We start from the raw sequence: 125,994 nt of genomic DNA, 5'->3' as shown, positions 1-125,994 counted from the left end.
TTAAATAATAAGTCTCCTATATTTTTTTGAATTAAAGTTCTTTAAAAATACCTCTTTGAAATTAATTATAAATAGACCTTTTTATTAAGCTTTTTAAAAAAAATCCTAGTAATACTAGGATACACACATGTACATAGCTATTTATTTATTTATTTTGTATGCATGTATACATAAATGTTAATAGCACAAGTACACAAACAAAACCTTAAATCACCCAGACAACAAAGTTTGAATAAATCTTTGTTGGGTTCTGTAAATTTCACCAATTAAGGTATTTGTCAACATCCATTAACAGGCATTTATAGACACAATCACAAGGACATGCACATGCATAAGAGACAATCACGAAGGCACACCTTCCGAAAATTACGGCGGGATCAAGATCGAATAAAAAACTGATTTCCACATGTACATTAATCTCAATCTGATGAACAATTTTGGTCCCTTCAATTATTGTAGTAGAAAAATGGTTTTTCTTATGATAGGATGAACGCTCATCGGCACCAATGTGGATTCATCTTCATCTGGTCGGACTGTCTCCTAAGTAAAACCATGCGTCTATATGTTCTATAATTACATCTTAAAATACTTTAGACACGGCTTAAAAGAAAACGTGTTTAATCATTGCTTTGTTAGAAAATGGACACTGATTAGAACATTGTAAAATCCCATTAATTCTAACTGTGCCACCATATTTTTTCAATACCAAAATGGTCTGTCTAACATGTCAATGGTGCAAAAATGAGATTTATTACAATGACTAAGAATAGCATTTTATTTCACAAACTCGCTTGCGTGATTGAAGTTACAAAGAGAGATTCATATCAAGTTGTATGAATTCAAGGGAAAAAGGCAAGAAGTGGATTGGGAAATTACTATTTCTTTCTCCCCAAAGTGTCAATACTAAGCTGGAAAAAGATAAAAAGAGTAAACTCCTTAGTCGGTCTTTCTCTTTGTTGATTACTCCTTTTGAGCTCTTGGATTAAAAGAAAAGTGCAACCGATAACAACTCCTAAGCACAATGACGTGGCACCTCCACTTTCCCCACTGGCTCCACGAAAAAGTGGGACCCACTGTAGATGGATTATAACCGAATCCTGACTGACTGTGAACATCTAATGAATGGAAAGTAGTAGTAAATGGTTCACATTCAACAAGCAAATGGCCACTAATTAGAGTTCTGGATTATCTAACCAATCTAATTTTGGGATGTGGCCAATCTATTGTGGGTCCCACTGTTTTGGCAGTTCTGAGTCAAAGGAAACGCCACGTGTACCTTAAGGGAACTTCCCAAAGGATCATCATATTTAAGGTACACCCCTATCATTTCTTAAGGTTTTGTAGGCACATATATGATGGAGGAGATAGTGTAATCTTCTTTCTTTTTTCCATATCTTGTAATCTTCTTTCTTTTTCCATATCTTTCTCTAAAAAAATTATATAGATTAAATGGACTTAACCCTTGAGTTAACAATTTTTTTAAATAATAATATACTCCAAAATTAAAATCCTCCACAACATGGAGTCTAAAACATTGTTATGTTGTTATACATACATACATACATGTGTTTGTCATAGCTAGTTATAAAACTTGGCGACTCAACTAGAAACTCAGCCGAGTCAACTCAACTTGGTAAGACTTCAAGCCGAATCACAAAGAAACCATTCTTGCGGCCGACTTGGTCTTGACTCAATAAGATGTGTCAAGTGGCTCACTGACTCGGTTGACTCGACACGATTCAAATTGACTCAAGCTGAGTCGCTAGGTTGGTGAAATGTTAGAGGTAAAAACTCAACAATGTATCTAACCAGCAAAGAAGAATCAAAGTTCTTATTTACTGGCTATTTTTATACTTTTAACCCTTTTGAGTCAGTCAAGTAAAGACTCAGTCAAAGGTCGGAATTGATCCAACCTGACCTGACGACACATCGGGTCGAGTCAAGCATTCAAGTTTTTGAACCATGATATACATACATATGTAAGACTGAACTACAATTGATTTTGAAGCAAACCAGTGCGAGTCCTCATCAGGAGCATGTGAAGTTTTCGAAGCTTTGGCTCGAGTCTGATCCATTTGTAGGTTAATCTTGCGAACCACATTCGCAAACATATCTGCTCACGGGTTGCCTTCGCCAAAGGTGTAAGAATCATTTTTTTAGCGATGTGAAAACTCAATTAGAAAGGGGGTCAAAGAAAAGTTAAAAGCACAATTCAAAATAATCTTATTTCACTAAATAAAGTTAGAATGATAATTAGAAGTAAAGTCGATGTTTAAACTTTAAAATGCTTCCATATGTTGTCACATGTATATACTAGGCCACGTAAGAAGGAATATACCATTATTTGGCAATTATTTTCACAACACTACTAAAGTAGGATTTGGGTATAGGCATTGAGTTTCAATTTCTTGAGCACTTGAGTACTAAAAAAAAATCAGCAGTAGCAACAACAAAGAAGAAAGCGTCGGAAATGATTACATGTTTTCAATTCCCAAGGTTGATAGGATGGGCCACACACAAATCACTAGTGAGATAAACGTACATATTGCTTTTGTGAAGTGGAAAAATAGAAGCCCGCCTTACGACGGTCAAATCTTGCTGCACCCCGCGAATACTAGGAATGTTAAGTAGTCCATTAAGCCCTAAGAACATAAGGAGCACCGATAATAGTTCATGGTTTGTGTTGGTTTTCGCATTGATATTGAACTGGCGGGGGTGGGCCCATCGGTTATGCCGGTTCAAAATTATGATTTTATCAATTACAACAATGCGACCATATTCAACTAATGTAAGGGCTGTCATTTTTTTTTAATCACTCTCTAATAAAAATAATGTACATTTTCTTAGGATAGACATGATTTATGCACTGCTTTTGATATTGGCATTGGCCGCTTATTAAGGGAGAAATGAGGGAAGAAAGAAGGGTAGAAGACTAGAAAGTGAAGAGAGAGAGATTAGTAAATGAAGTGTCCAAACAAGTAAACCTATACAAAAAAGCAAAGGTTGTCTCCTCCTTTCAATGGCTTGGATGTGTGTACTTTAATAATCCGTTAGATGGGCCTTTATGACTCAAAAGCTAGTGGCCACCCCCGACAATAACCTGTCCATTTAAGAAGAGAGCGTAGGAAAAGGAACACTACTACTAATTCTCTTTTACGTTACCCATTAATAATTCATTTTATTAGGTTAAAGAGAGAATGGCTATGTATTATTTTATTTATAATAATGTTACTGATCTCAAGCTAGCTCATGGCTACACTTGCCAACCTGTCATGAACCATGCATCTGGTCCACTTCCTCCCCGCGTAGACCGGTCCACCTCATCATGTTCTTACATGTCTTCGCTGGATGTGCACCGTTGGAAGTTGTTCTAAACTTAGGGTTGTTTTCCTTACATGTGTGGGCCCACCTGGAGTTGGTCGGTCTGGATTTTTGAACCGGTTCATCTGCACAAAGACCCCATTTGAGGTATACCCACATGGGCGTGGTTTGGCTGGTGATTGCAACACCAGCTAGCTAGCTGGTTTCATAGATCGGTGGGCCCCACTACTATGTATGTGTTCTATCCACGCCGTCCATCCATTTTCTGGCTCATTTTAGGGTATGATGCGAAAATTGAAGCATATAAAAAGATCAAGTGGACCACACCACAGAAAAAAAGTGGGAATAATGACGTCTACCGTTGAAACTTTCCTGGGGTCCACTTTATTTATCATCCAACCTGTTCATAAGGTCACACAGACCTGGATGAATGCAAAACATGAACATCAGATTGATCCAAAGCTTCTGTGGCCCACAAGAAGTTTTCAACGGTAAGCATTCAATCTCCACGGTTTCAGTGGCGTGGTCCGCTTGATCTTTGGATCTGCCTCAATTTTGGACTCAATGCACTAAATTGAGCTGGCAAAATGGATGGACGGCCGTGGGATAAAACACATACGTCATGGTGGGGCCCACAGAGCTTTGACACCGGCCAGCTGGCTGGTGTTCCGGTTCCCAGCCAAACCGCGTCCAACCTAGATAGGTAGAAATAAAGAAGAAGTGGGCCCCACAAATACTTAAATACGCGTATATCTTACCTGTAATCTCACATGGTATGCAAGTTTGTACGCATCTCTGGATAGATATAACAGATAAATATCTACAGTATTTATATATTCGTGGGGCCCACTTCTTCTTTATCTCTACAACATATGACAAGTTGGCATATGTGGGCCCGTATTCTCTTGAGGTGGGCCTGGGAGCACAGCAGAGCTCAAGATAATCTACAATAAGAAAAAAGTAGGGCCATGCCTAAATATGAGTAGTACTTCGTCTCATTTTAGTTGATAATAATTATGAATTAGAGATCATGATTGTTGATTATAAAGAATGCTTGTAATCCTTATCATGATTTAAAATGAAATTAAATCATTTTTAGCCGTCTACCAATCAAGCTCGCGGTCCACCCGATTTTAGTTCAATTATCAATATCATAGGAAATGGTTCTTGGAAGAGAACCATTAGACATTTAGAGCATAATATGTATGTAGTCCAAGATCACCATCCTAATTGGCCAGGATGGTACATAGCTTCCAGGGGTAGTTATGGACGTGAAGAGATCAAGCACTGCCTTCCTCAAGGGATAATTACTCTGAATCCATGGAGCTTCCTGGACTCCTCACATAGATACCTGGACTTTTCACAGATTTCTCGAATACACGGGTGATAAAAAAAATATAAATAAATTCTATAAAATATGAAATAAATTAGTTGATAATAAAAAAGAAACGAGTTTACAATCTCTTAAATAGTGATATGAACCCTAAGAAAAGTCACAAGATCAAACCCTCCGAAACGTGACTTACTATAAATAATAAACTTACCACTAAACTCCAAGGTTTTCGGCCAAAAGTAATAAGTGTCCTATTGGGCTTAACAATGTTATTTTCCTAATTTTTCTAAACACTCTTCATGTTTAACACAACTAAAACTACAACTTACTATAAATGGTAAAAAAGGAAATAAAATGGATTTTCGACCATTGATTTGATGGAACCTTGCAAATTCGCGAGGGTAACCTGGCATTGCCAAGTTGGGTGGCTAAAATAGATTCTCCTACCCAAAATCATATATGGTATTTCGAATAACTCATTCTGGTTTGTGAAATATGTCTGTTTTAAGGTTTTGACGGTCCGGATCACTTCTGCCTCTGATTGGGCCTTCTCTGGTCCATCTTGGCCATGAAATTGTCCGTGACCCGCTCTACATCACTTCCATCTCAGGACAGGTTTGTGGAGTTGCTGATAGGCTATACACTGAATAATTGGTGTATATAATCGGATCATTCTTTCTCTTGAAGTGTTTTGCCCTTTGTTTCCAAAATGAGAAGTTACCACATGCAAGTCTGGAGTGGAAGACTCGATGGCCTCACTCAGTTATGAATCGGCCTGACTCACTCAAATAAGGGTGGGGGCTGACTTAGGGTATCGAACTGGATCGGGTTCAACTGATCCAATTAAGGCCGGCTATTCCATGTAAAATCATGGCTCAAACCTGGAAAAGGACTTTTGGTGCGACCCCACTTTTGCTTTGGAAGAGCTTGATTTTTGGGGCGCCCATTCATCTTGGTGGGGCGCATCTGCCAAATGAATTGGTTGGAATAAAAAGAACATGATGGACTCCGACACAATCTAGAAGGTTTTTTAAGGTAGGCATGTCCATATCAACTGTACCATGTGTGGCATTCTTAATTTGGACTGATTTTTTAGCACATTGGAGAACCTGAGGGACCACACATGAATGGGCCTATTAGATGTCATGTATGAAATGGCTATGAGCTCCAGAAAATGTTCCAAGTTAAGCTAATGGGATGCAGATTGCGGCAGCTCGACTGCGGCACATTCCTGCACCCTTAAGTTTTATTGGGCCTACTATGATGTATGTGTTATATGTGTTATATCTACATCGTTCATCCATTCAGCTAGCTTATTTTAGGGCATAAGCCCAAACATGAGGTAAATCCAAATATTGAATGGATCATACCACAAGAAAAGCAGTATGGTCCATTTGAGTTTTGGATCTAACTCATGTTTGGGCTCTATAGACACTTTATGCAGGATGAGAGAAACTATCGCAACAATCTAGTTGAACTTTACAAGCTGCCTCTTATTGACTGAATCATCGCAAACCCGAATGGGTCATGTGGAGAGCCTTTTCAAGATTTCCCATTACTAGCCAAGGGTCTCAATTTACCAAAAGGGACTGGTGGAAATCTGATTCCCAACGGTCACCCTGCCCCCACATGAACTTGTCGGATGGCACCTGAGCTGATAAGTAGACTAAAACACCTCAAAATTCATGCAAAAAAGACCAGCGAAGATTCAACTCATTCTATACTACATGGAAAGCTCTTATCACCTAACAAGAACTCCAAGAGTGCAAAATTATGATACCAGGTGAGTTGTGGGCGATCTGATTTTCATCAATTTTGCCTATATAAACAGACCACCCCCTCCCTCGAACAAAAAGGTTGGAAGGGTCGGGGGAGGTTTGAAAAGAGAGGTGGAGAGGTGTTTTGGGTGCTTAAGAAAGGTTTGGGAGAGTTTCCTTTGGGATTCTCCAAGTATACTCTCTCTACTAGGTTAAAAGGCTATCAAATTCGGAAGAGAGAAAATTAAAATTTTTGAGAGAAAGAAGTTCGCAGAAATCCTAGAGTAAGGTTGGAGTTGACTATACTGGATTATCTCCTTAATAAAAGAGTAATTGATTTTCCATCCCTTTCTTATATTTTAATTAAGCTTGCATTTCAGTACATACATTTCTTTCATTGTATTGTATTAATGCTTTCTTTCTTTTTTCATTCACTCTAATCGGTTAGCCTAACGTGGAATAAAGTGTCTCCGTAGGTTGACTCAAGACGTTTTTTTTTTTTTTTCTTAAATGAGTTAAATCTCTACAAAAATAAAAATTCCTATAGAATATATAACAGAAGCATGTGTAACAGGAAAATGGTGCCCAACCTCTCTCTTTTTGCATCATTGAGGTCCTTGGAATTTTTGGCCATAGACTAATAATAGGAGTCACTTGAGTTGAAAAGTTTTATGATTTTTGAACTCTTAATCGATTTTATGATTTCTAGCAGGCTGTAAATTCTAAGCTTTTATTAGTTAGTAACAACTCCATATTTTATGAATTATTATATTTGAGCCAATACTGCACCTCATCTAAATATCAATAAAAAAAAAAGCCGAAAAAGTGAAGGCCGCTTGCCGGGAGGGTTCATGGGATAATGCCCTAAAATGAGTTAGTGAAATGGATGAATAGAGTGGATATAACATACGCATCACAGTGGGCCTCAGTGAGCTCAAGGTTACAGGCAGTCAACATCAAAACTAGGGCTCTTACTTAGGATTTTTTACCTAAATTAACAACAAGAATCATTTGAGTTAGAGAGTTTAATGATTTTCCAACGTAATTTTACAGTTTCTAGTTAGTCCTAGATACTAAAATTTTATTGGTTATATTTGAATTAATATTACACCTCATCCACACAACAACAAAAAGAAAGCCAAAAAACGTGAATGCTGTTGAAATTCGGTGCCTTTAATCTGTGCTGGAACATGGGAGTTCGATTGATCAGACTTCGGTCTTGATTAATCAAGTGAATCCTGAATTTTCCAGTTAAGTATTTGAGTAGTTTTGGGCATGTTTGAGCGATCGAACATTAAGGCTTGATCGTTGAGCATATTCGAAAAACACATGCTTGCTTTCTAGACGTTTTTTTGGCACGCTTGATTGATTGAACGTGTCGTCAATTGATCCAAGATTCGTAGATCGGTTTCAATTGATGAACAATTTTGCAAAAGTACATATTTTGTTTTCTAATTCAGTTGTAATTATATAAGGGCTTATAATTGAAGGAATTAGAGTAAGTCACATACAAGGGTTGTTTTGGACGTGAGAAGGAGAGAAAAGTTAGGGTTTTGAAGAGAGATTTTAGATTTTTGCATCTATAAATTGATTCTATATTTTGTAATTTATTTTCGTATTGGATTGTTTATCACTTTATGTCTTGATTTTTTCCCACAATAATTTTTCCACAAAATCATGTGTTCACTGTGATTATATTTATTTGCATTTATTTATTGTTACGTGATTTGACCCTAAAGTTGCTTCCGCCCCCAACAAATGTTGCTCCCTTAGAGAGTTTACAATTCCATGCTTTAAAGTGAGTTAGTGAAATAGAAGAATGGAGTGGATTTAACATAAACATCAAGGTGAGCCCCACTGCGCTTAGGTTGCAGGCAATTGACGATGCTGCCTAAATTGTACTTTGTCATTTTTTATTTGTACAGATGGTGTGTGTTGGCCACTATCTCCAAACAAGAAGATGTAATGTTTTCTTTTTGCCTGAGCCTGGATCATTGAGGTGACATGATTAATCAGTTCCTAGATTATAGACCGTAATTCAATGTATAGGCTTTTAGCCATTGTCCATTCCACTTCGTGATCTGAGATATCCAGATCGAATAAACGGTAGCTGATACAATAGTACTCACTGTATAATGCTTATGGAGGAATTAGAGGACCCGTGAGTATACTTGGGTTTACATTTCATACAAGTGGAGCCCGTTGTTGGTCTGCTGGGTCCTACTTTGGATAGATCATGCACATAAAAATTCACCTCGATAGGACTATCCTAGCCCTTTGATTTGTGGCCTATCAGCAAAGATCCACATCCAGTAGGAGAAACTCTCAAGATCAGGTGTTAGGATCTGGGATATTTTTGGAGGCACTTGGCACATGCATGTGGGAAGGCAACAGATCAATGGTCTGGATTGTTGAATCAAGGGGCCACTTATCAGAAGTCAGAGCTAAAAGTTCGAGTGCACTCTTCAAAACATCCGGTGGAGAATCCCATATTTCATCTGCACACAACCAGTCAGTCAATGGACGAGGTTCATACAAATGATCCAAACCATTGAAATGATGGGTCTCAATATTGATGGCTTTAAACCAAGAAATCTAACATATTGTAGAAAAAAAAAAAAAAAACTCTTTTATTGGTGGCCAGCAAATAGAAGGACAGTTAAGAGAGAAACCCCAGCAGCAGCCCAAATTAAGCTGAAAAAATGCCAAAGATTCGAGATTAAGTGGCTAGTATCTTCCAATTTGGGACATTGTAAGGGTTTGTTTGGCAACCTCTAATTGAAAAATGACTCAATTATTCAGTTTCAGGAATTGGATTCTCATAATTTCATCCAATCAGTTGTGTAACAATTTAAAATAAGATTTCGATTCCAAAAATCCATAAATCAGCTTATCAGACAGACAAAAAATAATAATAATAAAAAAATCATAATTACATTAAAATCATGAATTAAATTCATATAAAAATTGAATTCCGTTTATGAAATACGAAAATTCGCTCTGGAATTCGACTCCAATCTCAGAAGAGCAAATTCTAATATGTCAAATGGGCCCTAAGAAATGCCATGGACAGACATGAAACTGCTACCCCTGTTGTAGGGAACCAATGCAGCAGAAGGCTCTCTTGGGCCCATTGAAATGTCCGGCTGACATTCTTTTTGTCTGTTAGTTTTTCCAATTTATCGTAGGGAATGATCCAAAAAGTCAGGCAAATCCAAAATACAAGTGGGCCACATACGAGAAAAAACTAGGAATTGTGCATCCACCATTGAAACATTCTTGAGGCCCATTGAAGTAACGGTTCTTTTATTTTATTTTATTTTCTCCTTAGCTCACTTTAAGAGTGGGATGGGCGACATATAAACAGCATGGTGAGCCCCAGGAATTAATGTTTCTATGATGGGCATCCACTTGGGTTTTGGATGGTGTGATTTTTGGGCCCACCTACTAAGTCTTCACATGAGCTGGCACAGCCATTGAACTGAACAGATGTGACACAGGCATTACAGTGGGCCCCAAAGAGCTTTTAATTTCACAGCCTCCTTTAGCCCTATTTAAATTTTTTAATAGGAAATCCGGGTACACGGTGAGCTGCTTCCATAGTGTTCCCAGACGGAGAAATCATGTAATCCCCTGGCTAGAGGTGGGCATCGAGTGGAGTCCAACTGAGTTGGGGCTGATCTGACTTGATCCGGGTTTTAAATAGGCCTGACCGGAACTCGACTTGGTACCGAGTCTAGCATGCCTGACCCAATCCAAGTCCAGGTCTAGCTTGGACTAATCCAGACCGAGTTTAACCTGGTCACAAATACTTAGTCAGGTCTAAAGGGCACCAAGTCCGATTAAGTGTAACAGGTATCCACAAGCTGAAATCACAACTCAAAACCTAAGTGCACTTGTGACTGGATCTAAAACTTAAAATTTAAGTTTTATATATATATATATATATATATATATATATATATATAAGAGTTGAGTTTTGGATCGAGTCGAGTCAATATCGAGTTGGATGAGTTGAGTTTGTTGAGTGGAGTCGTCCAATGCCTCTACCCGTAGCTCCATTTCGAGGGCATACTCGAATTTGAAGTTCTGACAAGTGGGGTATGGCTCAATGATCTTGGCCATTGGTCTCCTTGGCCCCACCATGAATTGCCATGAAGATATCATTGGTAGCACAATCCTACTCTTTCAATTTCTAGTCTAGAAATAGATATATGGTAAAAGAAATACAGCAACAGTTGACATACAACCGAAAAAAAGGCTCAGGATTGGAGGCTAGGATTTTCAAATACGGAACTTTGATGAATGGTCCATCCTACAAGTGAGTGGTGAGGATCATGCATAGGACCCAAATTTTAGAACTTAAAACCCAAATATCCTTTGCTAAAGAGAGATGGATGGGCAGAAGAAGTGGTTGTCTGATTAACGATTGTGAGTGTTTGCACGGCATAAGGGATTGTATTGAAATATTGTAGTTGGTGAAGAGAAGATTATTAGACTATTATAGTACCCGATAGCTAAATAGTTGTATATTGTTGTGTGTTGTACTATACAACCCAAATAGAAGTATAAACAATCTCTACAGTCCAACCGTTGCACATGCTCATCAATCAGGGATGTCTAATCAATGGTGTGCGTTTTTCACATGTTGCTAAATTGTGGGGATCCTTTTACTGTGCACATGCCGTATGTGTGGTTAATCTTGATTGTCCATATCTTGGGCCCCATTGTGGTTGTATCATAAATGCAAACTACACAGAATTGGTCCTTATCAACTATCCAATTCAACAGGTGAAACTGTACGGTTCAGATAATCCCATTATCTGATTTTCAGAGTGATGCTTTATGGGCCCATGATTTGGACGGTCTTGATTGACCCACACATCTAAGACACGTACTATACTAAATTGTGGGGGACGCATGCTTTATGCCTTGTTTGGTTGACACTTAACAATGACTTAATCTCATTTTAATTTATTCATCCTTAACAAAATCTCTAATACATAATTATTATTATTAAATAATAGATAGAGAGAGAGAGAGAGAGAGAGAGAGAGAGAGAGAGAGAGGATCTGAATTTTAAGTGGCAACCAAACAAGACCTCAGCCTGTAGTTTTTCATTAGGGTCCCTTTCAATACTTGGCCCACTGTCAGGATTAACCCTTATTCTGATTTTGTGACAACCAACGGTTCACGAAAAATTGGTTGGTATAATGGTTGGAATCATGGTTTGATGACTATTTGACTCGGCGAGTCAACTCGGTTTCTGTTATGAGCAGGTTGGGCTGGTACCATGAGTCACTTCCCAGGGTTGCAAGTCACGACTCGAGTCGATGACAAACGAGTCATGAGGACTCGCCTCGCCGGTCAAAAAGACACGGTTGGGATGATTTGATTGAGTTGCTGCCCCTTCTATGCGACCAATGATCATTAATTGAGGTTGATGGGCCATGCGTATACAAATGTTTTGCACGCCGGGTTACAGTTAAACAGCTCTCAATGCATAAGTTAGGAAAACAAAAATATTTCCCAATTTATGTCATTTAAAAAAGGGTGCATCTCAAGTGAGTCTCCTTTGGCCATGATTTGTATAAATCACTAACCGCTACTGATTTTAATAATCAAGAACATGTCCCCACCTGTGTAACGAACGTATGGTTCCGAAAATCAACATAGAGATTATCCTCTCTTTTTTTCTTAATTTTCTTTTTTGTGTGGTCGATGATTAACCCCAATCAAACATGTGATTAGTGTCCTAATTACAAGGTTGCTATGAAACCATTATCTAACCATGCATAGCATTTTTTGAAAACCATGGTCCATGTGATTTTTTATATAAAACCAATGTGATTTTCATTACAAACATGAGGTCATTCAATCAATCAAAACAAGAACATTTTTCCATATATGATGAGGTAAGAAAAGGGCCAGTCCTTGTCATGGTATTGCCTTTCTTAGCTTTTGTCTCGGACGGTTAGAAACAAGCTATCAGGTGGGGAGGGGCGGTAGAACATTTTTGGATGTGTATTGCTTGTGAGGAAGGAAGTCTTGAGAGGAGAGGAAAGAACATGTCACTATCTTTCTTTTTGGCTAGCATGGAAGAGAAATAAAAAAATTATATAAATAATAAATAAATAAATAAAAAGGGAAGAAGGTGAAGAGAAGAAACAAAACAAAACTAAAATGGGTGGAAGGGAAAAATATAAATAAATAAATAAACAAATAAGTAAAAGAGGCCTTATATGGTCATAATGGATCTCAAATTGAATGTAACCCTCATGCACCATTCTCTACAAATGGGGTTTGTAGTTGGTGATCCAAATCTTTGATTTGATGGGTCTCTCAAAAATATTCTAAATTAGAGATTTTGAGCCCTTTGCTCAGTGGCCTACAAGTAGATGGTTAAGAGAAAACATAGCGACAGTTCAAATAGAAGGAGATTTATTAGATGGTCAGGATCATTCTAATCTTTTTTTTTGGTGGGTTTTCCCCATTGATGATTGGTCCATAAGTCCAACGGTCCGGATCGATGAGCTGCGGGGCCCACTTGTGGGGAGGGCACATCAGGACACTACAGGCTCTATGCATCAGGACTGTTTAATTCCTCTAAAGTAAAATAAAATAAGACTAGAAAGGGAAGGAGAGGGAGGCCAAAAGAGAGGGTTGGGGTGGCCCACTTTCCCACTTCATGGAATGGATGGAGGGGGTATTGTTAGCCATCACATGGGGTTTGGGATAAACTAAGCCACCCATCTGACACATCCAAATCATGGTTTTCCTAAACAATTCATACCAGACCTAAGCATGTCCCCCCTTCCCTTCCTTCCCCTGGCTAAAACCCAAATCCTCTTTAGGTGTATAGATAAAGAAACACCCCTTATTTAGGCAATCTTTACCAAAATACCCCTAGGGCTGCCAAATCTTCAACACCCCACCATGTCCCCTTCTCCTCTCCATCCATCCATTCAATGCGGACAATGAAATAATGATATGTGGTGCATCATATCTTTTAGATAGAAAATGCAGACCTCTCCAATGCCTTATTTTGGCAAGGCAAGCTATGGTCTAGGGACACCGAAAAATATCACCTTGAGCCACAAAAATAGCTGTAACCTTAGACAATGTTGTACATTTTATAACAGTGGTGTGGCCCATTTCACATGTGATTTGATTGACACATTCATAAAGCCTTGTCTACTTGCTTTGAGTTCTACATGGGTCCAAGCCAATGCCCCCCATGTGATCAAAAGTTTCTTAAACTAACTGAGATTATGTTTTTTTTTTTCTTCTTTTAAATCATTTTGGACCACTATTAACTTACATATGGTGACCCAAATCTTCAATTATGCGAAATGTGGACCGTCGGATCCTAGAAAGGCTATTAAGGTCCTGTGTCTTACTTGAAATTAGACCTAAAGCATGTTTGATTATAGGTAAGTCAGAGGTTTACTTTAGTTATAAGCATATGACCGGATTCGCAACCATGAACATGAAGGCGACTACATTCTACTGTCTAGTCGCGCCATCATGGGCCACACAGAGGGTCCAACAGTCAAGATTAAATGAGGCAACATGTAGAAAAATCACCACTAAACACATGAGATTAGTGGATAATCATTGTTTGGTGGATCCCACAAGCCCTTTCACTTTCAATATTGACAAGGGCACACCATTTTCCTTTGTCTGGGAGATGATATGGTAGAGCTGGAGAAACTCGAACAAGGTAGAGTTATCTCCCTACAACATACAAGACAGCACGATCAATCAATCAGATCCATTCATCTACTTCCCCATACTGTGGATGGCAAAAGTAAACATGGATCGGATGATCTTATCCGTCTAATTGGTGGATCCCAAAGTGACCAGGGGAAAGGCGAATTATTAACTGGATGAAGTCGAAAGAGAATGATAGAAAGAATTACCTAATAGATGTTAGTTTTGAAACATAAGTCATCCATGGTAGATCTTAGCAAAAGGATGGACCGGATTGATAAATCATCTGGCCACCTGCGCTGACTCTTAACGGATTTACATTTCTTGATTTCTTGGGGCTCTACCATACCATTTCTTCCTTTTCAAACCTTAATCTAGTTTTCCTTTTCAAACCTTAATCTAGTTTTCATCAACGATAATAATGGGCATAAAGAACAAAAGGGTATTTTAGTAATTTCATGTTAGAAGCTTGTATGCATTTTCTCCAATCAAATACAATGCATTTTGCTCCCAAACTGAAAAAAAAAAAGGTCGTATTAACTGCCAACTGTGGCGGTTTTATTTTAAGTGAAGACGCTGTTTCCTTTTTAGTTATTTATTGAGAAATGTCTGTATATAATGTCTTATGAAACTGTCACGTACAATGCTTTCTTTTACTCTAATTTGTGGTTTTTAAAAAGATCCTATCCGTTCAATAGATGGACCACACTACAAAGGTAACGTGGACGAAAACTAGACCAATAAAATTATCCTTTTTGCCACGATTGTACAACGAGTTAGATAATAGGCTGTCTATTGACTCTGAAGGTGTACCTTAGTTGATAATTAGAACATCCTGATTTTTTTCCCAAATGATTATTATGGTTAGGCCCACCTTATTGAAGGATAAGATATTATAAAAAAGCAATAGGTTGACAGGAAGAAAAGCGTTGGATGTGAACGTTTACATGTAACGAAATATGTGGACATTTATTTCTTTACTGATATTTGATTTTCTTTTCCGAAACTTGTAAGTGCTAGCGACAGAGAAAATCTACCCTGGTTTTGGGTTACCAAACGATCGAATTGATTAAATTAGTAGCGGTTTGCTACGCTCATACGTGTCAAGTGCGAGATCATGCACATGCGAATATGGCACACGTGTTTGAGATGAGAGCTTTCCATCAGGTCCGCTTCTTGTCGAATAAACATCAGACGGATTCACTCAGGTGGGCCACACTGTAGAAAATAAATGGATGGATAGAAAAAATACTTTCAACCAGCCATCAGTCAGTAATGTTCATTGGGGCCCACCAGCGAGTGAATCATCATGGTTTTTAGGTCAAAAAAGATCTAAAATTTTCCCACCTGATCGACGAATCGGATCTTGCACAAGTATGAGGTTTTGGCACGTGTGGTTGTGCGCGGATGGACAGGGTTCTAGTACACAGGACAGAACGGATGTGATGATTTTTGGGAAGCTTTTCATCTCGCGAGAAAATAAATTAGTTAATGTTGTCGTGAAATAACGCGATAAGATAAGATGGCTCTGGCGGTAAATGCGTGATTATGTATCGAAAACGGCTCCGTACCTCGCGTAGGTACCCTCTGCCGGTAACTTTCTCTATATTGGAGAAATGATTTAATTTATATAAAATCCACTCCGTCCATCAGGTGCACTACCCTTTTTTGGCATTGCTATAAAAAAAATAAAAAATAAAAAAATACAGGGCTGATTCAACAATCAGGTGGGCCACCCATTGTAAAATCGTTAAAAGCTCACTTGTGTTTTGAAATATTATTATTTTTGGACAATCTTTTTATGCGAAGGAGGGAGATCAAATGAATGTAAGGGATACAAATAAACATCACCATGGGCTTTAGAAGAAAATGAATGGTGGACGTCCCTTCCCAGTTGTTTCCTAGCAGGTGGCCTACTTGACTTATATATCATAATGATTTTTAGTTTGACAGTGATAATGAGGTGTCGTACTTAATGGACAGAATAGACTTAATTAAAGTCTCACCCAACTAGCATTGGGTTAGTGGTGTCATATGTTGTTTAAATACTTATAATTACTGTTCATGTGTCTTTTCTTGGTCCCACCTTAGATGGGGTCATTCTTGAATTCAAGACCACTGGTAGTTATTTGTACCAAAATTTTGTAAAATCAAAACGGTGGCATATATTTTGATAAGTGTCCTATTTAATATCTCTGGGATATGCGCTAGATATTAAGAGAGTATATCTAATCTTTGAGAAGCATTAACATTTAAGTAATTTTCAAATAAGGATAAGTAAAGATTAAAGCCACGTACCTTAGTTATGGAGTGTGTTTGATGAAGACATCACAATAAAAAAGAAAAGAAAAATGTATAATTATTTTTTTCTAATTAATTACATTTGAAGGTGCCACGTAGACAATTGAGTATTCTCTTTCTTATTGAAAAGCTTATGTAGAAAACGTAAGCAGATACAAAGAAAAGAACTCCATATCAAATTTTGAAATATAACAAAGAAGTAAAATCAACTAATGCAATGTTGTTTATTTTAATTTAGGATTAGTCTCTTAATTACTCATTAGCTATAGACTTTTAAGTTAGATTGACTCTCAGTTATAAACAATAGTTATAATTTCCTTCCATTTATACTCGAGCGCCAAATTTGAAAGATCTTAATTTTGTAACCTCTCCGCTTACGCTTATATGCTGGATGGGTTGTAATTATAATTCTTACGATCATCTTTACCTTCAAGAAGCACCTTGCTATCCTTAGTTAGGTTGGTGAACACGTTTTGGTAAGTTATATATAAATCGGCATTCACCTGTCAATATCTTTTTATTTTGCTATACAATTGCTACACTTTTGTAAAATTCTTGAGTATCAAGATAAAAAGAGCACTTAGAGGAAGAGTTCTAACTTTTGTAAGGGCGTGTTTTGTAAGACCCGTGTCCTAGTTCATCCCGTTTCGTTGGATTCCGCGGTTCTTCCGGTCGAATTTCAGCAATCCTCGACCCGTATCCGACGTTTACGCGCGATCCTAAGCCAGGTCCCGCATACCGAAGTCGGTTCGAACCAAAACTTGTATCATAGCGAACGCGCCGTCGCCGCGGTTCTAATGCCACGACTCGCGCACCGATCCGATACCTAGGCTAGAAGATGTGAACCTCCGTTCATTCTGAAGAAAAGCCGCGCATTGCAAATTTCGAGGGAATCTCTACGACATGTCTCATCAATCAATCAATCACTCATGTCAAGTACAAGCCATACCCCTAAGTACATCAACCCATCCCTCATTTCCCATAAGTCAACTCTCTTTCTCCTCTCACCATTCCCCTTTACAAAATTTCAACCACAACCATACCTCTTTTACAAAAAAATCAAACTAAACCATACCCTCTCATCTCCTTCCTTATATCATCTCATCCATATCATTCCCATCACCTCACTCTCTCTCTCATTTCTCAAATCTCCCAAGCAACCCAAAATTTTTAACGTCCAACACTCTCTACAAAGCCAAGTGTGACCCACCCTCTCATCTCTCATCCCCACCATTAAGGCTTCATCATCCACCGTTAAACGTCAAGCATAGGTGTATACAAGCCAAATGGAGCAAGGAGAATGCCTAAAGGTGGGTGATCCATTGTTAATTCTCTCTTTAAGGGACCCACTTCTCTGGCCCCTTTTTTTTTGTGATAAAGGTGGGATCCCACCAATGTGTTATATCTACTCCGTCCATCAACGATCTAGATCGTGTGGCCCACCCTTCGGTGATGATCCACATCCATTCTCGATCTAAGATTCCCACGATACACCATTCTTTCTATATATTATATTTTATAATATATATATATATATAATATAATATATATTGTATATATATAATATAAGATTATAATATATCATATATATGCGGCCACGTGCATGTGGAGCCCCACCATGAATGCAGTGATATTCCAACACTCCAAGCCGCCGAGCGCCAAGCTGACATGCAACTGAATGTAACGCGATGGGTGTGCATAGGCTTGGGGTGGGCTACATGGCCCCACTGATGTATGTATATAATCCAAGCCGTCCAAACGATCCAGTGAATATCGGTGATCCAAAATGAATATCGATCATAAAAAATATACCAACAGATCATGGAATATAGTGGTGGTTAATCGAAAACCACTTGGATATTACATCGCCAAAAGCAGCCGCATATTGGACTTATTTGTGCTAAATCTAATATTAAAATCCAATCAAATGGTTTGAATAAGAGTTATAAAGGCCAAATATGAACAAGAAAACAAAAAGGTAACATTCGATAAGTAAAATACAGTTGTCGAACGCACCTATCGCGAGTATGCACTCGGCAATGGAATGATCGAGTGTGATGGGAGGAGGCAGTATCCCAGTATGGGGCCCTCACCATGGATTATCAGATCATCACCCGTGCATTTGATAGGTCTTGGACATGTGGTAAACCCCAATCATCTATCGCGAAACCGAAAGTCGGCCCACATAAGGACACGTAAGAATACGTTTGCACATCCAAACCTTATAGTGAATGATGAATGAATGAATGAGTAGAATTTTTCCTACCTCACCAGAGTGTAATTCCTCTAGAGGAACACTAGCTTGCCGCCCTTATCTAGACGCATAATTATGAGAGTGGAAGAGACCTCACTATACAACGGCGGTCCGCCAGCCGTGACCTTAGCGGACCCATTCCTGGGGCGGATAAACTCAGCAGTGCCCCTCCACGGTGACCTTATGCACCTGTCCGAACACCACGACACGGTGGGACCGGTCCATGGTATACGGACCTCATGCGCTCATGATCCACTCAAGAGACGTTGGACAACCTGTCGAACAGAGCTTTAGGACTTTCACAAGATATCTTATGGTGGGCCCCATGTAGAACAAATTATTCATGTCATTGGGGCCATCCATAAAATTTCGATGAGGCTACGACCAGATGTGCATCTTATCCACAGTTAGTGGAAAAACATGCTGGTCATACACATGGGATCCACTAATTATGTATTGTACCCACACCTGCTCTCATGTGAGATAACCCACCATGAGATTGTGAGTCTCATACATGCTCATGACATATGGAAGGATACCCATGCATCACGAAATTTGGAGATGCGTATGGATATCATGACATCTCTGCATTCATGCTCATACTGCATAACACTATTCCAGCTATCACATCACATGGATCTCGAATACATCAAATGGGCCATGAATGCATCACAATGGGCCTTTCACATGGGCTTAACATACATCATAATGAGCTTCACCTTGTCCTCAAATGCATCCCAATGAGCCTCATCACATGGGCCTCATATACATCATACTAGGCCTTAAACATGGCCTGAATACACATCACAACGGTCCTCAAATACAGGCCGTATATACATCGCATTGGGCCTCAACAATCGACTCATACTCGGAATCCAAACGAATAAATAATAAAAGTACTTTCTTAAAATTTAAAACATGAATCAAAATATTAAATATTACATATGACATGAATGCAATGTTGGAATCATAAAGACGTACTGAATGCCACACTATCATGAATTCAATAATAAAATTAAATAATCATCACATCTTACAACACCGTACCTAGGTGTATGGCCATGTTGCATTAATGCCCACACATCGGTACCTTATGGTGATGGACCCATTCATACATTAGTTGGTCATACCACTGCTCCAGTCATACCTCTGATGTATGTCCGCGCACACAATTTTACTTATACGTCGTACACAAAGGAGACTCGAAAGGATCCAATGGATTCTGTGGTCTTTCACCCAAGGGACACAATTGCCCTACTTGCTGGCTTTAGGGTCTCTTACCAAAGGAACACGATTACGCTACTTACTGACTTTAGGGTCTCTCACTCAAGGGACAAGATTGTCCTACTTGCTAATAGCACAATCATTTCCTCATTTTTCTTTCTTTTTTTATAATTTTGTAATCAGTAAAGATGAATGTATGTCATAAATTATTCCAAAATCAGTAGCGAAATAATTTAATTATTTAAATCCCGATACAACAATGCAAGTTCTATACAAATGTGCAAAAATTCGTTGCCGTAAAAAAATTCAATTCCTAAAATTTACTGAAACATCAAGTTATTTTCTTTGTCCTTTTTTTTTTTAAAAAAGGAAACCAAAATTTAGAATCAAATTATTAATATTATTTTAAACCAATTAATTTAAATCAATTACTTTAACACAGATTTAAGGTCTAAATCTTAACACCAAATTTCAGAAATAAAAGTTAGATTAAAATCTAACTCTACAAGTTAATCAGATTCAGTACATGTTAAAATTTAGAAAAGTAGATACTAGGTATAAAGGAATTTGACAATATTAATTTGAAGTCATTATGTCAAATAAATAAATAAATATTCTAAAATACATAAAATCAAAAAGTTCATAAATGGAGGAGAATCACCCACCTGACCTCTGGACTAAATGCATGCCTCTCACGTAGCATTCCACGCTGGACTGTCTCTACAATGTCACAACTTCCTTCCTTTCATGCCTAAAAGTTTATAGAGAATCCCATCACCACTTCTATGCATGCTCAATACATGTGAAACAGGTACAACGCATACATTCCCAGACAGAGAAGGAACCCTTTAATGCATGGCACGTTGATGGCATTCTTCCTTGTTGATTCCTGGCCTTCCTAACATGAGTGAAAGATTGGGTTCCCAAATAATATTCATGAGATGAGGATTTTTATTTTTTATTTCCGTTCTAAGAGATCAGTGAAGTTTTCAGGATTAATGGTCAGGGTTTTTAGATTTTCAAGAAGTGTTTCCGGATGGTGGTTTCATTGTTGATCTTCCACTATCCGAAGATGACGGGTCGTGCGTGCTCCACGGATTCAGTTTGGTAGCTAAGTATTTTGTATTGGATAGAACACTTTCAAAGGATGGAAATCGGATGGTTAAGATTGGTCCTAGACGGATTACAGATTTAGGAGGGAAAGAAAAAGAAAGAGATGAGAATGGAGAGGTGAGACAACGTGTGGGCGTGGATTACCTTTAGAAGCCTAGGATCATGGAACTATATGGAGTCCACCGTGACAGATGGTTTGGATTAAAGGTGGTCCCAATGAGCTGGTTGGTGGTGGGTTCCGATATCCACGCAACCCTTCAACGTGTTGGAGGAAAGGAGAAGAAAGAGGAGATATGGTTTCCATTATTCCAGCCACGTAAGGTGCTGCCTTCAGTAACGTGCATTGGTGAAATTCTTCTTCTTCTTTGTTAGTTCACCGTCCATCTCTCTCACGCATGCACTAGGTGGCCCACACACACTTAAAGGTTGGACTATCCTGATGGATGGATTGGATTGATGGAATGGGCGGATGGATAATTGAATCTTATGGAATTTATACATAAGTTTTTTTTTGATAGATGGTGCTCGTCAATGCATGTGGGAGGGATGGCCCCAGAAAAACAGTCAAGATTCATGGTGTGGTTTGATATGGTGGATTACGTGATCGGGTCCCTTGTCATAATTGGATTTGACTACGTCATTACCGAGCACATCTTCTAGTTAGAGGATATGTAGGAGCAAATTCACAATATGCTACATCAAACAAGCATCTGGTTAGTTTTATTAATTTATTTATTATTATTATTATTTTTTTCAATGTGGTCGTGTACACGTGTAATATCATCAAATAGTTGAGGTAGGGAGTGGGCCACACAATGCTTCTCTCATGGAGGTTGGGACGTTGGAATTGCTCCCATAGAGCTTGGGAGAGAAATGAGAGAGAGATGAGAGAGAGAGAGAGGTGATGGGGTGATGGGGTGATGGGGAGAGAGATGGGTGAAGTGATGAAAAGTTGACTTTTGGGGGTAGTTTGTTGTACTTAGGGATGGGTGTGAGTGAAGGGAGTGATGTGATATGGTACTTGTTTGATTGATGGGATTGATTTGACATGTTGTAGAGATTCCCTCGGTATTTGCAACGTGTGGCTTTTTCTTGAACTGAATGCGGGCCCACATTTCCTAGCCTGGGTATCGCCTCAGCGTGCGAGACGCGGCGTCGGAACCGCGGCTACGGCGCGGTCGCAAAGGTACAGGTCTCGGGTCGAGCTGACTCTGAAAAAAATGGGATACTTACGGAACAGTATGGGCCAAGATATGGGTCTTACAGTCCCTCCACTCCATCGATCTCTCTCTATTTCTCTCTCTCTCTCTTTTCATTGTGATGGTGTGGATCCCACCAATATGTGTTATACTACTTCGTCCATCAACATATAGGTGATGATCCACACCATCCACTGTTTAGATTGACACAATACACCCTTCTTTCTATATATTATATTTTATATAATATATATATATGATATATATAATATAATATATATTGTATATATATAATATAAGATATATATTATATATGTATATATATAGTGGGTGGTGTGGCATGTGAGCCCCACCATGATCTATGATATTCACGTCGTCGATGACGTCTAGCTATGAAGTGTAAACCAACGTGGATGTACATTAGGCTTGGGGTGGGCTACATGCACCCCTGATGTATGTATATAATCCACGTCTTCCCTCCTCATTTTAGGCGTTGAGCCTAAAATTGAAGTGCGCCATACCATAGGAAATAGTGGTGGTATGAAAACCACTTGATCTTTTTACTGCATTAGCACGCATATTGGACTCATTGGTGGTCAGCGATCCATGGTTGAGTAGATTCATCGCAGAACGCAGGTGCTGCCTGCGCGCTGACGGGCGGACAGCCTGGCAAGGACCCACGGTCCCAGCCGTGGGCCCCACCATGATGAGTGTCGATCATCAACACCGTGCATTTGATAGGTCCCCTTTGGGACAGTGGGCCCCCCAAAAATCAGCCCCATGAGAAGCTCAAGTGGCCCACATTACAGGGAACAGTGAAGATTAAACGTTTGCCATTGAAACCCTTTTTAGGGCCAGGAGTGTTAGATCAATATGAAATTTGTTTTTCCTCCTCGCCCCTGGTCCACGTGACCTTATGACTAGTTTGGATGACAGATAAACAGCATGGTGGGCCCCTGGTCTACGTGACCTTATGAATAGTTTGGATGGCAGATAAACAGCACGGTGGGCCCCTGATCCACGTGACCTTATGAATAGTTTGGATGGCAGATAAACATTACAGTGGGCCCCTGGTCCATGTGACCTTATGAATAGTTTGGATGGCAGATAAACATTACGATGGGCCCCTGGTCCACGTGACCTTATGAACAGTTTGGATGGCAGATAAACAGCACGATGGACCCCAGGTCCACATGACCTTATCAACTGGTTGAGTGGAAAACAAACATTATGGTAGGCCCCAGGTACGTGTAGCCTTATCAATAGATTGAGTGGAAAATAAACATTTCGATGGGCCCCCATGTCTGTGTGATCTTATCCATAGTTTGGGTGGAAAATAGACATTGTGGTGGGCCCCACATGGGATCCACTAATGTATGTATTGTACCCACACCTCTCATCAATGGGGCCCCCACCATGAGATATGTGATTTATCTATGCTGTCCATCCCTATGGGACTTACCATGATGCATGTGTTGTATCCCAACCATCCAACCATTTTGAAAGCCCGTCTCACGGCTTGAGACTAAAAATGAGAAAGTTATAGGATCAAGTGGACCACCCAGTACAAAGGCAGTGGGGATTGAGCTTCTACCATTAAAATACTTTTGTAGTCACAAAAGTTTGGATTGTTAGGAAATTATTTTTTTTTCCTTAATCCAAGTTGGTGTGACCCCATGACCAGATTGGATAGAAAATAAATGCTATGGTGGGCCTTAAGAATTTTAATGGTGGAAATCAATATCGCCATTGTTATTTGGAGCGTGGTCCAATTAATCTTTTGATATGATTCATGATATATATGAGGCCCATGTGACTCGGCCTATCTCGATGTAATTGTGGCCCGTTGTCAAGGCCCACTTTGATATATATGAGGCCCATGGGTCGAGGCCCAATAGGATGTACATAAGGCCCATTGTAGTATGATTCCCCATGGTTTATGGGTTAACCTTTTAGCGGGCTATGCCTTGAGAGCAATGATGGTTTAATGTCCACATTGTAAGGATGATGTTGGTTAAATGTCCGCATTGTCACTCTCCCTAGGGCCCATTGATAAGCCCATACCTGTAGTGTGTAGGCCATCTAGGCCCATCTTTGTTTTGAGCAGAGCCCATCACCACATAACATGCTCAGTATAGATCCATAATTCATGATCATACGCATCATATGTATGCCCAGTATGAGAAGTGATTGATCATAGCATATGCCTTCGGTCAGATCTTTTATGGGCTCCCTGATAGGCGGAGTTGCCCTACATGAGCGCACGGTACGCGCAGGATTGTTGCATGTCTGGTAGTATGATTCATGCACTTGCATTGTGTGATTGTGATTATTATATGCCCTAGCGACATCAGGGTAATAGCCTCCACAGACACATCGTGAATGACTGGATTGGATACCGGAAATACTGTTTATAAGCATCGGGGCGCCATAGATGTCCTTGGGTGAAAATTCCTAAACCCGATGGTAGCAGAGAATGACTCCAATGTCGACACCGAGTGGATATATGAGCGCATGAGGGCCGAATACCAGGAAGCCGCGTCTCCCACTGTGTCGTGCTCGGTTGGAAAGGAGTGTGGCCTTACTCGCCCGAGAGTAAGGGGCAATACTAGGCTGAGTTTGACCAGCTCGTGAATGGGTCTGCTATCGACATGTTGGATAGGTATTGGCAGACTATTGGCTAGACGGATAGTGAAGTTTCTTACGCTCACTTGAACTGTGCGGCTAGGAGAACGACAGTGCCATTTGGAGTGTACTGAACCCCGGTGATTATCCCGAATGAGAACTGTACTGATATATGATGAGGATTGACATGCTTGAACTGTATCTCGCATCACATGGCCTTATTATGGCCGATAGCATTCATATCCTGCACTGTATAGCCTTAGTACGGCTGATTGCATTCATATATCCATCAGCATGATTCAACATTACTCTAACCTTGCATTCTGAGCACGCTCATATTGTGCACACACTTACACTGCCCTCTAAGCTTTTTATAAGCTTATGCACAATTGATGCGTGCAGGTGACGCCAGGACGCAGTCATAGTCTCACTGTAGTTACAGCGTGCAGCCGATCTTTTGGAGTTCTTGTTATTATCATAATCTTGTATTTTCCTTTTTTACGCATTGTACTCAAAAGTTTTTGATTATAGTGGATTTTATGATGGTGTTCGTGGGTTATGCTTATGGTTATACGCATACTGAATCAAAAATCATGCTTGAAATCCTCCTTGTAAGATCCCAGGATCGGAACCTGGTGTATAGATGCCGGGAGCCGAGAATGGGGTACTACGGAGGTTGTTGGCGCCGGATTCGGTGATCGAAAATTTTGTGAGCCCGGTTTCCGAGTTTGGAGCGTGACATGTTTGGCCGGACAGATCCCATGGGGTTTGGAGGGATGAGATGGTAAAATTTCGAGATATGCCAAATGAGCCAAACAGACCCAATGAATTTGTCCCTAGATATAGCAAACCCATGGATCTTAAACCAATCCATTAACATCACCATCATTACCTTAAAATTGATTCCATCCCTCTTAATCTCGTTCAATCATGCCTGGGGCGTGTTTGGACGAAGAAATTGAAAGGGATTGAAAGGTAAAATCCCGAAATATGCCATATGTGCCAAACAGACCCATTGAACTTATCCAGGAATATAGCAATCTCATGGATCTTAAACCATTCCACTCACACCAGCATCATTACCTTAAAATCCATCCCATTCCTCCTAATCCCACTCAATCCGCTGGTCAAACAGGCCGTAAGTCACTTAGTTGGTGGGCAAAGAAATGGTCAAGGTTGCCCAAGCACATTTCTATTTCAACATCAAGGGTTAATGATGATCACGGCTCGAATTGGTCAATCAATTCCAGCATACTCATATTTCACGTGACCGAAAACTGCACCCAACAGGACTTCTGGCCAATAACCAGAAGACTCTTGCTGATTATTAGAAACGGGCAGTGAGTAAAATAGCCCATCTAACGGTTAATATTTAACGTGAAGATAATATCCAATCGATGATTAGGATCATGTAAATTGTGTGATTTTCGACACATGGGCGATCCATACCGGGGGAATTGGCCAGTCCATGTTAAGCTAGAACAGCTGACTTGCCCAGATCTTATACACGTGGCACGTGTGTAGCACTACCCTTTGAAACGACAGGAGCCTCAAGACTCTCAACAGTAGTAACGGTGATGAATATCTACCCCCGTACACGCGACAGGAGGTGTGTGGATTTCCATTGATCGGACGGTACCACCGTCCAATCAGTGACCTGCAGACAGATGGTTCGAAATTCGATGGGAAAAGTGATGGCTAGGATCATCCAATCCACGTGACTTTGAGCTGCTCACCATCCACGATTACTCCCATTAAATGGACGGTCCTAATTTGTTGTCCTATAAACCTGACATTAGAAGGTCACCTCACATCAATGCTCCTATCTGGGCCCCGCTGTAAAGTGTACAATCCATTGTATTCAAATAAACTCCCACGGACGGGTCTGACCAGAGCACGGCCCTACAAACGCAAGATAGAAGTGGATAGACATTCGGGAGCGGATTAGGTGCGGCACCGGCCTCACCCAAGACGGTACGTCCCTTACTGTGGGGCCCATATTTATATATTTATCCTATATCTATACTGTCCATCCACTGATCCATATCATTTTAGGCCATGAGCCCAAAAATAAAGTGGATCCAATTCTTAGGTGGATCATACCAAAGGAAAAAATGCTTATTTACCATTAATGGGCACAAAAGTTTTTGGATCAAGGTGATGCTTGTTTTTTCCTTCTTTCAGGTTCATATGACCTTAACAACAGGTGGGATGGAAAATAAAAATTACGGAAATATAAAGGTGGGCCCTGGGGAATTTTTAATGGTAGGACGTTCAATCACTAATTTCGCTTTAGAATGATCCACCCAAATTATGGATCTTCTAATTTTTAGGTTAATGCTATAAATTGATCTGGAAAAACGGATAGACGGCGTGGATATATGATAAATATGTCAATATGGGACCCACTATAAGGGCCGTACCGTCTTGGGGATGGCCGGGGCCGCACCTAATCTGCTCCCTAGACATATTCACAGATGGAAGGGCATTTTCGTCATCTTGTCGTATGAGGTTGGATGGGCTAACTGTCCTTGAAGTAAAGACTTCCACGATAGTTAGGCACCATTTTGCAAAATGGTGGTGACTCATACTTCTCACGTGTGACAGTCATGTCGGCTTATCGAACTACCCAAATTGTGGGATATATTCTGGATGGAGCATTTATCTAAAATAACACTGGTAAAATTCATTCAAATGGACAGATAACGTTAAAATAGTGAGTGGTCCAAATTTTAAGGGAAAAATCATATGGTTACTGTGATATTTTCGTTGCTGTTTTTAGGTATGCTCTATCCACAATTGGACGAGTGATTTGGACGGGCTAGATTGTGTTACAACTATGCCATGTATACGCTTCAAGTGTCACTATCCTTGTCAGAATGGTGGTGAACTATTATATGAGTTAGTACCCGAAAAGTACATCTACGTGGGCGAGTTGATGGGTCAGCTGTAAGTAGTAACTGCAAAGGGGCCATTCTTAGCACACGTGGCCATTTTGATTTATGTGTAAGGTCGAGTCCATTCATCATGTGGGCCCCATTGCGAACAGGCACTCGCCCTGGGAAAAAATAATAATAAATGAGAGAGATAAACGGTTAAAAGAGACAATATCCAATGTCTGTGTTTGCTTTCTACGGCCGAGCCATTTTTAGTCCAGCGGGTCCCGCGGGTCCATTTTTCGGGGGAGATGATATGGTAGAGTCGCAAGAACGGAATAGGGTAGAACTATCACCGCAGAGGACACTTTGTAGGGTAATGCATCAATCTGGTCCATTCATATGCTGGCACCGGGACTGGTGGCTTACATTCATAGAATAAAACCACGAGAGAATCCTATCCATTACTTTTTTCTAAAGCTTATCTTACTGCATCCTTCAGCGTTAACATTTTTAGCTTTCCCACCGTCAATTGCGTGACCGCAGAATAGATGGATGAGATTTTCTGATCGGTATAATTTTTAAGAAATAATCCATCTATGCTAGGGCCGTGGATATGGGCAGATCCGATTTTCAAATGACACCCTTTCATGTGTACTGCAGAAAGATGGCTCTATCAAGTTCTTCCAGCTCCACCGTATCATCTCCTGATTTATTGGCAAGCGAAAGATCTTTGCAGGGCTTTGCACGTTATAATTAGGTTCTCATTTCTGTAAAATGGGCTTATGGTTCTGTGATCCAGACCATTGGCACATTCTTTCCCAACATTAATGGACGGTGCCGAAAAAATCTCACATATCGGGAGGTCCTAATCTCCAATATTGTGACTTCTCTCAGTTGAATGTGAACCGCTGCTGTATTTTTCATCTCAGCCGTCTATTTGAACTCTTTGTTTGTCAACCATGTAGTTTGGATTGCCGAACAATGGGACCCACGTGTCAGACTTTAAAACCCGAGTGCAATGTGTAAGTCCTCGGGTGGAGGATCATCTCCTTGCTCATGTACATAACATCCAGCAGGTTCATTCAGTCATTATGATAAATTGAGAATTCAGGTGGGATACTATACATTGTATGCTGTATTTTCAGTACGCGAATTTCATACAACACCTATTGCACAGGGAGCCCGTGCGCCAAAATCTCTGTGGGCCCACCCTCCGTTACATCAACTCCGTCCATCAGTTTCTTCAGATCATGTTAGGTGGAGGGATCAAAAGGGAACCAGATTCAAAACTTATATGGGCCACACCACATGAAAACGAGGGGATGGGGTGCCCACCCACGTTTTGGTTCATGCTGATATTTGTGCTTCCCTTTGTCCTGATGAAAGGATTGGATGCATATAGACATCATGTTGAGCCCCACGAAGGTTTAACGGTGGGCATCCCAGCGGCCACTGTTTCATGTGGTGTGGCCCATTTTAGTTTTGGGTCTGCTCAATTTTAGGTTCACGGCCTAACATTGAGCTGAAGAAATGGATGGGCGGAGTGGATTTAACAAAGACAAGGTGGTGGACCCGGGAGTTTTTCTTCCTACGTTTGTCCACCTGTTTTTAGGTGCACGGGATCCCGTAGGAGGTGCTGTAGGAAACTTGCGTCCGTAATTTCACACATAAACAAGGTGATACGCTCGCATGTTGATCATCATACTCATGCAGATAGCCACTAAATCCAGACCATCCAAATCTTGAACCCGAATGTGGCTGGACCAGAAATAAGGAGAAATAAAAAAATCTCTGAAAGTAATTACTTACTTCTTCCTTTTACTGGCCATCAAATGGACGGTTTAAATAAAAAAATAAAAAATAAAAAATCCAACGGTCAAACGTTATTTAACAAGCTTTAATCCAGACCACTCAAGTTTTGATTAACAAATCAATGGATCTGATTTGGATGTGAGGTGGCATCTAAAGTGCAAACCATGGCTTGGACTGTTTGGAATTATAGTACACATGTGAAAGAATGTACGGTCGCCAATCGCGTGCAACACGGCGATGAAAAAGCGCCGTGTGCATACAATCGAGAAGGGACGTAAATTGCCAGTCTCCACCCACAGGAGTTCCTGTACGCGTAATCTATGTGGAGCCCACCGTTATATCTACGAGAAATCTACTCTGTTTATCAGCTTTCACAGGCTCTCAATAGGATAGGAGCAAAAAAAAATGAGACAAACCAAAATTTAGGTGGGCCACATGATGGGAAATGGTGCTAATGAAAGCACTCACCATTAAACCCTTAGAGAGAAATCTACTCTGTTCATCAGCTTTCACAAGCTCTAGATAGAGCCAGAAAAAATGAGACAACCAAAATTCAGGTGGGCCACAACCAAATTTAGGTGGGCCACATGACAGGAAATGATGTGAATGAAAGCGTTGAGCATCAAAACCTTGTAGGGTTCAATCCTTACTAATTTTTGTTACTTGGTCCATTGAAATTTTGGACATGATTCAATTTTAGACTTTGGTCATATTGCAAGGTTACAAAATTGATATAGATAGTGGATTCCCTATGTCCGTCTTAATGGGCCCCCATAACCATCCTAGGGCGTGTTTTGTAATATACAATGATTCTTGTATTTTTTTAATGATATCTCTACCACAATAGAAGGCTATTGAAAGTGATGGTTTACTTAGTATATGTTGAAAGTAAAAATGCTGTGAACTTTGTGAGGCTTGTCATGATGTATGTGTTTCATTCATGTTGTCCATTTATTATGTTAGATCATTTTAAGGCTTGTGTCAAAATATGAGATAGATCTCTTAGAAGTTTTCAATGTTAGACATTCAATCTTCGTTGTCTTTTAGTTTGGTCCACTTAAGATTTAAAATTGTCTCATTTTTGAACTCATGCATTAAAATAATATAAGAAGATAAATGAACAATGTGAATATAACATATACATGCATCACGGTGACTTGATTTTCCTCGACAAATTCTAAGTATATAATTACTTGTTTACTACTTGTAAACGCTCTATCTAAGCTAACATCTTGAAAAGGCTAAGACAGTTCGAGAATCATGATTCTATCCGAACCCAAAACCCTAATCAAAACCCTGATCCTAAACGAAAATCTTAATCCAAACCCTAATCCCCAAAACCCTAATTTGCATCCTGAAACCACAATCTAAACCCCTAAATCCCAACTTAACCTCAGTCCTAAACTTAGCCTAACCCATATTCCAATCAGAACCTAAACCCTGCCAAAATCAAAATATACACATAATCCGGCATGAAAACTCACAAAAGAAGATTATCGGACAAACCAGTGCACTAAACGAGGCCCACACGCTCGAGCCCTGCCTGGGCAGTAGTTTGATTACTGTCGGCGGTACTCCGATTACCTTCGCTCACGGGGCACGTGTGTCCTCCGAGCAACAGCTGGCCCAGCGCCCAAAAATCAACTTTATTTAGAAATTGACCCCTCATACGACCTTATTTACTATTTTACCAAACCCAAGAGCCAATAAGAGTGCACCACGTAGCGTTTCTCTCCCCTCAACTACTCATAACTTGCCACATCAGCTTTTATTCATCCTAAACCCCACATTTACCATAAGACCATTGGAGAAGGCTATAGATAGCCTTTCCTTTTCACATTTTAAAACAATAACTTTTCACTTTTCAAGTGTGTGTGTGAGAGAGAGAGAGGGAGGGAAGAAGAGAGTGAGAGTGAGGGTGAGAGAGAGCTCCCAAGCCTCCGAGATCAAGTTTTTTTAGCCATCTTTTAGTTTCCTCCTAACCTTCTCAGTTCCAAGTCTAGCCCGGATTTGATCATTCAACTCATGTCCTAACCAACTTAAGTCCAAGCCAAAAATACATTCATCTCATACCCAATCATTCATCATGACATTTATTCCCTTCTTAACTCCCCTGCTCCTCTAGATTACTAGTGAATGTATGCTCTATGACTTACCGTACATCGGATCCTATCACATCAGAAACTCCTAGTAATCTAGTTCATTTTTTCTTACTTATTTGCATAAGCATCATCACATCTACCTTCTAGACATACCGTCAAATGTATGCTTTGTGGCTTGTTAAAATCTCGGATCTTACCGCATCAGAAATCTGCGTGTATACCTAGTCCCATCCTGACCACAACATCCATCGTTCATTGAGATTATTTTTCCACACCAAGTAGAGATTGTACCTTTGTACGAGTAAAGAGGGTGCCTAACACCTTCCCTCTTTGTAACAGAGGTTCCTTACCCGGAATCCCGGATCGTAGACTAGGAGTCAATCTAAGGTAGGAGAGTCTTCAGATTTCTCCAACCTTACGTATTGCGCGAGTTCTAGCCGACTGCGGGATTCTGAGATTAATTGGCTAGTGGTGACTCCGACATTCATAAATCAGCCTACTAATTCCCACCTATCAAACCAAAAACATTCTAAATCAGCGTGGGTGCCAATTTTCAATGTTCACATTACCATATTTGCATTTACCGCTAATCAAACCACCTCATATTGAAATTTTGGAAGTATTGTAAATGCATTTGTGTCTTTTTTACTGTATTTGTATTTAACCACTGAATCACATATCAAATTACGTACGTAAACAAGTAATAAAAAATGATAACAAAAGCACTTTTGTATTACAATAAAGTTAGGGGTGGTTTGGTACTATAGATTTCAAATCCCCTAAGCAACTGGGGGCTTGAAATCCTCTCAAAGACGGGCCTGTTTGATTTTCTAATCATAGAGGTAATTCAAGATAAATGGGTAATAATTATGTACATTTGTATTTATCGTTGGATTTCTAAGGTGATGTTGACAGTAACCTTTTGTTTATAGCACTCCTCACGTCACCTGAGGAGAAAAAAGTTAAATCGTGGAGCCCACCATGATGTTTGTATCTGAACTACACCGTCTATCCCTTTAGCCAACTCATTTTTGAGCATGAGATGAAAAATGAGGCAGATCGAAAGATCAAGTGGACCACACCATAGGAAACAATGAGAATTGAACTCTTACCATTGAAAACTTCCTGAAGACCCCAAAAGTTTTGGATCAAACTGTTATTTTTATTTCTACTTTATCCATGACTGTGTGACCCTATGAACAAGTTGGATGACAAATAAACATAAATGTCGGCCCTAGGGAGAAAACAACTTTTAACCATTGACGTCTTAATGATCATTATTTCCTAAGATGTGGTCTACTTGGGCTTTTGATTTTCCTTTGGGCTCATGCCTTCAAATATATTTTTTTAAAAGGATGGATGGTGTTGATAACTCATATATATCATGGTGGGACTCACATATTTAAATCAGTAATGACAAGGTTTGTATGGACCGATTTTCGAAATGTAATCCTCGGTGAATTTCAAACAAGTGGAGCAAGTAATAATTACTTATTTTCCAAGGAAATTAAAAATCAAATAGCCCCAAAGAGTTGTATGTGTGATGCGTGTGTCACTAGACTATTAAATTATTGAGCATATGACCTATTAATAATATCCCAAAACAAGTAAATTATCAATTGCATCATTATAAATTACTTTAATACGATAATCAACGCCGTCCAAACATTATACATGTAAATCAATAGTTAAAAATCGTTTGTTAGTTACCCAGGCCTAATCTTGTGCTTGTAGCCCATCTGATACTTAGAATTTCATCATTTTCGAATAAACTATATATTTTAATGGGCTTATTACAACCATTATCTCAAACATTACATAAGTTCACTAATTAGATATATTAAAATTGATTTAGTAATTAAATTCAAACCTTGATAAATATATCATGTATAGTTACTTTTGGATTAAAATTGATTTCCAATCCAGAGTGCCAAACATAAGATGAGGATTTCAAATCCAGGAATTCCAAATCCACACTAACAAACTCACCATCACTTGAATCCCACTAACCTAGCATTTAGAAGCGCACGTTAGATTATTTTCATTGGTTTTGCATTGAGCGAGTGAGTCCGGCGTGCCGCGACTGGACGCGTTCCACTTGCTATGCACGTCCCCGTCGATGTCTTTGTCATTGCAAGTTAATAGCTCCTGAAAGTTCTTAAATGACAAAAATGCCTCTAATTTTACAAAATGACAAAACCACCCCTGCATGCTCTAATTGCTAGCATTTTCGGTTTGGAAAAGAACAGCCAATCGAAACACTCATCTTTCGATCGATTGGTGGAGAAGACTCGAACTCCCGACTCCGCAACCGTTCCACAAAACCACAGCCACAAAATCAATTTCTCGGCAACTTATCGCTCATTGTCAATCTCGTCCTTTCAAAATGAGATATTGGATGTCTACTCGCGCGAGTAATCAAATCCCACTCTCCCCACACGTGGCGACGTAGCACGTATGAAACATTTCGTCCGTTCTCATCCAGTGGGTAAAGCTATAATGCTGTGCCCAGAAATCGGACGGTTCAGGTTATCAGGTGGGACAAACTTTTATATGAAGATTTATATGAATTTTGAAAACTGACCAACGGTCCAAACACATTCATCGTGAAATATTGCACAAATCATGACTCGATCAGTATTGCTTTTTTCCATACACACCTGATGAAAGGTTCAGATCTCAAAAACACAATCCACATTGCCACGTGCGAGGGGATAGACATCCTTACAGATACTCGCGCGAGTTGCCAGAATTTCTCACTAACACCCACTACAGTAATTACCTTTCCCCTTTTACCCTGCACTCCGCCTCTCGAGATCTCAGGCTATTTCAATTTCAAAAGGCCCCACACCTTAAAAGACAAAACTACCCTGATAATCTGCAGATTAATGAGGATATTTTCGTCAATACCGTTGATATTTTGGGCAACCCGCCCTTTCCCTTTACGACGTTATTACCACATAAGCTCGTTTTGCCTCTGTCGCGACTCAGCATCTAGCATGTGTCGCCGCCAACTAGGGCCCACATGATGAGTGGTTCGATGATCGTAACTGTCCGTATTGTGAAATCGATGAATTCTATGGGCTATGAAGAGAAAAGTAGGCTGAAGGATGTTTTTATCCATCATTGCGTGGATGAATTTAGAACAGTGAAAAGAAGTTTTTGATGGCTAGAATTCACTTGTAAAAATCAAAGGTTAGAATTGCCAATGATATGTGACTATGTGAAAGTATCTTATCTATGGTAGTTTAGAGAACATTGACGGTTCAAATCACCGGACCATCTCATCATGTGGGCCCCAGCAGTCGGCGACACACGTTGGATCCTGAGTCGCTACAGAGCAAAACGATCATAGCCCGGTTTTCGGGCTCTGAGTCCGGTAAAAAAAAGCAGGAGAAAGGTTTTGGTACTCTGGTATGGCATAATGAATGATACGCATGCACCTAGAAATTACTTAGAAATTGTCTAAATATCATACAAAGAAGTCAAATTAAACCATCCAAATTATGGAGCCCAGTTTAGATGTGTCAGTAACCAAATATTATAATTATTTAATTATATTAACATCCGGTTAGTTTATATTTATTGGACGGTTAAATATGAAATATTTCCAATGGTCCTGTTTCTACAAACAAGAGTTCATGAAACAGACGGTAGGATTATTTAACCATTCTTATTTTTGGCCATGTTACTTAGTCATAGTCCTTTTCCATAAATTTTCGGTGTAACGTGAGTTTCTTTGTGCCACGTGTATAACATCTGAGTGCCTGCGCATCAAGCATCATGTGGCGCCTGAGTATCTTATAACACACCAAAAAGCAGTTCTGCGGGGCGACAGAAACCCCAGCAGCAGATATAATACACCTACGTATAAATATAAAACCCAAAAATAAAAAAGTGCGTGTCTACTCGCAAGAGTAATCTCCCAAATCCAACTCTTCCGACCTTACCAGCATGCCACGTGTATACAAGATCCAGTCCATTCAAACCGTCGCCCCATAGTATCATGTTCAGTGACAGGAAGATTCGATCATTAAATGGAGCATGGGTGCGTGATAAAAAGAATGACTGTACAATTTAACCAATGGTCGAGATTTAACTAATAGGTGTAGCGAACGTGGTGTGATGAATGGGTTGATTTTGGGATAGTGCATCATGAAAGATTCTGGGAATGGTCTAGTGAACATTCGAGATCTTTGACACGCCTGCCAAATTAGCACGTGTAGCAGGATTAGGATGGATACTCTCGCGAGTAGCCGCACAGTCCTGAAAAATAAAACGAAATTGTAGAGAGAGAGAGAAGAGAGAGAGAAAGGGCACTTTATTACCTTTTTTATGTTGCACGCATCCATAGCAGAATAGAGAAGCTTACGGGCTCTTACTGTTACAACCCATCAGAGAGAGAGAGAGAGAGAGAGGAGGAGAGGAGAAGCAGGAAGAAGGGTAAAACAGGAAGGAAAAGAAGAAGAAGAAAGAGTGGAAATGGAAAAGCAGGAGAAGAGAGGGAGAGGGAGAGAAACAGGAGGAAGAGATAGAGCAACTGTCTGTTAAGATGAGGTCCTTCAGGTGCATGCACCCAACATCTGTAGTCTTTCAAATCCGTTAGAAGAGGAGCTTTGATCTCTGTCTCACTTTCTCTCCATTCATGCTCTTGCCATTTCCTTCTTTTGCCCATCTATTTCTGGAGAAAAACCCATCTTTCTCTCGGTTCAAACTGTCTATTTTCTCAGCTGAAATCTCTTCATTTGAGGCATTTTCAAGGGATTTGCTTTGTGGGTTTTGTTTGGTTTATTTGATTGGTGTTTTAGATGAGGGCTACCCCCTTTAATCTGCAGGGGAAGGGGGTATTGTTGGAAACGATAGCTACAGCAGGAAAGTGGAAGAAGGAAGGAAGCTTCTGTGGGAGCAACGAACCTACCTCTGTTCTGGATACGAGAAGGAGCCCAAGCCCACCAACATCAACCTCCACCCTGTCTTCTTCCTTAGGCGGAGGCAGCGGCTCGTCTGACACAGCCGTCGTGGCGGCAGTTTCCGACAATCCCCCGCACAAATGGCTGCCTTCCCAAGACGAGAGCTCCGCTGCAGCTGCGGCAGCAGCAGCGACATCCGACGGCGGTGGGAGCGGCAGCAGCAGCAGCAGGAAGGATGAGTGGGCGTCGGAGCTGCAGCCGATACCGGCATCTTTGGAAATCGGAGGGGCTGGTGGTGGCGAGAAATGCGGCGGTGGCGGGCTTGGGATGGATGATTGGGAGAACATGCTTTCGGAATCAGCAGCTTCGCCCAGCAACGAGCAGTCATTCTTCCCTTGGTTTGGCGATATGGACGACCCTTCTTTGAAGCAGTTGTTGCAGAGCGGCGGTGGCACCGGTGGTGGGGGGCCGACGGAGTTCGAAACGGGTGGTGGGGGATTTGGGCTTGTGGATCCAGGATTTGGGTTTGAATCCGTTGGTGGAGTTTCAGCTTCTATGAATGTCAATGCCAATGCTATCAATCCTTCTGTAGCTTCTGCTGCTGATTTTCCTTTGAACAGCAGCAATAGGCTGCTTTCAGTTCAAAACCCTTCTCATCTTCCTAATTTCAAAGGCCCTTGCTTTGTCAGCGGCAACAATAGCAGCAATCCTCCAAATCCCATCTTCGCTCCATCAGCTAATACTCTTTCTCTGCCCTTATCCTTACCACCCAGCGTATTTTATCAGCAGCAGCAGCAGCAGCAGCAGCTCGAAGCCATTGACGAAAAGCCTCAGATTTTCAGCACCCAACATCTCATAAACCAGCAACAGTCCCACCCCCCTCAAAACCCATCTTTCTTCCTTCCCTTATCTTATGGCCAGCGGGAGCAGCAGCACCTCCTCCTTCCTCCACAGCCCAAACGCCACCATCCCCTCGATCCCGGCATCCCCAAAATCCCATTCTCCGATTCGGGCCAGGAGCTTTTCCTCCGTCGACAGCAGCAGCAGCAACAGCAGCAGCCCTTGCCGCAGCAGCAGGGATTTTCTAATCTACACCTCCTCCCACATCACCTCCAGCAGAGGCCGATGAAACCCAAGGTGGCAGGCTCCATCGAAGACCCAAATCACCATCACCAGCAGCAGCAGCAGCAGCAGCAGCAGGCATTGGTCGACCAGCTCTTCAACGCCGCCGAGCTGGTCGAGACCGGGAATTCCGTACACGCGCGAGGGATATTGGCGCGGCTCAATCACCAGCTCTCCCCTGTTGGGAAGCCCCTCCAGAGGGCAGCTTTCTACTTCAAGGAGGCCCTGCAACTGCTCCTCAACACCACCCCTCCTTCACCCCGCCCGCTTACATCCCCCTTTGACGTTGTCTTCAAGATCAGTGCCTACAAGGCCTTCTCTGAGATCTCCCCTTTCCTCCAATTCACCAATTTCACCTCCAACCAGGCCCTCCTCGAGGTCCTTGACGGTTTTGACCGCATCCACATCATTGATTTCGATATTGGCTTTGGTGGGCAATGGGCCTCTTTCATGCAGGAGCTCCCCCTCAAACTCAGTGGCGTTCCATCCTTGAAGATCACTGCCTTCGCCTCCCTGGCCTCCCACGACCCCCTCGAGCTCGGTCTCACCCGGGAGAACCTCTCCCATTTCGCCAGCGACCTCAGCATTCCCTTTGAATTCAATGTTGTGAACCTTGACTCCTTAGACCCATCGTCAGCCTTCCTTGGGCTTTCTGATTCCGAGGCAGTCGCTGTTAACCTCCCTGTCGGATCATCCAGCCCGTCCATCCCTTTCCTCCTCCGCCTTGTCAAACAGCTTGACCCCAAAATCATTGTCTCCGTCGATCGCGGCTCTGACCGCAGTGACCTCCCCTTCTCCCACCATTTCCTCCACGCTCTCCAATCCTACTCGCTCTTGCTGGACTCGCTCGACGCCGCCAACGTGAATTCTGACGCAGTGCACAAGATCGAGAGGTTCCTGCTCCATCCAAGGATTGAGAGCCTCGTATTGGGACGGCATCGGGCGGGCGAAAAGATGCCGCCTTGGAGGACCCTTTTTGCATCAGCTGGGTTTTCGCCCCTGCCCTTCAGTAATTTTACAGAGACGCAGGCGGAATGCCTGGTGAAGAGGCTTCAAATGAGGGGATTCCATGTAGAAAAGCGCCAGGCATCACTCTATCTCTGCTGGCAGCGGGGAGACCTTGTCTCTGTATCGGCTTGGCGGTGCTGAAGTGCTGCATTTTCACAGGCATGTTTCCATGTAACTCTCTCAAGAGCAACATTTGAAGGCGCCCATCATAAGTACATAACACCTCTATTGTTTTAACTTAATAAATTCCATGCTGTGGATGTTCTATGGCGGGTGCCCGTTCTGTTATCATCTACTTTGGAGTTTCATTGCCTGTGGTTCTCCTCCTCTGATGTCTCTTCTTGCCAGATTGTTTTTCTTTTTCTTTTTCTTTTTTACTAAGTTAGAAACATTTGAGAAACTGGAATGTCTAGTACAGTTCTCTTTCTTTCAATTGGATATGGGTATTATCACTGTTATGGTGTTTTAGATGTCTTCTATGCTAGAAGCATCAGTTAGTTGCTTCTTGTTAAGGGTGGTGGCGGCGGGTTGTACACTTGACAAGGAAAAGAAGAAGGAGAATTTTAACGCCCCGAATTTTAGTTTGTGTTTGTGGGTGGCACTAATTGATAATTCTTTCTTATTTAAGCTCTGATTTGGTTCACGAATGGATGGTATTATACTGAATGCACATGTATGGATGCCCACATGAAATTCACAGTTGGTTCGGGTGTTATTCACTTTTGATTTAGTAGTTGTTGTCATGTTAGTGCACTTAAAGGAAAAACATAAAAGAAATTTCAAGTCTTGCCGTTGTCGAGCAGAGAAGCAGTTTATATCATGAAAGAAAGCAATTAGAAAAGAAGAAGAAGAAGAAGAACAAGACAGGCTTGTTTTTTTTCTTTTAGACTGCATTTGGTTGCACCTGATTTCATGATGTTTCATTATTGACTAGTCTTATTTGGTGCAAAATTTTGTGATATTTCAGAAATTTGGTGCGAGCAAACACACCCTTAATCTTCATACAGAAATATAACATTCATCCGTCTTCATTTCTATGCAATATGCATTAATCCTTGGAAGAAAACATATAGATTGTTGTGTCATATGTGAGTATGCTGCATTTCTTGCTGTAAGAAAACCCATGTCTGTTCATTGTGGCTATGGCTGCTTTATCTATTAGTAGTTTCTAAATGAAGTATTTGCTTATATCAAAATGTTCATGTGGCTGACCTTTTCCCTTTCGAGTATGGGGTTGAAAATAACTCTTCAAGAAGTAAATCAGGTTTGCTACAGATGGCAATCAGTCTATGTCATACTCATATACATTTATTACTCCATGCTGCCACATTATCACCTAATAAATTTGAAATTGAGTATAAGTATCAATGCTACTGTGGTCCATGTTATGTGGGCACTGAATGTGTCCGGCTTTTACAGTGAAAAATTGAAGTGGAAGGTATGAATATGGCACCCCTTTAATGTATGTCTCATAAAAATAGACTGCCCCCCTCTCAAGTTTTCGCTGTCCTGACTATTATGGTGGTTGTTTTGTATTGAAACAAGGGAGGGGGACCAAATAGTTTGATGTCACAAAGCTGGTTCATGAGCAGTCTGTAGATAGTTGCTTTGATTAAATCGATTTTTTTTTTTTGAACTACAGAACTCCCTGCTGGTCTGACCCTTACCTTACATCCCAATGCCTAGTGCAGGACACTGGATCTCTGTAGCAGTACAGCATGCATGACTAGTTTGTAGCTTGTGCCCTTCACCTTAGAAAAAGATGGATTTGATGCAACGTGTTTATTCAGTGCTTGCTGTCGTCGATGATTTTGTGTGGTATGTTACAGTTTTTAGGTTTTAACATCTGCCAAACTCTAGTTTAGGCATTCCTCTTAACAGTACATATCTGCATCACCGTTGTTTTCATTTTCTTGAACGGATTATCTTGTTATTTTTCTTGTGGAGTTGTGGATGCAAGTCCTTGGACAAAAAAAAAAAAAAAACTCGACCCCAACTCGCTCTTTTCATAATAAGCTTTTCCAACTCTTCTATTCCTTCATTCAGTTGTCATAGCCAATAGCTCTAATGTTTCTAGCATTCAAGTCTGGTTCATGGGTCACTGATGTTTTCCTTTCGGATCTTACATAAACCAGCCACACCCATATGTTTGGTTGCACCATCAGAGTGGATAGAAACTATCAGTCCATGTAAATGGAAATGCACTGTTTGGATGCACTATTTGGAGTAGGCTCCAAATTGCAGTTATGTTACTTCTTGGTAGAACTCAAAAGGAAACACATCTGCAATTTGAGGGTACATGCTTGTTATGAATTCTAGGAAACATCACTGTAATTGGTCATTTTCTCTTTTCGGGACACTACCTTAACCATCATCAGGCCATGGTCATGGCTGGAAGAATCAAAGGTTTCGATCCACTGACTGTTACTTGGGAAATGAATGTTCATTTCGACAAGGGTTATACACTGTATAAGAGTGTATGGCCCATTGATCATCATACATTTCAAGTCTGTAACTGAGACCCAATGACCTGCATATTTATGTTAGTAAACTGTGTCATGGATCTTGAAGCAGCAGCGATTCAAAGATGGCTGGCCATTGACCGTACACTGAACTACGGTGTATCCTCACATTAGTTTACTCTACTTATTCCTTGCATGTCTTTTACTACACAAATATGTCGAAGAACCTGAATTCTTTGTAGGTTGCCGTGTGTCGCACCCTGTCTAAACAACACCTTAATTATCTATCAATTATATATTCTTGGCCGGTTTTATTGTGTTTGTTCATACGCATTCCGTAATAAAATCACATGGGCCTGCCTTTGGTTTCACATGATGGATGTATTTTTTTCATTCTTCCATTCATTATCTTTTGTTTTCAGTTGGACCTTTACATCACTTGTTTTAAGGCTCATTTTTTTAGAGATTGGAAGTTCATTTCTTTAAACCCCATTTTTTTTTAAAAAAAAAAAAAAACCAAATACAAATGCCATGTTGCAGGTGGAGTAGAAGTCAATATACAATAGGAATTTTGTATGTGAGAAACTTGCATGCGAACATGCCCGTGTTTAGACATGGACTTGTACCATACTCCTCATTTTGGTGACTGTTAGCCCATGTTGTGGCCCATGTGCTTATTTGGGTCAGACCCAAATGAATGCAGATCATCGTATACCTTTTCTCCTACATGTATGGCCCACTGACAGAGTCGGGCGGCCTGATTTGTCTACTTGGTGTGGCCAGCCTGATGCATGCTCCCATGTAATGCCACACGCACACCTTGTTTGGCGTCTTTCGCTCTTAGCGAAGCTCACATTCTGCCATTAAAAAAAAAAAAAAACTATTTTATCCAACATGAAAACGTCATCTTCTTCGTCCGAACCGAGCGTCGAAAATCCTGCAAACAACATCGATAATGGCGAAATTTGTAGTTTGGGTTTGCTTGGTTAAGATGGAATTAAGAAGTGCTAAAATCGCTTTCGTTAGTAGTAGTTTAAAGGTGGGTCTGACCACATGGGTTGATGGTGACAGGGATTTTTCTTTTGTGCCTAGCCCACTTGAGCCTTCCATGGACTTAATTTACATGGGAAAATGATCTTTTGTGGGCCACCAACAAAGAAATTCCGATATATGTGTGGGCCCCACTTGCTTTATTTTATTTTATTTTATTTTTTTTTTTGTTTTTTTTTTCAGATGGTGGGGCATGTCTGGCCCAGCTTATTACATACATGGCCTATTAAGATCGTATGGTTGTGAGATGCAGCGATGATATTCAACATTCATTTCCTTGTGAGCTTTCACGGGAACCGCGAATGCTGCAGAATGGTTCATGATTCGGACCATCCATTAGGTGGGTTCCACTGTAGATTAACCGCACTGGAAATATCTCGTTGATTGAACAATCTCAACCGTTGGAATTTGGACGCCAGAAGAGAGTAATGCAATTTCAAGCACATGCCATGTGTGATTTATGGATAATGGTCCATCCACGGTGGAAACTACCTCGTCAAATGTCCTGATCTAGTATCATTTTGCCACGTGTCCGATTTGGGTGCTGCGTGCCAGATTAAGAAATTGGTTCACTGACGGCCATACTAGCTGAATCAACGGCCAGAATCTCTAGGTAGAAACTCCCACGAGGGAATCCCAATTCCAAACCTGTCTGGCGCGCCTTCCCATGCACTATTTTGCATGTCACGTGCCAGCCCGGAAATTTTGTGGGAAATCTCAGCGGTACATAAGCTGCCCCCCCAGCATGAACATGACCACTCACAAAAATAAGGACGGTCCACTCATCAGGTGGTCCAACCTCATGCTCCCAAAGCAGGAATGGTTTAAATAAAATTGTCAGTGGTCCCCACTCAACTCACTCATGTGGCCCGCTTTATTAGTGGACCAGCTCGATTAGTTGTATGTTAATCTTCACGCCGCGACCACCTTATGCAGCGCTTAGATGGTCCACCTACTTTCCAGGCTGGCACACTACACGTGCTGCGTGTAACTGTGGCGTAGCAAACCTTTTGCACTCCAGATTCAGAGGTTTTAAAACCAGAGCTATTCATTTCTACCGTACTCTCCCACGAGAGATTGTATGGTACAACTCAAGCTTTCGGTTTGTGCGAGTGATGGCAGATCCAAACCATTGATATTTATGACCACATTGTGAATGGTCGATACTCGATGGACCAAAATATCACAGGTAGAGGATCCTAAGTCTTTCAATGGGTGGTCAACAAATGGATGGTTGAGATAGAAAATGAAGCAACGGTTCACATTCAACCGCTAAAGAGCAAGGTATTCCTTTAGCAATGATTTTCTTGTCCTGGGGATTTTCAGACCAGGCGATTTCCGTTGGTATAAGTGGGTGCATGGTCGTTGGTCTAACATAATGATATAATTGGTACCAGTTGCACAAGAAAATTTTAAAAAAAAATCTTGACCCTTTAAAAGGACAGATATTCAATTACTGTATCTTTCAAATTCTGATCCGTGGGACATTCAGTGCATGAGCATCCATGGTTAACAAGGCTGTGGCACGGTTCGGTTCGTGTGGGTCCTAGAGTATCCATAATTATACTAATCTTTGATCGGTGGATCTCATTTTTAGAATCAAGGCGCATTTATAATCAGGTGGTTAGTAGATATTACCTTTATCAGCCGTTATCTCTCTCACATAACGGAATAAGATTTAATTGGATGGTAGATTAATGTTAGAGATAGAGCCCACATAAATTATATTTAATACAGGTAGTTAGAATCTACTTTATTAAGTCTTAATTTTAATAGTAATATGAAATCTAATCAAATCATGTCACGTCATGTCATAAGGTAAATTAATGCTCACAGGACAATATCCTATCAAAAGTTTGGAATAATCAGGTTAGATACTAGCCTTTGGATGTTTCTTTTGAATCCAGTGGGTCCAGTGGGTCACATTACATTGTTAGGCCCACTTTATGAGTGGATTAGATAGCAAGCACCTGTGCCACGTGCACATTCATGGTGTGTGACATTTTTAAAATCGGACACTGATCAGGTGGTGTCACCCTAGAAGTGGTGTGTCAATGTGTTGGGCACCATGAGGCCAATGTAATGTATGCCTTTTATAGCCGCACTATGTATCTATTTTGCCCCCTAAATTTAGGAGCATGAACGTAAAAATGAAGTAGATTCCAAGCTAAGTAAGCCCCACCTATAGGACATAGTGGTAAGTGAGATCTCATCATTAAAATTAAGCTTATATGGAGCCACAAAAGTTGAATCAAGCTTATATTTATGTTTTTTTTTTTTCAGATCCGAGTGACCTTATGGTAACAAATGTAATTGGCCTTAGAAAGTTTTGGATGGTGGGTATCATTGTCTCCACCATTTCCTATGATGTGGTCCACTTGAGCTTTAGATATGCCTCATTTTTTAATTCATGTATGGAAAAATGAATAAACGGCATGATATAAAATACATGCATCACGATTGGCTCCCACAGCACCCATCATATCCATACACCAAAGCTGGGGGTGGTGTTGGGAACGTTGCCCCTGTACTAAAATCATTAATAACAAAGAAATAAATGGGACCCGAACCGGACCCGAGTAGACCAATTTGAACTGATGGTCCTGAAGCGACCCAATTTAATCAACTGATCAGAAAATTGGTCCCTCACCAATTAAAGACAGATCGCATCCATTGGGTACCCACTATATCGATTTATTATTATTAATTTTAAATTCTCTGAACCATGGACCCCACTAACACCAGTGAGTTTCCTGTAACTCTTGTTAGGGATGGTTACCGTTACCCAAAGCTCCATGGCCCACCGCAAGTCTACATGGCATCCACTCCATCAGTTTGGCCACCTCATATTAGGTCGTCAGTTTGAACATTAGTTGGAATCAGAACTCTCATCTAACTCTGTCATTAAAACCTTCTTAGGGCTCACAATTCTGAATATGGCTTATTTATAACATTTCCCTTCATCGGCTGGGAATCACGTGATGAATGAGTTGGATGGCAGATAAACATCAAGGTGGGCCCAAGAAGATATGAATGGTGGGGTTTCCATCTCAACCGTTTCTGTGGCAATGTCCTACTTGTGCCTTGGATCTGCCACATTTTTGTGCTCACAGCACAACGTGAGCCTGCAAAACTGATAGACGGATTGGATGCACTGAGATCTTAGTAGGCCCCACAGTACTTTGGGTTACAAAAAACCCATGTCCAAGTGAAAACCCGAATGCAGTGTAGAAATTAACATGAGCCGGAGCATTGTATAATACCTCCCCCGGATGTATCTTTCAGTCTTTCCTGATCTGCTACAATCTGATGTATGTCGGACAATTTGCCTGATTAAAAAGTACTTAGGAACGCACATGCACCCACTATTAACATGCAACATCAACAACGCGTTTGTTCCGTACACTTAGATCCAGGCCATTGGCCCTCATTCATGAGATCCAGGCCGTTCATCAGATGGACCCCATAATGAACGCCAACTAGCCTAAAAATCATCATAGCCATATATGTATGTTGGATGTATAGACTGTCAATCCAACCGTCCGCTTTTCTAAAACACGTGCGGTTCATGTTCTATAGAGCCCACTCTATGAATGGCTGGGATTGTTCATCACCTTTAGTGTTTTTCCATTTTTTTTTCTTTTTTTTAAAATATTTTATTACTATTATTTTTAAATGGATGTAGGTCCATCCTTCAACATTTCATTAACATTTCCACGAACGTGATGGTTTAAAAATAAATAAATCCAAATGCGACAATGACAACAAAAACAACAACAGTAACAACAATAGCATATAATGATCTGAACAAAAAATGATCCAAGGGCTGTTAGTCAACTTGATGAAACAGAATAAAATAATGAAATGGAAGATTGATGTTGGATGATATAAACCCCTGGGGTTTAGGGCACTTTCAAGTGCACTGTACGCTGATTATTGCAATTACTAATCTATTAATATGGAGGCCAGTTCCTCTTAAACTCCTTGTAGAAAGAATCGCTGGTGGGCCATCCGTGATGTGGGTCTAGCATCTAACCTGTCAAAGATAGTTGCCTCTCTATAAAAGTTGGATGCTCCAAAATTCATTTTGATCCATTTATCATCTAGGCCACCCCAAGAATTTGGAGGTTTTTTGTGGTTTGATAGTTTCCTATGTTGTAGCCCACTACTGTTGAAAAAACATGAATTTTAGGACATCTCGTAATCATGGTGGGGCTCACTTAATGATTGCAAAGACACTACCAAACCCCACACAATCAACAGTGTGTAAGCGGATAAATAAGACTGACTCATTTGAGACTTGCCTCAGTCTTCCGATTCTGAGTCGACTCAGATGAGTTATATTAGACTCATCCGAGTCCTGAAGGGAGCCTTTTCCCTGTAAGCGGATTGGTTGGTGTACCAAACACCACCGACCAGGCTGGTCTGTGTTGACATTACCAAGTTCTGTGGGTCCCATCATGAGGTATGCGTTATATCCAAACCGTCCGTCCATTTTACGAGCTAGTCTTATGCCTTGAGCCAAAAAATAAGACAGATCCAAACATCAAATGGACCACACTGGAAAAATCAGGAAGGGATTGAACCTCTACCATTGAAACCCTTTTGGGGTCACAGAGGTTTTAGATGAATATGATATTTATTTTTACTCTTCATTGAGGTCTTTGTGACTTTATGAACAGATTTGATGGAAAATAAATGTTACCGTGTGTCCTATGAATGTTTTAACGGTATCTGTGGTGTGGTCCAATTTAGTTTTTTATTATAACTCATTTTTGAAATGGCACTCTAAAATAATATCTCCAAATAGATGAACGGTGTGGATATAATCAATACATCATTGTGGGGCCTTGTAACTTTGATTTCCTTTGAACCGTTCGTACTACTAGTGCCGTGCTTGGGGAGACTCAGCAATAGTCTTTGTACGGCACGTACCCACACTAGCCAGGTCGGTAGTGTAGTACACCGACCGATCCATTTACCGATACCCTATGGTGAATAACTTTTTACATGCTGGTGAACAATTTCTATAGTAAACTTACCCAACAAGGACAATTTGAGGATACGGATTTGACTAATAAATAGTAGGTTACTAGATTGAAATTTCCTTTACTCTCCCTCCCGTAAGCCAAAATGGTTTGAATTGCATTTTGGGGTTATCCAAACAAGCCCTTGTAATTTAGTTAACTTTTCCTCTCAATTAAAATGGGGAATGGATTAGGTGAGACCACTGCCTCACCCAAGAGGCTGCGGTCCTTACCGTGGGGCCCACCTTGATATATCTATTCTCATTATGTGCCTTCCATCCGTATTTCTAAGATCATTTTAGGGCATATAACATAGATGAGGAAGATCTAAAACTCAGGTGGACCATACTCTAGGAAGCAGTGGTGACTGAATGCACTACCACTATAAACTTAATAAGCGCACCTTAATGTTTTTATAGTGTTTATTTGTCATCCAATCCATTAATAAGGTCACATAAGCATAAATAAATGGCAAAAAACAAACATAAACTTGATCCAAAACTTTTATAGCCCATGAATGGTCAATTACCTTAATGTTTTCATAGTTTTTATTTGCCATCCAATCTGTTGATAAGGTCACGTAAGCATAAATAAAGAATATATATATAAAAGTTTTATCCAAAACTTTTGTGGCACATTAATGGTCAATCACCGCTATTGTTTCTTATGGTATGGGCCACCTGATAATTGGATCCGCTTCATTCTGGAAAATAATTGGACCCCATGGATATAGAATAGATATATCAAGGTGGCCCCAGGGTAAGGGTCGCTCCGTCTTGGTGAGGCCAAGGTCTCACCTAATTCACTTAGGGTTGTACACAAGTCAAGCCAGCTCAATAAGCTCACTCGACCCTGCTCAACTCAGCTTACCTTGACTCGGCTTGAAAGGCCTACTCGGGGCGAGACAAGCTTGTTTACTAAAGCTCGATTTGAGTTGCCCTAAATCCGCTGCCTTTAAACTAACTGTTTACATGTTTACCATTCGCACGGTTGTGTCAGGCTAAGTGGTGAAGTCGTGAATTAAGGTCTACATCGGGTGTGTATGATATCCATCCTGTCCGACAGTTACACTCCACCATGATTATTAGACAAATAAAATCAAAATGATCCGTTCATACAGATGGACCATGTGCGATTTTGGAGGATTTTCGGCAGTTTACATCGATACATATGATGTGGTCCACCTAATACATGGATTGGCCTGAGGTTTGGTCCAACGGATCGTCATGTCGGTTTACAAGTGTTAGACAGCTTGGATGTTACCCGCACACAACATGGGCCCACAATGCTCAGATTCACCTCTTTGTAGAAATACACAAGTTTTTTGGTAATTTTCCCCCAAAGAAATATCAGTTCTCACGTGTTTCAGTTACTTGAGAGGTTGTTTCGTAAAATCAAGAAATTTGAGAACTCTTACTACAAAAGTTGAAAAAAATTAAGGAAGAGAGTATTGTAAGTACCACAAGTTGGGGAATTCCAAGGAAACTTTATAGCTTATGTACCTTTAAGGCCTGTTTGGTTGTCAGGGAAACACCTTGGTAAATTAGTAAATTCTGTTTGGCCCAGACTAAGTAATTCCTGGGGAAGGTTTGAAATATGTCTGGTTAATCACTAACTTATTTTAGAAAAAGTTTTTTAAAAAATTAAGATATTTATTTACAATAGAAACATGATGCATGAAGCGGCCCAAATTTTTTAAAAACATGAATGGGAGATCTTAGCCATTCATCAAGTGGGGCAACATGATGCATGAAGCGGCCTAAATTTTGTGCCACACAATTGTCGCAGCTAAAAGACAAATAAAAACTTATTCTCTTAATTAATCATATTCGAAAATGTTCAATCATTGATTGACAGCATCCATCATGTGTCTCACCTTTGATTGCTTATCTCTCTAAAAGCACTTTGATAAGATGATTCTAACCATCCGATCAATTACTAAGAAGGATGGTTCATATTGATTATATAAGAGAAAGTGCAATAATTTATTTAGACCGTCTATCATGTGGAGCCACCTTGGTCACACATGCCTCTTAACAATAATTTTTGACTAAATGATAATAACTAATCCACTAGTGGTTACGAAAATAAATGAAAAATATTAAGCATGCTATATGATATTATATAAGATCAGGTGTAATACTATACGATATTATATATATTGGGTGTAATCAGGATTTGAAAAGGGGTATAAGAGTTCTAGGCTTTCTAATTCGTTCTTAAGGGTTTCAAGGACATAACTTGGGCTTGTGAAGTTGATTCGAGACTTGTTCGAATCGGTAACACTCTTTCTCTTGTATTTATGCTTTTATATTATATTACTCGTCGCTTTATATTGTGGTTTTTTTTCCATAAGGATTTTTCCATGTAAAATTCAAATTGTTTGAGTTTGGACTTGGTTGTATGATTGGTAGTGTTTTGTTTGATTTATCTCTGTGTTCTTCTACGGTTCCCTAACAGTGCTCTAGTATCCCAAATATGTTGTTTGAACTTAGATTAATAAAGGATTGACTAAATCATGCATACGTGTTATATGAGCATTATTGAGTGCCTAACTGGCTATTAAAGATTAGAGTACTGTTCGAATGATCCTCATTTTTGCATAGGTGTTATCGGGTGCTTAGCTGATTGTTAAAGGGCTAGAATACTATTTGAATGGACCTTATTTTGAACCTAAGACATGTATTTGTATAACATAACATATACGTACTAATTAACTAGTTTAGAAATTTGCTTTCTTTGTTATGTCATCACTGTCTGTGCTTAATTGTCTTAATATTGTGTAATTTAGGAAAATGATAACATTAAGTTGATCACTCACCCCCACCTAGTACAGTGTTTTAAAACACTAATCGAACGACATTGTTGATGCTGGAACACTCAAGGTCGACGCCCTAAATGAAGAAGACTTAGATCACATGGAGGAGACACCTTACTTTCAAATCTCCGATGGGAAAGAGTAGGTAGCATGCTCCGCCGCGATTTCATTGTTTGAGTTTTTGTGCAGAAACATTAGACTTCCTTTTTATATAATTTTGAACATGTATATATTGAGTCCCTAGTTGAGTGAACTTCGTTATTTAGATTGACTATATATATTTTGTGACTATCATGACTGCAAACTATTTTTAAACTTATATATGTTGTTTCATTTAGCTCTTTTATAATTGATCTGATGCCATTGTAATTATAATAAGAAATCATGCTTCTGCAAGATAAAAATGACACCTGGAACGTCAGAGATCAAGGACATACTTGACCCTTGAAATTCGAAGCATTACATATATAAATTCTAACACTTAAAATGGTTTTAAAAGCTTTACGAAAGTTTTTAACCAGTAAAATTTTATTTTAATTGTTAAACTATTTTTAATCATACTTAAAAATAATATGATGATCTACTACTTAATCGGCATAGGATATGAAAATATGGTGGATGATTATAATAGTAAATTGATTATATCATAAGTATATGTATAAATAAAGTAAGCCATAGGTTTCTATTAATGTGGAGTGACTATAAAAATTATAGGGTAGCAAAGTATCATAAATGATATACCTCTGAAATTAGGAGTGTCAATCGATCAGGTTAGGGTCGGGCCGTCTAATCCCAGCCCGTGTGAGTTAGTTAGGAGGGAGGAAGAGAGGGGCATGGGTGAGCTTTTATATATATATATGGCAATATAATTCTGTTTTAAAATTTCTCAGCAACCCCTAATAAGTACTGGCTCTGTTCCATGTCTCCCGACAATTAAGGTTCTGATCGCTGAAAGTACGCCCAATCAGCGATGAGTGCAAGTAGGGTATGGTTTAGCCCTGCATAAGGTGGGCCCCACCTTGCAGATGACCTGTTGCCAGAACCAGCAAGTCCATTTATCAGGCACGCTACCCCTGTTCGAAAATAGTGGACAGTTTGAAATAAAAGGCTCACTATGGTCCACATCCAAAATACACGTGGACCACCTTCCAAACCGTTCTAGCCTGATTTTTCCCTCGTTCGATCTGCACGGTGGGGGACACGCACCTCTCATTGTCACACACGTGCCTGGCTGGCATGTGTACTGAGTGTAAAGGTGCATGTGAGCCGGACAAATCTCATCCATCAAAACTCAGAAGCCTTTTTTTTTTCCTTCTTTTATTTCTTTTTTCTTTTGAGAGTTTTAGACGTATGGAGAAGCCTTGTACTTGAAGAGTCCAAACGCTGACAGCCCATGTTCTCTTCTTCACTCTTCTTACCTTATTCAATTGAGACTCTTTTGATTCCCGTTTCCTTCAATGATTTGTATCCATTTCAAGCTGTCGTGTGATTTCATTTTCCCAGCAATTCCCATTTCCAAACATGGAAAATCCCAAACGGGCGACGTGAATGTTGGTGGAGATCTTCATGACCAACCGTACGATTTTTTTCATTTGGATTTTCCTCCATTCAATTCCTGTTTGGATTCAAATTTTCAAATTTCAAACTAGAAATCAATTTAAGGGCTGCTTGTGGCATGAGCCATTGAGCCGTAGAACGAGCGTAGCTAAGGATCCCCACATGAAAAGGATGACACCTGTCTGAGATCCAATGCGTTCATCAGGCCGTCCCCATGAGTGTGATATGTTCATTAGACCGAACCAACTTGATATTTTGGGTGGCCAGCCTGATGAGCGGTCCAGATCTCACACTCGTGCAATGCTTGGTCATATAAGTGGGCCACATCTTGAAATGGCCAAAGCCCGAGGAAGCGGATTGCATACTCCGTCCATCCATTTTACAAGATAATTTTATCTCATGAACCCAAAACTGAAGTATATCCAAATCTCAAGTGGACCACACAACAGGAAACGGTGTGAATTGAACGTCTACGGTTGAAATTTTTTTAGGGGCCATAGAAAATTTCGATCAAGCTGATATTTGTGTTTTCTCTTCATTCATGTCTGTGTGATCTTATTATCAGGTTAGATGACATATAAACATTACTTTGAGCCCAAGGAAGATTTCAACAGTAGAAATCATAATTACTACCGTTTCCTGTGGTGTGGTCCACTTGAGCTTTGGATATGCTTTGCTTTTGGGTTTATCCCATGGAATCTGGAAAAACGAATGGACGGCGTGGATAAGACGCATACCATCCGTGGTGGGCCCCACAGAGTTTACTCAGCACGCAATTCATTTCCAAATCCAAAGATTGTACCAATCATGCCGTTCTTAGCTTTCACCACTTTCTCACCCTAATGCTGTAATCAGACGGTTAGGAACTTTCGGTCAGTTGGAAAGTGGGACATCCAGGAAGTGACGTGTCCATTAGATAATCTGTACCTGGACTGATGTATATGTGCACCAAACTGCAGACAGAGATAGGTTTTTTTTTCTTCTTTTTCTTTTTCTTTTTTCTTTCAATACATGTGTAAAATGCATATTTGCACGCATTACTACCAACCGTTTTATATTTCTGAGTTATTATTAAATAGAGGTTTACTAAGCCCACAGGCCCACCCAAGGCAGCCCATATCTATCTCTGGATTGCATCCAGCAGGGCACTGGATGCACCCGGTCCAGCCTCAATGGAAAAGTGCCAATTGTATAAATGTAAATATTTAATACACGAAAATAATAAATTTATTTTTTTAATATAAATATATGGGTATACATGACATGATGCTTTTTCATTAGTGTAGACTAGTAGTGTCTAATACGCTCAATCGCATCTAACCATAGATACAACAACATGTGTTCTAAACGGACATAAATGTCCAATATCTAAATAGTCCATCAGATGGGTCCCACAGTGTAGATGTCCTGTCCTGAAAATCATGATGGAGCACTTATCATGCGGACGAAAATGCTAAAAAATGAATGGACGGCCAAAACTTTACCAAGTTAGTATGAGCCATTTAATAGTTTTCTACATCGCTGACCATCTCAGGGATAAGCTGACCCGGATTCCATGACCGGTCATATCCCCGCAGTTGGATCCTCATGATGGACGGGTTAGATCTTACACATATGTTCCAGGTTGGCACATGTGCTAGGGCACGTGCAGTGTGAAATATAAGCAAAGAAGGGAAAGCTGTTCAATGCACGAAGAATACACTGAACATTGACATTCGCTGCCATTTGATCATAGTCAGGTGCCGAGCAGCTGGTGGACCCCACCCCTTGCCGTCATCCGATCATGATCTTACAATATCGAGGGGCATATACATCGAATATTGCCATGTATCCCACATGTCATATTATTCCCCAAAGATGTCTTGGTATGTGTTTGGAGTTGGTTGGAGTGAGAGATTTGGGATAGGATTTGTGAATCGCCAGTTCAAAACTTTCTTATTTGTTCTTCTTGTTCGTGATTTGCTAAATATTAAAAAAATCCACACTTCCATAGATCCACGTATTTTAAGTAAATCTAAATACCTTAAAAAAAAAACCTGATGATTAACTTTTAAACTTTTAAACATGTTTTGTGGGAACTTCATTTCTTACCGGACACTACCTTCCAAGTTCCAATCAAATCCTGCCACACCTAGTCTATACGACCATTGGTTTAGGTACCACATGGCAAGATTTTATTATATGGCAGGTAGCGGGTAGTCAGATATAATTAGGGAGTACTTTTCAATTTTATTAACATACTCGGCATGGGTTCAATAGCATGCGGTCCAATCAAGTCCTACCACATACGTCTTACATAAAGATTGCCTAATTTATGTCTATCATATCATCAAAGCTTTTCTCATTATGCAATGCTTTAGCTAGAGATGTAGAGTATTTACAAAGTGGGCTTTGTCGGGGGTAGTGTTTGAACTATCTGTATCGCTTTATTTGTCTTATTTTAGGGATATAAATACATATTAATTATTGCTTGGGATATATAATGTATCAGGTAATTTATCACACTTTTTAAAACATTGAAAAAATTGTTGAATTTTTCAATAAAACTTTAAAAATTGTTAAAAATAATATTAATACACTATTTTAAATCATAACATCTCGAAAAAGAAGTGTTCAAAATATATTTTCATTGTGTAGGGGTCATAAGTTATGCGCTATCTAATTGAACTAATGTAATTATATTCAAATTGAATGCATAACATTTAGAGGGTATGTGATGATAATTTCATCAAACACTCTTAAATACTTTGAAATTAGTTAGAATTGACAGTGGGTTGAAAGAAAATTTTAAAAGAATATTTTTTAATTAAAAATTATTTTATTTTAAAAAAATTAACAAGAACTTAACAAATTAGTAGATTACCCCTTATACATGCTTAATTTCATATTTGGAGTGCAACATTACAAGTAAAATGGAAAAATTGAAAAAAAATTGAATTTTCACCAAATCGGACCACCTACACTCAAATTTTAAATTAAAGTGTGTGTAATGATCGTTTTATTAAATACTTCAAAATATCTTAATTAACAATAGTTGAAGAAAGTTTTCGAAAAAAAAAAAATGGAAAGCGTGAAGAACCAATGGATATCAAAATCAAAACTACAACTCCATGATTTTTCATGTAAAATATGAAAAATTAATTAATTTATAACCATTTGACACTAATTTAATATAATTTTAACAAAAAATAATCAAAAATAAAAAATGCTCATCGAATCCAATATGAGAAATATATTGACAATACATATGCGTATTGTATCATATACGTGGGATATATACAAGATATACCGTGTGATATATTGACCCTTATCATTAATATTTAAAATATTGGTCAGAGGATCCAAAATATTACAAGGGTCACTGCGAGTGATATACACAGAGAGTCCCCACATGAGCAACTCAAACTTTCGATACATTACCAGCGAAGAATCAGTTGGGAAAGAAGATACAGCTAAGGTCCCATTCAACCGAAGAAAAAAAAAATCCCAAATTATGAAAGTAGATACATCTCATGTTCGGTGATCCAAGCTGTTGATCTGATGACCTCAACAACTGTGACAGTGGATGCCTCAAAAATCTTCCAAAATTCTCCTAAACTTTCATCCAAAGGTCCATAAAACAGCAGTTGCAGTCCATATTCAAAGGTCAACCGTTGAATGATCGAAGGCGTATGCCAATATCAGAGGGTTTTTTTTTTCAGCCTTCTGTGTCTCTCATCCATGGTGAGGCCCATCATACATTACCCAAATCTAATGGTTACAATACCTCTCCCTCATTCACCACACAACTTAAGACTTGCTAATTCCACACGCTCGTGGGAGCTCTTCCTCCCCGCACGCGGACAAACGTGCTCCGACGTGACATGTGCGTGGGATTTAAGCTTTCCATCAAGTAAGCTGCACCGCCTGCCCTAAAAGTTGACCACGTCACACTTCAAGTGGGCCACAACTTATCAAAACAAATGAATGGTCAGGAAAAAGATGAAATCGACTTTCTATCCTCATTGCAGCCAACCTGTAGGGCAAAATTGTCTGATTCCTTTACCCAAAAGACTATCATTTTCAACTCATGAAAAGTTTTTTTTTTTTAAAAACACACGTGTCATGTATCCGCACATGTACCTATGTGCGAATATGTACGACTCTACACACGTGTGGAATCAACGTCCTATAAGATTCCCAGCCAAACGCTAAATTGCAATTTGCAACTTGTGAAATTCTCTCAAATGAACTCCATCCAAACATGACTCACATGTTCCATTACCACACGCATACATCAACTAGTAGTGGGCAGGAATCCACTTACATTTTTAGTCTTACTAACTTTCATATAGAAGCAGTCAACGGACGCTTATATAGATTTCATTGCAGTCCTTTCATCATTTACAGATTCAACTATAGAAAATACAATAACCGTTTAAAAACTATTCCAAGTATGTTTGGGCCACAATCTCTTGTGGGTCTCAATCACTAAAGGCAATCATCACCCAAACAACAAAAAATCATACATTTTTTGTCATCCTTTGACATTTTCAGTCCATGAGTAGGCTGTCCACCATGTCGTCCAATCAGGTTTTTCCACCAACATGCGACGCTTGTAGGACACCCGTACCTTGTGGACCGAAAGGTCCGTTGTTATGATCACCCGGTGTGAAAAAACACGCCGGCCCGCTTATTAAGTGGGCCATGGTTGTGTATCTTGAGTCAGAATGTCGGTCGTTGATAGTGCGGCTCGCTTGATAAGTGGACCGTCCTGATTTTTGTGTTAGTGGTGGTGGGCCTACCCATCACGCAGGATCGATATCGTACGTAGGTGGGATGTTGGGAGAAAAGATGTGGTTGGAGGAGAAGTTGGTGTACGTACAGCTGTACCAGATCAGTTCTCATCTATCTCTAGTGTATTGTGACAATAAGCATTTGAGGAGGTGATGAGAAATGGCCACATATAAGGCCAAGGAACAAAGAGAATTCTCTTATCCAGATGGGCCTTAGAAAGGCAATGAACGGTCGTTATCATACTTGGAAAAAATCATGTACTCCAAGAGTGAAAAATAATAATAATAGTAGTAGTAGAAAGAGGTGTGTGGAGTTGAAAGGGGCAGCTAGTGTTTGTGGGTTGAGATCTCTCAAACCGACATTGCTTGTCTTCTGTCAACTCCAACTCAACTTACCAACCACCCATCTGAAAAGGAAAATCAATGGCAGAGATTGAATGGAAAAGAGGGTTCTCCTTATCACCCTCATACACACCCCAATGTCATTACCTTTCTTGAGAGCCTGCCATGTCTTTTGGCTTTAGTCACCTCAATAAAGAAGGAAAGAAGATTCCTGATCATATGGATATGTGGGGCCCACTTGAGTGTGGCCAGTGCACAACAATCAATCGCCACCGTCCAGGTGACTCCAAAACTGTAATATCAAATCCCATTTTGAAATGATTGTTGGGATTCACATTAACAGTCAGTGGATGGTGGGAGATTGCTTTTGGTGTACACTTATGCTGTATAAATACGGGTCTAGGTGCCATCAGTCAACCTGCATTCATCGATGGTACACACGTCGCACGTGTAAACCAACTTCGGACCGTCCGGATTTGTCAGCACCCATAAGGACAGAGTCCAACTTGAAAATTATGCTGATCAGATGATCTCAAAATCTGATTATGTCCCACCTGATAACTTTCATTTTAACCATGAATTTAAAGGTCACCGATCCCATGATTAGAATCATGGGATCGGTGAGATTTTTTCACCCTGAGCCATCTACATCAGGCCACATCATTTGGACGATCAGGATCGGTCTGTAGAAATGCCACGTGTACGGTGGAAGAGGCCTAATTCATATAAGCATAAAGAGAGTGAGAATCTTAAAGGTGTATGCAAGCTTTTCAGGTCCCAAAGACGGTGTCCATAGAAAGTATAATGATAAACAACTTTTCATTTAAGGAATGGGAAGAGGTGCTTTTGTCATGGTGAAGCCTCCTAGGAGTGAGGGATTCTTAGATGCGCTCATGAGACATGAAGCAGCTTTTGGCCTCATCCAACGGTGGGGCATGTTGGTGGCCCACTCACCACCCTCTCCACTTTCCATGCCTATCTTTCCCCACTCAAATCAAGCTCCAAACCCACATGCTATATTGACATTTTTTTATTTTATTTTATATGAAATTAGAATTTTATTTTTTATTTTTTAAAAAAAAGAAGGTTACCCCTATATATGGTACACTACAAGGTGTCTTGTCACTTTGGCCACGCGTCATCTGATCCTAACCATCAGGATTGTGAACCCCATTGTAGATAAAGTAGAGTCTCAAAAACCATATTGATCGGATAATCTTAACAATCTGATTTTTGCTGCTGATTTTGTACTGTAGTTATCTTTCATTTCATCATCCATTCAGTGGACCATACTCAGACGGTTAGGATAGCCATTTTGATGGTCTAGATTCACATGCACGTGGGTTCAATTTCCTTCGCAAAAATACCCACTAGAAAGAATAATAATAAAGAAAATGAGGAAATATGTAAATTCAAGAATCTTCTATACCATAAACCACATGTCATGGAGGATTGATTCAACGGATGAGTTTTATGACCCCACATTTACAACAATCAGATGCTCATAACCATTCAGTTAATAGACTAAGGTTGGATGGTCCACAAAAGAGAAATACACATGGATTACGATCTATGCAATTTTATACGTGTCCCATCCAATAGATAATTAATCCATAATGTGGTCCATCTGGATTGATGGGCATATGGATTGAGTGGTACAGATGGTTTTTAGGCTTAGTTCTTGTGTGACCATGACCATTGAAAAATTAAGCAAACCAGAGGTAGATGATACGTAGATCTTAATAGAACCAGAATATGGTAGAGCCAACCATCCAGTGTACACGTGTCAGGATCATCAATCACGACCGTCCATCTAATCGATCATGCTGCAAATGGAAATGGGTTCGAAGTGCATATGGAATGGATCATCCTAGCAGTACGATTAGTGGCCTTCCACGCAAGAAGGCCCCCAATTAGTGCGTGAAAATGAAGCAAATCAATGGATAGGATTATCTAATAGGTATGAGATTTGAAACATGAGCCACCCATGATAGTACCTACTAGGTGGGCGGATCTGATTGATGAATCACCCTTCCACGTGTACTGTAGAGAGATGGCACTGTCCCATATGGGTCCTAAAGTGAAAAAAAAAAAGAAGAAGAAAGAATGGGGTGAGGACAGATGTAGAGAGGTGTGCGTGTGCAAGAAAAGTTAGGCTTGTCATCACACAAACCTTTTGCTGCCTCTTTTCTAGATGCTTCACCACCATATGATATCCCTCCTTTTGTTTTACTTCTTCTTTTTTTAAAAAAATTTCTAAATGGGCGTAGGAACAACGCATCCCTTCCTTCCCACACATTTTCTATTCGGATACCAAAACCCAAAAGTATGCACTCATGCGCGTCAAAAGCCTCAAGGTGGGCCCCACACCATCTTCTCTTCCACCTCAAGACTCTTTCTCTGCTGTGGTCCTACGTCCATCTTTTTCAGTCTCTCTCTCTCTCTCTCTCTCTCTCTCTTGGGCTCATGTAGCTTAGTTTCCTTTTCTTGTTTGGACTACTACAACTGAGTGGAGTTTTGGCTCCACAGGCACTTGCATGGGACGACATGGGCAGTAGTGGGCACCTCCCAAAATAACGTTTCTTCCTTCTGTCCTGGTTCTATACACCCTCCAGGCTCAATCTGCTACTTGGGCTATGTGTATGGATGATCAGAACTGTTCAAGCGGTACACCGCCATAACTCAGCCATGGGCAAATTATGAGCTGCCACAAACAATCCTAACCATTGGATCTATTAATGAATAAAATCACTGAACGGTCGACCGCATCCATCTTCCAAATGGTTAGGATCATCTTTACAAAACAAAACAAAACCCAACATCTATTTTCCCATTCATGGTGGGCCTTACCCCCTTGATTGGGTCTTACACTGACCCATTTGTCACAGCTGGCAGACTATGATTCACTTCAGTAACTGAGGACTACCTGCCCTTTCTAATCTTTCATTTCTCTCCCATCATCTCTACACTATCTTTCAAAGGTCAACCCAACATTTACATACGGTCTCTTTCATGGTTTTTCATTTTCTTCTCTCATTGAACTCCAATAATATTAATTCCACTACTTTTACGTGTTTTCGCAGTTTTCTCCCAGTTTTATCCAACACCCATTTTCCGTATTTTTATCAAAATCATCTTTAATCGATATTAGTACTTGTTATGATTGTTATAATATCTAAGATTTTCAGTGTCCTTAACGATAATTATTCTCTGATTACCTTGCAAAAAAAGTTTGATTAGATTAAAAGTATAGTATCTTTCAACACTTTGAAATTGAATTGTTTGATCAGCAATGAAGTTAGGATAGCTAATGATGGAGTTCTTTTGTAATGGTGAATAAAGGGTCCTAAAGGAACAAGGAAAGGTATGCATTTAGATGAGAATTTTTGGGATCATAAAAGAAAAACTAGATAAAGGTATTAAAAAACCAGGTTAAGCAGTGAAAGCATGGAATATATTATCTACTGAAAAGAAAGATGATAAATCTTTACTTCAATCATTCACAAATTGCCAGGGATACAATAATCAAAGGGAAGAGAATGGGGATCTTTTCTTTCTAAATTAGGCATGTCGTGGGTTGATGAAGAATATGTGCACACCTTGAAATGGCATGGAATGGTCCATTGGGACATTTGTACACTCCAATCACAACATCCAAACCGTCCATTCAATCATGCATATTATTATGAAACTTGCAAAATAGAGTTAAATCTTTTATTATTATAATAATTAAGGAGTTGAATGTTATTATGACATGCAAGCGAGAGCATTGCCGCATATTACATTTGAGCTTTTCTGATGTCCGCAGTGGCCCAGACACTCGTGCAGTCCAAGAGTTCAATTATATATTGGATGGTCCACAGATATGATCACATACATTGACTTTTAACATAGTTCACCTGTAGGGGACAAAAATAATTCCCTTTCTTAAGGTGTGTGTGTGTGTTTTTTTTTTTAACTCACAGCCCTGCACTCATGCCATAGTGGGATTTCACCACCTATGAATACTCAAACCCCAGACCTCATGTTGAAATTCCAGGAGTCTACCATGGAGGCAAGGATACGGACCCAATTAATAATGAAATTTCATGATATTTGGTACAACCGAACACGCCCTTAATATCAAAACAAATTGAACTGAAAATGATCAATATGATGTAATTCTGGTGTACACTATCATAACAGTATGGGTATTAATCGGGCTTTGGCCCACACAACCTTAGTCCACTGTTAGAAAGACCATATGCTTTTAGATCTCGAGCCCAGCCCGAAGAATTAATTTCTAAACATTATTGGCACAAAACCTACAACCCACCATGAATGGTGGTACACATGAGACATGACATATACAAGAAGCGGGACTGGATGACGAGATCTTGAGGAATAAAAAAGGGATACAACACCATTAGATTATCCTTTTTTCCCAGTGGTCCGATCCCAGCCTCCCGTGATTGTGGGACCCACCAAGAGGGATTCCAGCCATGGAAGGCTTAAGCTGGACATACGTCTGGTGCACGCTTAACCGTAGGGCAGGGCCTGGAAAAACCCTCAGCCCAGGTATGGAGTGCCCATGGTGTGTGAGTGGGTGAGATGTGGGTGTGTTTTAAAATAAATAAATGAATAAATATTGCAGCCGAGGAGCCCATTTTCATATATCTGGCACTGACATAGAACTCAGATGGTGTAAGAACCACACTAGATACAGATTTCAATTATACTACTTAGATTTCATATAGCTTACAAGTAAATATACAATCAGAAGTCTTTAAATGAATTTAAAAACAAAAAAACAAAAAAGGGGAAAAGGGTGTACTCCAATTCATTGAAAATTTATGCAATCTTTCTTGTGTAGGTGTTTGTGGAGCCGTCCTTCACCTCTGATACCAGAAAAGGGAAAAGCAGAAAGTTCACTTTGTATTTTCCATTGGCCTCTGCCCAACTTTATAATTCAAACTCCGAAAAGTGGTAGCATGGTTTTGACATAAGCGTATGCAAGTGCGCCCGTGAACACATAGCTGTCTACTCTATCAAGTAATCCACCTGCATTGAAGGTGTCCATGTCTTCATCAACAACACAAACAATAAGAAGAAGTGCAAAGGTAAAAGGATGAAATTATATGATTTCGTAAGGAATGTTTTATTTTACTTTTACTAATACTCAGATGTTTCACTTTCCCATCTTAACCTGTTAAATCAATCACCACAGAGCAAATTTGAGATGGAAGGCATCATAACCAGCCAATAATGTATTTGAAAGAGAACTTCACCAAATATCATATTAGACCACAACACAAGTGTGTTTGTGTAATTTTAGATAGGAACCAAGGACAGGTCACCATAGAAATTCCTTCGGCACTATTGAATCTTACCTGTACAATCTGTATAGGTACACGCACATCTTAAAAAGACCAGGTACAAGTGAGAATATAACAGAAAGACCATGGCAAGGCAAATACATGTGAGGTTTCCACCATGTTTAAGGCAGCCCATGTACACACCAAGAAATGTGCCAACATGGCACATTTGAGAGACCAAGCTGTCCATCAGCCAGGTCCATTCATCGTGGGTGCAATCTTAGAAACAAAGGGATGGCTTGGAAAAGTTTACTTAGCCATCCATCTATTTCATAAAGTGCAGCCCACTGGATCAATGGACCAGCATTGTGCAAGTCAATCTACACATTGGGACCCAACTGATAGCTTGGGATTAGCATGTAGATAGGCTGCCTAATACACGTGTAGGATTAGCAAAGTTATTTATAATTAATCAAATTCATCATTCCCTCAGGCTGAGGCTAGCGAGGGACAGTCAGCTGTGAATATCCATGTCAAGATTGGGCACATGAGGAAAGGGATAGCACGGCTACACAATGTGTGTTTATGTGCATGCGCACATGAGTGTACTGGAGAGACAAGTGAGTTTCCAATTAATGTAAGCTCATACCAGGGGTCGGCATTGAGCCCGTATCTTTTTCAATTGGCTATGGTCAAGTTAACAAGAGGCATTTTGACGAAGAGGTCCTACAGTGTATATTGAAAAGACGAGGGATTAATGCAAAGTTGAAACTATGGAGGGGTGTTGCAGAATCTAAAGATTTAAAAATCAGTCGAACTAAAACAGAGTATATGGGATGCAATTTTAGTAATAATCGGAGTGGAAACGAGGAATTAGTTAAGATTGCTAACCAAGAACCCACAAATGACTACATTCAATTTCTTGGGTCGATAATTCATGAGAGCGGAGAGCTTGAGAAGGATGCTGCCCATACCATTGATCTAGCTGGATGAAGTGGAGATGTGCCTCTAGAGTTTTTATGCCATTGCCACATACCAATCAAACAGAGGAGGAGATTTCGTAGGATAGTATAAGACCAGCCATGCTTTATGAAACAAAATGTTGGGTCAAGGAACAATGTGTTCATAGGATGAGCGTAGCTGAAATGAGGACATTGAAATGGATGAGTGGCAAGACAAGGATAGAATTAGAAATGAATGCATTTTATGGAACTTAGGAGTAACACTAATAGGTATTAATGAGGGAAGTAGGCTTGGATGAGTTGCCCATATGCAATGTAGACCAAGAACTGCACTAGTTAGGAGCAAGTTGGTTCAAGTTGAAGGCTCTAAAAGGGCAAGGGGAAGGCCCAAAAGGGCACTAGTGGAGGTAGTAAGAAAACACTTGATGACCTATGGATTAACTGCGGGTATGGTCCTTCATAGAAGAATTGTGGAACAAGATTCATGTTGCCAACACCGATTAGTTGGGATAACACTTAGAGGCAGTGTTTTCCATATCGTTATCGCGTAATGCATTGCACCCTTAAGATACAATATATATATATATATATATATATATATATATATATATATATATATATATATATATATATATATATATATATATATATATATATATATATGTATGTGTAACGGTCACCACCATTACTGATACGGGTATCGGCCATAACGGCCGATACAGGGGTGTAATGACCATTACGACCCCTGTAACGGTTGAAAATTTTCTTTTGCACGATAAATTCTGAAAAAAATATCTAGAAAATCAAGAATAATGTAAATATTTCAAATATGTATTCATTTTTTTTTTGTTTTGAACATGTTTATGGTAGTGTAACAGTCCACTCTTTGGTGAGAGTGTTGTATCGGGCTGTCTAGTGAATTTTTTAATATGATTATGTCTCTAATGTTTACACATCACAATCAAGCATTAGAACTAGAAATAAATAAATAAATAATACACAAATACTATTTTTTCAATTTTTTTTTGAAAAAAATGGCCTCAGAGCTTATATTTGCTCAAATCATTTCAATCTACGGTTTTAATCTTAAAAGCTATGGTAAGATTGTCAAAATTTGTTATAAAATGATCTAGGAGAGTTTTTGGAATGAGAAAAGTGAAAAAAAAAAAAAAGAGAGAGAGGAGACAAATGAATTTAAATTATTAAAAAAGAAAAAAAAAAGAAAAAGGTGACCGTTTTTCGACCATTCTGAGAGTAACGGTCGTTATGCCTCGTAACGGCCTTTATAGCCACCTTAACGGCTGATACAGTCTCAAAAAACCAACTGCCCCGTTTCACCCTTGTATCACGTAACGGTCATGGCCGTTACCTATACGTATCGGCCTTTACGGGTATATCATAACGGATACGGAACACCTTGATATATATATATATATATATATATATATATATCGGTTTATTGCATGGGATATATCATTTGTATCGCGTAATGTATCGTTGTTGTTGGGAAACATGGGGAAATGTTGGGAAATTGGTCGAATTTTTCAAGGAAACTTCAAGGATTTTTTTTTTAATAAAAAAAAAATGAAAAAAAAAAGAAGAAAGAAAGAAATCAATGCACACTTAGAAATCAAAACATCACAAAAAGCAAGTGCACATAATAGGTTTCCTTTATATTGATTAAACTAATGCAAGTATATTCAAAATCAATTCATATAATTTATAAATGTAAGAACACATGTATGAAAACACAAGCGATACATTCAAAAGCAAAAGAAGAAGAAAACTATAAATATGTCTGTGAATAATGTGTGTGGTTATGGCTCAGACCCACATAGAGTTGAACAGTGGCTCAAAATCATCATCTCAATCTCGATAAGGTTAGGCATAGAATTGTTGCTCCACAAACTAACAATACTATACCTAGGTCATGGTAGAATGATACTAGTGAAGATACTCTCTAACATAACGCTGGTACTCATCCTCTCTAATATGAGAAAATTTGGGAAATTTTCAAAATTTTCACAATCAACCCATCTTCCCCAAATTCCAAAATTAGAGGGTATGTGACAGTAATTTCATCAAACACTCTTAAATACTCTAAGAGGGGCCAATTGACAATTGATCGAAGGGGTTCAAATGGGTTTTTTTTCAATTTATCTACCCTTAAACCCTAACCTCTCACGTGTTCATGCGATATATGTCAATATTGACAAATATCGTTGATGCAGATTATTTTTTGTAAAGGATTGATCGCGATATTTCGTGATATCTGCAATACCATGCGATATATTGTGATATATACTGCGATACGAAAAAATTTTAGACACTACCTATGCATCTTGTATCATAAAGATGGGATACAAGATATATCGTGGGATATATCAACCAATATCGTTGATACTAAAAACTTTGCTTAGAAAAAGATGATTATGATGATGATGAGACAGACATTCACATATAGTAAAATGAAAACTTGCCTATCTAATTATTAAAAGATATGCTTGATGACTGCAATCAACGCATGTAATAGACTAGTAGATAGCGCTCGACTATAATCAATCTATATGATAGTCTATTACATGCGCCTATCGCGGGCTTGCGCTCCCATTTCCAATCCCCTCTGCCCATATAAAGAATGGTCGAGTTAGGTTGGCAGACAGCGTCAAACTTATGCTATGCTTTCATCATGTATGGCCCTTGATAGAGTGGAATGGTTGTACAAGACTCACGTAGCTGACCTCAATTAAAGTTAGACTTCCGAAATATCATCGTAAACTTGATTGATCTTAAGATTCTTAAAATAAAGGTTAATCATCATCATCTAAGCCTTTTAACCCAATTAATTGGGGTCGGAATCCTATTCTGCCATTCCACACTATCAAGGGCCACATCTCTAGTTAGACCATCGGTAATCAAGTCTTTTCTTACCACCTCCATCTACATCACTTTGGCCCTTTCCATTGCCCTCATAGAGCCTTCAATTTGTACCAACTCACTCCTAACCAGTGCGGTTCTTGGTCTCCATTGCACGTGACCAAACCATCTGAGTCTACTTTCCCTTATCTTATTACCTATTCGTGCTACAACTTTTTTGAGTTAGCTTGTTAGTACACACTCATGTCAGTACACACACTCCATGTTAGCCACCCCCACTAGGGATCGATACCAAGACCTCAAGTGTTGAAACGAGATATCTCCACTCAGTCTGCCAGTCGAGCTATGGATCTGGGTGTATTCATGCTACAATTTAGTTCCCTTGAATGCAATCATTTCTAATTCTATCCTTCCTTGTCTTGCCAGTTATCCATCACTTATCTTATGAACATGTTGTTCCTTAACCACCCAACATTCTATCCCATAAAGCATGGCTGGTCTTATAGCTATCCTATAAGATTCCCCTTTTAGTTTGAGTGGTACATAACAATCACATAAATCTCCAAAGGCACATCCCCATATCTTCCACCCAGCTTGAATTTTATGGGCAACATCTTTCTCAATCTCTCCATTCATGAATTATTGACTCAAGCTATCAAAAGTGGTCATTTTGGGAAGCTTCTTGATCAGCAATCTTAACAAATTTCAGGTTTTCACTCTTACTGTTACTAAAGTTGCACTCCATATATTCTTAAAATAAAGGTTATGAATGATTATGTTTTGGAGACAAAATGGAGCCTCCCACATGTATCTAGGAGATGGATAGCAAACATACCCCATGCAGGAAAGGAAAAAAATAAATAAAAAAGAATAAAACAAAGGATTGCAAGCATGTAGAGGGAGATTAATGGTTCCTACAAGAATCCAAATTGGAAGCACAAATCTGCGGTTCTGAAGCGCGAGCATTTGGTATATGGAAGGATCCTTCAACTAAGTTAAATATCCCCCCTAGCAAAGTCATACATTGTCAAGTGATGCATGCTGAGCTTGTGCATTCGCATTGCACACCGGCTATGGTAGGTGGCACGGTATGGTACTTGGCAATCAACACATTAAATGCAGACAACAAATGACATGTTCTGTCAGACCATGATGTCATTGGTTGGGCATAGTCATTTGATATGGAGGTTTGTCTTAATGGATGTAAATTAAAGACAACAATGGAGGAAGGCACTTGAATCTTTTTCCCGAAGGTTCACGTTCGTCAAGGATTTGCTCCACAACGCAAGAACACAGTGAGAGGAAATGTAACGCTCGTGAAAAAAAAAAAAAAAAAAATTTGAGAGAGAGATTTTATATCTCATCTCTATCTCATATCGTATCTCTATCTTATCTCTTATCTTATCTTTATCCCCAATCCTTCTCCCTTTTTATATCTCTAACTCTCCCTGTATCTCTCAATCTCTCAAATGAGCCTTCTTTTAAGGAGGATATCATAAGAGGAGTTCTACTCCAACTCAGATATTAACAAAAAGGCACCCTGTGGCAACTAAGAAAGGAAGAGAGAATTTTGGAGAGCTTAGATCTGATAAGTTTATTGTCATTCTTTCAAATTTTATGCATTTAATGCAATTTAACTCAATCTAAGCAATGAATGGTGTGGATCAGCCACACGTTCATTGCATTGATTTATGGGTAGATACGATGTAAAGTTGATGGAAGTTTAAAATTTCATGCAAAGATTCTTGTCGTAGAGATTGATTGGTGTGCATCTGGTCAAATCATATTAGATCTATACGGATCATACGATTCCTAAGGCCAAAATATACAAGAGCCCTAACTTCCACATCAATCTGACCATCGGATGGGGCCACATGTTGAAGGTCAAATATTGCATATTATCCCCCATTTATATCTTGGTTTTATGAACATAATAATGCTTAATGTTTTATTTTACTCATGTTTGTGTTGCAAGGTGAATTTAAGAGCTTGAATTGAAAAGGGTGCTAAAAGCATAGATTTGATGCTCAAGAATCACCAAGGCAAGGGATGGATCTTAGGATACCAAGATTGAAGAATTCACATGCCAAAGATCCAAGAAAACCAAGTGAGGAATGAAGAGAATCAAATATTTGAAGTGAATAAAAGGAATCCTGAAATTGTCCTGAAGAAGCATATTCTAAAACTCTGGGTCATTCTGTGAAATTGCGTAGAGGGAAGTCTATTTTGGGAAACTGCGTAAATTTGAGGCGATTTCTAGAGTTTTCCAACTAGGTGTGAAAGTTGGAGTTCCACAAATATAAATAGGACTCCCTAGGATATTCTTAGACATCTTCTAGGGTTTAAGGAGTTGAGCAAAAGCATGGAGAAGCCGTCGCCAAGAGTTTTTCTTCCTTTTCCTTAGTTGTTTTTATGCTTTTCTTAAGAAATTTTAGTTCAATCATGTTTGTAGTTGGCTACACCTCTTAGCTAGGGCTAAGAGGTGAAGCTTGTAGCGTGATGGGATGTTTCAATTGCTTTGATTCATGTTTATATTGAACTCTCTTTGATTCTAGTTTGATATTCAAGAAATACTTTCAGTTTTTAATGGTTTATTATGACTCAAATTACAGTATATATGCAATAGCTTTGAGTATCTTCTTTTCATGTATTGAGATTGTGAAATTAGGAAATCCTGTTGTTCACCATCGTCCATTGGGCATGGTTGGATGATGGAATCCTCCCTAACTTTCACAATTCTCTTAGGTTGGTTGTGGCATTGGTAAATCTTATTGTTTGCCTTGTCTCCTGGGCATGGTTTTCTGATGGAATCACTTCCAGTTCTCACACCTCTCATCCATTGAGAATTAGGTCAAAGAAAGTTCAGATTCGATTTTACAGAGATATCTTCCAATTGGATAAGATAAGACTCTGATTCTAGTTGTATCCTTGAATCAAGCATAGATCTCCCTGATCTCTACAAGTGGATCCTTTGAAACCCTAGTTACCACCTTTGAATTTGTTAGTTTTAATCACTTTACTCATAATTACTCTCTCAATTAATTCAGATTTCGATTCACATCTTTTTCTAGTACTTCTTCTAGTTGCTTTCAAAATACACATGAGATTAGTCCCCGTGGATTCGACCTCGGTCTCACCGAGATTATTACTGCATCGCAACCCTACACTTGGAGTTGTGAACACCACACTAGTCAGATCTGGAAGTGTTTAATAAGGAAAGCTCAGATTTTTACGAAAGTGTTGGTATTACTTGGTGTAGAAGGTCAAGATGGGCTATCGGTGTATGTATAGTTAGATCCACACCATTCATCCAATGTATAGAGGCAAAATATGCCAAGAACTCAAGAATCAGGATGATCCAATTATCCGGTGGGCCACCCCAATCAATCATTTGCCCTTCAATTTCAGAATCTTTTAAAAAAATCTAAATTTTGATAATTGAATTTAATGAACATATTATATATGGAAATTTCAATTCTTTTGTCGTTTAATGTTTGGTCACCTAGGATGTTAATCAAAGGTGGGCCCCATCGTGTCATATAACTAGATGAATAACAATGTTGTGAATATAATTGATAGGATTTCTAAATTCAAATCAATCTCATCATCTTGTGGATTCTTCACAAGTAGACTTAGGTGAGTAATCCCATCGCGTATCATATTCATTGGAATTAAAATAAGTTGTTTGTGATGGTTTGATTGATTAACGTACTGAATGGAGTGTTTTGTTACGATGTTGCTCATTTAACCATTATGAATGTATGCTACGATAAATCACATGCTAATATGTGCCAAATTGCATGAATTATGATAATTGTATGTTAAATTCACACATGAATGTTCTAATTAAGACAAGTAACTATGACAGTTATGAAAATGATGCATTCATACATCATCAATCATATAAACATATTGCATTGTCGATCCTAGGGGGGCCCTCCCTGGAAGAAATGTCGATCCCGGTAGAGCATTACCAGATGCGGGCTATGCCCAAGCCTACCGAAAGGTGGAAGCCTACCTAACGAGAGGATACGGGTTGAATGGACGATCATCTCATCCGATGCTTTCATTCATCATTTGCATACTACGTTCCTATTATTATCTTAATTTCAATAAAAATGAACCATGCTAGGTTTGATGGAAAAATTATACAGAAGAGCAATTAGCTGATGAGTTGGTGCAGGAACAAGAAGTTGTGACTGAACTGGTGCACGACAAACGTGAGACATGACCATACCTATTAGAAGAGGAACTGGCCGCATTTGGACCATTTCTAATTGTTTAATTAGAATTTTATTTGTTAGGATGATTTGATTTATATATAATGAATGATGGTATTAATTGTAGGATTTTAAGCATTTGATTGGTTTTATTTAATTGAATTGTTCTAAGTCAGTAGCAAGTACCCATTGGTAAGTTGCATTGATTAGGGCTGAAAGTCAGGCAGGTTGGATCGGGTTGCTGCTCAACCATAACCCAACCCAAGGTTCCTATACCTCAACCCTAACCCCAATCCAACCCAACCTCGGGTTAGGAGTTCTCAACCCAAGCCTAACCCAAGTGGGCTCGGTCGGGTTGGTCAAGTTTATACATACTAATATTTTCGATATTATATTAGTCTATTATATTTTCAAACCATGAATTATTTTTTATACCTATGATTTGATTAATTACATATGTAGTTATTTATCATATAGAATTTCATTTTTTGTAAACAAACAAGCTAAAATATAAGACAACTACTCCTTTAAAAGTTGCATTGTGTAACATGCAATCTATTTGGGAGAGAATTTTGGCGTATCTTGTTAGCTTTAGTCATCGAAAATGCCATGGAATTGTGCCTTCAACACAGACGATCAACACTCAATTATAATTTATAAGTAACTTATATATCGATCGGGTTCGGGTTGGGTTGAGCAACACAAGACCTCAACCCGAGCCTGACCCAAGTTTCATTAGGTTGGTGTTTGTATAACCCAAGCCCGAGATTGAACCTTATGCATCCTGCCCGAGCCTAACCCAATGTCGGGTTGGGTTCCAGTCCTTGCCCGAGTGGTAGACTCTGAGGAGTTTCAACACTAGGTCTTGGGTTCGAAACCCATAGGTGGTGAAATCCCACTATGGCGTGTGTGGGTGTGTGGCAGGTGCGTGTGTAAAAAAAAAAAAAAAACCAATGTCAGGTCGATTGGGTTGAACCCGCCCAACTTTCAGCCCTAGTATTAATTGATGAATGATGTCTAATTTATACTAATTGAATGTTTATAGATGTTAACAATGGATGGATGTCGGTGCTTAAATCATTTTGTGTGAATGATTGTGAATGGACCTAGTTGGAATGTAAAAATGAATATTACTTTTGCCCCTGAATAATTGTATAATAGAATGAGTTAAGTACACAATGTACGAGTTACGACTCAAAACTCAAGTCTGAAGGTGCACACTTTGTACTCGAATTCCAGGGCGTGATAGGAAAAGCCAATTTGGTGCAAAGAGAATGATGAAAAAGATTTGAGGGAAGCACGTAAGAGAAAATATATGGGCTATGAGTCCTTGGCTAGAGGCAAAACTTGAGAACTGGAGAAAGGATGTACAATTGAACGTTGTTGCAACATTACAGTTCTTCTTCATTTTGTTTCTCCTATCAATCACCTGAAACCCCAAAACCACAACCTTCAAAGTATTTGCTTTCTTTTCAAGGACAAGGAAGCGAGGCACCATTTATTTACACACTCTAAGCCTGCAACGTGGTTCATAAAATTTTGCGATGCTTCTCGAATTTGTTTGATATGCCAGGGGTTTTCCATTAAAAGCTTGGTGAATCTATTCGGGGGTGTTTATTTGACTATATTAATCATGAATTGAATTGTATGGCCGACTCTTTGGTGAAGGGGTCCATAAAGTTTATTTGTGTATATGAAACTCATATCCATTGCCTTGATGGAGCTTGTTCCTTCATGGAACGTGTTACTTTGGGGTTAATTAATAATATTGTTTTCATTTGTTGTTTCTGAACAAAAACAACAATAAAATAAAATAAAAGGGGGCTCTTGTGCATCTGGAATTTATGGAATGACTACCTTGGACTTTCTTTAGTCCTCGATGGTAACTGATGAACTTCCCAGAGTCAAAATCAGACCCTATCTTGAACTGCCCTCACTCCAAATGGCGGGAGCTTAATTTGACAGCTCCTCTCTTGGTAATCCAGGACCAATTGGGATTGGGGGACTAGTTAGAAATGAAAATGGTTCAATGGTTGTTTCGTTCTTGGGTCCAGGGATGAATGTGATGCTGCTAGACTTGAGGCTGTGGCCTTGAGAAGAGGGTTCAGACCATTTGCTTCAAAATTGTTCGGTCCATAAACCACCACAGAGGGATTCCATGAATGTTATTTCTTGGGCCCAGAAGAGTCGTGATAAACCATCGAAGCTGTTTTTCTTCTTTGATAAGATCCACCATATTTCCTCAAAGCTAAACATTTCACTTACCCATATAGGTAGAGAGACAAATGACATGGAGGATTCCTTAGCCAAAGAAGGGTTAATCATTCATCAATTTGGGTCGGAAATTCCTTTCTAGCTTGATGTATGTTTTTGCTTCCTTTAATTTAAAGCATTACTTTTCAAAAAAATAAAATAAAATAAAAAATTAAAAATGGGGGCCTTTGGTCCTTTTTACTGTTTCTTTTCCATGATAGTATATGGTAACCAAGTTACAGTATATAATGACATTCACTATTTAGGTTTTCTATGTATTCAACTTCCATTGCTTCACTATTTAAGATTCCCTCGTATTCAACTTTACATGATTAGTACAGCACGTCAATAAAGCTATTTTCCATCAATCATTGTTGGTTGAAGAAAACGCTTCACTACATTTGAAGATAACCAAGTTGCAGATGCTGTTAAATCCACAAAGTTTGATGTACCAGCTCCATATATTTCCACATAATCAATAGTACGAATGATTGCACCAAATTAGACTGATTAATCATGAAATTTCAAGATATTTGGTACAACCAAAAGCACCCAAAAGCAGGAGTTGAAGAATGTTTACCATGTCCAGGAATGAGGGATCCAGAATCCTTGACACCAGCATCACGTTTGATCATAGACTCAATAAGGTCCCCAAAAAGAGATCCCACAAAATTGAGGACTCCAAAAGCTGACGCGCTGACAGTCAAGCAATAAAGTGAAAGGATATGAATATAAAGTTAAATAATTAAAACAACATGGGGCATTACAGTTAACACAACAGAAGATATACCATCAATCTACATTACATTTAAAAAAAATTAAAAATTAAAAAAAAAACGAAATGAGTAATCCACCAAACTGCTTCATCAAAGTTAAATAAATAAAGAATGAGAGGAAAAAAAAAATTTATGTCTGACTAAATTATCAGGTACAGCTATCAAGTACCAAGTGGATAGATTAGCTGATACTTCAATGATTTTCAACCATGAAATATTTCTGAACATATCTTCAAATACTTGGCCAACAAACATCTTACATGCAAATATGTCATCGTAAACCTGTCCTCAAAGAATGCACATTCACACACCCATATGCAGCTTGAGGATATGTAGAGAAGTTTATGTCTGAACAAACACGTGGACAGTCTTCCACGTATGCAAAGAGGCATACTAATTCACACACTTGGAAAATACACAAGTCTTCATCTATTGTTTGCCTCTCTTAGCCTATAGTCTCAATGGTGTTGGGTTGGACTCTTGTTGTCCCTGAACTCTTTGGGACTTTGTTTGATTCTGAGGGGGGATTAGGAAGCAGTAGTTTCGGGGTGATCATCCTGGCACTGGATGGGGTGCTTGTTGTTGATTATGTTTCTCATTTTGCTGTTTTCTTTTGTTGTGATTTGAGGTGGAGTGACAATATGGTCTCTTTTTGTTTTATGCTCGAGTACTTTGATAAAATCATCTTCTCCAAAAAAAATTTAAAAAAAAAAAAAAAAAACTGTAGGACCCCGGGTCTTTCGTATCTCTTTCTGGTAGTACATGTGCTCCATTTGGCACAGTTAGCAGGCAGTAGCACCTGTTTACATGCAAGCTTCCGGATGGCCAGAGCCCGTTGGACCCGAAACCCCTGACATTTCGACCACGTCGTCGTTCCGATCGCAGCAAAAGAAGCATAGCTCAAATACCTTACCATGATATTTAGGACAATGAATAAATGCAAATAAATATATACAGGTTTCCCTAATTACTACAAGCTGTTAATGGCCTTAGTTTCAAAATTAATATTTGGTTGAAAGTGAAACAACCCTCATTCTTGTGAAAAAGACTATTTGATGATAACCTATTTAGAATGTTCTTTTCTCGCAGTTGGCGAATTTTTAATAAATTTTTGTTACCTCTACGGGGCTTATTTTCTTCCTCATATGCCCAATGTTTTAAATATCAACGATATCAGCCGATATATCTTGTATCCCACATGTGCGATATAAAATGCATAGGTAGTGCTGATATATCCCACATGTTTAATCAAGTAAGCATTTTCAATTTCCGATCCCTTTTTTTTGTTGAAATTATGTTAAATCAATGTCAAATGGTTATAAATCCATTGGCTCTTCATGTTTTGCATGAAAAATCATGGAGTTAAAGCTTTGATTTCGATATCCATTGGTTCTTTATGCTCACCATGTCTTTTTCAAAATTTTCCTTCAACCATCTATCAATTGAGACCAATGTTTTAAATATCGACGATATCAGCCGATATATCCTACAATATATCTTGTATCCCACCAGAGCGATACGAAATGCACAGGTAGTACCGATCAATGTTTTCAGTAGCGTTGTAGCGTAGCGTGTAGCGTAATTCCCTAGTAGCGTAAGCTACAGGGTATATAGCGTAAGCTACGCTGCATGTAGCATAGCGTAGTGTGTAGCATGGATAGCGTAAGCTACCTGAAATCTCATTTTTTCAAGTGTTTTTTCTATGTTAGTTAAACACCTATTTTTAAATGGTGATGACTTATACCTATGACACATGGCACTACATTAAACTAATCTGGACCATCCAAATTGTGGTCTATATCATGAATTTGTGATGTTTCAATAAATAAAAAAGAAGTCATACTTAGAGATGTCTAAAGGCAAAGAGAGGGATTTTGCATGGAAATAAGTGGTTGATGATATGGATTCGTAGTCAAGAACTCATAGAAATTATGCATTTTGTAAATTTTATAATATGTTCTATTATTTTAATTAAAAATATTAAGGATTGTGTAGCTTACGCTACACACTATAGAGGGCCAAACGCCACGCTATACGCTACACGCTATTTAAAACACTGTACTGATATATCTCACATGTTCGATCCGATGAGCATTTTCAATTTCCGATCCCTTTTTTGTTAAAATTATGTTAAGTCAGTGTCAAATGGTTATAAATCCATTGCTTTTTCATGTTTTACAAGAAAAATAATGGAGTTTGAGCTTCGATTTCGATATCCATTGGTTCTTCATGTTCTCCATGTTTTAAAAAAAAAAAAATCCTTCAACCAGCCATCAATTGAGACTAATTTCAAAGTACTTACGAGTATTTGATGAAATGATCATCACATACACTCTTATTTTGAAATTTGAGTGTAGGTGGTATGATTTGGGGAAGATTGGGGAAATTTCAAAAATTTCCCAATTTCTCCCAAATTACTTGCAATGTTGCACTCCAAACATGAAATCAAGCATGCATGAGGGCTGGTCTACTGATTTGTTAAGTCCTTGTCAATTTTCGGAAAATAAAAATATTTTTTTAATTAAAAATTATTAAAATCTTAAAAAAAAAATATTCGAAACTTCCCTTCAACCCATTGTCAATTGAGACTAATTTCGAAGTATTTAGGAGTGTTTGATGAAATGATCACATACACTCTTACATGTTATGCATTCAATTTGAATATAGTTGCATTAGTTCAGTTAGACAACGCATCGCTTATGACCCTACACAAAGGAAACCTATTATGTGCATAGTGCACTTCTTTTGTGAGATGTTATGATTTAAAAGTGTATTAAGGTCTTTTTTTAACAATCCCTGAAGTTCTATTGAAAAATTCAACCATTTTCCCAATGTTTCCCCATGTTTTCCAAAAAGTGCAATATATTACATGATACACACGATATATCCCGTGCGATAACCGATATGTATTTGTATCCAAGGGATGCAATAAGTAACATGATACCGATATTTCGAACATTGCATGCGCCCACTCTGTGCTATCCCCTACTAGGATTCATGTTCCTTGGGATGAGCACATCCGGTGCAAGCTTCCTATCCCTAAGCATGCTTGCATGGCCTGATTTGCAATCAAATGTAAGCTAAAAATACAAACATGCTCTCCTCTCTTGGAAGTTATGAAGTGGTTTCAGGCGTGAAGGTGAATTCCAAAAAGAGTATGTTGGCCGGGGTGAGACAGACAACATGAGGCATTTTTCCTTGCATATATTTTGGGATGCAAGAAAGGGAGCGAAAGTCTCTGCCTCATCCACTTGGGACCCTGTTGTTGAGAAATTTGAGAAGGGGCTTGCCTCATGGAAGAATAACTATCTTTGGGAGGCCACATTGCCTTAATCAAGTGGGCTTTGCCTAATTTGCCAATCTTTTTTCTTCTTTCTTTTTTCCTTTTCTTTTTTTGTCCCTTTTCAGGATCCCATCACCTGTGGCAAAGAGACTTCTAGCAGGGTAGCAGCAAGCAGAAGAAGTTTCATTTAGTGAAATGGGAGGACATCCAACTCCCAGTGCATGATGGTGGCTTGGGGTTAGGAAGTATCAAGGAGACCCAATTGTTTAGAAAATTGAGAAGAGGCTTGCCTCATGGAAGAAAAACTATCATCGGGATGCTGCATTGGCTTAATCAAGACAGCTTTGGCTAATCTGCCAATTCTTTTTCTTTTTTTGCCCCTTTTTAGGATCCCAGCAACCGTGGTGAAGAGACTTGAAAAACTGCAACAGGATTTTCTCTCGCTGGCTAGCAGTGACCAGCAGAAGTTCCATCTAGTAAAATGGGAGGATGTCCAGTTCCCAGCGCACGCCTGTGGCTTGGGGTTAGGAAGAATCAAGCAAAATAATCAGTCTCTTTTGTAAGTGGTGGTGGCGTTTTGATTCCAAGCGCGATGCACTCTAGTATAGAATCATTGCTGGAGAAGGCCTGGAAAATGGCGGATGGAAAGCTGTACAATAAAGTGCAAGAAATCTGAGATACGGTCAACCATTTGCAAAATGGGGGACACTAATCAGAGATAGGGTGTTGTCCTCAAGGAGGGGATAGATTTCATTTTTGTCTTAACAAGTGGACAGCTAGTGGCAGGCTCACTGACAGATTCCCGGATCTCTTTAGGGTGTCATTAAAGTATGAAGCTCCAGTCAAAGGGTGCATCAAGATCCTTGGCGGGGCAGTGGTACAGAATCCGACCTTTGAGAGGCATCTCATACATGAAGAATCTCCCACCTCTCTAACCTCTTGCAACTAATAGAACCAGTCACAACGTTGAAGGAAGATCCCAACTCTAAGGTTTGGAGGTGGACTTTTCTGGCAAGTTCACAGCAAAATCAGTTTTCTATAAACTGACTAGTGATCCTAATGCTTGCTTCCCTCTTTCTTCTGGTGTATGCCTCCCCCATCTGGGTGCCGGCCTTCGTGTGGCTAGAAGGAAACTCCTCAGTGGATCAACTCAAAAAAAAAAAAAAAGACGGACAGATGCATTTGTAAGAATGAGGAAATGTTGGATCATCTCCCGGTTCGATGTCCCTTCGCTCACTGGCTGGGTCCCTCAAAGAAGGGGGGAACTATCTTGTGGAAAATATTTCCCCTAGCAATTTGCTGGGAGTTATGGCTCGACTCTTGAGCAAAATAGAAGAATTTTTAAGGACTGGTAACTCTCTTTATCCAAGGTGGCTGGTAGAATCCGTGATTTTGTGTGCTTGTTGGTTCTCGGTCATAGGGCTTTTAAAGAGAAGATGCCTGCAGCAGATGTCCTTAGCAATTGGCACAACATTACCCAAAACAGGGAGATAAGCATCACCTGTCAGTTGACATCAGCTCCGTGGCAGTTCCATGTTGCAGGCTTCTTTCGAAACCTTAATGAGATGGTCAATATCGAGTGTTTGCTGTGTGGAGGAAAGAAAAGATCATCTACGCCCTCTCTGGCCCATTCAGAGCAAGTTCGCTTCTCTTTTCTGAAGTATTGGCCGTCTGGGAGGCTATTAGGACAGTCCATAATCAATTTCAACATGCTCATATTAAGGTTGAGAAGCCTTAGTCATAACTCATGAGTTGTTGTGTGGGGTTGCAAGCTGTGTGATAAATATCACTGAGATTTTGAAAACATAGTGATAATATCGTGAAAAATACACTACACGATAGTATCCTGATATTAATGAGATTTTCAAAATATCAGCAAATTTTTAAATGACGTGTTCTTATCATGATATTAACGGGAAAAATAGTGAAACCTCAAGAAATTTGTTATATAAATATGTATTTAAAATTTTAAATATTTATTAGTTTACAATTAATATTTTTGAATATTTTATTTTTGGCAAGATTTTCCCAATAATATCCCAAGAAAACCCTCAAATTTTGAAAATCTCCCCAGAAATTTCCGAGCCAATAAATTGCCAAGAAGAAGATTTGTTACTATGGTCTCAAGTGAGGCCCGTTCCCCTCGCCTTTTGTCTCTTTTATTTCAGGAAATCAGGACTCTGGCTTCTGAGCTAAACATTCTGTTTGCCAGTCAGCCAAGGGCACTGATTCAGTCTTGTATGTTCTAGCAAAGGGGTGTCTCACTATTTCCTTTGTTCAGGGGATATTCAGGGGAACAAATATCTAGCAAGTAGTAACTTTTATATAAATAAAAGTATCTAGTTGCCTTCTATAAACAATATCATTGGCCTGCTTGGTTTATCTTGGGTCATGTCGGAATCAGTGAAGGAGCTTTTACTTGGCATGGTGTTCACCTCGAGAGAAAATCTCTGTCCATGTGGCGTATGGTTTTGTTGGCCGTCCTTTGGGTCATTTAGGGGGAACAAAATGGTAGGTGCTTCCAAAATGATTCTTGTAAGGAAGCAGAATTTATCTATAGGGTGGAGAATCCTGTTGTCAAGTGGGCATCTTGTAAAAGTTCAGTACAAGAATGCAATTTCTCTTTCTTTCTCAGGACGTATTTCTTTACACCTCTTGGCGCCATCTCAATAAATTGATTTGTTAATCTTCAAAAAATAATAAAAAAGAAAAAAGAAAAATCCTCCATAGTAGAGACTGTAGTGTGTGTGAGTGATGCAGGGTTCAATCCCTGGTAGTGTTTAAAAAAAAATAAAAATGAAAAAAATCCTTCATGCATCTTTTTTTTTTTTTTTTTTTCATGTGAATTTTCTCGAAGGATTTGGTAAGATTGTGTTAAGATAGGGTTATCATTATCCTTGCTCAACTCCCTTGTGAAGCACACCTAAGCAACATTACTTCGCTAATGACAGCCAATTATATAGAGATTGTATCAGCAAGACTCTGTTTTGCTACTTCAATTTTTCATATTTGGAAGGAGCGTGACAGTTGCATCTTCCAAGGGCACCTACACCAAATGCTCTATTCTTCATTCTATATCTACTTTTGTTGGCTCTAGGTTGCTCTTCAGTAACAATGGTAATTCCTATATGCCTCTCCCCAGGAAGCAGCTTGGAATCTTCTGGAGCCCTCTCCAAGGACCTAAACAGGTATCCCTAGTTCCCTAGACTATTATTTGGTGAAGTCTTGTCCTCTACCAGAGTAAAGGTGCCAGATGCAATTCTAGAATGGAGCAACTATCTTGTGGCCTCTATTCTTGTTTGGGATGAAGCTAGGACTGCCATCCTTAGAAGGGATTGCCGTGTGGAGGGTCACCGGGACCTGGACGTTCAAATCTTGGTTTTCACTACTGCCATTGAGAGTATGATTCCTTTCAAAGGCCAGCATGATGTTGAGCTCTTCACTAATGCTAATAACGTTATCCTTGTCATTAAGTATCCATCTAAGTGTCATTAGCAAGGCAAGTTGTCAGTGAAGCAATGTGTTGCAAAGGTTGCCGTGTTTAAGAGTCAGTTCATGGAGTTATTACTTCTACTTGACGTAGGCTTTTACCTTGGTTTGCTTGACCAAGCTATGGGCTTTTAGTATTGTTTGATTAGCCCAAGCCACGGGTTTTTCTTTCATATTGTTGCTTCGCCTGGGCCATGGGCTTTTCTTATATTTTGTTGCTTGGCCTGGACTGTGGGGCATTGATTACCCCAAGACATGGGCTTTTATTTCATTTTGTTGCTTGGCCTGGAATGTAGGCATTGATTATTTTTTACAGCAGTATAGGATTTTCTTTTTCTTTTTTTCTTGTCTTGGCCTGGGCTGTGGGCTTTTTCCTTGTGATTTAGATTGGCTAGATCTCTCCTAGCCAATTCAAGACTGCCTTGCTTGTTTTTCCCAGCCGGTTGGCACTTTTGGTTGATTAATAAAAGTACCCACCCCCCCCCCCCCGGCGCGGGGAAAAAACAGAAGGAGATGATAACTCTTCCATGCCAATTTGAAATTGTGATATCAATTTAATTAACACCTAATTAAATGAGCACAATGATACCTTACTAAAGATGCTGGCCAGCAAAAGATCTTTGATAAGAGGAGAGTGATGGCTATACAGCCACTTAAACCAGCAAAAGCTCCCTCCAACGTCTTCTTTGGACTAATATTAGTTAGCGGTGTCCGACCAAATGTCTGCATGGAGAAGTACAAAATCTCTCTACGGAATCAGTAGTGATTAGCAAGACATAAATGATAGCAAACAATGATAGAGAAGCCTAAACAACAATAACAATGCATTGCACAGGTTGGTATTTCCACAAATGGCAAAAAAAATGATATAAAGTGGCAATCTGCCAAAAAAGTAAAACAAAAGAAAAAAAAACTTGAACAATTTCCCACCGAATGACACAACGAGTAACTGAAACTTGACTGCCAAATTTTTTAATGCTTCTGCCATGGAAAGTTGTGCATGCCACAGAGTGTATTCTTATTATAGCAAAATATTTGTGAGAGCAGTAGTATTTGCAAGCCAAATATATTTATGATTCACCAATGTGTGTGAAAAGAAAAGAAAAAAAAAAGTGTTTATATAGGAATTCTCCAATTGAAAAAATCTCTCACAAACAACTCCTAAAATGACAACTATATTATTACTAGCAAGACAGGAACAGGTTCACATCGATTGACAAGAAAGTTTATGAAACCAAACAGACAACTTCCCCATTCCGGTGGCACAACACCTCAACCAAGACAGCCTTCCGAAAAGCCCAAGTGAGGCTACCAATAAATCAAAATAGTAATGCAAAGACACAATCCATAAATATAACAGCTATCATAATATGACACAGTCTAACCAGCATGATCATTTAAATTATAAAAAAGAAAACGGAAGATTTTTTATTTTATTTTTGTTGAAAGGTGACATTACCAGGGATTGAACCCTGGATCACTCACACACGGTACACTGTCTCTACCACAGCTCATCTAACAAGCAGGAGACATGAATAAATAGCTCATACTGCATACTTGGTGAATAGTATCTACAATTACATGAATCCTATGCCAAGTCCTTTTACTTCAAAGACATTGGGAGTAGGGTAGCAAGTATGACTATTCTGCAACACTTAGCCACAAAAGCACAACCACTCAGAATAGGGTTGGGAAGGGATAGAACCTGATTTTAGGTTAGCTCATAGCCTCATACTGCATACTTGGTGAATAGTATCTACAATAACATGAATCCTAGGCCAAGTTCTTTTACTTCAAAGACATTGTGATTAGGGTAGCAAGTATGACTATATACAATAGGGTTGGGAAAGGGATAGGACCTGTCCCCCAAAATAGACCTGCTAGCCTCAAGCATGTCAAACAAATTAAACAAAGACAAAAACACAAGAGATCTATATTTAAAAAGTTGGGCATTTTTACTAGATTAGAGCTCCCGAGCGCACTGCACACAAGGTGCTGCATTGCTTACACTCCCACTCACAAGACAAGATGACTTGAGTCCCTTTATATAGATAAGAGTTACAATCCACTCTCCCACATGTATCTAGTGTGGGAGTAAACTCACAAGACAATAAACACATGACCAGGGTGTGCCGAATCGGTTACGTATCGGCCGTATCGGCCGATACGTAACGGTAACGGTGCGAACCGTTACCCGTTTCGGGGCCGTATCGGCCGATACGATTTTTTGTACCCGTATCGGCCGATACGGGCCCGTTACGGGGTGTAACGGCCGTAACGGGCCGTTACGGGCCCGTAACGGGCCCGAAACGGTAACTTTTTTTTTTTTTCATTTTTAGCTCGTTTTTTGCTGTTTTTTTGAAACCTTTTGCTTCCAAACTGTTTTTCACTCCTTCTACTACTAATTTCGACCAACCTTAGCTAGGTATTTGAGATAAAAACACATTATATCACAAATTTTTTTGAATCAAAGCTCGGTGGGCCATTTTTCAGAAATTCGTCAAAAATAGGTATTTATACTTTTTTTAATATGTTTTGCTGTTTTAATCATGTCATATGATGTGTTAATCATAGTAGAACATGTTAATGTACATTTTACAGATTTGGGGTGCCATTTAATAATTTTTTAATATTTTTTTCTATTTACGCATGAATTTTGGCCCCTTTTTTTAAAATTCGAAAAATCAAATTTTAATGGTTGTTTTGCTGTTTTAATCATGACATATGATGTGTTAATCATAGTAGAACATGTTAATGTGCATTTTACAGATTTGGGGTGCGATTTTATATTTTTAATATTTTTTTCTATTTACGCATTTATTTTGGCCCTTTTTTGAAAATTCGAAAAATCATTTTTTAATGATTCTTTTGCTGTTTTAATGACTTCATATGATGTGTTAATCATAGTAGAACATGTTAATGTGCATTTTACAGATTTGGGGTGCCATTTTATATTTTTTTAATATTTTTTTCTATTTACGCATTTATTTTGGCCCTTTTTTTGAAAATTCGAAAAATCATTTTTAATGATTCTTTTGCTGTTTTAATGACATCATATGATGTGTTAATCATAGTAGAACATGTTAATGTGCATTTTACAGATTTGGGGTGCCATTTTATATATTTTTATATTTTTTTCTATGTACGCATTTATTTTGGCCCTTTTTTTGAAAATTCGAAAAATCAATTTTTAATGATTCTTTTGCTGTTTTAATGACATCATATGATGTGTTAATCATAGTAGAACATGTTAATGTGCATTTTACAGATTTGGGGTGCCATTTTATATTTTTTTAATATTTTTTCTATTTACGCATTTATTTCGGCCCTTTTTTTGAAAATTCAAAAAATCATTTTTAATGATTCTTTTGCTGTTTTAATGATGTCATATGATGTGTTAATCATAGTAGAACATGTTAATGTGCAATTTACATATTTGGGGTGCCATTTTATATTTTTTAATATTTTTTCTATTTACGCATTTATTTCGGCCCTTTTTTTGAAAATTCGAAAAATCATTTTTAATGATTCTTTTGCTGTTTTAATGATGTCATATGATGTGTTAATCATAGTAGAACATGTTAATGTGCATTTTACATATTTGGGGTGCCATTTTATATTTTTTATATATTTTTCTATTTACGCATGAATTTTTTCTTTCAAATAATTGCAAACACCTAAATGTAAGATATTTTCATGTTACATTCATTCTAAATTGATAGTAGATTGTTAGAAAATTAAATATATGAATTTTGTAGTCAAATTCAGGTTATGTGGTTCATAATTATTAGACAGTCCGTACAACTTCTCACCAAAGAGTGGACCTTTTTGCACCACCATAAACATGTTCCAATTTACAAATGAATGCAAAACCGAATCTCAGAGAGCGTTTTATAAGAGAAAGATTTTTCATATTTTTGAAAAATATGAATTTTTTACATGAATTCTACTCCAGTATTACGCCCCCGTATCCGTATCGGTTTTGGAGGTCACCGTTACGCCAACCGATACCGATACGGGATACCTTGCACATGACATAATAAAAGGTTGAGCTTGTACTCTCAATATGGTGGAGGTTTGACAGCTTTTGTTATCGACTTCAAGACGAAGCCAGGGTCGGGCCAATTTATGGCTATCATGAACCAAAATTATCAAGATTTTCAAGTACAACAAATAGATGGGTCAGGCTGGACCTGAATACCAGGCCCAACAAATAAACAGGCTAGACTCGGACTAAACCTAACCTGACCCATTCACACAATATTATAGCCAGTTTTAGAAGTATCGGTATCGCTACGAGTGTCGTCGGCTAGGGATACGGAAATAATATCGATATTGGAAAGGAGGGGAAAGATGGAAAAAACGGTGAAATTTTCAGCAAAACTTCAAGAGATGTTAAAATGTACATATTTGCATATTTAGAAATTAAAAAATTGCAAAAAGACTGCATACACAACAACTTTCCATTTAATAGGGCCTTAAAAGCATGTGTTGTTGTAAGAAATCAGTCCAACCATCCCCTCCGGCCTATTTAACCATCCAATTTTCCATCCAAACATCCATCGATATTGCAAAATATCAACAACACATGATATTTCACCAAGAAATCATCAACAATTAGAAAGGAAACAAAAGATTGTGGTCTCAATATCTCGTATGTTGCGATATCGATAATATCAAGATATTATCAATATTATCAATGACAAATTGAACACTACATACAACCATGTGCCCAAGAAAAAAAAATTGAAATAATTTTTTTTCTAATAAACAAAATTTTGATGATATCAATACGTTAGTGATGTTATTGAAATATCGTTGATACACTTATGATACAAGCATTACCTAGAATTTACATAGTCAAAAATATTGGCGATACATTGGTGATATTGATGCATTGGTAATACAAGCAACATCTAGAATTTACATAGTTGAAAATATTGACGATTACATTAGCGAGATTGATATGTTGGCGATACTTAGCGATACATTGCTAATACCTAGAATTTCTGATACTACCAACATTATCGGTATCGTTACCAGTGTTATCGATATCACTGAGTTGGAGATAAAGATAATATCGGAGATATTTCGATAATATCGAAGATAATTCGAACACTGATATAGCACACAGTTTTGTGAACATGCATACATTTTTCAATATTTTAAATTAGCATTGAGCTCAAAAGAGCAATTGAGTGTGACTAGTGGGGCACAATTGGTTAACTATTGCTAATTTGATACTTAGCAACTTGGAATGATCAATCTTGAGTGTTTTCTACAGGTTTTAGGTGCAAAATGTGAAGAGTTGTGAAAAGGGAAGGCTCAATTATACGAGGAAGCAATCAAACATTAGCTGCTACAATGAGCACATAGCGAGGGACTAACTACTGAGCTGAATGATACAACAATGCATAAAGAATTTCAGTTTAAAATGGTAACTTGCTATTCCTCATGCAACGAGAAACTACAATGCCATAATCGAGACCTAAGTCCAATCCAGTAGAACAAACTCAGAATCATAAATACCTTTCCACCTAGATAAGCAAAAGTGTCCGCAGCAATTATGCTGCTAAAAGAGATCAAGGTTGCAACCAAACCGACGGTCCAATGAGCTTGACCACCCAGAAAAACTGGCCACCTGGTTCCTATATCTGCAAAAAGGAAACTGGTTAAGGAGCCAATTTTAGTAAATGCACAAACAAAACCCACAAGGAATTTCAAACATAAGTGGAACAAGAAAGACCCTCAAAACAAAACCTCCCGTAGTTAGAATGTTATAAAAAATAAATAAATAAATAAAAGGTGCATGCTGAATAAAGTGAAAAATGAAACTTTCAAAAAGGAATGTGATTGCTAAGTCATCCATAAGATTGCCCAATTTTCTAATAATACTATGGCTTGAGCAGATATAATTATGAGCTAGAGGTGCGCGAACACAGCTTTGCCCCGTCACCTCAAAAGGATCATTATCTTGGGTGTAAATATGAGAAACAGGTCAAGGTTGCATGTCCTTTGCATTGAGCATATGTGGAGTGTTTTTTTTTTTTTTCCCCTTAAATTGGTGAATGCTGGATTTTATTAACAAAGCAAAGATACAAGAAGGCCAACCAGCCCCATCAACATTGAACACCCAATGGCGCAACAAGAACCCTGAAAAAAGAAACACAATGCCGCATAGGGTGACAACAAATGCAGCAAAATTATCTCAGATCTTCAATGGCGAGCCCCGTCCTAACCACTCCCGACTTGGGGAACTCCTCAACCACAAAGTTAGATTCTCTCGAGATAAGGAAAAAGAAAATTTCTTCAATGCACAATAGTCCCGAACTTCTTCAACTATGTCAGCAATTCTCCACGGATAAATTCTCTCCTTTGCTCAAGAAATTGCGTTTGTTGATTCCCCTTCAATGACAACAGGAAGCAAATTGAAATTTCCTTTGGAGGGCAGAGGCTTCTACTACACTGCAATCTGAGACACTAATCGACCCCATGGTTTCCACTAGCATTGTGCAACTACAGTCTCTCACTGAACTGCCAATTACACGCGCCCCAGATTGTCCCATGAACTCCTACCAAAATTTTCTCTAAAGAAACCAAGAGGAGGGTTCCAAGAAGCAGAACAGGACCCATCAGCTAATACAGGTGCATCTCCACACTGGGGTGGGGTGGCCCATGAGGTGGGGCCTATGAGAAGCAGGATGGCCACGTGGTGGGTCCTATTGTGAGACCCGTGAGATGTGGGGTAGCCCACGAGGAGTTCTTGGTCGGGTTGCCTAGGAGGGCCGGGATAAAGGGATATTTCAGTACTTCCCTAACAGCTCAGGTTGGTGCGTTGGTTGGTACTCCCTACATCAAGCGGTATCGGAGCAAGAAACCAGTGTTCGAGTCTCCTCATTGGTGGGTGGATAACACGGGTGCATCTCCACACTGGTGTGGGGTGGCCGGTGAGGTGGGGCTTGTGAGAGGCAGGATAGCCATGGGGTGGGTCCCACTGCGGGACTCGTGAGATGCAGGGTAGCCCACGAGGAGGTCTCAATTAGGTTGCTAGGGAAGGCCAGGATAAAGGGATATTCTAGTGCTTCCCCAACAACTCTGGAGCTTTTGGTGCGTTGGACAGTACGCCCTGCATCAAGCCCAACCCTCTTCAATCACTTCGTTCCACTTATGGTAAAACAAAACCAAAGGGATTTCCCTAAACCTGTTATCCCCTTTCATCCAAGAGATTTCTAGGTTAAATAGATGTGAAACCACAACTATTGTTAAAAGTTTTCTCCCCTCAAAGAGAGAATACATTCTTTGTATTCTCCAGGCATTTGTGCTAGTGATGTTGATCAACATTATTTTCTCCAGTACCTTACTACATCATTGGATAGGAGGCCCCTGTAACAACTAACAGTTGTTTTTTCCAATAAGGGTGGTAAATGGCAAAGGTGCATATATTATCCCAATCTTGTAGATCTAATTTACTTAGGGGTGCAGAGAGCAGGGCTGGCCCAGCCCCATCCTTTGTCTAGCATATTTTGTCATGGATTTGAGCTAAAACTAGATGCCCAGGGGTTTGGATATGCATAAAGGCCCGACGTGACAACCGAGCCAGGTCCAACCAAACATTGTGCAGTGGATGCTAGGCTAGCAGGTTGGGACGGGCTTGGATCAACATGCTTATCTAGCAAGTTGGGCCAGCCCTAGAGTGGGCTTGGACGAGCCTTGCCCAGACCTTTTACATCCCTAGACTTGATGATTCTTCTGGTGTCTTGAATATTCTATTCTTCTTCTTTTTCTTCTTTTTACCTTTTTTTTTGTTTGCCTTAAGCAATATCATTTTTCTTTATGAAAAGGAAAAGGGTTTATTTTACACACATAAAAAAATTTGTTTTGCAGACCTCCCTTGTCTCCAAATGTTGATTTTCTAAAATAAATGTCAATCCTGAAAATGAAGCTGAAATCAACGGAGACCAAATTGTAGCCATGGCACATAACTATTTGGAGAAGTTGGAGGATCCAGATTACAGAAGTGGCCCCAATGCCACTTTTCTTTTTTCTTTTTTTTTGGTGGGGGATTAGATAGTTTGTGGTGGAACCATAAGCAAGCATGGCAACTTAGTAATGTTACTTATAACTTCTTCTTCTTTTTTAAAGGTATGTTCTAATTTATGATAAGAATAATATATTGATGTATACAGCAGCTTCTCACTGATCTCTAGTCCTTTGCTTCTATATCCTGTTATTCCCTTCTTCTTTTTTCTTTTGCAGTGAAGCTCAACCTTCAGGTGTTCGTATTCCCAACCACCCCCACACACACACACACAAAATAATATATATCCTTTTGATTGCCCAATGCCCATGTTATAAAAAAAAACTTAAATTAAAAAATTAAAAAGGAAAAAAGATTAAAGCATCTGTGTTTATTTTGAATTGGGCTAAGGCTGAGATGATAATGATGATGCTGTTATAGATTTTGATTTAAGTAGAAGCTAGGATGTGTTATAAGATTTTTATGAATGTAATGGACTATAGTCATCAACAAGAAGGGTGGAACGCCCATGTGTTTGTTGGTTTTCTTTATGAATTGGCATGAAACCTACGCGAGAGAATGCATGTGCTGATTTTGGCTTGGGCCTGAAACCATCAGCTGGTAAGGGCTTGTGATTTCATGATCACTTCCTCTTAGAAGCCACTCTCGTAGTGTGTGGTGGATTTTGTGAGATTTCTTGAGTTACTAGTCTAAAAATCCACTCTAGTTGCTCTGGGCTAGGCCAGAACCTGATCAGGCTGCATCACTTATCATTAGTGATCTCAACAACATGGGACCCAGAGGACAACATAAGTAAATCGAATTCAAGTCCCAGGAACCATGATCCATCCAGAGCTACAGAACCAGGCAGAAACATATCTCAGGATCAAACCAAATAATTGTCTTAGCCAAGAGTTGCCCACATAGCAAGGAAGGACTATTTTTATTCTCTTATCCAGACAATAAGTTAATCCGTTAAAGTGACATGTTTCATTTCTTCTTCTTTTTTCAGGTTTTTTTTTTTTTTGGTCATTTTATTAGGTCCATAAAAATGCTTCCTTCTTTTGAATGGCAGTAATAACGCATGTTGATAATCTGTACAACAAACTGAAACTGTAGTCAAGTGACCATTCAAACATAAGTGATGAAATGACCAGTTTTAATGCCAAGTTAGCGCTTAATAAAATAGTCAGCAAATTCTATATTAAAAACTAGTAAGCTTATATGGATTGTTTTCCATCTTAAGAAGTCGGAATTGCAAGAAAGAAATCTTACTGGTATTTAATGCTGGCACTGCCAAAGCACATCGAAGCTTAACCCAGAAACAAGGGAGGTACCCACAGTAGAATAACCCGAAAATTGCACTGCTCAGCTGTGCAAAACGAGGATTTCCTCTCTGTAAAATCAATGCTATCGCAACTACAAAAGCGGATAATGTCACGGAAACACCCATGTGACCAAAATATCTGCCCATCAGAGAAACTAATCAACAAAAGAATCCCATTAAGCAGCATGCACAAAGTTCAAAGGATGCAAAGCCACATGCACAAAAAAGCATTCGAAAAATCATTTGCATCAATCACCAATAACCAAAAAAAAAAAAAAAACTAGCACAGCTTAGTCCTTCCAGCTTAGACTCCATGTAAGCTAGCAGCTAGAGCATGGACACAAAACTTAGCAGGTAGAAACATTTTGAAGCACTAATACCAACATCATGTAAATATTTAAAAAACACTCACTCAATTGGATAGAACAATTCCAATAACAGAAAACTTTTGAGATTTCGCATGCAGAGGTAGAAGCAATCACAAATTTAAAAGGTCTAGAAACGCTGCAATAGAGCATATCACCCACCAACCATTTAGATTTAAATTTGATGAAGTGCTGACAAGGGATTGTATGAACAAAATGTGTAGAACAAGAGAAATGTTGAAAAAAATCGCAAGAAAACTTACAATGTAAATATTGGCATGAGAGCACAAATGAGAGAGCAAACCCGTGATACATATCTTGGAGGAGGTGTCATCCCCATTGCAATACCCTGACTCCTGACCAACCTGAAGTACTCACGTGCACCAATAAATACCGCTGTAGCCACAGCTACTGTGAAAACCCATCCTCCAGCTAAAACAACACCACCAACACAAATTCCAATTAAAAGTCCAAAAATGACCCGTTTCTTCAGCTGACTTCCTCCTTGCTGGCGCTCCAACACCAATTTCTCCATGTCTACAGATTGGTGGCCACTTTCGACTTCCTACATTTTAACTATCTCAGAATTTTCCATTCAATTATTCATATAATCCGCAGATAAACACTAAAAGTGGAAGCCAATTATAACTAGAAAAATAAACATGGATCTGAATTTGAACTAAACAAATCAAGAATAAAAAATAAAAATAAAAAGGAAGCAGCTGAACAAAAAAAAGAGAAAAAGAGAAAGGCTTCCTAATCTGTATACCACAGTAAACAGGTTCACATCACATGGGAACAAAGATAGGACACCCATAAAAATCGCCTGGTGATCTGGAATGCTTATGAGGTAGGTCCCTTCATGTGTGGCCTACCATCCAGAAATTACAGAGATTGGACAGCCCTATCCTTCTTACTGAGGACCTTTTTCCCATTTAATACTGACTATTCTTTTCTTTTGATAGATAACGAAAATGTTAACAAAAGAAGTAGAAATAATACATTAAGACAATGAATAAGGAAAGGCCCCCACAAGGAGATGGGAATGGGAAAGCCATCGTTTGCAAGTAGAACTACAATAGAATTTGTGTCCCATGGCACGTAACTAAACTCGACCTTCATTGATGCCAAATAATTTACAATGCCATTTACAAGGAAAGCCTGCTTCCACAGGAATTTACCAAAAAAGCACACCATACCATTCCCAGAATCACCTTAAATCATAAGGGGATCCAAAAATAGATAACCCATGTCCAATTGTCAAAATCTTCGCATGACTCGCATCTCCAACCCCAGCCGGCCTGAGAAGGCAAACTTTACTCCCCTCGTTGATTGCGGGTTACCTCTCCAATTCCAGAATTTCCAGAAACACGCCTAGAACCTCCATCAATGTTCAACTTCCACCAGCCATGTGGAGGAGGGACCCATGGAGCTGACCTCGGAGGCCTCAATTGACAACTCTAAATTACCAAATTCCCGTTACTTTGAAGACGAGAAGTCCTCAGACCTTTGAATTCTTTTGTCACTCTAGACCAACTTACAAGAGGAATTTAATAATCTCTAACACAGCCAAATAGGATTTAGATCGGCTGAAGATTATATTATTTCCCTCCTCCAAATGCCCCACATAATTGTGAAAGGCCTCCACAACACTCTTCCCCTGGATCCTGTGCTCAAAGACCACTCAATTGTTAGATTATGTGAAGCCTATCAGCCCTATTGGATACGTACACGTGTTTATCTTCATTTGATTTTATCGATGGTAATCTCATGTGGATGGCACGTGTGTATGTGATCAGTTTCATCCAGTCTATATGGTGATGTATGCACGTTGGTTCTTGGTGTGGTTGAAGCATGAGTGTCACCATTATCATCAATTCCAAGACCCACTTCTCGCACGTCATATACATTGTATAGGTGTGCACAATAGTAGTACATGATGAGATGCACGTGCATATGAGATGTACATCCACCATGTTCCATAAGGCAGTCATGGAGAGAATTCAAATCAACACAATCAGCATCGTACTTGGCCATATCATGCAAGCCAATACTGTGCAGCAGGGATAGACCAGGGATGATCAAGCACACCCTGTGTGATGATCACATGCACAACAAATGCTGGATCAATCACGACATGTAGGTTATGTCACACGTGCTGCAAGACCATTTAACTTTGAGTAACAAATCAATTCCATCCCATTTTTTGTATGAGACCTTGCTGGTTCTACATGCGACCCTAGTATCCTTTGAACTCTACTATGATTGGGGGGCACTACTTTATACATTCTTAAGGTCATGGCTGGAGTATTTCACGGGGTTAGATACATTGTAGGAAAGCAATTAAGTTCAACTAGGTCGTGTTGGTGGGTTAGAGGAAGACCATGGATATGATCACATGGTTATGAAGATAAGTGGATCATTTATCCAAGGGGCCCAAACCAAGCAAATGGTCGAATGTTCGTTACAATTTTCTTTTCTTTTCTTTTTTTGGAAAATTATTTGTATTTTAAATATTACATATATTCTAAGGGGTCATTTGGCTAATTTAAAAGGGCCTAAAAGAATTTGTTTCCAAGAAACAAAATCCCTGAGAAAGAGATTTTTGTGCCTTGTGCTTGGGTATCAAGAATGTAATTCTATGGAATCCAAAAACTGTGTTTGGGTATGAGGAGAGAATAGACAAGAATACTACGCTTGTACTATTTATTGAAAAAATTCCAAAAAGTGATTGTTGGGAAGGAAACATTTCCTTGGAATTTGCATGCCATTCTTTAGCCAAGAATTTAATATATAAAAAAGGCACAAAAGATGAAATTAAGTTTCTAACTAGAAACTGTTTTGACATTCCTTCAGCTTCCTAAGTTTAGACTGTTTTGACCTTTCCTTGTCTCGCCACTGCCCATTCAAATGCCCCACCAAAAAGGGCCCCACCAAATCTTACATGTGTCCCACTTCATCCATCCCACTATATGTGCTACATCATTCTCCCGGGTGAAGCTCGTCCTCAAGTTCTACACCAAGAAAAGCCTTATAAAAAAGTATGGTTCATGCCAATCATCGTAATGGATGGTTCCAATTGCACATGATACCTGTGGTGAACTTTGATCTTCCTCAACAAGTACAAATTCTTTATTCATGAGTTGTTGAGAATGGAACACATACATCATTTGTAGAGATATTTTGTCACAACCTCGTTGTATTTGTCATGGATCCAAAGTAGATTACATGAACTCCTACATGACAAAATCGGATACATGATACATCAATAATTTATGCATTACACTTTCACAAATGTTGTCCCCAAGTCTCGTCGCCTTCTTCGGGTTCCTCGTCAAAGATAGGGCCTTTGTCGATATCCAAATCTTCAGCATGCTTGTTGTGTAAGTCTTGTTCCTTGGCATCCGATTCGTCATGTATCAGATCTCCTTCGAGTTCCACATACTGGGTTTCAACGAATTGAGATTCGATACGAGCTTCCATTTGACATAGCTCAATCTCATCCAAAATATATGCTTAATTTCTGCATTGGCTTCTTGTAACTCTTCTTTTCTTGCATCATCCTCTGCTATTGCAAGAACTTACACGTCAATGAAGTGCTACCCACAGAGAGGGAGAGAGGTGCTAAAAGAGGAGAAAATCACAAGAACTAAGAGGAAAGAGAAAGTTTCACTTCATAAATAAACACCTATTACAAAAGCCATTATGATTGAGCAATGCTCTATCAAAATACACACATTTACTTTATCAAATTAGGATTGAATGATCTAAATTCATTGTTCCTTGACAGTGGCACTTCTATAAAACTACCCATATAATCTCATTTACATCATATTAATTCCCAAGAATGCATGCCCATTCAATAGTTACCTTGGGAGTCGGGACCACAACAAATTGCATCAAAACCACACAAAATTTGGGGCTTGTTTGGTATTCCAATTTCTGGTGTAATTCAAAGTAAATAAGCCATCATCATCTTTTCAAGGTGTTTGGTTAAAAGAGAATTACGGCACAAAAAAACGAGAGTCAAATACACATGTAAAATAAATAGGTAAAGGAAATTGTAATTATTACATTTTTACAATGATGTCCCTATAAAACAAACAATGGTGTAATGTAATCATTGCAGTCAAATGCAAGTGATGTCACCACACAATTACAGGGGTAAGTAATCATTACCCGTTTCCAGCCAATTACCGTTGTAATTGGAAAACCATACAGGCCCTAAAGTAAAATGACCAAGAGCCACCCACAAAGTCAACAACTACTTATTGATAAACACACACTTATAAATTTCTTAAGCAAACACCCTTTCCTCATGAAATTTCCAAGCTTCTAACTTTTTTCCCATGCATGCTTAGGAAATGGGATATTATTTATTGTCGACAACTTCCTAGGGTTGGACCATTTTGACCTTCCTTTGTCTCATCCACTATCCATTCAAATGCCCCACCCACATTGGCCCACTAAATCTTACATGTCTCCTACTTCATATATCTCACTAGCACATGCTACATCAAAAATTCTAGGATGTGATTGTCGAAGAGAACTTCACTCATGGTAGCCATGATCATTTTGTTTTTACTCGGATCACTCCTCATGGGTGAAGTATCCTATTGATTTGCGTCAATGACATTGTTGTCACTAGTGATGATTCCACAAGGAACACGTGAATTAAAAAAACTACCTCATGTGGTACACTTAAGATGAGGATTCAGGTCATCTAGCCTACTTATGGCTTGAAGTCTCCATGTCACAAACAGGATCCTTGTCAACCAAAGGAAACACACAAAGGACTTGATTACTCTCACTTGCCTATCTAATAATCGTATTACCGACACTCAAATGGAATTAAATGTGAAATTTATGAAGGATCAAGGAAGCCATTTGGTAGTCTCATATATCTAACAATGACTTGTCGTAATATTGTGTAAGTGCTTATATTGGAGTACATTATAGTTTGTCAAATTTCATAGTCCTGTTAGGATAACAAGCTCTATTGAAGACAAGTTATCAACCGATCAAGCATCTGGAAAAGAAGACTCAACATCTCAAGGCAAGACCATTCATGGTTCGAGGTTTGGAACACTTCTTATGAGTCAACCTTCAGGTGATATAAACCTAGATTGACCATAGGTTTAGTGTATTTCACACATGCATAACTATAATCATTCTTCATGTTAAATACACTCAAGTTAGGTCAACCTGACTTTTGGTTTGGCCAGCCTAACTATCTTAGGCAAACCCTACAATATTCGGTCAAAAAGACAAATTTGAAAAGATCTTTCTGCGGCCTGTTCGGCCAGCCGTACATGAACTTCGGCCAGCCCAAGGTGCGTTCGGTCAAGTTTCCAGCAATGGAACAAATTCGGATTTTACTTTAGGCTAATTGGGCCAGCCGAACTGTGTGTTCGGCCAACCGAACTTGGGTTTAGGCCAGGCGAATTTTTGAAAGATATTATCCCGCGAAATCCAAGTTCTGTTGAAACGTGATCTTTGGAATTCGATCAGCCAAACTTCACAGATCCTTGGCTATAAATAGAGGCTCTCTCTTTCTTACTCTTTAAATCACGAAAATTCATAGATCTATATTGTGTTGCAAAGAGAGAAAGTTCAAGCCTCTTTTAGCTATTTGTGTTATAATTCTTATATTTGTTTTTAACTAATTTCATTCTCCTCCTCAAGTTAGATTAAATGTTTTAATAGAGTAATCCATACTCTACTTTTGAGAAAAGGGGAGAATCGAATTTGCAACAATAGGGCATCACTTATTTTATTGGAAATACATTGGATCCCTTTATTTCTTTTTGGGTTGAACATATGCAAAGACTTCATCTACATCCCAAGAAGAAGATCACTGCATTCAAGCTACATCTACGACTTCGACTCACCAATCGAAGATAAGTACTGTCTTTTCATTTATTTCAGTTTGGGTTTTTCTGAGGTAGCCCAGAAATCTCAGCGGGTTTGTTTGTGGTGAGCCCGTGAAAATCACAACGTGGGTTTGATTGTGTAACCCGTGAAAATCACAATAACTGTATTAGGTAGTTAAAGTGATCCTAGAAAACCTTGAAATAGTGAAAGTCAAAATTACGTCTAATAATTTTGGGAGTGGAGTAGGTTGCATTGAGGCACCGAACCACTATAATTCTCTTGTGCATTGTGGTGATTGGTTATTATTATTTGTGCATATTTTGTGCTTTATTTATTCTTATGATAGTTTGATATTTTGATTTCAAAGACGTTGCGAAATAAGGTTGTCCTACCTAAAATCTTTTAAGTGAAAGGTTGTCCTACGAACTATTTGATATCAAGAATTCAATACTTTACACAATTGTATTTATTTGATTTATTATTCCGCATTATATCGAAATATTTGCCCCCCCCCCCCCCCCCCCGGGGACTTCTATAGCTCGTCCTTTCATGTTGCCTATGCTGTTGATGCTTGATAACATCAACCAGTTCGTCTTTGATCCAATAGAATCACACCTTATTGTTTTTTGTAGGATTATCAGATATCTTCAAGAGACTTTGTCGGGACTTTTATACTCCTCATCTTCATCTGAAGTTGATTGGCTATGCAAACACTAATTGGGTAGGGTACTCAGACACATGTCATTTTACTACTGGGTCGTTCATGTTACTTGATCCTTCTCTTATCTCCTAGAATTGAAAAAATAAAAAAATAAAAAATAAATGGAAGACTATACGTAACCCTAAACCTTCCATTACGTAACCCTAAACCCTAAACCCAAAACTCAAAACATTTCCACACACACACACCCCACATGATAGTTTTCCACTGTTTATGGACAAGACTACATGTTGTTGGCCATAAGTGATGAAAGTTATATCCAAAATGAGTTCACATCATTCAAATGTCGCATAATATAAGCAATAAAACATAAACAATATAACCAAATACTAAAGAGAACCAAAAATATATCTTTGTTTCATATCCTCGTTGTGTATCAGTTGTTTCTTACTACATAGAAATCGAGAAATATCAACAATATCATAAGTATCGCAAATATTGGCAAATATCTATGATATTATTGTCAGTATATTGCACAATATGAAATCTAGCCATATTTCACATTGCACATGTGAAAAACTGAAATATCATCCAATCTATCTGCCAATATCATTGATTTTTTTTTTGTTTGGAGGGATTATGGAATTTTATTAAAGGCCCGCTTGAAAAGATGGGGGGGGACAAATGGAAACCCCAAAAGAATTACATCCCTAACGTTGTCTTAATGCAATCAATCAATCTCAACATTCAAAAGAGCAGCCCATACGGGCACAAAAACTTTGATGTAATCCAATAAGGCCTCACTCGACCTAAAGTATCCTCAAAGCACCATCTATTCCTCTCACCCCAAATAACCCACCACACAACAGGTAATATTAGCTTCCATATAGCCCAAACCTTTTTACGGACCCCTACCCCATGTCAAGCCCAAATGAGATCAGAAACTGAACCCAGCATAGACCACATCATACCAAGGAAGGATAAAAAGTGATTCCACACCTTGAACGTGAGAACGGACATCAAATGAAGAGGCGGTCAACAGATTCAGAGTCTTGTTTGCATAAGTAGACATATTCGGGATAAACATAGCCTGTTTCTAGAGGTTATCAACTGTCTGCACCTTATTTCTACCGACAAGCCAAGCGAAAGCAGCGACCTTGGGGAGTGCTCCATAAAACCAAAAGTGATAGGCATCGGCCCCATGAGAGCTTAACAACTCTAGGCAGAGCATTTTATAAAACAAGCTAACTGTAAAGCGGCCCGAACTGTGGCTCGCCCACACCAAGGAATCTACTTACATCAGATGGTGTGAGAAATTGAAGGTGAGCTAAAAGAGAGTTAAGCTCATCCATTTCACCATTCGAGAGATCCCTCCTACACAAACGCATCCAGCAATCCGAGGAGCCACAAAAAGAATAACAGTATGCCACTTTCAAATCATCAGATACCGCAATAAAGACCAACCTGGGGAAGTCGCACTCCAAAGGATGATTTCCACACCAAGTGTCTTTCCAAAATCTAATTCTAGCACCATCACCTAAGAAGAAGGAAAAGCCTTTAAAATTTTTATTTTTATTTTTTTTAAATGAACTCCCTCTATATATTCACAAAACAGGAAGGGGTATACAAAGCTTTCGGGCGGGCACCACAAAATAGCCGATGCCTCACCTATCTTTTAGCGAAAAGGAGCTAAGCCTCCTTGAAATAACCTAAGCCTACCTTATCCAAAAGAACTAGGCCCTTTGCAATATGTGGAAGATCCGATTGAGAACTGAAAAACTCGCTTGTCTGGGAGGCGTTGCCTCTTCTAGCTAAGTTGTCAACCACCACATTTGCCTCTCTAGGAGTGTGAGCCAGAGAAAATACTAGGGAATCCTTGAGAGATCTGATCTTGGCGCACCAGTAGCATAACGACCAGGTTGGTGACGAGTTCTTGGAAAGAATCTCTATACAGAATTGGGAGTCGCTAGCTACCTCGACCCTAGCAAATCCTAGGCTCACACAGAGCGAAAGGCCCTCCCAGATGGCTCGAAATTCAACACGCGCGCTGGAGCCCAAGCCATAGGCAGAGGAAAACGCAAAGAGGAAATTCTCCTCACAATCTCTACCAAGGCTGCCACCACCTGAAGGGCCTGGGTTTCCCAAAGAGGACCCGTCGACATTAATCTTTATCCAACCTCTGCTGGGCCTAATCCACTTGACAATAGGAGGGGAAGAGAACTTGGTTGCCGAAGTCGATATGCACAGCTGTTGCAGAAGTGAGCTGAGGGACTTGTTCATATGTACTGGAAGGGGAAGGGAGGGGTCGATCAACATGATCCAGCGATGGATCTGAGAGATGACCCTTTGCGAAGAGAAGACTGAATTTTCGAACATGGCCCTGTTCCTCTCCAGCCAAATTTCCCAGAAAACGAAAGATGGCAGGAGGACACGAAGGCGAAAGAGGCGATCCGACGCAGAAGGGGAATTTGTGGCCCACCACAGGCAGGCACGTCCAAGCGCAGAGGGCTGGGAGGTGCTAGATATCCTGAAGAACAGTTGGAAGTGGCTCCAAACAATCTTCGCCGCTATGCCATCAGAAAATAGGTGACCTATAGACTCTATGTTGGCCGTTTGGGGAGTGGGGCAGCATACGCACTTTGAGGCAAGCTAAACTCCTTTGGATTGAATCCTGGCCTCCACAGGGACTGCTTTATGAATGATTTTCCAGGATAAATGAGAGATCTTCAATGGGATGTGGGGGTGCCAAACCCATCTAGACCATGGCTGATTAACACGCACTGATCTAAGAATCTCCCAGGCAGTTTTAATCTTGAACGAGCCTAAAGAGGAGGGCAACCAGATTCTCCTATCCTCCTCAGGTGAAGTGCAGACCCCTTCCTCCACAATATGGTCCACAATCTGAGCTGGAAGGAGGGCCCTTGCACGCCCTGGGTCAATCCAACCTTGGGGGCCTATGAGATCGCTAACTTTAAGCACCTGAGGGGGAGGAGGTTGGAGATAAAAAGCGATGAGGGGGCCCAAATCAGACCAGGGATCCATCCAGAAATCAAGCTCACCTTTGCCGACGATCCATCTAGACTTGGCAAAGACGAGGGGAAGCAGCACGCGCACTCTTTTCCAGATAGGCGAGGCCTGACTTTGAACACTTGACCCATCCATGTTGGCCAGATCCATAGCGTACTTGGCCTTGACAAAGGAAACCCAGCAGTTGGCCACATCGGCACTGATGACATTCCAGGCCAACTTCATTCTGTAGGCAGACATCACACTAGCTAGGTTCTTGATCCCAAGTCCCCCCTCCTCCTTCAGGCGAGAAATGAGGTCCCATTTCAGCCAGTGGAAGCGACAGCGGGTTCCATCCCAACCCCAGAAGAAATTAGCGCAAGCTTTATCAAGGACCCTCAGCAGTGTTAACGGAATCTCTGACGCAGCCAAAACATGCGTTGGGATGCTATTCAGCACATGGTTTATCAGAGTGGCGCGGCCCGCTTGGGACAGCAGCTTGGTCTTCCACCCAGAAATTCGCTGCTAGAATTTCTCCACTAGCTGAAGAAGGAAAAGCCTCAATCTTCCCTCCCAAAGCCATAACAAACTTCCAATATCATTGGTATTAAAAACACCAATCATATGCAATTGAAGTCATATGGTTTGGGGTCTCTTTCAAGCTCCTCTTTATGTCACCGATACCAATGCTATTCATATCGTTTCAGATCCAGTATTTCGAGAATGCATTAAACAAATCGAGGTGGATTGTCATTTCATTAGCATTATTTATTTGTTGGCCAAATTATTCTCCCTTGTGTATCCTCTCAGTATCAAACTATCAATTTGCATGACATTTTTACTAGGGCCATGACAAAATCTCGTCATGATTTTCTAGTTAGCAAATTGATGCTACAAAGTCACCCGCATCATTTGAGGGAGAGAATGAGAGATATAATTAGACATTGGTGCACCTGTAGACCACTATGCTACAGTATTCATACTTTACACTTTTCTTGCACAGTATTTTGTTTTTTTATATTTCCTTTCTTATCCTTATAATTCTCCCCTGAGTTATTTTAAGGGGAAAATATGTAACTTCATGCAATTTAGTGATTTTATTTAAGCCGTGTAGATTCTCATGGGAACACACTTTTTCACAAATCTCTTCCTTTTTTTGATGGGATAAATCTCTTCCATATTCATCATCATCATCTAACCCTTATCCCAATTGATTGGGGTTGGCTACATGCATCCTATTTCATTCGGATTCATGATGAAAGTTATGTCGTAAGTTTGACGCCAGCTGCCAACCTGACACAACCCTCCTTTATGTGGGCTAGGGATCGGCAATAAGCATAAAACTCCCACAAGCGCAATGTAATTGACTATTACATGGGTTGATTACAACCAAGCACTACCTAATGGTCTATTACATAGATTGATTACAATCAATGAGTATCTTCCATATTCATCTTCTACAATTGGTTTTAGTAGGGTTACATCAGAAACTTGACAACCTGCCCCGAACGTTTCAAAGCAATTTAATACCAACTATTGGCAAGTACATTTTTACATTGATCGGTAAGATAGCAATCAGAAGGTCATGAATGGTCAATCAATGGGGTTTTTTTATTAGCAAGGCCCATTCACAATGGTGCCCACCTATGAATCATTCAGATCGTGGATTATTCTTCCAAGTATCCGACTTTTGTGCATCACATGGGGTGATTAAATCTGCATGCTGCATGTTTGTTAGATTCCCCTAATCAATAAATGCATAAAAGTAACAGAAATCAGATTAGGCCACAAATAATCATACGAAACTCGACAGAATAGCAAATGCTAGAATTTGGAATTGCACTGAATTAAGGAAATAAAAGAAAGAACAATACAGAACAAAAATTAAAACCAGGTGGCAGTTCCGTAATTTGATTCGAAAATACCAAATTCAGAACTGCTTAAAACTGGCGAATCCAGAACCCCAATTCAGCAGCGGCGAAAAAAATAGAAGGGAGAGAATCGAACGTGCCTCTTCCGTCACTTCTTCTTCATCAAGACGATCCGGATTAGTGCTGGCGACAGCCGTGAACACCCCACCACCAGGTGTCCGAAATCCACACCGTCGATCTCTGCCAGAAGGAACGAGGCCTACCGATCCGTTGGACTTCAGTCTCAAATTCCGCATGGCGGAGGGGCGGACGAAGATTAGGGTTTTGGGAGAAGGACGGCATTGGCAGGCGCAGAGAGATGTGAGAGAGAGAGGAATGAGATTGCATCGATTGGGCTCGAGATGAGAGGCCATGGGATTTTTCAGCCGTTGTAGATAGGTAGCATTTTCTCAAGGCTCGGAACGGGAATCGTATCGGTTTCTCATCTCGTGGTATTTCGGCATTTAGCAGAGACAATGGCGAGATAGAGGGACCTCTCTCGATCGAGCTTGGGAAGGAAGAGATGAAAATCGAAAGGTCTCGATAATCTCAAAGAGGTGTTTTGAAACGATTCGAAGATAAATCCGAATTGGGATTTTGTCTGCTTCGATTTTGTCTATTTATTCTAACCGCTGTACGCGCCATGTGCGCCGCTACCTGGCTTTTAAAGGTTGTTTCCGTACTCCTCTCGTCGAGTTTGTTTTACATCTGTCGCGACTCATGATCTATTGTATAATGCAGGCCACTTGACCCACGCGCTGGAACAGTCCGATGATCTGAACCGTCCATGTTCTATTTATTTTCATCAGTAAGCTAAATTTACGAAATCAAACTTTATTGATAATTATGGCCTTTGTTTTTAAAATTCATTGGAATCCGTTAAAAAGAAATGAAAAACAATCATATCAATGACAATTTTCAGGCGAGCTGTCTAATAATTATCCAGTGATGATTTTCATACAAATTATTCTAAGTTTTAATTTTAAGTTCTTGATGGGCAGTAATTGTAAAACGCATATTTATTTTATAATAATTATTTAATTTTTTAAGATTTAAAATTATGAAAAAATATAATAATTCTTAAGTAAATTTAGCTGACCATTTTGTTGTCAAAAGTAATCCCTTCGAGGATGAAACATTTGAACTGCGGATGTAGCTGATTTTTTGCCTTGAATCTTAAGAGTCATTTGGTACTGTGGATTTGAGGAGATTTGAGGGGGTTTCAAATTTAAGGATTTCAAATCCTCTCAAATAGGGGTTTGAAATCTATGGTGAGAACTTAGATTACGCATAAAATCATTTCAATAGTTGTATGTGTAACATGCATGTTATTTGTATTATCATTCTACTGGGCACATGACCTACTAATGATGATCAATACCATGTAAACATTGTTCATGTAAATTAATAATTAAAAAACGTTAGTTAGTCACTCAGACATGATCTTATGCTTGTGGGTCATCCAAGACTTGAAATTCATCATTTTTGGGAAAAGCATGTATTTCAACAGATTTATTACAACTATGGTGTCAAAATTTACATATATCACTAATTAGAATTATTAAAGTTGATTTAGTAATTAAATTCAACCCCCTATAAATATGCCATGCATAGCTACTTTTGGATTAAAGTCGAGTCACAATTCAAGTGCCCAATACACTAAGGAGAATTTCAAACACAGGGGTTTCGAATCCACGGCCCCAAACATGCCATTAATATTGAGGATAAAACTTGGATGGGATAGATTTTATACATAGAAGATGGTGGGTCTCATAGATTCAAATATTTTAGGGCCCGTTTGGCCGGTCGGATTAGAAGGGATTGGAAGTTAAATCCTGGGATTGGCTAAGCATGCCAAACAGAGTCGGTGATATGATCCTAATCCTATGAATCTTAAGACAATCCACTGACAACATTATCATTACTTTTAAATCCCATCCAATCCACCCTAATCTGTTTTCATTTGCCTGGGATGTGTTTAGTTTGAGGAATGGGAAGGTTTAATAGTGGGATTGGCGTAGCGTGCGAAACAGACTGGATATAGCAATTCAAAGATAGAGCAATCCCATGGATCTCAAGACAACCCACTGACAACACCATCATTACCTAAAAATCCATGCCATCCACCCTAGTACCATTCAATCCCTCCTAATCCACCTGGCCAAACGGGCCCTTAAGGAACTCAAAAAACAAGTATTGTAGATGATTTAAGAAAATTAAGTGAGCCTTAATCAATAATGTAGAGATAGAGTTCTACTGTTGTCCACTACAATGTTTATATACCATTTATACCGTTCATAAGGTCATTGATTAACTGCAAAATAAAAATTAACCTCTTATAAACTTCGGTGGCCAGACGCATGTTTCAACGGTGGACGTTCAATCCTATGTCGTGTGGCCTATCTGAGATTTGGATTTCCGTCATTTTTGTGCCTATATGCTAACATGATTTTGCAAAACTGATGGACACGGGGAATTTCTCAAAAACATAACGGTGGGACCCACGTAACTCCTCGCAGCAGGAAATCCCCGCTGAAGGCTTTCGCAGGGAATCCGCGTCGGCAAACCGTCATAGTTCCCTGAACTTTTAAAGCGACGCAGATTTCCTGCCAAAGCCGTTCGCACGAAGTTCCCGCGCAAGGATGCAGGGTGGGGCCCACTAAGATGTTTGTGAGAAATCCACCCCGTTCATCCGCTTTTAGAGCTCATTTAAGGTGTTACAACTAAAACTTATGTGTATCCAAAACTTAAACGGGTCACACGAGAGGAAACAGTGGGTATTCAGTGTGACTCGTTGAAACTTTCCTTGGGCCGTAAAAATAATTTTTAAGGAATTTTTTTTTGTATTTTCATTTCATCTCAGTATTAATGACATTATAAACGGTTTGGATGGCATATAAGCATCAAGGTGGAGCCCACGAAGGTTTCAATGGTGGGAATTTCTTTTCACAATGTTCCATCTCGTGTGACCCACTTGAGTTTTGGATACTCGTTTTTTTATTACATTTCCTGAAATGAGCTCTCAAAACGGATGGACAGTGTGGATTTCGCAAAAACATCTAGGTGGGTCCCACCCTGCATCCTTGCGCAGCAACTTCCTGCGAAAGGCTTTCGCAGGAAATCCGCGTCCTAAACCTTTTTAAACCCAGTCTAGCAAGCGAGACTTCGAGAGTCATAGTGCTCATTCCTCGAAACCTCTTCTCCCTCTCCAATTCAACCTCCGGAAAACCATGTTCTCTCTTTCTACCTCTGAAAGAAAGAAGAAGAGATGGGGATAATAAGGAGTAGCTTCTCATTCATGCCGGGAACCGTGTGCGGGATTTGCGTGGCTCAGAACTACAATGTCCCCAACATCAAGAAGCTCATCAACACGGGCCTCTTGATAGCCAAACACATCGAAGAAAATTACCGGAAGCCGAAAAAGAGGAGCGACAAGGAAGATTAGCTGCCACTACCGCTTCTGAAATGTTCTAGAAGCATCAGGTCCCCCCCCCCTCTCTCTGTTCTTTACAATCCGCCCGAGAATGTCGTGAAAACTGGGATTGGAATTTTGATTTCTGGGGTTTACGATTGGTTTAACGATGATCAGACCGTGTTTGTACTTAGTGTACTTGAATTCGTGATTCTGGGTCGTTCAGGTATTGATTATGAATGGGAAGCCGGGCGTGAACATTGATTGTTTGGGATTTGGTTTTTGAATTCTTTTGTTTTTTTTTTGTTTTTTTTTTGTTTTTGTTTTTTTTTTTAAATTTTTTATCACGCATATTTTGCTTTGTGTTGTGTTGTATATATGCTTTTGTTGAATGATGGTTTTGTTGCGGATGAAAAGCATACCCTGGGTTTTAAACAGTTCATATGGATTCCCGATATAGTGTTTGGATGCACTGCTTATCATGATAATGTTGTGAACACAAGGTTTTGGGTTATGGTGAGCATTTCAGAGCTTTGATATTGCTGAAGCAGCACAATTCTGCTACTTCTTTTTTTTTTTTTTCATTACATAATTAACCAATATAATCCTGGTATTTATCAGATGCCTGTAAATGGGGCTAACTATAATGATTTACAGGTAAATGGTTTACCGTCTGTGTTTGGATGCTGAAAAATGGCTGTAAATGATTTACGGGCTGTAAATCATTTACAGCTTTCAGCCCCATTTGATTTCCCAGCAAATAGCTGTGATTTCATTTACAGGATCTCCATTTGCAGCCTAGTGGCTATATTTTCAAAGATTGGCTCTCCATTTACAGGACTTGAACAATTTATAGGCTATCCAAACATAGAGAATCATATACCTCTAAATCATTTACTACTTAGGGCCTGTTTGGATGCCTGTAAGTTGGGTTAGTGGGAGGTGACTTACTGGGAAGTCACTTACAGGTGCTGTTTGGGGGAAGAAATTCACTTGTAAGTCACTTACAGGCAAAACTGCCAGGAAACTTCCAGGGGCTAGAGGTGAGAAGTCACTTCCCTGTAAGTGACTTACAGGCCAACGGTCTAATATTTTAGACAAGGGGAAGAGGGGGAAAACGCACCTCCATTACCGAAAAGCTCTCTCTCTCTCTCTCTCTCTCTCTCTCTCTCTCTCTACAATGGCGTTGTGCGCCTCCCTCTCTCCCTCTCTGCCTCCCTCCCTCCCTCTCTGCAATGGTGTTGTGTGCCTCCCTCTCTCCCTCTCTGCAATAATATTGCTTCCCCTCTCTCGTTCTTTGCATGCAGTTAGGGTTGCCGTTTTCTTTTTCTTTTATTGGAATCGACCGATTCAGTTAGGCTGTGACAGTGGAGCCCACCGTAATTTGTGTTTTATTTTGGTACATCTATGTCATCCATCAGTTTTGCCAGCTCATTTTAGGGCCCAAGCCCAAGCACGAAGTATATCCAAATCTTAGGTGGGTCACACAACAAGAAATAGTGGAGATTGAATGTCCACCATTAAAGCTCCCCACCATCCGGTCTATTGAGGTGAACCATTTTTATTTATTTTAATTTTTTTATTTAATTATTTTAATGCACTACACCTTATACAAGTAAAATATCAAAAATGGCCCACCATGGAATAGCATAAGAATTGGCTTAAATATTCCTCTTGGTGGGCTTAAGAGAATGATATATTAAGTGTCAGGATTTTTTATGTGATTATAACTGGGGGTGTACATCGGGCCGAACCGAGTCAAACTTGGTTCAACCCGGCTCGGCCCGGTCACCAGCCAAACCCAACATATCTAGCCCGGCCCGGTCACCGGGCCAACATATCTAGCCCGGTCAGCAATCGGGCGAGTTTGGGCGAGTTTCGGACCTTACAGCAAATTCATGGGAAGAGCTTTGGCAAGTTCAAATGGTTAGGATAAGGATTTAGGAATATATATATATATATATATATATATATATATATAAACGGCCGAGTCGGGCTGGGTCGGGCCAGGTTGAGTCGGGTTTCGGACCAAGTCGGGCCGAACTGGGACATGTTTGAACTCAGTTTCGAGCTGAAGAAAACGGCCCGTCCCGAACCGAACTCAGCTCCGGGTCGGGCCGAGTCGAGCTTTTTCCGGCCGAGTCGAGCGAGTTAACCGGGCTAGCCCGGTTCGTGTACACCTCTAATTATAACATCTTGAAATGATTCCCTACTCCAAGCCGTAAATATACAACTTCTTACCTATGAGTAACTTACAGGCTACCCAAACACAAAAACCAATTTACCTGTAAGTGACTTGCAGCTTATATCCAAACAAGATAACCTATAAGTGACTTTCACGTGTAAGTCAGTTACCACTTAAAGAACCTACAGGCATCCAAACAGGCCCTTACAGCTAAACAGGACAGGTTGTAAATGATTTACACCTTTAAATCATTTACTAATTAAACCATTTACAGGCATCCAAATGACCCCTAGAGATAACTTTTTTTATATTTTATTTTATTTTATATGTGAGCTAGAAACAAGTTGCTCTGCTTTTATTTATTTATCTATTTGTTTTTATGTGAACTAGAAACAAGTTGTTTTGCAGTGAAGGTGGGATTTCGTCGGATCCAATATTTTGATTATTGTGCCGTTATTAATTTTTTTTTTTTTTTTCATGTTTGCGAGTAAGGGTAGGATGTCCATGTATAGACCATGCATGCATTACGAATTTGACCGACTTAAAGGATTGGGATTTGATTCAAAGAAGCATCAATCTGAGATCACGCTAAGAAGCATCAATGCATACATGTTTGGCAATAAGTATAAGATATCTATGTATAAATTAAATCATGCATACATTAGGAATTTGACTGACTTAAAAGGATTGGGATTTGATTCAAAGAAGCAAAAATCTGAGATCAGGCTAAGATCGCCTTTTTGAATGTTTGCCATGCTTCAATTTTGAAACAGTGCTTTGCTTGGGAAATGTGGAAACCCCATTCTTCATTGAGAGAAATGAAGAAAGTCCTCCAAACTGAATCCAGATGGCAGGTGACCTCCTCCTTCACATTGAAGGAATTGTTGTTAAAATAATGTCGACAGCACTTGTGTATGTTGCATGAAAAAAAACCTGATTTAGAGAGATGGCAGGAGTTCACATGTTAAGAATACTGCTTGGATGAGGCATGAACTAGGTTGCTTTCTTTAAAAGAAACCTGATGTAGAGATGGAAGAAACTCACTGATTAAGCAAACTGCTGGGATGAGGCATGTACTAGGTTGCTTTCTTTAACACGAATTATGTTCTTTTGGTAGAGACTCCCAGGGCCACCATTGCAGCACTCACCTATAGCTATAATAGCACAACAGGACCGGAGACCAAATGAAGGTTGCACACCTTATCCAATCAAGAACATCATCAAGAAAGGACCCTTTGTATCCTGCCGGTGATTGAAAAAAAGTTGAAAAGCACCAATTATAAATAGGAAAAGGCGAAAGATGAGAAAAGAAGAGAAACTTCCTGAGATTTTCTCTGTGTGTATTTAGGTATACCCCAAAACCCTTTTTTATTGAGGTTAACTGTGACTAAAATGTTGGTGAACAATCTGTAGTCCATTGGGGATGTGCCCATTACCTAAGAGAAGCATCCTATGCTTAAAGCATATGGTGAAACAGTCACAATGGGCTACATCCAATGGACTTGTCATAATATTTTAATTGGTATTAAATAATTAATTGAAATAAAACATTAATTTTTATTTTTTTTATAAAATCAAGTACAATACATGTGAAGGAAAGGGCCCAACCAAGCTTACAAGGTTAGGATATGCACCCTCCTGCTTTCCTAAGGATGATTCCGTATTAGTTTCAAAGCAATAGGGGGGGAGCAAGCCTTTAAAAACCTTCTCCAATTCTTGTAGTCCATTGGGGATGTGCCCATTACCTTAGAGAAGCATCCGAAAAGATGCATCATGTGCTTAAGGCATATGCTGAAACAGTTACAATGGGCTACATCCAATGGACTTATAATAATATTCTAATTGGCATTAAATAATTAATTAAAATAAAACATTTTTTTAGATAAAACCCAGTGCAATACATGTGAAGTAAAGGGCCCAACCAAGCTCGCAAGGTTAGGATATGCACCCTCCTGCTTTCCTAAGGATGATTACGTATTAGTTTTGAAGCAATAGGTGGGGGGGAGCAAGCCTTTAAAAACCTTATCCAATTCTTGTAAACTTTTCATGTAGGACTAAAGTTTCTACAACGAAAAGGCAAAAGGCAAGATAAGACAACAAAAACTAGGTAAAACCAAAACATTAACAAGTGTACTCGACAAAAACGAACAGAAATGAGCAAAATGGCCATAATAGCCGTTTTACTCAATTCAAATATAGTAACTTCAAAGCATACCCTAATGGTACTATGATTTACATTCCAAAGTGATGGGGACATCACGCGCACACATGCCGCCCCCTACGCACGTACGCACGAAGGAGGACCTCACCGCCGATCTGGATCGATGACGACGTCCAAGGAGGGCCCCCATGCTAGAAGACGGAGTTTTGGTTCAAAAGAGTGGGCCCGCTAATCAAGAAAAGCCCATCATGGGATCTCATGATCATAGCCCGCTAGTCGGATTGATTTCATATTTTAGGTTTTGCTTATTGTTATTATTTAGAACATCATGAATGCCTTAGATTTATTTGTTTGATTTTTATTTTAGTTTACTTCATCGCCAAGTAATAGGTTGCGCACATGGCGCGAGTTTTGGGGTATAGGGTTTTCCCTATAAATAGGCACCCCTTATAGTTCTTTTGATTCATTGAAGATTAATAAAAATTCTGCGTTTTTTTACTCTCTGAGTTGTGAAGCCTAATTGGGTGTGAAACCCTCCCTTCATCGAAGGGTTAACTACCGTGGTGCGAAGTCACATCTATTCCGATTTGCCCCATCCATCGTCATCTCTACTACCCATCTTCTACCATCTATTTTTCTCATCTCACTCCATCATTTACACTTTGAATCAATTATCTATTGCAGCAATTCTCCTCTCCATAGTAGAATTTCAGAATCTGGCCCTACAGGAGGGCTGAAACTTCGGTGGAGTACCACGCACAAACCGTACATCGGATCGAACTGAGATTTAGGAGTTTTAGAGTCCATCCCTAGCCGATCAGGGCTAAGGTGGCCTTTTTCTGAATAGTGGGTCTCGCACACGTGCGGCCGGGATCACACGCACGTGCATCTGGGCCATTATTGTTGTCCACGCGTGCGGTACTTCTCTGGTTCGTCTCTCCTCTCTTTCACTCTGTTTTCACCCAAAATCCCTAAACCTAACCCTAAATTACTCAAATCTCCAATTTTATGCCCCTTTTCTTACCCAAGGATTCCCCGATTTGGAATTTCTGAATCCCTTGGATTAGGGACTGATTACTATGCATGTGTGGATGATTATTTCTTATCTTTGAGTATTGTTTGGTTCATAATTTTTATTGATCTAGCCCTATCATGTGTAGGCCTGGACCCGCATAGATTCCCCTTAATTGAATGTTTGGACTTTCATGTGGGATATGGAATTTGTGTAATTGTTTCTGAACTAACGTGATCTTAAGCCTGAAATCTCGCATATCATATTTAATTTTCATGTCCTGCATCACAAAGTATAGAGGTGCATTGCTTTGTTGCCATCAATTATTTTCCTAATCATTTTAGCACCATCTGTTGTAACTTTAATTTGAGATAGATATCTGTCTAATGGTACTTTCATTTACATTCCAATGTATTGAGGTACATTGCTTATCTTCCTAATCATTTTAGCACCATACACTTTCTGTAACTTTAATTTGAGATAGATATTTTGGGACAGTGATTGGTATATCTTTTTATATTTTAACTTGCTTGATAGGCATATCTAAATATTAGATTAGTGCTCCATGCGAATTCCATAGAAATCCAGTAATGGGTTCAGTCTTGAACTCAGATAATTTCTATGTAATCACTGATATTATTCAAATTTTATCACATAATACAAAGGTCAAATTCCTTCAGCAAGTTTGTTTTTTTTTAAAAAAAATTTTAATTTTTAATTATATATATATATATATATAAAGACAAACTTCTATTGAGAAATGAAAAAACTCAATGAGAATGATTGACCAATTGCTAGTCACCATCTTGTCACTCCCTCACAAGCAAGGGTATCAGCCACCTGCTGGATTCATTGGATGCCTCAGCAGCACAAGCACCCATTGGGCCAATAAGTGATTTGATTTCAAGGATAAAAGGGAGGATTCTAGCCACCCACCCAAACCTTGAATAACAAGGAGGAGCTTCCTTCAATGATTAACTTCTTAAGAAAGGAAAGGTCAACCAACTCTAGGTGTGAACCACTCCACTTGTGGAGACTTCCACCCCAGAAAGCCCAAAAAATGGTTGCAGTATCTTACCCTTCTCATCACTCAATGTTCCAATGATCCTAGAGAGGCATTCAACTAGTTACTTATTTAGAACGTATTGTTGTGCCTTTGGATGCACTATAAAGGTAATTGTAATTGTTAGCCTAATAAAGTGGAAATGACCATCCTCTGAGCATCTGGGGCCCAAATTGCAGTTATGATACTTTGTAGTTGGACTAGAAGGGAACGTGACTGCAATTTGATAGCTACTTATTACAAATACTAGGAAATGTTAGAAGAAAAAAAAGAAAAACCCCCCTGGGTTAAACTGAATGGTTGCAATTCCACGAGACTTCCACCATAGAAAGCCTGAAAAATGGTCGCATTATCTAACCCTTCACATCACTCAATGTTCCAAAGATCCTAGAGAGGCATTCAACTAGTTACTTATTTCAAACATTTTGTTGTGCTTTTGAATGCACTATAAATTTAATTGTAATTATTTGTCTAATAAAGTGGAAATAACCATCCTCTGAGCGTCTGGCATCCAAATTGCAGTTATGATTCTTTGGAGTTGGACTAGAAGGGAAAGTGAGTACAATTTGACAGCTACTTATTACAGGTACCAGGAAATAAACGTGGTTGTGGGTGATTGCCTGCATCCACAGGGAATATTCTCACCTAAGAAATGGGGCGGGGACATCCTAATGTCATTCGAAAAAGTATCAGAAAATGTAATTTTCCCCCCTAGATTAAACTGAATGTCTAACTACCACCCCAAAAAGCCCAAAAAAGGTTGCAGTATCTGACCCTTCTCGTCACTCAACATTCCAACATCCCTGAGAGGCATTCAACTAGATACTTATTTTGAACATTTTGTTTTTCCTTTGGATGCACTATAAATTTAATTGTAATTGTTAGCACAATAAAGTGGAAATAACCATTTTCTGAGTGTCTGGGGTTCAAATTGCAGATGTGATACTCCAGAGTTGGACTTGAAGGGAATGTGACTACAATTTGACAGCTACTTATTACCAGTACAGGAAATGCAAATTTTTTCCTTGATTAAACTGAATGTTTGCAATTCAGTTCACGTCTGCATCCAGACACAGCCTGGCAGATCAAACCCTGACGCTTATCGGTTGAAGAGCACAATATTATCACATCCAGCTAGGTAGTTAAGCTGGTTAGTGCACGGCCTTAATGGAAGAGAGACCTGGGCTTGAGGCCTGCTGATGTTCTGGTTATGGTCCTGCCTGAACTGATATGTAATCCCAACCAAAAAAGAACAAAAAAAACACAGTATCGTGACAACAGTGATGGTAGAACACAGCATCATGACAACAGTTTTAACTATCTTAATGTTGACTGTTGAATAAACAGCACCTTAAAAAGGAAAACCTTCAATATTTCTGCATCATGATGTCTTGGCACAATTAATTTGGAGGTGCAGCCAGGTAGCCATTTTTGTTGGTTTGACCCAGATGCATGGTTCGAATTATGCATTCAGTGCTCTATATCACCTATTTGTTTTCTTGTAACTAGCCTCAATCAGATGGTACAGTGTGGCATTCCAGCTTCTTCTTGAACAAATGACATTTGAGTGTGACTGTTGTTTTAGTTTCGTGTTGAAGAAATAAATTTCTAGCGGCAAAATGAACATCACTTTTCACATCTGCCCGCATCTTCATGATATTTTGATATGCTGAAAACACATGAAGATTGCTTGCCTTAGATGGTGATGCACTAACACTTTACAAATGTGTGCTGTTACAAGTACAAAGGCTGAAAGATCTACATTACATGTAGATAACGGCAGTTATTAATGACCAGTTATGACAAAGTACGGCCAATCACTGGCTGTATTTCTGCATAATATGCCACTTGAGCACTGTTTATATGTTTGAACTCTACATAGCTTTAGGTTCCTACTCAATATACAATGACAACTCATCTGAACTGAGACCACACATACCATCATCAGACGGAAGGACATGTGATGGGTTCCTCTTCTTGCATAAACGCCATTCATCAATACACGCCATTTGATTAGGGTCCAGATCGGAGAACGCTTTTTGCCCAATGGTTGCTAGAATGTTTTCAGCTTCACCAAGAAGAGATGCTGCTTCCAAAACGCTCAGTGCCCTCACTTCAATGGCACTGCAAAGACATTTCATGGATATAACACGTGGTAAGTTCGTAAAACAAGCCGCCAATATATCGGCTATCGTCATCTGTAACCATTCAAGTAATTTGTGATCTGTCCCAAATTTGTTGTAATCTTGGAGAATAGTTTGACAGACTCTGTACATCGAATTGGCTGCCAAAACCTTGGGGGGCCATTCAAGTGGGATTTTCTTTTGTCCAATCCCATTCGTAAACTCCAGAACAAGTTTCCTTCCGACATCTGCAAGTTCTTCGAGTACCTTCTTAGAACATTTTCCTTCACTGGCAAATTTGCTAAGATTCTCATGGAGCCAGCGATTGTAAATATCGACACTCACCCAGACACTATCTGCAGCTAGCTTCATGTTAGTTCGCCCTTTGGCATCCACTGTCTTTTCCATGACCCTTACATACCTGAGGCCTTCATGTACTCCACACAACAATGATTTGATCGCACATGGATCAGTGTTGGGAAGCGCAATGGCAATGCTTGTGAGGGTCACCACTGGCAGAGCCCAACAATTGGGAGGCTCCGCCCATGTTATCGAGGGAATTTGGTCACTGTCAAACTCGCCCACTCCCTTGAAACCTTCTGAAGCTGTAGACTTCCTTAGCAGTTCTATCAAGTAAGTTGGTTCATGCTTAGTGGCATTCCTTATCCATCGGTCTATGTAGTCGCATCCATTTCTCGCAATCATCTTCACCAGTGATTCCTCCCCCTCAAGATGAAGTGCAAAATCCCTCAGGTTTGGATTTGAGCCGGACCCCGACTCAGACCCTCCCTCCATGAACATACTTCCTCTCTCCATGAACATACTTTCACTGGTTGCCAGCTTTGTCAGTAATCTCTTGCAGTGGAAAAATGAAGACAACCTTTTGAGAGAGCACACAGTCACTACCGAGACCAGACGAATGGATTTGCTCACCAATACTACTGCACTTTGGATTGCTATAAGGAGATCAATAATTTGGTTTTTGGAGATGTGGGCAATCTTCCTAATGCGCCTGCTGCTCTTGCTGCTAATCCCAAGAGGCAAATGCTTCTCTTTGGCTTCGATGAAAAGCAGAATCCACCATGTCTCTACCCGGAAATCCTCTCTGAAGCTCCTTGATCTTTCATGAAGGCTGTGGAAGCCAACAGCATTGAACCATCTAAGAGCAGGGGCGATGGTGCCCACTGCTACCGCAACCGCCTGAGACATTAAAACGAACATACTTGACCACTTGTAGTCAGATTCCCCGCTGCAGAAGTTGAAAGATCCTGTGACAAGCGACTTGACCATTGCTTCCAGCAAGATCAGAGCAGCTAGGAGACAGAAAGCTCCCGAAGCAGTTGACAATGCAGAACGCCCGAGAACATATTGAGGGTTAGAGGTAGCAGCCATAACCCAATACTTCTTCACATCCGCTTTCTTTTTCTCAATTGCATACACCCCAACCTTATCTGATCCATTATCAGAAACATGTTGATGTTTGCTTTTGAACTGTTGTTCTAGCAACTGATTAGTGGTGGGAACAATTAAAGCTGAGCAACCTAAAATAACAAGCAGAATTAGCATGAGAAACATGATTGTGGCGTGTTCGGGTATGAAAACATAAATCACACCAGTACCCATTTGGATTCCAATGTTGACAATTACAGTAATGACGAGAATGCACAGCGCAATGAAGTTTGCAAACATCTCGGACACTTACATTGCTCCTAAAGAAGGCATGAAATTGCCCATCACAGTGCAGAAGAGGATGGTGCCACTAAGCTTGGTCAGCTGATCCTGGCAGCGGGGCATGGGCGTATTGAGATCGACGGGTATTTTTGTGGCGATGGCTATAAGGGCCAAGGAAGTAGCGTTCAGTGAGAAGGTTCTATTTGGGAACCAAAGCTTCTTGTGATGGAAAGCACGAAAGGCATCGTAGGCCATGGCAAGGGTGCATGCCAGAGAGGCTGCTGCTATATAGAGCCCGATCCATGGCAATGGCTCACTGAATTTGGAGTCGTCTAGGTGGCCGTTGCTGCTGCACCCATGCAACCCCATCTCTTCTACTACCTCATTCTTCTTCACTCTGCTTCTATGTTAAGAAGGATTCGTGTTTAGTCAACACTTGTAACTGTTTATTTATTTATTTTTTAATATATATTTGTTGTCTATTGAACCTATGATGTGAACTTGCCGGGCCTGGGTAGGTCTCGGCCCGGATTTTGAACTGTTTCGGTCAGGTCTTTCGGGCCAGACCTTTTCAAACTTCTGATTTTCAGGTCCGAGCCCGGCCCATTGACACCCCTAATTGAGCCGCCTTGAAAGAGGAGCGCCAAAGGTGGTTGCTCCTGGAGTGCTCTGCAGCTTGTACAAAGGTGGTTTCCGTCCAGGCTTTCGGGCCAGACCTATTCCAACTTCTGATTTTCAGGTCCGAGCCCGGCCCATTGACACTCAATTAGCCGCCTTGAATTAGGAGCACCAAAGGTGGTTGCTCCTGGAGTACTCTGCAGCTTGTACAAGGGAAGGGATAGGGAGGCGAAGTTCTTATTGAAGGGAGCCGGTGCAACATAAAGCTCTGTGTGGCCCATTGAGATGTATGTATTGTTGATGCAGAAATCTGGTTCACCCTTGCCGAGCTCATAGATCTGAGACGAATGACAATGGAGACCCTAGGTAGAGCAGGGGACCCTTTAATCCCAAAGTCAGGCCTGAAATCTGAGTTTAAGTTGTGTAGATGGGTTTTGGGTGAGAGATTTTGCATACCTTTCCATGCAGGTAAGTCTTACATTTATAGCGTCAGTGGGAAGTCGAGGGTCCTTCATCTTCGGCACGATCTCAGCCACCAGGCAAGATATGCGTGAGTGGTGATGTCGTCAGTTACCCTAAGATCGTAGTAGGGCAGTTACTCTTATCATGGAGTGAATCTCGACATGACTGCAGGTCATCTGTCGTTTGAGCTGAGCTCACCAGGTCAGCTGAGAAATCTCCAAGCCGAGCCTATATATGCTTTTGTTGAACGATGGTTTTGTTGCGGATGAAAAGCATACCCTGGGTTTTAAACAGTTCATATGGATTCCCTATGTAGTGTTTGGATGCACTGTGAATCACGATAATGTTGTGAACACAAGGTTTTGGGTTATGGTGAGCATTTCAGAGCTTTGATATTGCTGAAGCAGCACAATTCTGCTACTTTTTTTTTTTTTCCTTTATATAATTAACCAATATAATCTTGGCATTTATCAGATGCCTGTAAATGGGGCTAACTATAATGATTTACAGGTAAATGGTTTACTGTCTGTCTTTGGATGCTGAAAAATGGCTGTAAATCATTTACAGCTTTCAGCCCCATTTGATTTCCCAGCAAATTGCTGTGATTTCATTTACAGGATCTCCATTTGCAGCCCAGTGGCTATATTTTCAAAGATTGGCTCTCCATTTACGGGACTTGAACAATTTATAGGCTATCCAAACATAGAGAATCATATACCTCTAAATCATTTACTACTTAGGGCCTTTTTGGATGCCTGTAAGTTGGGTTAGTGGGAAGTGACTTACAGGTGCTGTTTGGGGGAAGAAATTCACCTGTAAGTCACTTACAGGCAAAACTGCCAGGAAACTTCTAGGGGCTGGAGGTGAGAAGTCACTTCCCTGTAAGTGACTTACAGGCACCTCCATTACCAAAAAGCTTTGGCCGTTGAAGAAGCTCCACTAAGCTCTCTCTCTCTCTCTCTCTCTCTCTCTCTCTCTGTGCAATGGCGTTGTGCGCCTCCCTCTGTCCCTCTCTACAATTAATATTGCTTCCCCTCTCTCGTTCTTTGCATGCAGTTAGGGTTGCCGTTTTCTTTTTCTTTTATTGGAATCGACGGATTCAGTTAGGCTGTGACAGTGGGGCCCACCGTAATTTGTGTTTTATTTTGGTATATCTATGCCATCCATCAGTTTTGCCAGCTCATTTTAGGGCCCAAGCCCAAACATGAAGTATATCCAAATCTTAGGTGGGTCACACCACAAGAAATAGTGGTGATTGAATGTCCACCATTAAAGCTCCCCACCGTCCAGTCTATTGAGGTGGACCATTTTTATTTATTTTAAATTTTTTTTTATTTAATTATTTAAATGCACTACACCTTATACAAGTAAAATATAAAAAATGGCCCACCATGGAATAGCATAAGAATTGGCTTAAATATTCCTCTTGGTGGGCTTAAGAGAATGATATATTTGGTGTCAGGATTTTTTATGTGATTATAACATCTTGAAATGATTCCCTACTCCAAGCCGTAAATATACAACTTCTTACCTATAAGTAACTTACAGGCTACCCAAACACAAAAACCAATTGACCTGTAAGTGACTTGCAGCTTACATCCAAACAAGATAACGTGTAAGTCACTTACTTGTAAGTCACTTACAACTTAAAGAACTTACAGGCATCCAAACAGGCCCTTACAGCCAAACAGGACAGGCTGTAAATGATTTACACCTTTGAATCATTTACTAATTAAACCATTTACAGGCATCCAAATGACCCCCAGAGATAACTTTTTTTATATTTTATTTTATTTTATATGTGAGCTAGAAACAAGTTGCTCTGCTTTTATTTATTTATCTATTTGTTTTATGTGAACTAGAAACAAGTTGTTTTGCAGTGAAGGTGGGATTTCGTCGGATCCAATATTTTGATTATTGTGCCGTTATTATTATTATTATTATTATTTTTTTTTTTTTCATGTTTGCAAATAAGGGTAAGATGTCCATGTATAGATCATGCATGCATTACGAATTTGACTGACTTAAAGGATTGGGATTTGATTCAAAGAAGCATCAATCGGAGATCACGCTAAGAAGCATCAATGCATACATGTTTGGAAATAAGGATAAGATATCTATGTATAAATTAAATCATGCATACATTAGGAATAAGACTGACTTAAAGGATTGGGATTTGATTCAAAGAAGCAACAATCTGAGATCATGCTAAGGTGGCCTTTTTGAATGTTTGCCATGCTTCAATTTTGAAACAGTGCTTTGCTTGGGAAATGTGGAAACCCCATTCTACATTGAGAGAAATGAAGAAAGTCCTCCAAACTGAATCCAGATGGCAGGTGACCTCCTCCTTCACATTGAAGGAATTGTTGTTAAAATAATGTCGACGGCACTTGTGTATGTTGCATGATAGAAACCTGATTTAGAGAGATGGCAGGAGTTCACATGTTAAGAATACTGCTTGGATGAGGCATGAGCTAGGTTGCTTTCTTTAAAAGAAACCTGATGTAGAGATGGAAGAAACTCACTGATTAAGCAAACTGCTGGGATGAGGCATGTACTAGGTTGCTTTCTTTAACACGAATTATGTTCCTTTGGTAGAGACTCCCAGGGCCACCATTGCAGCACTCACCTATAGCTATAATAGCACAACAGGACCGGAGACCAAATGAAGGTTGCACACCTTATCCAATCAAGAACATCATCAAGAAAGGACCCTTTGTATCCTGCCGGTGATTGGAAAAAAGTTGAAAAGCACCAATTATAAATAGGAAAAGGCGAAAGATGAGAAAAGAAGAGAAACTTCCTGAGATTTTCTCTGTGTGTATTTAGGTATACCCCAAAACCCTTTTTTTTTATTGAGGTTAACCGTGACTAAAATGTTGGTGAACAATCTGTAGTCCATTGGGGATGTGCCCATTACCTAAGAGAAGCATCCTAAGAGATGCATCCTGTGCTTAAAGCATATGGTGAAACAGTCACAATGGGCCACATCCAATGGACTTGTCATAATATTTTAATTGGTATTAAATAAATAATTGAAATAAAACATTAATTTTTTTATATATATAAAATCAAGTACAATACATGTGAAGGAAAGGGCCCAACCAAGCTCACGAGGTTAGGATATGCACCTGCTTTCCTAAGGATGATTCCGTATTAGTTTCAAAGCAATAGGGGGGGAGCAAGCCTTTAAAAACCTTCTCCAATTCTTGTAGTCCATTGGGGATGTGCCCATTACCTAAGAGATGCATCATGTGCTTAAGGCATATGCTGAAACAGTTACAATGGGCTACATCCAATGGACTTATCATAATATTCTAATTGGCATTAAATAATTAATTAAAATAAAACATTTTTTTTAGATAAAACCCAGTGCAATACATGTGAAGTAAAGGGCCCAACCAAGCTCGCAAGGTTAGGATATGCCCCCTCCTGCTTTCCTAAGGATGATTCCGTATTAGTTTTGAAGCAATAGGGGGGGAGCAAGCCTTTAAATACCTTATCCAATTCTTGTAAACTTTTCATGCAGGACTAAAGTTTCTACAACGAAAAGGCAAAAGGCAAGACAAGACAACAAAAACTAGGTAAAACCAAAACATTAACAAGTGTACTTGACAAAAACGAACAGAAATGAGCAAAATGGCCATAATGGCCATTCTACTCAATTTAAATATAGTAACTTCAAAGCATACCCTAATGGTACTATGATTTACATTCCAAAGTATAGAGGTGCATTGCTTTGTTGCCATCAATTATTTTCCTAATCATTTTAGCACCATCCGCTGTAACTTTAATTTGAGATAGATATCTGTCTAATGGTACTTTGATTTACATTCCAATTTATTGAGGTACATTGCTTTGTCACCATCAATTATCTTCCTAATCATTTTAGCACCATCCACTTTCTGTGACTTTAATTTGAGATAGATATTTGGGGACAGTGATTGGTATATGTTTTTATATTTTAACTTGCTTGATAGGCATATCTAAAGATTAGACTAGTGGGCATATCTAAAGATTAGACTAGTGCTCCATGCAAATTCTGTAGAAATCCAGTGATGGGTTCAGTCTTGAATTAAGATAATTTCTATGTGATCACTGATATTATTCAAATTTTATCACATAATACAAAGGTCAAATTCATTCAACAAGTTTGTTTATTTATTTATTTATAATAAAGACAAACTTCTATTGAAAAATGAAAAAACTCAATGAGAATGATTGACCAATTGCTAGTCACCATCTTGTCACTCCCTCACAAGCAAGGGTATCAGCCACCTGCTGGATTCATTGGCTGCCTCAGCAGCACAAGCACCCATTGGGCCATAAGTGATTTGATTTCTCGGATAAAAGAGAGAAGATTCTAGGCACCCACCCAAACCCTGAACAACAAGGAGGAGCTTCCTTCAATGATTAACTTCTTAAGAAAGGAAAGCTCAACCAACTCTAGGCGTGAACTACTCCACTTGTGGAGACTTCCACCCCAGAAAGCCCAAAAAATGGTTGCAGTATCTTACCCTTCTCATCACTCAATGTTCCAACGATCCTAGAGAGGCATTCAACTAGTTACTTATTTCGAACGTATTGTTGTGCCTTTGGATGCACTATAAATGTAATTGTAATTGTTAGCCTAATAAAGTGGAAATGACCATCCTCTGAGCATCTGGGGTCCAAATTGCAGTTATGATACTTTGGAGTTGGACTAGAAGGGAACGTGACTACAATTTGATAGCTACTTATTACAAGTACTAGGAAATGTTAAAAGAATAAAAGAAAAATCCCCCTTGGTTAAACTGAATGGTTGCAATTCCACGAGACTTCCACCATAGAAAGCCCGAAAAATGGTCGCAGTATCTAACCCTTCTCATCACTCAATGTTCCAAAGATTCTAGAGAGGCATTCAATTAGTTACTTATTTCAAACATTTTGTTGTGCTTTTGAATGCGCTATAAATTTAATTGTAATTATTAGTCTAATAAAGTGGTAATAACCATCCTCTGAGCGTCTGGCATCCAAATTGCAGTTATGATTCTTTGGAGTTGGACTAGAAGGGAAAGTGAGTACAATTTGACAGCTACTTATTACAAGTACCAGGAAATAAACGTGGTTGTGGCCTGTGGGTGATTGCCTGCATCCACAGGGAATATTCTCACCTAAGAAATGGGGCGGGGACATCCTGATGTCATTAAAAAAAGTATCAGAAAATGTAATTTTTCCCCCTTGATTAAACTGAATGTCTAACTTCCACCCCAAAAAGCCCAAAAAAGGTTGCAGTATCTGACCCTTCTCATCACTCAACGTTCCAACATCCCTGAGAGGCATTCAACTAGACACTTATTTTGAACATTTTGTTTTTCCTTTGGATGCACTATAAATTTAATTGTAATTGTTAGCACAATAAAGTGGAAATAACCATTTTCTGAGTGTCTGGGGTTCAAATTGCAGATGTGATACTCCAGAGTTGGACTTGAAGGGAATGTGACTACAATTTGACAGCTACTTATTACCAGTACAGGAAATGCAAATTTTTTCCTCGATTAAACTGAATGTTTGCAATTCAGTTCACGTCTGCATCCAGACACAGCCTGGCAGATCAAACCCGACGCTTATCGGTTGAAGAGCACAATATCATCACATCCAGCTCGGTAGTTAAGCTGGTTAGTTCACGGCCTTAATGGAAGAGAGACCTGGGCTTGAGGCCTGCTGATGTTCTGGTTATGGTCCTGCCTGAACTGATATGTAATCCCAACCAAAAAAGAACAAGAAAAACAGTATTGTGACAACAGTGATGAACACAGCATCATGACAACAGTTTTAACTATCTTAATGTTGACTGTTGAATAAACAGCACCTTAAAAAGGAAAACCTTCAATATTTCTGCATCACAATGTCTTGGCACAATTAATTTGGAGGTGCAGCCAGGTAGCCATTTTTGTTGGTTTGACCCAGATGCATGGTTCATATTATGCATTCAGTGCTCTATATCACCTATCTGTTTTCTTGTAACTAGCCTAAATCATATGGTACAGTGTGGCATTCCAGCTTCTTCTTGAACAAATGACATTTGAGTGTGACTGTTGTTTTAGTTTCGTGTTGAAGAAATAAATTTCTAGCTGCAAAATGGACATCACTTTTCACATCTGCCCACATCTTCACGATATTTTGATACGTTGAAAACACATAAAGATTGCTTGCCTCGGATGGTGATGCACTAACACTTTATAAATTTGTGCTGTTACAAGTACAAAGGCTGAAAGATCTACATTACATGTAGATAACAGCAGTTATTAATGACCAGTTATGACAAAGTACGGCCAATCACTGGCTGTATTTCTGCATAATATGCCACTTGAGCACTGTTTATATGTTTGGACTCTACATAGCTTTAGGTTCCTACTCAATATACAATGACAATTCATCTGAACTGAGACCACACATACCATCATCAGAAGGAAGGACACATGATGGGTTCCTCTTCTTGCACAAACGCCATTCATCAATACACGCCATTTGATTAGGGTCCAGATCGGAGAACGCTTTTTGCCCAATGGTTGCTAGAATGTTTTCAGCTTCACCAAGAAGAGATGCTGCTTCCAAAACGCTCAGTGCCCTCACTTCAATGGCACCGCAAAGACATTTCATAGATATAACACGTGGTAAGTTGGTAAAACAAGCTGCCAATATATCGGCTATTGTCATCTGTAACCATTCAAGCAATTTGTGATCTGTCCCAAATTTGTTGTAATCTTGGAGAATAGTTTGACAGACTCTGTACATCGAATTGGCTGCCAAAACCTTGGGAGGCCATTCAAGTGGGATTTTATTTTGTCCAATCCCATTCGTAAACTCCAGAACAAGTTTCCTTCCGACATCTGCAAGTTCTTCGAGTACCTTCTTAGAACATTTTCCTTCACTGGCAAATTTGCTAAGATTCTCATGGAGCCAGCAATTGTAAATATCGACACTCACCCAGACACTATCTGCAGCTACCTTCATGTTAGTTCGCCCTTCGGCATCCACTGTCTTTTCCACGACCCTTACATACCTGAGGCCTTCATGTACTCCACACAACAACGATTTGATCGCACATGGATCAGTGTTGGGAAGCGCGATGGCAATGCTTGTGAGGGTCACCACTGGCAGAGCCCAACAATTTGGAGGCTCTGCCCATGTTATCGAGGGAATCTGGTCACTGTCAAACTCGCCCACTCCCTTGAAACCTTCTGAAGCTGTAGACTTCCTTAGCAGTTCTATCAAGTAAGTTGGTTCGCGCTTAGTGCCATTCCTTATCCATCGGTCTATGAAGTCGCATCCATTTCTCGCAATCATCTTCACCAGTGAGTCCTCCCCCTCGAGATGAAGTGCAAAATCCCTCAGGTTCAGATTTGAGCCGGACCCCGACTCAGACCCTCCCTCCATGAACATACTTCCTCTCTCCATGAACATACTTTCACTGGGTGCCAGCTTTGTCAGTAATCTCTTGCAGTGGAAAAATGAAGACAACCTTTTGAGAGAGCACACGGACACTACCGAGACCAGACGAATGGATTTGCTTACCAATACCACTGCACTTTGGATTGCTATAAGGAGATCAAGAATTCGGTTTTTGGAGATGTGGGCAATCTTCCTAATGCGTCTGCTGCTCTTGCCGCTAATCCCAAAAGGCAAATGCTTCTCTTTGGCTTCGATGAAAAGCAGAATCCACCAAGTCTCTACCCGGAACTCATCTCTGAAGCTCCCTGATCTTTCATGAAGGCTGTGGAAGCCAACAGCATTGAACCATCTAAGAGCAGGGGCGATGGTGCCCACTGCTACTGCAACCGCCTGACACATTAAAACGAACATACTTGACCACTTGTAGTCAGATTCGCCGCTGCAGAAGTTGAAAGATCCTGTGACAAGCGACTTGACCATTGCTTCCAGCAAGATCAGAGCAGCAAGGAGACAGAAAGCTCCTGAAGCAGTTGACAATGCAGAACGCCCGAGAACATATTGAGGATTAGAGGTACCAGCCATCACCCAATACTTCTTCACATCCGCTTTCTGTTTTTCAATTGCAGACACCCCAACCTTATCCAATCCATTATCAGAAACCTGTCGATGTTTGCTTTTGAACTGTTGTTCTAGCAACTGGTTAGCGGTGGGAACGATTAAAGCTGAGCAACCCAAAATAACAAGCAGAAGTAGCATGAGAAACATGATCGCAGCATGTTCGGGTATGAAAACGTAAATCACACCAGTACCCATTTGGATTCCAATGTTGACAATTACAGTAATGACGAGAATGCACAGCGCAATGAAGTTTGCAAACATCTCAGACACTTCCATCGCCCCTAAAGACGGCATGAAATTGCCCATCACAGTGCAGATGAGGACAGTGCCGCTAAGCTTGGTCAGCTGATCCTGGCAGCGGGGCATGGGCGTATTGAGATCGACGGGTATTTTTGTGGCGATGGCTACAAGGGCCAAGGAAGTAGCGTTCAGTGGGAAGGTTCTATTTGGGAACCAAAGCTTCTTGTGATGGAAAGCACGAAAGGCATCGTAGGCCATGGCAAGGGTGCATGCCAGAGAGGCTGCTGCTATATAGAGCCCGATCCATGGCAATGGCTCACTGAATTTGGAGTCGTCTAGGTGGCCGTTGCTGCTGCACCCATGCAACCCCATCTCTTCTACTGCCTCTTTCTTCTTCACTCTGCTTCTATGTTAAAAAGGATTCGTGTTTAGTCAACACTTGTATCTGTTTATCTATTTATTTTTTAATATATATTTGTTGTCTATTGAACCTATGATGTTAACTTGCCGGGCCTCGGTAGGTCTCGGCCCGGATTTTGAACTGTTTCGGTCAGGGCTTTCGGGCCAGACCTTTTCAAAATTCTGATTTACAGGTCCGAGCCGGCCCATTGACACCCCTAATTGAGCCGCCTTGAAGGAGGAGCACCAAAGGTGGTTGCTCCTGGAGTACTCTGCAGCCTGTACAAAGGTGGTTTCCATCCAGGCTTTCGGGCTGGACCTATTCAAACTGCTGATTTTCAGGTCCGAGCCCGTCCCATTGACACTCAATTAGCCGCCTTGAATTGGGAGCACCAAAGGTGGTTGCTCCTGGAGTACTCTGCAGCTTGTACAAGGGAAGGGATAGGGAGGCGAAGTTCTTACAACACTTGTTGTAGGGAGCCGGTGCAACATAAAGCTCTGTGTGGCCCATTGCGATGTATGTATTGTTGATGCAAAAATCTGATTCACCCTTGCCGAGCTTTTAGATCCGAGACGAATGACAATGGAGACCCTAGCTAGAGCAGGGGACCCTCTTATGCCAAAGTTAGGCCTGCGATCTGGGTTTAAGTTGTGTAGATGGGGTTTTGGGTGAGAGATTTTGTATACCTTTCCATGCAGGTGAGTCCTACATTTATAGCGTTAGTGGGACGTTGAGGGTCCGTCATCTTTGGCACAATCTCAGCCACTAGGCAAGATGTGAGTGAGTGGTGATGTCGTCGGCTACCCTATGACCGCGGTAGGGCAGTTACTCTTATCATGCGTTACTGGAGTGAATGAATCTCGGCATGACTGCAGGTCATCTGTCGTTTGAGCTGAGCTCACCAGGTCAGCCAAGAAATCTCCAAGCCGAGCCTAACAGGACCGAGTCTGGCCTGAATTTACTGAGCACGGTGGATTATTGGCGAGGACATGGTCTAAGCTGACATCAGAATAGACAATTCGGGGTGACTTCTTGCTTGATTTTCACGGTCCTAGAAATGGTTTATATTTGGGGTTCCGCATGTTGGCTCAATAAATAACGACTCTCGCGAGTCATCTCAGAGTCGGAGAGACCGGTGTTATTGTAACTCCGTTGTTAGTGGTGTGGATGTGCCAGGTCCTAACATAAGCTAGCGCAGCTGATGGACGGAGTGGATATCACGTGGGCGGGCATTATGGTGTCTTTGCACGTGCTCCCTACAAGCGGTTTAAGAAATAGTGTCTGCAAAGCACTTGTCTTTGTTAGTTGAATGGGAACCGTTGTCTTTGTTGGGTGCCCCTGGAAGGGTTTATGCGTATCGTTTGGGAGAAGCTTTGTGCGTGTAGAAGCCCATTACATCAAAAGTTTGGATCGCGTGGCGTGCAATCTAATGGAAGGCATGGTAGAAAGGGACGCGTATTAGCTGCTGACAGGTGAAGTGATGTCACCAAGTTTTGTGGATCTCACCATGATGTATGTTTTTTTATCCACACCGTCCATCCATTTGGAGAGAACATTTTAGGCCATGGGGTAAAGAA

The 125,994-nt window shown here is 39.7% G+C and overlaps 5 protein-coding genes and 1 long non-coding RNA gene across 10 annotated transcripts; 3 read left to right on the top strand and 3 right to left on the bottom strand.

Moving 5' to 3' along the window:
• Window positions 1-35,971: 35,971 nt before the first annotated feature.
• Window positions 35,972-39,249, top strand: LOC131232452 (scarecrow-like protein 27). Its single transcript, XM_058228681.1, has one exon. The coding sequence runs from the start codon at window positions 36,442-36,444 to the stop codon at window positions 38,812-38,814; it is 2,373 nt and encodes a 790-aa protein (XP_058084664.1). The 5' UTR covers window positions 35,972-36,441; the 3' UTR covers window positions 38,815-39,249.
• A 22,082-nt stretch (window positions 39,250-61,331) lies between these two features.
• Window positions 61,332-101,675, bottom strand: LOC131233906 (phosphatidate cytidylyltransferase 4, chloroplastic-like). The gene is made up of 7 exons (XM_058230751.1): window positions 101,116-101,675; window positions 89,831-90,128; window positions 89,151-89,341; window positions 85,388-85,512; window positions 80,448-80,581; window positions 72,891-73,006; window positions 61,332-61,744 (listed from the first exon to the last, which is right to left on the bottom strand). The coding sequence occupies exons 1-7, from the start codon at window positions 101,390-101,392 to the stop codon at window positions 61,653-61,655; spliced, it is 1,233 nt and encodes a 410-aa protein (XP_058086734.1). The 5' UTR covers window positions 101,393-101,675; the 3' UTR covers window positions 61,332-61,652.
• Window positions 101,676-104,161: 2,486 nt separating this feature from the next.
• LOC131233096 (uncharacterized) lies at window positions 104,162-112,230 on the top strand. The gene is made up of 2 exons (XM_058229701.1): window positions 104,162-104,501; window positions 111,789-112,230. The coding sequence occupies exon 1, from the start codon at window positions 104,287-104,289 to the stop codon at window positions 104,461-104,463; it is 177 nt and encodes a 58-aa protein (XP_058085684.1). The 5' UTR covers window positions 104,162-104,286; the 3' UTR covers window positions 104,464-104,501; window positions 111,789-112,230.
• Window positions 107,353-114,663, bottom strand: LOC131233095 (uncharacterized). 3 transcript variants are annotated; one of them, XR_009165087.1, is made up of 3 exons: window positions 112,791-114,663; window positions 107,660-107,857; window positions 107,353-107,480 (listed from the first exon to the last, which is right to left on the bottom strand). XR_009165087.1 is itself a non-coding variant. In XM_058229699.1 (3 exons), the coding sequence occupies exons 1-2, from the start codon at window positions 114,661-114,663 to the stop codon at window positions 107,663-107,665; spliced, it is 2,025 nt and encodes a 674-aa protein (XP_058085682.1). In that variant the 3' UTR covers window positions 107,353-107,480; window positions 107,660-107,662. The 3 variants fall into 3 exon arrangements, 2 of the variants coding, with proteins under 2 accessions (XP_058085682.1, XP_058085683.1); XM_058229699.1 differs by having other exon boundaries at window positions 107,660-107,814; XM_058229700.1 differs by having other exon boundaries at window positions 107,373-107,857.
• LOC131233097 (uncharacterized) lies at window positions 114,226-115,132 on the top strand. The gene is made up of 2 exons (XR_009165088.1): window positions 114,226-114,355; window positions 114,478-115,132. It is a non-coding gene; the product is annotated as an uncharacterized LOC131233097 (long non-coding RNA).
• Window positions 115,133-117,820: 2,688 nt separating this feature from the next.
• On the bottom strand, window positions 117,821-124,467 carry LOC131232988 (uncharacterized). Of its 3 annotated transcripts, none has more exons than XR_009165019.1 (3): window positions 122,166-124,467; window positions 118,251-118,448; window positions 117,821-118,139 (listed from the first exon to the last, which is right to left on the bottom strand). XR_009165019.1 is itself a non-coding variant. In XM_058229532.1 (2 exons), the coding sequence occupies exons 1-2, from the start codon at window positions 124,387-124,389 to the stop codon at window positions 118,351-118,353; spliced, it is 2,322 nt and encodes a 773-aa protein (XP_058085515.1). In that variant the 5' UTR covers window positions 124,390-124,467; the 3' UTR covers window positions 117,821-118,350. The 3 variants fall into 3 exon arrangements, 1 of the variants encoding a protein (XP_058085515.1); XR_009165020.1 differs by having other exon boundaries at window positions 117,821-118,072; XM_058229532.1 differs by having other exon boundaries at window positions 117,821-118,448.
• Between the last annotated feature and the right edge of the window lie 1,527 nt (window positions 124,468-125,994).

The sequence above is a fragment of the Magnolia sinica genome, chromosome 18 (genome assembly GCF_029962835.1).
Source record: "Magnolia sinica isolate HGM2019 chromosome 18, MsV1, whole genome shotgun sequence".
Lineage (NCBI taxonomy): Eukaryota > Viridiplantae > Streptophyta > Magnoliopsida > Magnoliales > Magnoliaceae > Magnolia > Magnolia sinica.
This window is presented reverse-complemented; position numbering and strand designations above follow the sequence as displayed.

Excerpts from the sequence above, each read along its gene's own strand:
- LOC131233906 (XM_058230751.1), bottom strand. The coding sequence starts at position 101,392 with ATGGCCTCTCATCTCGAGCCCAATCGATGCAATCTCATTCCTCTCTCT. Across the intron at positions 80,582-85,387 it reads TTGCTTATCTAGGTGGAAAG|ACATTTGGTCGGACACCGCT; the intron begins GTATTTATGATT and ends TTCTCCATGCAG. Across the intron at positions 73,007-80,447 it reads TGGCCAGCATCTTTAGTAAG|CGCGTCAGCTTTTGGAGTCC; the intron begins GTATCATTGTGC and ends CTTGACTGTCAG.
- LOC131233096 (XM_058229701.1), top strand. The coding sequence starts at position 104,287 with ATGGGGATAATAAGGAGTAGCTTCTCATTCATGCCGGGAACCGTGTGC.
- LOC131233095 (XM_058229699.1), bottom strand. The coding sequence starts at position 114,663 with ATGTTTGCAAACTTCATTGCGCTGTGCATTCTCGTCATTACTGTAATT. Across the intron at positions 107,815-112,790 it reads TGTCCTTCCGTCTGATGATG|GTGTGCAACCTTCATTTGGT; the intron begins GTATGTGTGGTC and ends TGATTGGATAAG.
- LOC131232452 (XM_058228681.1), top strand. The coding sequence starts at position 36,442 with ATGAGGGCTACCCCCTTTAATCTGCAGGGGAAGGGGGTATTGTTGGAA.
- LOC131232988 (XM_058229532.1), bottom strand. The coding sequence starts at position 124,389 with ATGGGGTTGCATGGGTGCAGCAGCAACGGCCACCTAGACGACTCCAAA. Across the intron at positions 118,449-122,165 it reads TGTCCTTCCTTCTGATGATG|GATACAAAGGGTCCTTTCTT; the intron begins GTATGTGTGGTC and ends AATCACCGGCAG.